The 144,179-nt window shown below is 38.8% G+C and overlaps 6 protein-coding genes across 10 annotated transcripts; 3 read left to right on the top strand and 3 right to left on the bottom strand.

The window, feature by feature from the left end:
• Window positions 1-4,006: 4,006 nt before the first annotated feature.
• On the top strand, window positions 4,007-11,509 carry LOC135643384 (condensin complex subunit 2-like). Of its 3 annotated transcripts, XR_010498231.1 has the most exons (14): window positions 4,007-4,350; window positions 4,537-4,638; window positions 4,736-4,853; window positions 5,518-5,591; window positions 5,662-5,722; window positions 5,803-6,003; window positions 6,109-6,398; window positions 6,467-6,611; window positions 6,693-6,946; window positions 7,031-7,061; window positions 8,206-8,345; window positions 9,056-9,166; window positions 10,948-11,356; window positions 11,400-11,509. XR_010498231.1 is itself a non-coding variant. In XM_065160249.1 (13 exons), exons 1-13 carry the CDS (start codon window positions 4,063-4,065, stop codon window positions 11,155-11,157), a joined length of 2,019 nt encoding a protein of 672 aa, XP_065016321.1. In that variant the 5' UTR covers window positions 4,007-4,062; the 3' UTR covers window positions 11,158-11,479. The 3 variants fall into 3 exon arrangements, 2 of the variants coding, with proteins under 2 accessions (XP_065016321.1, XP_065016320.1); XM_065160249.1 differs by having other exon boundaries at window positions 10,954-11,479; XM_065160248.1 differs by having other exon boundaries at window positions 10,948-11,478.
• Window positions 11,510-11,929: 420 nt separating this feature from the next.
• Window positions 11,930-37,779, bottom strand: LOC135643385 (putative D-cysteine desulfhydrase 2, mitochondrial). 3 transcript variants are annotated; one of them, XM_065160251.1, is made up of 10 exons: window positions 37,642-37,779; window positions 23,461-23,558; window positions 21,812-21,942; window positions 20,177-21,738; window positions 18,673-19,107; window positions 18,553-18,595; window positions 18,124-18,486; window positions 15,955-16,084; window positions 14,835-14,996; window positions 11,930-12,368 (listed from the first exon to the last, which is right to left on the bottom strand). In XM_065160251.1, exons 5-10 carry the CDS (start codon window positions 19,009-19,011, stop codon window positions 12,122-12,124), a joined length of 1,284 nt encoding a protein of 427 aa, XP_065016323.1. In that variant the 5' UTR covers window positions 19,012-19,107; window positions 20,177-21,738; window positions 21,812-21,942; window positions 23,461-23,558; window positions 37,642-37,779; the 3' UTR covers window positions 11,930-12,121. The 3 variants fall into 3 exon arrangements, with proteins under 3 accessions (XP_065016323.1, XP_065016322.1, XP_065016324.1); XM_065160250.1 differs by having other exon boundaries at window positions 20,177-20,314; window positions 20,389-21,942; XM_065160252.1 differs by lacking the exons at window positions 20,177-21,738; window positions 21,812-21,942.
• LOC135642892 (uncharacterized) lies at window positions 34,602-40,989 on the bottom strand. The gene is made up of 4 exons (XM_065159373.1): window positions 40,800-40,989; window positions 37,642-37,841; window positions 35,424-35,884; window positions 34,602-34,644 (listed from the first exon to the last, which is right to left on the bottom strand). Exons 1-4 carry the CDS (start codon window positions 40,987-40,989, stop codon window positions 34,602-34,604), a joined length of 894 nt encoding a protein of 297 aa, XP_065015445.1.
• A 4,033-nt stretch (window positions 40,990-45,022) lies between these two features.
• On the top strand, window positions 45,023-46,967 carry LOC103992098 (S-type anion channel SLAH1). The gene is made up of 2 exons (XM_009411689.3): window positions 45,023-45,983; window positions 46,567-46,967. The coding sequence occupies exons 1-2, from the start codon at window positions 45,120-45,122 to the stop codon at window positions 46,855-46,857; spliced, it is 1,155 nt and encodes a 384-aa protein (XP_009409964.2). The 5' UTR covers window positions 45,023-45,119; the 3' UTR covers window positions 46,858-46,967.
• Window positions 46,968-49,389: 2,422 nt separating this feature from the next.
• Window positions 49,390-52,720, top strand: LOC135643329 (nucleolar GTP-binding protein 1-like). Its single transcript, XM_065160144.1, has 2 exons — window positions 49,390-49,475; window positions 50,233-52,720. The coding sequence occupies exon 2, from the start codon at window positions 50,285-50,287 to the stop codon at window positions 52,325-52,327; it is 2,043 nt and encodes a 680-aa protein (XP_065016216.1). The 5' UTR covers window positions 49,390-49,475; window positions 50,233-50,284; the 3' UTR covers window positions 52,328-52,720.
• A 368-nt stretch (window positions 52,721-53,088) lies between these two features.
• Window positions 53,089-66,104, bottom strand: LOC135643607 (26S proteasome regulatory subunit S10B homolog B-like). Its single transcript, XM_065160767.1, has 10 exons — window positions 65,899-66,104; window positions 63,845-63,964; window positions 56,672-56,808; window positions 56,357-56,518; window positions 56,160-56,246; window positions 56,000-56,086; window positions 55,669-55,806; window positions 54,601-54,792; window positions 54,379-54,477; window positions 53,089-53,584 (listed from the first exon to the last, which is right to left on the bottom strand). The coding sequence occupies exons 1-10, from the start codon at window positions 65,999-66,001 to the stop codon at window positions 53,510-53,512; spliced, it is 1,200 nt and encodes a 399-aa protein (XP_065016839.1). The 5' UTR covers window positions 66,002-66,104; the 3' UTR covers window positions 53,089-53,509.
• Window positions 66,105-144,179: the final 78,075 nt, after the last annotated feature.

Below are 144,179 nucleotides of genomic sequence, written 5' to 3' on the forward strand. Positions count from 1 at the left end.
TAAGGCAAAAGCATGTATCTTCTTATGATATAGCTATGAAGAGTTTGGGTACAGATTATGGGATCCAATGAACAAGAAGATTGTTAGAAGCAAAGATGTTATATTTCTTGCAGACTAGTTGTTTGATGATTGGGTCCAATGAACAATGAGTTTGGGTCTAGTTCCTTCACCTAGTTTATGATGATCATGGGGAAGATGAACAAGAAGATTATGGTAAGAATATAAGTGATGATACTCCTACAGTTGATGATGCTGAACCAACTGAACAAGCACCTCCACCACCAGTTGAGATTCCATTGAGAAGATCCACTAGAGAGCGACAACCATCTACCAGATACCCTCCATATAAGTATGTTATACTTACTAATGGGGGAGAGCCAGAAACTTACCAAGAAGCTATTTTACATGAGCATAAGAATGAGTGGGTTAAAGTCATGCAAGAAGAGATAAAATCCTTGCTTGAGAACCACACCTATGACTTAGTAAAGTTGCCTAAAGAGAAGAAAACTCTCAAGAATAAGTGGGTTTACAAATTGAAGAATGAAAATAATAGCTCACAACAAAGATACAAGACACAACTAGTTGTGAAATGATTCAATCAGAAGAAAGGTATTGACTTTAAAAAAATATTTTCTCCTATGGTGAAAATGTCCTCTATCTGAGTTTTTCTTGGTTTGGCTGCCCCTTTCGAATTTAGAAGTTAAGCAACTTAATATGAAAACAGCATTTCTTCATGGTGACTTAGAAGAAGAAATTTACATTGAGCAACCAGAAGGTTTCAAAGTCAAGGGAAAAGAAAATCTAGTGTGTAAGCTTAGGAAAAGCTTATATGGACTCAAATAGGCACCTAGACAGTAGTACAAGAAGTTTGATTCCTTTATGATGAGCCAAGGTATAATAGAACTACATATGATCATTGTGTATTTATGAAGAAATTTTCAGATGATGATTTTATTATTCTCCTGCTATATGTTGATGATATGCTGATTATTAGCCATAATGCTGGTAAAATTGAAAAGCTTAAAATAGAGCTAAGTAAGTCTTTTGCCATAAAAGTCTTGAGATCGATGAAACAAATACTTGCATGAAGATGCTTCATGATTGGAAGAAACGGAAGATTTGACTATCTCAGGAGACCTACATTGAAAAGGTTCTTGAAAGATTCAACATGAGTGAAGCCAAAGTGGTTTGTTCTCCACTTATAGGTCATTTCAAGTTTAGTTCGAAACAATATCCTACAAGTAAGAAAGAAAAAAAAGAAATATCCATAGTACCTTACTCATCTACAGTAGACAATTTGATGTATGCTATAGTTTGTACTAGGCCAGATATATCTTATGCAGTTGGAGTTGTTAGCCGATTTCCTTCTAATCCCGGAAAGGAACATTGGGCAGTAGTGAAATAGATATTAAGATATCTAAGAGGTACTTCTAGGTTGTGTTTATGTTTTGGTAGTGATAAATCTGTGTTAGAAGGGTTCACAGATGCAAACATGATAGGTGATATTGATTTCAGGAAGTCCACTTCGGGGTTCTTGATGACATTTGTAGAGGAAGCAGTCTCTTGGCAGTCTAAGTTACAAAATTGTGTTGCTCTATCAATCACAGAAGCAGAATACATAGCAATTACTGAAATCTGTAAGGAAACTTTATAGATGAAAAAGTTTCTATAGGAATTAGGCTTGAAAAAGGAAGTATATACTATTTACTATAACAGTCAGAGTGTCATTCACCTCTCCAAGATTTCAACGTATCATTCTAGATCCAAGTATATTGATGTGAGATATCACTGGATTCGTGATGTACTTGAGTTTAAAGAATTACAATTGGAAAATGTGCATACCAATGAGAATGGATCAGATATGTTGACAAAGTCTTTTCCTAAGGAGAAACTTGAAATATGTAGGTGAAGAGCAGGCTTGGTACAGCCCACCATATAAGCAGGAGGGGAAGAATTATTAAGTCCAGCCCATATGTGGCCTTGAACTAATGATTTAGACTTATAGCCCAAATCAGCAATTAAAAGTAAAAAGAGGCATACAGTTTAGGGCAGCAAAAGAAAAGGGTTTTGTGCAGCGACGTGCGTTCATGCAGCATGAGAATAACGACGTAAAGAGAGAGAAAATAAAATTTTTGAGTTTTCTGCTTGACGATAGGGGGTTTAACTTTATTAATTTTGACCCAAATTTTATGTGGAGAATCATTGTAGCAAGCTCTACAATCCTAATAGTGTTGATCTATAGTTTACTCTCTCTGAGATATTTTTCTGCGATATCCATTTTGTGAAACCTAAAATTCTCTTATGATGAGATCCATCTATGTGATGAAGATATATTATTCTTGAGCTAAGATATATGATTTTGATGTTATTGTGATCCTCTTACTATTTTAAAGAAGACTTATTGTAAACATGTTATCATGACTATTGATAGTGGACGTTTGAGGTGGACTACGGTCCCTTAGTTTTTTCCACGTTAAAAAGTCGATCTCAATGTGTGATTGATTTATTGCTCTACTGTTTATACTGGTTAACATGTAATTTTGATATCAAGTTGGTATTTTGAGGAACCCATACACAAATAGTGAAAAGAATTATTTTACTTTAACATATTTTTTTCCCAACAACTAACCAGTCTTAAAGTCAACAAAGCTAAATCAATATGCTTTCTGAAAGATCATGACCCACACACTAAAATATCATATGTGCAATATTGCTTAATATTAGGGAATGACACTTTGCTTATGAGTTATCTTGGCACTTACACAACTAATGATAAACTTTTTGAAATATTCCAATAGATATTGGTTTTCAAGCCTTGTAATAAAATTCAAGGTGGCAAAAGAGTTTCCTTTCATAAGCTTGGACAATAGTGTATAAATTCTATTATAAATATCGTACCTTATGAACTCTTAGATTTCTTTAAAAAATATTTAAAAGCTTAATGCTTGCGACAATGGGATATCCGCGAAGAATTGTAATACTTGGGATCATAATGCCAACCCTAAAGAGAATAGGGGTCTTAGCATTAGAAATCTTCATCTAGCTACACAGGATATGTTGGGGAAGCACATTTTGTATTTGCTCAGCAAAGATAATATCATGTGTCTAAACATTCTTAATGTCAAATATAGAATCTTAATCCATGAAATATTTGTAGAAAAGTATCTACCTCTGGGACTTGGAAGGGGATTAACAAAGCTATATGTTAAAAAAAAGTAATAATATTGATATTTAGAAATGATCTAGACTTTCTAAGATCAAAATTTCTTTGTTAAAATTACTATGAGGGAAGTAATATGTCGTTGAATGGTTCTGGAGATTCAATAGAATAATATTTCCTATCCAATGTCCTCCTACATATAAGTTATGCATGGATTTTACTTTTTATTTTTAGATTTATGTAAGAGCCATCTATGGGCCAAGAAGAACTATGGATTTCTCCTATTACTAGATGTTAGTTTTCTTGTATATTCGTTTTTTTTTCTTAACAAAAGATAACCGGTTAAGATAGGATTTAAGCTTGGGATCCTACAATCATATGTAATAAATAAATAAATAGAGAAGCTCGACTAATTTTGCAAGAGTATAAGAATTTTCTCACTGTTGGAATGAGAAGGATTTTAGCTCTGAATCTGAACTTGTGTGACATTATGAGTAATTCGAATTCCGTTGTTCTTCAAAAGAGAAAAAACAGAGGCACACACGCAAATACACCCACACAGCTCAACGCTCTAGCCCGGCCCAACGAGCTTAGGCCGGCCCAACATTGAACCCGCCCCGTGTATCGTCACGTGTATTGAACATGAAGAACAATAGTTTCGAAATTACAAGAACCGCCACAGACGAGAGACTTGATGGCAAGATTACCCACACAGCTCGACACTCGTAGCCCGGCCCAACAATCTTAGACCGGGCCAACCAGTAAACTCGGCCCGTGTATCGTCAGGGGATCTCCAACAAGTAGAATCGTTTCGAAATTACAAGAACCGCCACAGGCAAAGAAAAAGAGAGGGAACTCGAATTCCAGTCCGAGAGCCACCGCCCTGCTCCGATCCATTCGAAATGGGCGATGATGACTACGGCCACCGCACTCCGCTGTCCAAGGCGCCCCGGGCCGCTACGCCGAAGACCCCGATGGCCTCCCGGCTGCAGTCCCCGCCGTTCCCCCTCGGCTCCAACGACGACCAGCTCGAGCGCGCCCAGGCACGCGCTGCCGCCCGCGCCGCCTCCGTCCGACGCAGGTCCTCCGCCCCCAACCCTTCCTTCTCCTCCGGCGTGGCCAGCGACTTCATGGACCGCAGCCAGATCATGGATCTCTTTCATAATTGCATCAAGCTCGCCAGCGAGAACGTCCGCCGCCTTTCTTCTCGATTCACATTGCTTGGATCAATTCTTCTTCTTCTTCTTCTTCTTTCTTTTTTCACTGTCATTTTATCCCTTGGATAAATGAAAGTTCTAGGGTTTCGGTTTTCCTTTCTCGATTACGCATCTTCTTTTGAGTTCTCCTTTTAATTTTAAAATTGTTTTTTTATGCAGAAAATTAACCAGAAAAATACATGGGAGCTGGGCCTCATAGATCACCTCAGTGAGATCATCAGGGTTAGTCCTGAAGACGATGATGAGACCAATTTCCAAAAGGTCCCCCCCTTTCCCTCCTCGAATTTAATGAGTTTCTAATGTTTCGTCATCTTAATGGCATGTAAAACGAATCTTTTCTGAATGTAAAATTGGTTAGGCAAGTTGTACTCTGGAAGCTGGGGTGAAGATATACTCGATGAGAGTTGATTCAGTGCACTCGGAGGCATATAAGGTTCTTGGAGGGATCAATCGAGCTGGCCGAGAAGAAGATAATGGTTAGGATCTTCTGCTGCTAGACCTTTTCATAGCTAAAACGATTAAAAATCAGACAACTCTAACGTTTGATTGCTGAAAGCATTCTCTTCAAGGTGCTATTTAAAATTTCAAAGACAATTAGCTTAATAACTATCATTATATGAAGAATTTCTTATCAAAAAGAAAGTTAAGAACTATGTTAGGAAGTGGATACAGTGTTAATTCCTTGTCTATTGTTACAAGGCCTTGATGAAGTTATCAGGTTTTTTTTTTTTTTTGCTCTTGCAGCCTAGCTCCTGTGTCTGCATATCTATAGTTCCTATTAGGCATTGTGGTTGTTAGGTTATTGATAAAGAGAAATTCAGCAACATGGCTGGTCCATTCTTTCTTATCTAACCTATGATTCCTTTCTCTTCCAGATAACTGAAAAGCAGAATTAAATAATATTACAGAAAAAGAAAATTTTAACAATGAAATGCCAACTCTAGAGTTTGCTTTCCTTCTGTCTGAGTGAATCCACAGATAGCTACTTCAAACTCATCCCACATCTAAATATGCTAGTTTAAGTGTGAAAATCATCCATCCTCACCTCTCTTGTAACTATTTATGAATTCAGGGTAAAATATGTCAGTGATTTAGTTGATAATAGTGTTTAGTCACCAATGTTACAATATCCAATGACAGATAACATGGAAACAGTTGATAACATTGATACTGCACAAGCAGATGGCCTTTCTAAGAAGGACCTGGAAAGAAAGGTACTTATATTTCCTATAATAATTAGTTTTTAGGATGTTGCTTTAAGCTCACCCCACTTAATAACTGCAGATGTCACCTCTGTTGACATTGGAGTCATCTTTCGACGCGCTTAATTTGAAAAAGTTTGATGGTAACGCTTAATGCTTCTGCTATGAATCCAAGAATTATTTGATATGTAAGTTGAAACTAATTAGTGAATCTTACATTCAGTGGCATTCGTTGTTGATCCTCTGTATCATCAGACTTCTGCACAATTTGATGAAGGTGGAGCTAAGGGTCTTCTATTGAACAACCTTGGAGTTTATGGTGGTTGTCGTGTACTTTTTGATTCATTTGAGTACCCAGAAAAGTGCATGTCATCTGGAATTGAAAATGACCAACCTGAATTTATTGATCTTTCATTTGCTAAAGGTATGGATACATGTTATGAAGTACTTATATTGTGAATTTAACGACTATTTATATATTTGTGAGGTTTTTGCTAATTGAAAAAAAAAAACACTTCCTTTTATGCAGATTACATTGAGAAAATGATGATTTATATGCCTGCAACAAATGATATTTCACCAACACTGAGGGATATTGTTAATCAGTTTGATGAAGATAATCGTAGACCACCTGACATAAATTGTTCGGCTCAAGTGCCATTGGTTGACGATTATGTACCTGAGAACAACCACATAGAGCTGGGTGAAATTGCATCTGATGATGATTGTGGACCTTGGAACCTTGATCATGATCATCAGTTGAGCATAGTTGATGACAACTCTACTAGCACAAACCTGAATTTTACAAGCCACCAGGAGGCATGTTTTGCAAATTATGCTAAACTTGTAGTATATTATTATTATTAAATATTTGCATTGTTACACAGGAGGATTTTGACTGCACCTTTGGTGGTCCTATTGTGGAAGAAAAGTTTGAGAAAATTGCTGATTTCTTGTCTCTAGGCTTGGGATTTACTTCAAAATCAAATGCTTGGGCAGGACCTGATCATTGGAAATATAGAAAAGTCAAAGGTAGATACCCAAGAATTGATTTACTTTTACTTTATCAGTCTTAGTTTGGCCAGCTCAGTTATTTTAAGGAAATGATTGTAGGTACAGAACAAGTTCAACCACCGGATACCAATTCAGAAATAGTAAACAGGAAGCCAAGGAACCGAAAGGAAGCTCGTGATGTTGATTTCACAAAATCATTGGAAAATGATATCTCAGATATCTTTGCACCTCCCAAGAATCCAAAATCATTAACTTTACCTGTGAACAAGGCAACAGTTGTTATCACACTTCCAGAAGATTGTCATTACCGACCCGAAAGTCTTGTCAAGTTGTTTCTACTTCCCAATGTTATGGTAAGTAGAGGTGTCAAAAGTTATTTGGTTGTTGCAAAAACACTTTATCCATCTTAATTGACAATTCTTTCAACTTCTTTTTAGTGTCTAGGAAAGAAAGGAAGAAAGTTTTCTGGTAAGTTTTGTTTTTCCTTCATGTGCATTATTATGATGCATCACTTTCATAAATTCGTCCTCTCAATTTCTTCCACTTGTAGTGTAGTTGAGTATTTAATATATTGAAACTTCTTATCTTATTTTATGACACTTTGCTACTGCAGTTCTCCATAGCTAAAGCGATGATCAGCAAATTTTGTGGCTTAGAAATGTAATTATGAAATATATCCTATAATTAAAGAATTTTGTCTTGGTTCAAATGAGAATTGTGGTATATAAAGCCAACAAAAGTGATCAATTGAAGCACCTAAGGAGAATGCCTACGCATACAAAGTTTTTACTTCTCATCAACATGTACTTCGCTTACCATATGCTGCAATACCAGTCTGAACTTTTCCTAAGAAGTTTATACAACTTCTCTCTTCTCATAACATTGAGGCATGCCTGCTAATCCTTATTTCTTGTCCTTGCTTAGAAACACTTTACAAGGAATTGGGTAGCACAATCTTTTCAATCTAGAAACCCTAGAACACCATTAGGTTTATTAACTATTTGTTGAAAAACTTCTGGGAAAAGGAGTGGAACAACAAGAATTAGATGAGAGAGACATGAGCTGAAAGAGAAAGAAAAAGACAACTGATCTATTAACTGTTTTTGTAGGAGAGAGAAGTTGAAGTCTCTCTTTGTAGATAAGAGACAAAGGGGGTACCCCTTATTATTTATTCCCTCTTCCAATAGGTTCATAATAGGAATTTTCCATTAAAGGAGGTGCTCCCATTCCTCCCATAATCCTGTTAGGAGAGGTGTTGGTACCTTTCTTCTCAAGCTTAATCAACATATAGGCCTACTCATGGTAATATGGGACATCATTTTCTTAATTGCTTAGATCATGAATTTTTGTAGTAGATCACACTATTTTACTAGTGATTTATCATTTATCATATCAAATCTAATTTTTTATGGTCTCAATTAGATTTAATAACTTGCTATAGAAACATTTATGTGAATAAGAAGCCAACTACCACATAAATCAGTTTAACTACTTTGCTTTTCTTGGCCTTATTGTTTTTGTATTTCATACTAAAAGGAAATTTAGTCTTTGCTTTGTAAAAGGCAAATTATGTGCAGATTCTCTTTTGATTGCTAAACAAATGTTTGCACAGATGAACCAAGACAAGATGATGAGAGCTCTGCTCAATTAACATCATGGGATAATGATAGCACAACATATGATAACTTTGATGATGGGACTGCCTGTAGTGATGCAGACGATCCAGGGAGTCTTGTTTGTCAACCACGCCAGGTTTGTACTCTCACTTTTAGAATTGAAGTCCTTCGGTACTTCCAATGTACTGCTTATCCACAAGAATGGAAGGATACTTTACATCAGTCATGTTCTGCCATTTTTGCAAGTGCGGATGCTTGCCAAGGCATCTATAGAAGCAAGATGATCACTATGCTCACTAAGGCATCTTCATCAAGTTTCATTTGTAGGAGAACATGTGAACAAATAGGCCTGAAATTAAGGTTCTGGCTATAATCACATTTGATGCATAAAAAACTTGCTGTTATATCTGAAGGATTTGAACTTAAACATTGCAATCCAAATATTCTTCTTTCCTAAAATGTCCTGTCTGAAGTGAGGACTTTATGCAGCTTATGAAGCTAAAGCTTGATCAAATACTTTATATGAGAAACTTGAGGCCTCAGAAATTGACTGTAAACCCGATGAGGCTGAAATCTCTTCCCATCAACTGTATTAATCTGCCACATTCAATCTGAAAGAGTCATTTATATAATATTCCATTTTTGAGAAGCCCCAGATTAAGAATATCGTATTGCTGCTAATTCCATAAAATACGGCCCTAAGTAGTTGCTGACATGAAGGCCTTGTTCTTGTTACGTTGGTTCTTTGCTGTGAGGGTCTCATGTACATCCTATAGGCTTTATCATTTTTGGAAATGTTGCTAACTGTACCGTATCATATTAACCTTTGTTCATTCTGAACTGAAGGTAAGGAAGGTGGATATTCAATATGATAAGGTATCTAAACAAGTTGATGTTCATGCACTGAAAGATATGCTCTGGAATCATATACAAGATTCGGTTCAAACCTCTAATGTGGTAAGTCCTGTCTTTTTTTCTTTATTTTGAGGTTGGTTTGCGATAAGGGGAATATATACCTTGCTAGTTGGATATCTTTGCTTGAATATTTGTTGCAATATCATGTATCTTTCTTACAACTTTTCCAACCACTTACAGATTTGATGTTTCTCAAAATGTAACAGCATTATTTTTCTTTTTAACAATGGGAAAATTCAATAAGTTCATGGAAATTGGCTCTGTACTAATGGAATCTCATCATCCATTGAAAATGGTTACTCCATTATACTCTCTCTTTCTCTCTATAATCATAGGACGAACCATTGACATAGCACAAGATGTTATAGTTTTTGAATGAATAACCATTGACATTGACATAGCAGAAAAATTTGAATAAGCAAATAATGATTGTGTTCATTTTCATGCTTTAGATGCACAACTGACAGCAGATAGAAATATAAATATATAAATTCAGCAATACTACATGACACAGAAGGGCAGGAAGCTGCTTGCACAGCAGAGTCATCTTTTAGAATCCATATAGAGTCAAGTCAGATTGTACTTTTTTTTTTCTTTTTTTTATGGATAATTTTTTACATATCTTTTGCTGTTATGTTAGGGAGCCCTTAGAGTTATATTTTGAGTCAAACTTTTGTTTTTTAAGCCCTTCTGTTAGCTACATATAGACTTGGAAAAACCTTCAAGTTATTAGGAAGCAAATTTTGAAGGATGTTTAATTCCATCCATGTGCAAAGTGTGTTTCGTGTGAGACCTGAAATCCCAGGTAAAGAGTTCTAGGAATGAATTTGGGTATAATCGTTTTCTACTTCGTTTGTTATTTTCTTCATCTCTTATATTCTTTATTTCTCCTGTTGGTCCTCCTTTATTTCTCTCTTCCTGTAGCAAACCAAACGGAACAATCTGCTACATTCCCCAGATGGTACTATAAGTGGTATTTTTCTTCCACTGACTGAAAAAAATGAATTTCTAATCTGTATTTCCTCATATTTCATCACTGTAGCTTGTTTATTTGTCCAGTTAAGTGACTTAAGGTTAAATTCTTATAAAACACATTAGAGTTGATGCATTTCATATCTTGTCCTCATCACTGTGATCACTGTAACATGAAGACAGGCTATGATTCAAGGCCTTACTCTATTGTTATATCCGTAACTTTTATATGAGATGGTAATATACAAGAATGCCTATATCCTATCGTAACACTATTTCTGTCTACTGTTCGAAATTGATGGTTGACTAGACCTGACCTGGAATCAAGGCAAAGGCACAAAGTTTACTACAAGGATTAAAGAAATCTGGTTTATAAGGTATTGGAGCAATTAACATGTTCATGGATCCAACATAATAGGAGATTAGCGCCCCTGCTGACCCTTGGTGGGTCAGCTTTGCTCTCACTCCTTGCTTTAAGTATATGGAAGCCATTGCAGTAAAGGACCAAGTTCCCTGCTTTGGTTAGCGCCCCTGCCGATCCTTGATGGGTCACATTAGCGCTCCCTGCTTTGATCGGCCTCTCTTAATTTGCTGAGCCTGTGAACCAAGTTCCACAATTTCAAAATAGAATTTGATTTCTCAGTTATTGATTAAAGTGTTGATTAATAATCTTAAAAACCATCGAGTTCTTGTTAGAAATAGGTTACATTTGTCATTTCAAGTTTGTCTAGTGCATTTTTAGAACTAACTGATTGAGTCTTGGGCTGCAAATTTCACATTTCTTTTCCTTTCCTATGTGGTCTGGGTTGATTTTGCTCTCAGATCTCATATTTGCTAGTATTTATTTGCAGAAACAGGATTGTGAAGCCACAGTTTCTCTGAGGCAGGTTTTGCAACACTTTCCCACTGACTGCCCAGCAGCTGCTGCCAAGGATATCTCGCCACATCTAATTTTCATTTGTCTGTTGCATTTAGCTAATGAGTACTCCCTCAGCATCCATGATCATCCTAGTTTGGATGAACTTGATATACACATTCCCTCTTCTGCACTTGTCAAGTGATACTACCCACCCGAATGGTCACAGTGCACTTCCTGTTCCCATGGCACAGGAGTATTTCAACTGTGGAAGCTCAAGTTGTAAGATGCTGATGTACTAGGAGATGATGTTGGTGTATGTTAGTTAGGGTTTTCCGGGTACTGGTACGTGTTGCTTGTTCAATTTCTCTTCTTTGTTAAAGCTCCATCTGATGGATGAAAAGGTTTATAGCCTTATGCATTGTATGATAAATTAACATGTACAAGGTTTATAGCCTTATCTATTTGCGAAGCATTCTTAAAAAATATTTAATAATGTTTAATTAGAGGCAATCAAAATCTTTTTGCTTCTGAATTGGCCGTCTTGTCCATGTTCGTATTAATTCTGACACCATGGATTATGGATTATGATGACAAGTTAACCTCGCTAGGGTTTAGAATCAACTCCACTTTCTCCAAGTGTGCTGCAGCAGTGGTCATCTAGATCTGGAAAGTGAAAGTTTAGCTTTGCATTTGAAGTAGACCAACCTACTTCAATCGTGCAACTTGGAGTTCCGCATTTGGGGAAAGGCTAAAGAGGTACAGGAAAGTTAAAAGGTTTGTGATACAACAAAACGCTCTCTTTTCGTGTCATCTGCCTTGGATTTATGGTGATATGTCTCATGATGGTAATAACAAAATTGTATATAACACAAATTATGCCCAACATTTTATTGCCTTCTCTAAGCCTTGCATGTAATAATACACAAAAAAAAAAAAAAAGGTTTGCACCACACACAATTATCGACAATCATTAGTTATGCAATTAGATCAAACCAATATTTTGCTTCAGGTCACTCTATCAACTCTTTTTTTCTTTGTTTTCAAAGGACAAGTGACAAAGGTGAGATGAACATTGCAATAAACTACCAATATCTTCTCCATACTGTATGCCTATGAGATAATGCTTCAATGGCCTGATAAACTGATCACCACAGAAATTTGTTTTGCTACAAGGTATGCACAGTGGGTACCCCAGATCTGAAGTCAGATACATACCTTTGCGCCAATCCAAACAAGCCAAGAGTGCCACCGGTGTGAAGCATCACTACTTTAGCATGACTTTTGGCTTCTGCATCAGCAAGGAGAACAGCATGCTCCCAAGCAGCCAGAGTATAGATAGGATCCAAAAGAACACCAGTTTGTTGAGCAATTCGCCGGCACAAATCAATTTCACCATTTAGTACCTTTCCAAACCTTACATATGCATAATAACGAGTCAGGAAAAAGAATATCTGGATGACCAACAAATATATGCTGCACTTCCTTATTAGTAAGAGAAATTAGTTAATAATATAAACATTATTAGTTGATTATATCCCAAAGGTTTCTATTGAAATCAAAGTTCTTCAAAATAGAATGTATATCCGTCATTTGGTTCTTTTCTAAAAGGATATTGACAAGGATAACTGGTAGCAATTTAACTGCCATCAGCTGTTCTTCATGTCCTTTAATCAATTCTGGCAATATTTCATCTATTACTTACAACTTGATTCCTCTTTTCCCCAATGCCAAATCTCCACCACTGTGAACTTTGGTTAGGTTCAAGCAGATGCTTCTTTTGTATGGGGAGAACCAAAGCACTCTTCTGTAGACGAACAAAATCATTTTTCTTATTGAAGATACAGGAACAATAATTGTTTACCTACTTTCTCTTTTGCTTTATAGCCATTTTTTATATCATAGGTCAATTCTTTCTACTTCAAGAAAAGGCTTATCTACATGTTATCTCTCTTAAAATTAGTTATTTAAAGTTAAATACTGTGCTTCTCTTGTACCTAACAATTTAATATCATAGCCCACAAGTTGCCTCTTCAATCCTGATCTTATCAACAGTGACTAATTATGAGAAATCAGAGTTCTATTAGTTTGGAATTTCCACTATCCACATAGCTAGACAATGTACAAAACAGTCAAGAATCAGCACTAAAAAATGATTAACCATCCAGCAAAAGCAAACAAATAATAATCTAAAAGGAGACATTAGAGTGATTACCAGTGAATTCCCTAGTCCTCTGGATGGCATTACAGGAACTGTCAGCAAACACTCACTCTTCGGTGTTATCTTAAAGGTTATGCTTATTGCCAATGTAAGTCTCCATATCTCAGTAGGTTTGGGTTAACGGTTATACAAAATCAAAGAACACAATGCACTCCATTTTTTTGACAAATTTGCATCCTGAACTTAGGAAAATCAGGAAACAAACATCAAGTTATATGTATTCGGTTAATGGATGTCTATCTAATTCGAAATAGGACAAAAACTTCTAGATCATCTTATTCATGTCGTATCATCCTTTTCATATTTTTATATTTCATGTCATCCACTAATTGTTAGGTTAGTGATTTCAAAAGGTGCTCAGGCGAGGCGAGGCAAGACGAGGCCCAAGTGCCTCGTTTACTATCCAAGCGGCACGCTTCAAAGAGGCGCTGCCTAGGCGCTCACCCGAGCCCATGCGCCGGGTGCTTCGGGTGAGCGCCTGGGTTAAATCAGTCGACCGAACCAGCATGTTAGGTCTGGTTCTGTCGCATTTGCGTTAGTTAGTTCAATTGAACCAACTAAAGCACCGATATCAGCCTCTCTCCGTTGCCCCTAGTGACTTTCCCAACCCTAAGCTGACTCCCGCCACCGACATTTTCTTTCTACTACCACTACCTCTCTCCATTGTCGCTACCACTATCACTACTCTTCGTTGTCACTGCTCTTCGCTCTACCTCTCTCTGATGCCGCTGTCGCTACTCTCCGTTATCGCTGCTCTCTGCAGCCGCTGTCGATGCTCGCCACTGCCACTGTCGTTGCTCACCACTACCATTGCTCTCAGTCAGTAGCCTCGGTCTCTTCTCTTCTCACACTCGACTCAGTACACTGTTAACACTAACAATATACTTATTAACAGTATTTTTTACTTATTAGATTAATAATATATTATTTCAATTCTAATACTGCTAACTTTATTTATTGTTTTGAATTTTGAGACTTTTGTTAATGTGATATTGTGACTTTATACTTAATATTTTCTTAATTTAATATCATGTTTTTATTTAAATAATTATATTTATTAATTATATTATATATTTTTTATATTTTAATGCCTCGCTTCGCTCGGGGAAACGCCTAGCGCCTCAGGCGTTTTGGAACCTTGACGCCTTTTAGCGCCTAGTGCTTTTTAAATTGCTGTGTTAGGTGTGGATAGTTGAAATTTGTTTCCAGTACCATGTCATTAACTTAAAGTCATGTCATGCATGCCAACAAGTTCAAACGTACCTAATAAATCCATGCTTAAAACATAGGAAAAAATTATATCTAAGTGCTTCTCAAAGTAATATGCAATTTTTTCTGGTTCCAATGAACATTTTAGAGGTTCAGTATGAACCACAATAAGCCACTGTTATAAGCACATAACCAGATTTTTCATGATCGAACATCAAAACTGAGCAAATACAATATTCTCATGCCATTATATGATTACTGAGTTAGTTTCTGTACAAATTAATTTCATGTCAAACAAAACATTAATACAATGGAGGTACAAGAAGATTAGTACTATTATAATGCAAGCACTATTAGAATGACGAATTCCTAGCAAAAAACTTTTTCAAGACCATTATAATGCAACGAAGAACGTAGTCAAACAATGGTGAAAATCTAAAGAAGAAAGTCACCTCCTCGGATGAAGACGGTCAACCCAGTGAATGATTCCCTCATTATGCTCAACAGTTTCTAACCCATAAATACTCTTGAAATTTGATATGAGGCATTTCTCACGCTCCTTGTACCAGTCCCGGCTATCAGCAAGCGTGACTGCAGTTATTCTCCATGGAAGCCTGTTAAAAAAAAAATGAAAATATTGCATTGAGCAGAAATGTGATCAGAAAACAACTTTTTATCAGATCTTAATATGCTATGCAATGATGATACAAGCATAAAAACATAGCAACAATACAGCCAAATGCCAAAAGTTACAGAAGGGCCAGAAAGGAAGAGATGATACAGCATGAAAGTAGATAGGCACAAGGCATAATTCTTGACAGTGTCAGCCAACCCAATATGAACTGATGTGAACCTACCAGGTTCACTTGGAACTAACTCAGTTTTGATCAATAGAATGTTGATAAATAAGAATGGGTTCAGACTCAATAACTTGAACCTGCTGATCTGAATTGAGTATTAATAAAAACATTAAATATTTTAAATTGTCCTACATGAGTTAAACACACACCATACTTGTATAATAAAGGGAAATCATGCTGTTGATAAGGTTAAGCAAGTTTATCATGTCCTGTCTAAGAAACATAAATGGATTGTGAAGCAATGCTACCATTACATTTTTTACCTAATCTAAGGTTGCAAATTGACTTAAATGGAATAGATTGTGTTGCAAATTGACGAATTGAATAGGTTTGATGTCGTGACATGATTATCATACAAGTGGCTTTGTGTTGACAATCCACATTCGGTAAACACATCTCACTTGACATGAACATGACATAAACCAATTGTCAACCAGACTATTAATGGAATGAGGTAATGAGATCAGCAATGCAGCAAAATATTCTGCCCTTGCATCATATGTTCTGAGTTCAAAATCCAAACCAAACTTTCAATCCTGATATCTAATGTCTAAAACTACATAAGTTTCCAGTCCAAACTAAATGAACTCTCTCAAGGTTTCCTACTGGTGCAATAGAACAGGCAGTTTTGGAAAAAGCAGGATAACTAAAACTTGAACAGCAGAAAAGTAATGTCTGGAAAAAGAAAACCTCACTAAGATTTTGAGCGCACCCAAAATATATGATCCCCAGAGCTAAACCAATAGCTGTTGTTCCAGTACCCGAATCTAGGACTAGAACAATTTGCTGATCTCTTCCAAATACGTGAGCTTGAGAAAGGTATTTCACTAGCCGGATGATACCTATAAGATAAAATCAGAACAGACAGTCTGGTGCAGATATCTGGTCATCTGTTGATGTATAAAGCATCAAATTCTTGCAAAATAAATGTGAGAGAATAGGAGTGATGACAAAATAAGAGCTGTAAGTTTGATTCTTTAATGTATAAAAAAATATGTTGACTTATGATTGTAGATATCACTTAGTAGATAAGAATATACAGCTACAAAATGTCAGCTGTAGATGGGAGCAAATAGAAGAAAGAGATAAACCACTAAAAGATACAATAGTGTTAACAGGGTTACTATATGCATCATTTAAAGGGGGCAAAGAAGAACAACAGAACAGGTTAACTGCATCTATGCTACTTCGGTTCCATAAGAATTGATGCTATTATTATTCACATGCAAGATTCAAACCTACTACGAACATAACAATAATAACATTTTATCTTGGTTTCATCCATTTATTATTCACATTTCTTCTTCTCCAGCCTCTCATAAATTATGATCTCATCCACAAATCACTTTGCAAACACTTCATGCACAATTTTTTTAAAATTGAAGGAAAAAAAAATCTTCTACCTACTTATATATTACAGCTAATATGCAAATATGTACATGATGATTATAAGGATTTGAAGATGCAGCTAACACATGGGAAATTTAACAACATCAGTATGTTTCAACAGAAGCTGATTGGAAAATTAGTTTTTTTTTAAGAATTGGCACAAATGGTTACTTGTTTCTTCAAAATTTTGAAATACTTTTTCAATGTTAGACATGAATATAGAACCAAGCATTTAAGTGCTACTGGCATACCCAGTTTGTTGGTTGGTGACACATTATCTAGTGCTGGTACAGCATGGAAAAATATTGTGCCAACATGGGTAAACTTGGCAGCAAAGTTAGCAAAGAGACTACAAAACCTGGTGATGAGGGAATTTATTGAGAGAAAGATTGTAAGATATAAATTGGTCTTGTCTGAAAAACAGTTTATTACTAGTTGAGTAATATCTATCTTTCCAAAGAGTATAAATTTCAGTATTGAATGGTACATTATTTCTCTTAATGTGCTACTGTGGTTACCACTTGTTGTTTTCTATAAATTTCAACTTTCATTCAAGTGTTGATATTTTTCTTTTATATTATCTTTTCAATGTTGAATTCCCAAAAACAACTCAAACATGCAACCTAAATTACTTGGCCTGTAAAAACAGAAAAAGCGAAAGTTTTCTAAACCTTGCATGCTCGTAATAATGGTTAGAACACAACAAAAAAATCATGCATAAGATACTAAAATTGCAAAAGTGTAGGAAGAGAGGAACTACACCAACTGAATCAATGAGCAGACATTGTCCAACTAAAACAAGTTGAAAAAAGCTTTTATCAATGGAGTATACCATGTGAATTATAAATGCCTAGATTGTAAAGGAAAATATCCAATCATATGATGGCTGCCCCTGTGTATGAGAGGTTGAGTTCTAGAGGAAAGTTGGATCCTTGAGATAGATGCAACATATAGAGATTGACAATATATGAGTTTTTTATTCAAAACAGAAAATTGACAACAGGAAACTAAGATTACAAGCTGGATAAACAACATAGCATTACTAGCAAAGCTGTATAAATTGTGAAACCTTTCTGATAAAGTGTTTGCAATACAGACTCTTTGGGTAACAACCACGTAGCATATAGATTAACTCAAGAACGCTGTCCTTCATAGTTCATCAGTGATTAGACAAAGGAAGATGGATTCTGATAAAAAAAATGCGCTTCCCTATTATTGATAAAAATATGTATCTAAAAGAAAGTTTGTAAGCTAAGAAATATATGACTATATGTATGAACCACATAAATCTACCCAATTCTATTAACCAATGCAATATGACATATTGTTCATATGAAATAGAACAAACACTATGTAAGGAATTACATGAAATGATCATACTACCTAAGGACCAAATAAAAGCACTTTTGAATTCACAAGCATAAGAATGGATTCGTTCGATGACATTAATCAAAGAGAATTTGCTTTCAAGATAATGATCAAATCAGCCTACCCAATAATCCTACGACACTGCAAGCACCTTCATTGACAATCACAACTCTTCTCAAACTCGTTTCACTTGAACACTCCGAAAGAGGATCTCCACGGCCATCCATAGGCACACTATCACTCTCCTCCAAATTCAAACCATTAGAATTCTTCAGAATATCATCCACCCAGAGGACATTCCCCTCACCACCTGCAACCGACTCGGCGTGCTTCAGAAGCATCTCTTCCCTCCTCGCGTATGTGGAGCGCTCGACGTAGCTCACGCTCCCATACATCAACGACACCAGATTGTAGCCGGTGGGCACCTCCGGCTGCTCTCCTCTCAGCAACAGGTGCGCCCTTAGCCCCCTCTCCGCACAACAAACAGCTGCACCAAAGCCCATCGACAATCAAGTTCAAATCTTGAAAGGGGAGGGAGAGAGGGTGATCCTACCAACAGCAGCGGCATGAGCACTTTGGCAGCCTCCACAAGTGACCTACCAAAGAAATCATGAAAACAATAATGCTCATGATTTCGATGCAAATGATGAGACAAGCGCCAAAAGGGAATCACCAGGTCGGTAGCAGAGTGGCGTCGGAGGAGCGGGACGAGGGCATCGAGCTTTCTCGCCTTGTTGCCGTTGACCAGGGGATGCAAGAGGTCGTCCCGGATCAAGTAGAAGAACGGGGCATCGAAGTCCCTGACCTCGACGGTCGAAGCAGGGCCACCAAAGACGGGGGCGAGGTCGCTGGAGTATGCGGACGAGGAGAGGGAGATGCTGTGGATTGGGGCGGCCGGGGAGGGCAGCATCCACTGGCGGTGGAGGAGAGAGGAGCAGCGGCGGACGAGATTAAGCCTCGAGACAAGGGGCCGCGGCCGTGGAGGTGGGACTGTGAACCGGCACAGCAACATCCGCTTCGCCGCGACTGCGCGCTTCGAAGTGGCAGCAGCGTTTGTTTGACGACTCTGGTCCTCCTTTTGTCTTTGCTGTCATTTCTATTATCCTCCCTGGTAAATTTAAAATTAAAGAATAAATCTCATATTCAAATCAAAACATCATTTGCTATATTAATTTTTTTTTTCAAAAATTAATATTATATATATATATATATATATATATATATATATATATATATATATATATATATATATATCATCAGCAGATAAGAGATAAGTTTAAACAAAAAAAAAAACAATTATTCAAGTCACATTAAAATATAAACCTTATTATTATTGAAAATAACATTAAATCGATTTTATTCAAAATATCCACGTATAGATTTACATATTAATCTTTAGGTAATTTTTCTAAAAAATATTTATATTTTAATTATTTTTCAATCAATACCCTTATTTTATTTTCCCTAATTTTAAAAATACTCAAACCATCCCTCAAAAATTTTTTCACTTATTACAGTTTTTTAGTCTGTGGCCACAGTATTTTAGCCATCACAACAAAAACACTTAAAATCTATTTGAAAATACTATAAATAATATAAATAGACTTTTAACCTCAATCAAACTGGCTAGAAGCCTAAAAATATGATATTATAATTATCTATGATGAATGACAATAAAAAAGGCTTAATATGATGATATTTTATAGTATTTTTTAATAATATTTTTAATACACAAATAAAACACTGTAAATGTTATTAAAAAATACTATAAAACGAGCCAAATGAAAACCTCATAACAGTTGGAAACTGATTAAAAGAATAAACAAAAAAGATTGATGAGCAAATTTTAAGAGATATTCTAGATTTTTTTTAAAATTAAAGATATTATTTGAAAAAAAAATAAAAGAAGCGAATGTTTTGAAAAACATCTAAAATCTTATTTTATATATATATATATATATATATATATATATACATATATATATATATATATACATATATATATATATATATACATATATATATATATATATATATATATACATATATATATACATATATAATTTTTGTAGCTCCTAATTTCCACATTGATCTCTCAATTCACTTTTACTTGCATGCAAGTTTGCAAAATCTTAGACATTAACCATAACAGTAGACATATTCCAAGAATTTCTTACCAAATAGGGTTAATATGTTGGACATTAACTTGTTAAAACAATGAACAACCATATGATGCATCAATTTGCTTTGTCTGACGGCTCGAGAAAGATGGCAACACCTTTCTCATGCCGTTTGCCGCCATACGGGAAATGTCCCTGTCGATACCCAGCTGTGAACAACCAACTACATCTATCGCTGAATGACTTGTAATAATACTCATCTTACTTACCTTGAAGTTTCTAATGTGGTGCTAAGGTTCAAAGATATCAGAAGCTTCCGCCAAAACCATTAGGAGAATCCAAATGTGAATTCTCATCATTGGATGTAGCTCCAGCAAATGTAGGTTGAGCTTGAACTTATACTTCTAAATTCAACTCAGTGAAAAAACAATTATGCATGTATTTGCCAGCATCAATTAACTACCAAAACTGGTGCAAAAAAGTACCTAATTCAGCTCACTGGAGTTGTCAGCTGCTATACTGAACACTAAAAAGATTAATAAATAAATAAAAACACACGTACATCGTATCCAAATCTATATTAAAAAAGGTGTAAGCACAGGACTGAAATCTAGATACAAAAAGGCTTACATGGTGGTGAGCGTCAATATTTGATTGATTTAGAGTGCCAGAATAGTCTCTTCTTTTTTCTTTTTTGTTTAGCTCTACGTATAAGTTCATGCTGAATTTAGTAAAGTGATTAATGTAAAAAACACATTCATAAAAAGGTTACTATAGCACCTGATCTTTGTAAGTAATTTTGTATCTTAGGCTGTGGCTTGTATTACAGAACCACATAACACTCGATCTGCATTCATCCAACTGACCTGATACAATCATACAATGACTGCTATTTCTCCTGGCTTTTATGAATATATATGGAATTCTTTACAATATCCAGATGTTGAATTTAAGCATTCAAAGATAATCTCCAATGTACCATGAAAAATGGCCATCTACTGTCTAGCATATATTTCTGTCCAAATCTTTTAATCGAAAAATAAATGATGGCAATCTAAAGCAATATGTTGTAAGAAAAAAAAACAAAAATAAGAGGTTGAGAACATATTAACAAAATCCTCTATTACAAACATGACTTTGTTAAGCACAGATGGGATGGAGATTATTTCATGACAACGCATAATCTAACCCCTTACAAGAGAATCTCGAGCGTAAACCCGTACCTTTCTGAAGCTGAACTTATAAAAAGGCATTTGGCTCAGGCACAATACTGCAGTTTCTCCCAAATTTGGAGCTAAACGAGTCAGATTGTTTCTCTTCTTTGTTCAAACAAATCGACAATTTTCATGCATGGATTTTCTGGATGGTGGTATAGATGCAAGAAGGAATCAAGGCAAGGTGATTCACTTAATACCAACTTCTCTCTTCCTCTTCACCGACCTTTGTCACCTTTTGCTGCAGGGCCGGAGGGAGATCTTATTTTCAGGGCTTGCAATAGAATGTGTAATCGGGGCAGTTCATATGATCAAGTTGGTTGATGACGCAATCGTATTCTGCCAGGATGGCCAATAGCAACTTAAGAACCTCAGACTGCTTCACATACTCCAATGATTTTTTACCTGAAAAAAATCATGCTAGTCCAGAATGATTTATCTCAGCTACTCACAGAGTCGAGGGTTGACTTTGGCAAACCTATTTGGATCACTCCAGATAATGGAACTGTCTTGGTCTGCCCTTTAGAGACCATAAACACCATACGGATCATGATCAGTTGCCACTTCTACTAATTACTGGAAGCAGGTTGGCACCTCAGCAAGCAAAAACTGTATCCACCACAAGGCACTTGGTGTTCATAAACTGCATCCTTATATATCTTACAAACTACACATGGGAATTCATTAAACATCAAAGTAAATGACAAAGTTTGAAAATGCTTCCTGTGGACAGAAACTGGAAATACAAAGGTTTCCTCGTCATACAGTAATAGATCTAAACCAGAAGAGGGCTTGGCATCTTATCACTTAAACATCAAAATATCATCCTAATGGGCAACTGCTGGTGACATCTTAATCCCAGAAGCGAGCATGCTACTTAAAAGTCTATTAACTACCTTTGTATTCACAGGTGTAATTGGAATAAAGACTGTGATCACCTTGTTTGGCTGTACTTACAGAAAAACATGCTGCAAGCAAGAGCCACAACACACTCATTCACTTATGTTTTGGGGTGAGTAGAAATAGTAAAATTTGGAAAGGTTCTTGGTGTGGCTCCCCCTTAAGTACTGATTCTTAGATTTGTTCAAAGCTGCTTTCCAAGCTACCATGATCAGTAAAATACAGACTTATCCAATTTATAATATGCCGAATAAAATTTAATCTTCCACTATATTATGAATGTATCCAGAATATTTGCATTGATTATCAAACTACCAACAGATTCAATTCAGACTTAACAGCACAATTATAAGGCCTCACATGTCAATTAGAGTCGAACCTTTCTTTAATTAATGATATGAACATCTCTTGAATATTTCCATCGATTATTGACTCCACAGATTCAATTGTCTGATATTTTAGGTGCAAGTATACAACCTAAATGTAATAATGGATCATTCTCTATCATGATCCTTATCTTAATATGGTAGTGTAAAACCAATATAGTCTACACCTTGTAAATGGCTACTTACCAAGCAAAAATATGGATTTTTGACTGGGTTTCTCCATTATAACTAGCTTCAGACCAAGTGTTTTCTTCAAGACATGCTAGATCTAAATCAATATCCATTGTTACTCAGCAGGTGGGAAGCTTTGTTGTGCTCCACCAGTTACGAATGTCCCCTCAAACGTTCCAAAACATGCAGCTTACATGTATACTCATGAATCACACTGATTTACAACTAAAAGCATGGTGGGTTTAAATAAGCCTGGTTAGAGAAAAGTGATGAACATTCCTTGGATAATATTTGGGGTTTACAGTTAAATGAGAGGGTTTATTGATTTTTTTGCCATTAAAATTATCACTGTCCACATTAATTGCATGTCAGGAATGTCGGACTATTTTATGTTGTATGCTCCCCCTTTTGCCTTATCCCTTGTTTTCTCTTTTTTCCTTGTTCACTTCCATAATATCATTCCATTAGAAGTAACATGGAGGCTCATGATCCTTCCTTTTTTGATGACAGGTCAGGCATCTCTTTCCTTCGGAGAAAGTATGAATTTATTTACAATGGAAACATGATAAAAAATTTTGCCACAAGCCAAAATCAGCTTGATTGTTCAACAAAATTTCTCTACTTGCATAAAAATTTTCACTCTTTAAATAAATGAACTTGGACTAGTTACCTATATGATACAGGATTAGCCTTTGGTTTTGTTGCACTGGTCTTCTAGTGCTTCACTTTACACGTCCTCTCACTTCTATTCTCCCCATTTTCACACATCTATTAGAAAAGAGTTTTATTGAGATATACACATTTAGAAGAAAAATTAATATAAACAAGAAAGAATATTGAATGCATAAGATTAACTCAAACAAAAGGTACAAAAACATGCCAAAAACATATGCAGATTAAAGCCAAACAAGTAAATGATATTGTACAAAATCCCATGATTAAGGGATTCTATAATCCCAAAATTAAGGGAATCTATCCCCTATTTTGGGCCACTCAATCAAGACCAAAGCATCCCATATTATAGGAAATAGAGTAGAATGAAATATTGTATAGAATCAATTATTTGTAATCAGCCTATGTATGTCTTCCTTTGTATACAGAAAAAAAAAAAAACGAATAAGAAAAATTATATTCTCTTGTGTTCATGGCATCAGAGCCCAATTCCTAGAGAAATCGTTCTTCTTTCTTTCAGCCTTAATTGATAAAAAAGTTTCCTCTATTTAGCTACTCTTCGGATCAGCACCAACTATTTCTTATTTCTTGTTTGCTTGTGAGGAACCTACACTACTATGTTTGGAGGAGAGAAGATGAAACCATTGCTTCCATCTCCAACAAACAACTTAGGTGAAAATCCATCCTTGCTGATTACAATGCATAAACTCAACGGACAAAACTTTCTTCATTGGTCTTAGTCCGCAAAGTTGTATATTCAAAGAAGAGGAAAGATCAACTATTTGATCGAATCAATCACAACACCTGCAGAAGATGATCTCAAGTTCGAGTGTGGGATTATGAAAATTCCATGATCATATCATGGTTAATAAACTTTATGGAACTAGAAATTGATCAAATATACATGTTTTTACCAATAGCAAAGGAGTTATGAGATGCTGTGGTTGAGACCAAGGTTTGCCGTACCGGACTGTACCGCCCGGTACGGGCGGTACGTACCGGTCCGATAGGCCAGCGGTACGCGGACCACTCCGTACCGTACCGACACTGTAGCAATGTACAGTAATACTGTAGCAGTGTACAGTACTCGATACACGTGAGTGTACCGCTCGGTACACCTGGGTGTACCGAGCGGTATACCGTACCGTACCGGTACCGAGCCCGGGTCGAAACGCCGGTACGGTACGGTACGGCGAACCTTGGTTGAGACGTATTCAAATATGAGGAATTCAGCCCAAGTATTTGAGATTATGACAAGAGCTTAATATTTTTTATGATTTTGAGTGGTCATGTGCTGTTGATAGTGCTCAATACATAAAAATGCTTAAAGCCTTTTAATTTTTGATAGGTTTAAACAAAAAACTAGATAAAGTCCATGGAAGGATATTGTAGAAGGATCCATTGTCATCTATCCAAGCTATATTTTCCAAAGCTAGAAGGGAGGAAAGTAGAAGACATGTCATGATGGGATCTTCTACTCCATCTGTGGTTGCAGAAAATTCTGCACTTATTATGATAGCTGAAATTAATTCTTTTGCTGATGCTGATGTTGAGCAGCGTAATCAAAGGAAGTTAATAAAGGCAAAGTTTACTGTGATTTTTGAAAAAAAACTAAGACATACAAGAGAAACTTACTGGAAGATTCATGGAAAACCAGCAAACTGGAAGAACAATCGAGTTCCAGATAAGGCTAATAGCCAAGGATTTTAAGTAAACTATCAATCTGCCACCATCTCTAAAGGAGACAAAATGCCTCTATTCAGTAAGGAACAAATTGAGCAACTGTTTAAGTTTCTGAACAATCCCAAAATCTTAATCCTTCTCCTTCATCATCTTGCTCTTTGGCCAAAAAAGATAATTGTTTCACAATTTTGTATGCTTCTTTTGGTCTTAAGGCTCCTTGGATCATAGATTCAGGTGCAACAAATCATATGATTAACCTTTCACACTTGTTTTCCTCCTACACACCTTATCCTAGAAACTCTAAAATAAAAGTTGTTGATGGATCACTTTCTTCTATAACATGAAAATGCACGATTGCAATTTCAGATTCCTTTACACTAAATTCTGCGTTTTATGTTCCGAACTTGTCTTGTAACTTGTTGTCTATTAGCAAACTCACAAAGGATTTGCGATGTGTTGCTAAATTCTCTTCTTTTCATTGTGAATTTCAAGACCTGTGTTCGAGGAGGACGATTAGCAGTGTTAAAGAGAGTGAAGAACTTTATTCTCTTAAAGAGGACACTACTTGGAATGGACAAGCTCAGTTAATAATAAATAATAACACTCCCTCTACTAGTAGTGAAATAATGTTGTGGCACTATAGACCAAGGTATACAGTTTCGAATAATATCACCCGTAGCGGGCGGTACGTACTGGTCCGTCAGTTGACCGGTACACGAACCGTTCTGTCATGGACTTAGCTAGTTTTGCCTAAGTCGTGCGGCACCCTTGCGTGTCCGTCCGTAAAGGTCAGCCTCCCCGAAGCCTCCCATGTCCCTTATGACCCACAAAAAAGAGAACGGGTTAGAGAAAACGCCTCATTCGGGATCCACAAGCAAACATTTCCGAAAACATTTCATAGACATTGCAAATTACAAACAGACTTTACAAGCTCTGAACAGTTGCACAACAAAGGGTAAAATGATCCACTACAGACCAAAAATCTCTCACAAGTATCCACATAACACAACCTTTATTTACAAATCTAAAACGGCCACCAAACCCAACTAAAATGGGATTATTAAGCCTTTGGCTGTCCCTCTACATGATAGGCAAAGTATGAACATACCAAAAGACACGGACATACATAAGCATTGCATCAAACATCTTGTTTAGAAGTTTGTCCGTGACATTCTCCCCCACTTATTCCTTCGACGTCCTCGTCGAAGCCTTTGTCGACACTGAAACTCCTCGCCTTTGTTGAGTCTTCAATCTTCTGCTCCAGCTGCAATGCGCCTCCTGGCTCCCAACTTCTCTCCGCTGCTGTTTTTGAGTAGTCGAACCTTTGATCAGCCATGTTACTTCAACTCACCAATGACTCTGACTCTGGTGTGGGGTTGCCTGAGTTGTATTGATCCATGTTGATTCCTACGGATCCTCTAGATGAAGGAAAATACCGTCCTTACTATGCGTCAGTCTCTCAAATGCCTCATGCTGCTTGAACTGGGTGGATGCTTGTTGGAGCTTTAACGAGCATCGCCTCGCAAACTTTCAAAGTTTTTTATCATTCCTCCACAAAATTTGCTCATCGACTATTATTTTACTTAGTTGTCACTTCCAAGTAGATTCGCATCACTTCCGCTTTCGATTGACATTCTGTTGGAAAATGAGGCGGATACTCTACTCTCAGTAGCACTGATCACCAATGGTGAGAATTTGACAACTATTGTCTTCTATTATCTTCGAAGAGTCTTTGAACCAATGCAGAGCTCCTCTGCTGGATAGATAAGAAAATTGGGGTACTCGGTTTTGCTCATTCTCTTAAGGGTTAAGAAGGCAAAGGTTACTTGACTTCGCCCGCCTCCTCGAGGTTGTACTCTATGAATCGAACTGGTTACTGGCCTTCATCGGCTCTTTGCTCACACTTCTGAAGCACTTGAAATGTTTGCACTCCTTGCATTGAGTTAGTTACTATGATTCACCTTCTCAATGCCATCGAACTTCTGGAATGTAGGAAGTTTTCACCCCAACTTGGAGTAATTCTCTAATAGATCTGGTCGCCTCTGGGATTGTATCGTCTTCTCCATCAATCCTGCCGCCTACTCCACTGAGTAGCAAAAGTACAGCACCGCGTACTGCCTGCTTCGTTCCTTGGTCGTGCACTCTTGCATGACCCAAAGCCCTTCACTTTCGGTTATCTTGATGAAAAGCTCATTGACACCGATCTTATGAAGTTCCTTGGCCTCTGCCCTTCAGCCTTATCTCGGTACTTGGAGTTTGCCTCTGCATACTCCACCTCCTCGGCCCCTTTCACGACCAAGCGCTCTCCCTCCATGAGAGCAAGGGATCAATGACTTTCACGGAAGTCCCGCCTCTACGGTACCATAGCGCTGTCATGCCCATGGCCCTACTATCCGTCGCCTCGCATCTGCATCCCTTTTCTTCACAATCAGTAGATATGTCTCTGTGGCACTCCTCCGAGTCCACCTCCATTCTAACTGATGCTTGATTTTAGGTAGCTAAGTCCCTCTGGACTCGTCGTCGCTTCCTCGCCCCTTTCGACCCCCTGCTTCAACACCTATGTGTTCTTCAAGCAGCTCCCTTTAGTCGATGGAAAGACAGACTGCAACTCCCATGCATGGCCTCTGCCATCACGTTGTAGGATTTGCACCGATTCTGTTATCCTTAGCTTCCTTGGTAGCAACGTTCGCTTACTCGACCTTGTCCTCTGACTTATCGGGCTCCCTTAAGCGAATATGAGCTCTGGAGCAGTCCAACTCTCCAGCTGCTTCGATCATACCTCTGTATGATCAAGTCCCTCCCATGGGACTCACTGGTACTTGCATTCGAACTTTTCCCTTGGTGGAACACAGCCCCCATATGCTAATGACCAAGGCTTTCATCCGATGCAAAATTCGATGCACGCACGGAAAACCCGCCTCTGCTGTACCATGGCCTTCACTCCTTGAATCCATAGCCCTTCCTGTCGTCGTGTTGTTCACCAAAGTGGAGCTTCCAATAGCTCCCGATCATACCTCCATATGATCTAGCCCCTCACAGGACTCATTCATGTGTATCGCATTGCCACGAATTGTTCCACCATGATCCGCTGCACCATGTCGCCTCCTGGTGACATCTCCATTGCATTATGATCCTTGTGGGATGTACTCGAATTGTGATCCCTCCATGTGTGGCCTCTGCCAATACATCGCAGGGTTTCTTCCACCTTCGATTTTATTCGCTCCTTTGGCAATCGACCTTCATCCACCCACTCTTGGGTTACACCTAGATGAAGCATCACTCTAGGACAGTCCGTCGCCTAGTAGCTCCCAAAGTTCCCCGACTTCACTACAATTAGTGCACCATTGTTTGGATCTTGGGCCTCTGCCCCTACCAGCACAATCGTCGCTATGCACCGCTTCCTTCATAGCAACTTGAATGGCAACACTATGGCATATTCTTCAAAAGTACTTGCCTCCGCGTTCTCTTGTCCCGTGTTAAGGCCTTCTGAACCTAACTTCGCCTCTACAAGTTGAGTCGCCTTAGTTCCTCCATCAAATGCTTCTCCGAGATAAGGTGCATGTGCCCAGAAGCTCCCTTCGTCCTTGGCATCATGCAAGATGAGTCCACTTTGTCAGAATGAAGGACCCATGGAACAACATGATCCTGCTCTTGCCTCTGCAAGAGTTCATGTCCTTGACCTCTGTCCAAGGAAAGCACTGTGCCTCCGCTCCATGGTCTATCTTCTATGCTGGCTCCCTTCATGCGACTTGGGTACTTTACTAAGTTACACCCAAGTTGCTCCGCTCCTCATTTTTTCATTGAGTTGATGGTGGCCCTCGCGCCCACCATTCCACGGGTCAGCCCTCCCTTGAGTCCGATCTTTATATCGACTCCAAGTGTGCCTTCATTTGTGTTGCTTTGGGTCGTTCCCCCACTTGATCTCGCAATGCATCCACCAATGCATTCTCTCAAGCGAGATCATGCGACGACTCCTCGCCGCTTACTCGGTCCATTGAGCTTCGTGGAGTTTTTGTTTGTTGAGGTACTCCTCCTTAACATGTGAGGTCCATCCCACATGATTCTCCCTCTGGAGAGCCGGGACTTATCCCTCCTGGATAACTGTCCCATTGGAGCAACATCTCTCTTCGTTTCGGAGACCACCATCCCCTTGGACTACTCCAATTTGCTGAACAAACTGTGCATTGTTCTGCCTCCTGCAAACGCACTTGCTAGATTACAACTCCACGTCAATACAGCCCCCGCTGCACCACTCAAGGCCTAGCAACATGCTGAACTCGTTGCACATTTCAACCTCCTACGGACGTATCCTTCACATACCGAAGAGAAAGTTTCAATGCTCCATGGCGCCGAGTTTCGGTCGCCTTGGGATGGCTGCGAACATTCCATCGTCTGCATACAAGCCCATGTATGAGTACCGAATTCTTTGAGTTAGTAATTCCCCTCACCTCTGTGAGCTTTGCACAACTCTTACGATCGCTGAGCAACTCATTCCACCTTGCATAGTCTCATCCTTTACCAACCGCCTCGCTTGCCTTGAGCACCATCAAGTATAGTTGTCAACGTTGAGCCGTAGCTCAAACTCAACCATCCCAACCTTTGTGCGCTTCGCATTCTTCCAAGCTTGCCTGTTCTCGTGGTGCCTCTTGCACGAAAGGTTGGCCATTCCTCATAATGTCAATCTCAGGTGCTCGCTCCTCCGAGCGACTCCTTTTCCCTACATCTCCATACTCGTTTTCCCTCAAACGGTCGCACGTGTGCTGACTGCCCTCAACGCAGCCCCGCTAGGTCCCCCACATTTGCATACTAAGTGTTTCTATGAGTGCTTGTCCCGCTCTGATACCATCTGTCATGGACTTAGCTGGTTTTGCCTAAGTCGTGCGGCACCCTTGCGTGTCCGTCCGCAAAGGTCAGCCTCCCCCGAAGCCTCCCATATCCCTCAGGACCCACAAAAGAGAGAACGGGTTAGAGAAAACACCTCATTCGAGATCCACAAGCAAACATTTCATAGACAATGCAAATTACAAACAGACTTTACAAGCTCTGAACAGTTGCACAACAAAGGGTAAAATGGTCCACTACAGACCGAAAATCTCTTACAAGTGTCCACATGACACAACCTTTATTTACAAGCCTAAAACGGCCACCAAACCCAACTAAAATGGGACTAGTAAGCCTTCGACTGACCCTCTACATGCTAGACAAAGTATGAACATACCAAAAGACACTGACATACATAAGCATTATATCAAACATCCTGTTTAGAAGTTTGTCCGTGACAGTCCGTTACCGAACGGTATATATATATATATATATATATATATTTTTTTTTTTTTTTTTTTTAAGGCGACGTCGCGTCACCTTTTATAAAAATATTTTTTATATAAAAAATCTTATATATATATATATATATATATATATATATATATATATACCGTCCGATATACCGAACGATATACCGCTCGGTATACAGTATCGTACCGTACCGAGCAAATGTCAAAACACCGGTATGGTACGATATTTCAAACCTTGCTATAGACTATGCTACCCAAGCTTTCTTTATTTGTAGAAGCTTTTACGTTCATTGTTCAGAAATAATAACAATTTACTATTTCAATGTGAAATTTGTCAAGTTGCTAAACACCATCACACTGTTTTCCTTCTCGGCCTTACAAAGAATCCAAACCATTTGGTCTTACACATAGTGCCATTGGGGGATCTTCTAAGGTGACAAATCTGTTTGGAACCAAGTGGTTTATAACATTTATTGGTGATCATAGAAGAGTATGTTAGGTTTACCTCTTAAAAGAAAAATATGATGCTGAAAAAACTTTCAAGAACTTTCATACCATGATCCAAAATTAATTTCAAGCAAAAATACAAGTTTTAAGAACTAACAATGGTAGATAATACTTTAATATCATTTTTGGTTCCTACTTGTCAGAGTTGAAATAATCCACCAATCTTCATGTGTTGATAGACCCCAACAAAATGTACAGAACGAAAAAATAGACACCTACTTGTAGTAGCACGCTCTCTTTTATTTACCACTTGTGTTCCTAAATATTTTTGGGGAGATGTCATTCTTATTGCTTCATATTTGATTAATCAAATGCCTACCAAAATATTTAATTTTCAAACAATCTTGATCATTTATCCGTATGTAAAATTGTTTAACTCTCTTCCACCAAAGATATTTTGGTGCATTATTTTTTTCCATATTCATAACCATCACCGAAGTAAACTTGAACCTCGTGCATTAAAGTGTGTGTTCACTAGCTACTCCCCAACTCAAAAGAGTTACAAATGTTATGATCCTATATTGAAAAATATATTTGTCACTATAGATATCATATTCTTTGAAAACCAAGCAATCCTGTTCAGGGGGAGAATTCTATCCAAGAAAATTGTTTCTGGAACTATCTCTACCAATCCCTATTTCCTTGTCAGATTCATCTCCTTTTTTCCCTCTGCCAAACCTACCTAGCCAACAACCAGCTATTCCCGTTGATACTCCTAAACCCAAATCTCCGACACCACAACCTGCTATTGAACAGTCTAGTTCAAGGGAGAGTCATCACTATTATTGCTCGTGTGTATTCAAGATAGTGGAATCTAGAAAAGTTCCTGAGTACTACCAAGAGTCTGAACCATATCCAGACATTGGTAACTCTATTCCTTCCTCCGATCTTGAAGTTCTCATTGCCACTGGATCTTGATGTTCTCATTTCCACTTGTACAATGCATCCTATATCTAAAGATGTGTTCTATAATAGATTGTCTCCGGCCAGGCTTTTACAACTCACTTGTATGGTTTAGAAGTTCTAAAAAATATATAAGATTAATTCTAGAATAGAGAGAGGCAATTATGAAGGAGATGAGAGCTCTTCAAGAAAATGATACTTGAAGCATGGTGCATCTGCCAAAGGGGAAAAATCCAATGTGAAGCAAATGGGTGTTTACTATTAAATATAAGGTCGATGGTTCTATTGAAAGATACAAAGCCAGATTGGTTGCAAAAGGATTCACTCAAACATATTATCACGGACAAAGTTATAAATGGGGTGTTTGATGTAATGCTCATGTATGTCCGTGTCTTTCGATTTTATTCATACTTTGCACAGCATATAAAGGGTTGACAATAGGCTTAGCAACCCCATTTTGGTTGGCTTTGGTGGCTGTTTTAAGCTTGTAAACGAAGATTATGTCATATAGGCATTTCGGTCTGTAGTGAACCATTTTAGACCCTTTATTGTGCGACCATTCAGAGCTTGTAAAGTCTATATTTATAATTTGCATTAACTATAAAGTGTTTGCTGAAATGGTTACTTGTGGATCCTGGGTAAAACGTTTTCTCTAACCCATTTTCTCTTCTATAGGTCCTTAGGAACCATAGGAGATTTTGGAGAGGCTGACCTTTACGGACGAATACGCAAAAGTGCCGCACAACTTAGGCAAAACCAACTAAGTTTGTGACATTTGGTGTCAAAACAGGACAAGCACACTTAGAAACACATAGCATACAAACGTGGGGGACGAGGCTACGTCTAGGGCAGCCAGCACGCGCGACCGTTTAAGGAAAACGGGCATGGAGATGTAGGGAAAGGAGCCGCTCAGAGGAGTGGGCATCCAAGATTAGCATTCAAAGGAATGGCCAACCTTTCGCACGAGAGACACCACGAGAACAAGCAAGCTAGGAAGAATGCATAGCGCACAAAGGTTGGGATGGCTGAGTTCGAGCTACGACTCGACGTTGGCAACTAAACTTGATAGTGCTTAAGGTAAGCGGGGCATTTGGTAAAGAATAAGACCGTGCAAAGTGAGATGGGTTGTGTCACGACCCGAGTCTGATGAGCCAACTGGCCAATAACTCCATTTTGGTCCTTCAACCACAGAGCAAAATGCTTAAGCGGGAGTTAACATAGTACACTCATCAGGCCCTTATAAGCTAATCATACACATTGCCCACTTCCGATGTGGGACTAATGGGATGTTACAATATCCCCAACTCAATTAGCTTGACGTCCTCGTCAAGGCCCGACATAACCCAGATCGAACCCTAGCATAGTGCATGTGAGGTTTAACTCAGTGGTGGCTCCACGCCGTGATGAGTTCTCGACTCCATCCACGGGTAGCCCTTTCCTACTCGAGCCCTCTCACCCTGCCCAAATGCTAGGTAGGCTCTGATACCAAATGTCACGACCCGAGTCCGATGAGCCAACTGGCCAATAACTCCATTTTGGTCCTTCAACCACGGAGCAAAATGCTTAAGCGGGAGTTAACGTAGTACACTCATCAGGCCCTTATAAGCTAATCATACACATTGCCCACTTCCGATCTGGGACTAATGGGATGTTACAGGTTGCTCAATGACCGAACGAGTTGTGCAAAGCTCATAAAGGTAAGGGGAATTGCTAACTCAAAGAATTCGATTTCATGCAATGGTTTGTATATGGATGATGGAATGTTCATGGCCATCCCAAGACGATCGAAACTCAACGCCATGGAGCTTTGAAACTCTCTTTGGCATGGAAAAGATACATCCGTGGGAGGCTGAAGTGTGCAACAAGTTCAACATGTTGCTAGGCCTTGAGGGATGCAACGAGGGCTGTATTGGCGTGCAATCGCAATCTAGCAAGTGCGTTGGCGGGGGCAAAACAATACATAGTTTGCTCAGCAAGGCGGAGTAGTCCAAGGGGATGGTGGTCTCCGAAACTTCTAAAGGGAAGGATACGAAGACAAAAGTTGCTCCAACAGGACATATATCCAGGAGGGATAAGTCCCGGTTCTCCAGAAGGAGAACCATGTGCAACGAACTGCATATGTTAAAGAGGGGGTACCTCAAGACAATAACTCCACAAAGCTCAATGGACTGAGCGAGCAGCGAGGAGTCATCATATGATCTCGCATGAGGTAATGCATTGGTGGACGTACTGCGAGATCAAGTGAGGGAGCAATCCAAGGCAACACCAAATGAAGGCACACTTGGAGCCATGTTCACATCATCTGCCATGTTCTTCATATACACGAGTATGACTCAAGGAAAAGCCATACCACTCAAAAGGAATCTGATATTCAACACTGAGGCTTAACATTCATGAATCAGTTTATAAATTCATTACCATATCAAACTTCTACAGATAATCTTAGAGTTCTAGTTGCTTATGTCAACACGTATACCAAAATTTTTCCTGTCAATATACCCTAAGAATGACCTCCATCCTACTGTCATTCACCTCTACAAATCTGACTATTTTGCATGGGAAATTTAGCAGGACAACCAAATTAGCAGTAATTTCTAACTGAACTCATTGTATAAAAATATACAATAGCTTAAACTTTAAATATGCAATACCTAGTGTCTATCCCGCAAGACCAAAAAGGCCAAAGTAGCAAACTAAATGCAAAAGAAATTAGAAAGCATGAGAAATTATATACCATCATGAATTCCCAGCTTTAGTTCCCATCATCTGCTCTAGTTTCCACCATGTTTGCGATCCTGAGATCAGCAGAACATCAATCTGAGAATGATGGTAACCAACAAAAATGTCCTTTGCAAAAGCCTATCAAATGCTCTCCAAAGAATTTTCTGCTTTTATATTCTACATAAACAATAAAAGTTAACAGTATTATTCTAACTATTTGTAATTGGTTATAGGAATCTTTCCCTGCCTATGAGTCCAATTGAGAATAATATCACTAGTGTTTTCTATATTAGTCCTCCTTTCCCGGCTATTATTCTTACTGTCAGTCCTGTCTCTGACTCTAAGTTTCCTGTCTCTAACATCATACCGCTGCCACTAATAGTTTTGAGTGGAATTCTATCTAATAGTTAGTTGTGTCTGATAGTCAATAGTATTAGCCTAGGAAAGAGGTTTTACTATCTAATAGTCAATAGTTGTGTCTGATAGTCAATAGTATTAGCGGCGGGCTAATAAACATTAGTGAAAGAGTGGAAGACAGGGTATTGAGAACGAAAGGTAGGATCGGTAGCCTAGGAAAGGTGAACCTACAGACTGAAACGCCCCGATCCTATGGGCAAGCGATTGAACTTATTCTTGCGAGTAGATCAATGCCCCTTCCTCTTTCGTGTTTGTTTTATTGATCTCTTAATAATGTTTGGAATGAGGTTTTACTGTCTTCTCTACCTTTCCTCGAACAGCCAATGCTAATTGGCTTACATTGTATGATTAATGCATCTATATTTCTTCTTTGGACGTATCAATACAACCTCTCAGATACTACTACAAGCAATATCACAAGTCAATTAAAACTTACCTTTCTCTGATGCTGAGTACATCCTTGAGTATCTCTGATAGTTTCTCTAGTTTTTCATTCATCTGCTTCTGTTTGGTTTCTTCTGTCACGGATTGAGACCTTAAGAAATTTTCAATGTCTGTTTCCAGTAATTTAAGTTGCATATCAATATTCTCGAGTATGTGCTCATGGAAGCCTTCTGAACTGTCAACCATCTTCGGAAAATTCGACATGTCACTGCTCACAGATGCCAGAAAAGTTGGTTGTCCACTATCTCCTGATGGTTTGTCTTCATAATTTCCAGCATCTTGATCTTGATGCTCACATTGTTCTGATAAAATTGAAGAGTCTTTTGACTTTGATACTTCAACAGTATCCTCTTTTGGAGAGACGAAATGAATCTGTCCACAGGAATCTGATATGTTATCTTCAGGTTGAATGGCAACTTGTCCAATTAGTTGTGTTTCCTTCAGAGAAATTGCCTAAAGCAGTTTTTTCCCACATAAGTCCACCATATAGAGCTGATTTAACATACAAAATTGGTATATGATGAAATTGTAAAAAGATTCCCTTTAAGAATAGCCAGAAGATCTTTCCTGGGAAATAATAACCACAATAATTTAAATAAAGGATTGCCAGTGTAGAAGATGCCATGATGTGCATGTAAGATGATGCCCTAAATGCACAAGAGGTGCAGAACAAAGAAGTTTTATTAGGCTGCAAGTTACATGTATGCAAACCTTACTTCCTAGTATCTACCACGTGTTGTCATGGACAGTTCATAAGGAATGTGTTCGACGTAATGTCTCTGTATGTCGTGCTTTTCGATTTTGTTCATGTCTTATATAGTATATATAAGGAGCTTGCAGTGGGCTTAACAGCCCCATTTTGGTTGGGTTTCGTTATTGTTTTAGGCTTATAAACATAGCACAGCTTATAGTATGCATGGTAACCTTATTTTTTGTTGGGTTATATTTCCATTTCAAGCTTGTAAATGGAGCATATGTGCAGCAATGACATAGAGGCAAAACAACCCAAAAACAAGGCCTTTAGCAGCCATTGGATGTTTTCCACCAAAAATATTAGCTATCTCAGCATCTTGGAGTTAGCCGGGTGGCACAAGGTTAGATGGGTCGTGTTTTGAGTTGGTTTGTCGCTTGGCTCTATGATAGTGTCATATGGGCACTTGTGCATGGGGACTTTTGCGCATGGCGGACTGCCTTAGATGCTTTATTGCACAATCGTTCAAAGCTTGCGAAGTCTATCTTTATATTTTCCATTGTCTATCAAGTGTTTACAAAATTGTATGCTTGTAGAATCCAAATTTAACACTTCTATTGACCCGCTTTCTCTTTTGTAGGTCCTTACGGGACCCTGCAAGGTTATGGGGAGACTAACCTTTGCGAACGGACATGCAAGGATGCTGCATGACTTATGCAAGACCCACCAAGTCTATGACAATGCGGTGTCCAACTACCCAGCTACTTATGTTGTGGATGACTGCAACGACCTTTGGAAGATTGAACACATTTTCCACAAGACCAAAGAGTACATTTATTGTGGCTGGTAGTGATTATTATATGACCACAAGTGGAAACAGATATTCTGATGTGTTTTGACCTTAAAGGTGGAAAGCTATGCTTCAACATTTAACACAAGTACATCTCCAACTTAAGATCCAAATACAAGCAAGAATAAAAAAGAATGAACTAATATCACTTATCCAGTTTCTTCAATGAAAAATAAAAACAAGAACCAACCTACGCTTGTCAGGATATCACTTGTAGTTTATGGCTCAGACATGAGTGCAACTTCTGACAGCAAACCGTGTCAGACTAATTTATATCTACAATCTTTATAAATTCAGTAATTCTCAAGGAGGGTCCTCCCAGAAAATACAAGCTCACATCATGTGTGTAGTCCTGCATGTGGACTGACTTAAATTTCATGGATTCCTATTGCTGTGACTACTTTACAAGAACTCATATGAGTCCTATAACACAAAATTACTATACTTTCTCCACAAAATAAAGCAATAAACAATATAGTGATAAAAAAAAATATTAGATGGAAAACACCAAACTTATTTAACAATAAGGTGAATATGCACAATTAACCTCCCATGAGTTGGTGGTATCATGAATTTTCACCTCACTAATAATTGCTAAAAATTTATCGAACACCTCAATGTAGTCACAAGAAATATCAGAAGAAAAAGAACAAACTTAAGAATTTTCACCTCATTAATCTTTGATGAAAGTTTATCAAGAACCTCAATGCGATTCTTTGATTTCTTTAAGGCCTGCATCAACTTCTTCTTTTGTATGAGTAGCTCCCTTGCCTCAGTTTCCTTTCCAACTTGGATGCTCATAGCAGCTCTGCTTCGAAGATTCTCAGCTGCCTCTGTTAGACGCATGAGCCTCAATCGTGCAGCATTGGCTGGCACAAGAAAGAATGCTTTAGAGTATCAATAATCTGCATATGAGCCATAAATATTGTTCAATCTAGTTGAAAATATGGTCAATCAGTGCGACACCTGAGAAGATTTTCACTTACATGTTCACAAGAAAAAGAAAGAATACTTGGGAACTATAAGAAACAGAAATGTAGCTAGATTAACACCTGACAATGCCCAATGGCAGAGGAAACCACACAAAAACCTCGTGGGTGGTTCCTATTAAGAATATGTACTTCAGATTCCTGAGATGGCTGGCCCTTTGCTACTCCAAAGAAGCACCAGCCTATAGTGAATTCTTCATATCTAACTCTAAAATAATGATCGTAGCCAAGTTATACTTTAAGATCAATAGTGAATTCATCATATCTAACTCTAAAATAATGATCGTATCCAAGGTTATATTTTAAGATCAAGTTCGGTCAGAAAAAAACGACCAGGTCAAGACAAATCAAAAAATATTTAGACAATGAAAAAAAAAGAGGAAAAAAGAAATAAAAATACTCAATCATATTCTATAAATATGCTTGATTAAAAAAATTAAAAGGAGAAAGAGGAGAGTAGGAGGGAGGAAAAATGGCTAGGAAACTCTCTAATTGTTATGAAAACCAATCTTCATCGAGCAGTCTATAGTTGTAGGTTGTTGGACCCCATGTAAGGTGACAGTTATCGGGCTCATATAGATAGAATTGGATATTTCCACTATAAAATACAATTGGAGAGGATTCTTACGTGAAACTTGATCTTGTGTGACATAGGATTAAGACACTTATGATTATCCTTTTCCTCACTCTCTTTGCTTCCCCTCTATCTCACTATCCTTCTGTAGTATGACAGTAGTGTCATGCAACAATGACAATAATAGAATCCAACTTTTTGAGCTCTCATTCTTCCTCCTCTCTCGCTGTCCACCTCTTTTGTTCCTCTTATAGTTGTTGCATGTGGTAATTGCAATCAATAATGCTCCTCCTACTCTTTCTCTATTCCTTTCCTTTTCTTTCCCTCTTTTTCTCCCTCTTCTTCCTCTAATACTAACTGATGGTGTGATTTCTAGTAATTAGATTGAGAAATTAGGCATAAATGTTTTGAGCCAGTGGTTTAGTCTTATTAAGTCAATGATTTGGTTAACCCATCCAATCGAGTCATGACATTATGAGATTATTTCCGCTCACAAGATTTACTGAGGTTGAACATGATCCAATAGACGATTGTATTTATGCTGGTGTCAAAACCATTCTCCCGAGAGGAACAACATGGCATAGAGGGGAGAATAATGAATGAACCAAGAAACTTAAATAATAATGATGTGAACCTTAGGTTGTCACACCAATACAACCCCTAACTCCTATCTTGCTAAAACCCCAAGCCCCTGATGTTGGTCTGAAGTTGCAACAAAGATTGAGTTGGTAGTACGAAATTACAATTTACAATCTCATGAAAGGAAACAAAAAAGATTCATAATGTATTCATGATTGTGTTGAATTAATTATAGCAACTATAAAGGACAAGACAACCATCGAACCATGCAATTGAGTTTCGTATTCTACAAAATCAAATTAAATAAGAAATTTTCAGAAAATTCTGTTCTCTAATTTCATGGCTGTCGAAGCCTAATTTATGCTGAAATTTCATCCTATATCAAAGCTAGGTCTGATGATGCTTGGATTGTTCATATAGTCAAGACTACTTGGTCTACCACATAGTTGGAATTAAGAAGAGTAATGATGTCATTTCCACAGAACTTCATGAAATTTTCTTATTCATTTAATCTTAGCAGTCCCCTCAACAATTCAAATCAGAAGGTGAAATAATTGGAAGAACACAACTGGTATGCTTCTCATTGGATCGTCAGACATGAAACATTAACTGGGAGAAAATTGAATATATAATTGGTCTACAACTTTTAGTGCTCCTAATGCTAGCAAAAGTTTCACTTTGGCAATGCCAACCAATAGCCCTTTAGGACTTGAGTACATTCATCAGTCTCTCAAATATGATGTTGTACTTGGAAAACCAGAAACCTTTTGATATTTAAGAAACACAATGAAAACACTAATGCAATTTTAATTCTTGCATGCATGGGCATCTAGGAAGGTACTTATTTGGTATGGGCTGCAATAGAAGTTAGGATGGACTTATTCCGTAGTTAATGGAATCTAATTAGATATGCAGTTATTTCATGGAGATTAGCAGACCGTAGGTGTTACCTAAGGACTGGAAAGTTGGGAGAGCATAGATGAGTCCTTATGTTATACGGAAGGGAGATCAAGAATGTAGAAGGGAAAATTATTTGGTTAACAATTTTTTTAATCTTATTTCTTGTTTAGGGCAGTCATCTCAAAATTTGGCTACTAATTTCTCCTTCTTGCCAAATTTACCAATCCATTATAAGGAAGGAGAGAATCCAATATTGACACTATTTCTGGGCTTTGAGCTACAAAGTACAGCCTATGGATCAATGGTGAATCTAGTAGGATAATTGGGTGTCCAAACAAAGGGGAAAATCAGGTTTCACCAATTTTTCTGGGACTTTGGTATAAGTCACACTAATTGTGAAGGCACCTATTGCTCTTTCCTATCTGCATCTATCGCTCTTTCTTACTCAAGAATCAGTCACATTTTCTTGAACAAGATACGCAAAAGGAAGAAAAATTATAGTAACATATTTGCTTCTGGACTTATACCGCCGGTTTCCCACAAATTTGCTTCTGGACTTGAATTCTACCCCTTACATATTCAATCATCAAAATTATAGTAACATAAGAAGCAGAGACATGATACGTGACTTAATATGCTCGTTCCGGTCTCTAAATCCAGATTCCCTGACGCGAATTCCTCGTCAAGAAATCATAAAAATTACAATTTTTTTATCACACCATGGCATAGAACACAGTTTCATCTTGTAGTACTCGCATATAAGGAAGAGAGAGGGAAAGGGTTACCTTTGGAGCGGGTGGCCTCCGCCTCGGCGCGAAGTTGGTCGAGTTGAATGCGCAGCTGGCGTGAGCCGGCGTCGCGGTGGAGAGGATGGCAGAGGGCCACCACGAAGGGCGCCGTCGTCTTGCGTGCCCTAATTGGAGTGCCGCCGATGCTCCACGGCGGGATAACGACTCCTCCGTACTGCAAAGTCATCCTTCTCTTTGATACCTGATACAAATTATATAATTATATATATATATATATATATATATATATATATATATATAATTCTATTTATTTATTTATTTTACTTTCAACTAACGGTTTCAATAATAATGTAGAATGTGAAGAAATCTATAGAGAATTTAAATGAAAAATCAGTACTTTTGGAACCCAAAATCTAATTCTCACCTCCCATGAGAGGAATTTATTCTAATTTTTAGTTTCACATATTCTCTCTCTCTCTCTCTCTCTCTCTCTCTCTGTCTCATGTCTAGGAGCACTCGTTTTGCTTGCGTTAAATTTTGATACAAAATAGTCTATATTCTTTGTATGGAATTGAATCCAAGACATAGCAACTGCATAATGATGCATTGACTTTCCTATCAATAATTAAAATATTTAGCAAGTAGACTAGTTGGTATCTACCAATGAAAATTGAGCTCCCACAGACACTAAACATCTTAAACAATTTTTCACCCTTTTTTGTTTTCCTTCATCTTGTAATAGACATTATCATTTTACATAACGACACTGTAACATTGTCCACTTAATGTGCATGCTTTCTTTTTGCTAATTGATTGCATCATACATTCCATATTTTGATTTCCATCACTTGGACTTTATGAAAGCGGCTAAATATATTCCCCTAAATTTATTAATTTTGGAATATACTTGAAAATAATTGGCAAGTAAGGAATATTTCATCTTTATGTAGAATATTTTATTCCCTTTGACCTGATTTGATGATATTTATCTCCTTATGATTTAATTATACTCAAATCACCTAGATAGAGTAATTAATAGGATTTGTTAATTTAAAAAATTATTTATTTTTTCTTGATTGAATCCTAAATATAATTAAATTGTTCTCTGTCCCCATCCCACGATGAGTGGAGCGAGGTTCCGACTCAAATAGAGACGTGCGAATGTTCAAGAGATAGGTTCTTTAACTCATCATTTTTATTATTATGTAAATCTTTTTTTTTCATAGTTATGATAGATATAGTCTGATAGGTGAATTTTTGAAAAAACAAACTTTAAGAATATTTTAAATATTGCTCCAACTTTAAGAAATTTTCATTGAATTTTTTTTTTCAAAAATAATTATTCTACCTTTGATCCTCACCCTTCGTCCAACCCCAGGTCATGCCTTTGCCTCGCTAATTACCTGTTGCCCATGGTGTAAACACGATCATGTGCGGAGGCGACCAACGGTGGAGGTCATGCCCTTACCAAACCTCAATAACCACCTCTATCATCCATAGGCTCTCATTATTATCGATCGTGGATGAGAAAGGAGAGAGGATAGCCCATGCTATCGGTGCGTGGTTCAAGGGATGGTCATAGGTCTCACTATTAATCATAGGGGGCAGGAGGTGTGCATTCGCTATCATTTATAAGTTTCCTTGTGTCATCGATCATGGGTGAAGAAAGAGAAAGGACAGCCTGCACAACCTTACCATCAATCTTTTTTGGGAGGGGGGACAAGGGGTCTTCATTGTCCTAGAGACAAAGGAGATATATGGAGGTAGGGGTAAACACAATCAATCACGTCATTCATTATATAGGGAAGGGGAAGGAATTTTAGTAAATCTAGGAATTAATCGAGAAATTTTGAAATAATATTTTAAAATTAAGAAATCCTATTAATTACCTAGTCTAGGTAGGTTATTTGATTACATTTAAATCATATCTAAGGATAATATCATCAAATCAGATCAGGCAATAAAATATTTCAGACACGGTGAAACATTCCCTACTTTTCAATTATTTTTAGATTTATTCTGAATTATTCTTACAGTAAAATAACAAAAATTATATATAATCAAAACTAAACTTGTAATCTAGACTAAACAGGGTTTTTTACACTTGGACAGGTATAATACAGCAACATTCCTATTTAAGATCTTTGATTACTTAACATACTTTTTCTTGTTTTTTTGACCAAAACAGGTTAAGTAGATGTCAGTGACATTAGATTTTGTGTATTTTGGATGAATTTCTTTTCTGGACTTCATCTGAACATGATTGTCAAAGAGAGAAATGATCACACTATGAACACATTCAAGAGCTTCGTGGCACAACTCATGAAGATATATATATTATTTATCAGATGTGGAGCTAAGGGAAGTAGGCTCCTGTTCATGAATGATGGTGGTGTTTGTGTGATAAAGTTTGACGTGTAATCCTAAGGCAGTGCTAACCAGTTGATACTGACCTAAAGTAGTGCTGTCCACTTCACTTCATCCCTCCATGCCTGCATGGGCAGAGCACTTTGTCTCCCTTGGCTTAACTGGTACGGCAATGAACATATCAAATGAACACATGCAGTGCCTCTTTTATCTCAGTATCGTTTAACAAAACTATTACGTAGCTCTTTATGCAGGAAATAACTGAAACTACTGTTGTCAGATGCTCATGTAGAGCATGCTGTGATGGTGGAAGTGTTGCTTTTAAGTACCTGTTGATATGTGAAACACAAGTGATGTATCATCGTTCACCAGCTACTCCCTACTATGTTCAAGAAAAAATATCATGCTTAGCTAAGAAGGAGCAGAAGAGGAAGAAACATACATAGCATACAATCATTCTTTCCAGCATGATGCTATGCAGCAATCACCTTGTTAATAAAATCATATTTTGAATATTTATCTGTTGATTATGTTAGGTGTTAATTAGGTCAGATTGCTATCTGTTGATTCCTTACTTCAACCTGACAGTTTGCAGGACTTTGAAGAGCTGCAGCTCAAATATTCAGATATTCTGATATTGTTCAACATTAATAATAAATTCTTAAAGTTTGAACATGTATCTTTAGTCATCATCGAACAATCGGTAGAGATCTATTATGAGATCTAAAATAGTGCTGTAGGATGTCAGAGGTGTAAGATAACCTTTCATCCTTTTCGATTTGTGATCGAGACTGGTATTGAAGGTGTTTTTGAAAATTTTTTCTCCTTAAGGAATTGATAGATGAATTTGTGCTGTAATCTTAGCCTAAATTCGAGCTTTGACTGCTGGATTAATAGAATTTATAGCAAGGACTTTATGCAGCTTTCTATCTTATGCCTCATAAAGATTTATCATCTTGTTTAAGAATATCAATATGATAAGATATGATAGAACATTGTTTCCCTTATTCTTCATGCTATCTTATCTCTCGATCTCCATCTCATTTCTCATTTAGACACGACATGAGTGGGGGGCGACGATGAAAAATCTATACGTTCTTTATATATATTTTTTAACTAATTCATTAATTTTTTTTTAAAAAAATCATTATCAAAATTAATTAATAATATTTAATTTTATAAATAATAATAACAATTAAATGTTGAATTTATTACTTAGACATGTAGGGTGAAGAATTTAAATATCTAAAGGGATATATACGTGATGTCAAAGTATATGGAGGTGTCTATATGATATATTTACAACGTGGAGGAATAAATGTGCTGTTCTTAAATTTTTGAAAGAATAAATATATAGAATCCTAAATGGAAAAGATAAAAAAGCTTCTTGAAACCTCAATATCTGAGAGTCTTATAGCTAAACATTGTTCTCAGTTTGATGTAATTATCTTCTCCTTCTAAGGTAACATCAGAAGTCAAACAATTGGTACTCAGTTTGACTCCGCCGGCACAATTCTAAAATTTCACCAAAATTACAGGTTTACTGCGCTAAATCTCATAGCTTAGGCAGGTGAGGCGCCGCTTAGCAAAAGTAATGGTGCGCTGTATCCAATACACGTCGACCAACAACGTGTACCACATGGCCATAACCCCCACACTCACCCACCTCCACGTGCGTTTGACCTTCCCAGACATTCTCTTTGCCAAATGACCTCATAATATTCTAAAGTTTGGACCCAATTTCCATATATTATCTCCAAAAGCAAAAACAAATTCGCCTTCTTTTTCTCCGAGCTTCAAAGTCCAACATGGCAAGGACTTGGATCACTATGTTCCAGACAGCAACAGTGGAAAGAGAACTCATTCCAATCTATATATATCCTCTTGTTTGTGCAAGAATTTAGTGTGGCCATAAGCTTGAGATCCACAGAGTTAGATAGGTTATCACCTTCTCCCTCTTTCCTCTTCTTTCTTATCTTGTCTTCATTCATGAAGGGAAAAGAGCAGCAACTCCCTATCACGGCCGCCGCCGCCGCCGCCATTTCGTCAACCTGCAAAGCTCCAACCGAGGTGCTCAACTTGGCAACCATGAAAGCTCTGTCCAAGCTCACCGGCTTCCATGCCGGTTACTTCCGCATCAGCCTGTCTCTCTGCTGCCAGGCCCTCCTCTGGAAGACCCTCAGCGAGCCGAGCACCGACTCCCACGCTCTCCGCACGGTGATCCACATGCTCCCCTCCGCCACGTACGTCCTCCTTTGGTCCGTCGCGCTCCTCATCCTCGCCACGCTTTCCGTGCTCTATGGCCTCCGCTGCCTCTTCAGGTTCCGCTGCGTGCAGGCGGAGTTCTCTCACCACGTCGGCGTGAACTACCTCTTCACGCCATGGATCTCGTGGCTCCTCCTGCTCCAGTCCGTCCCCTTCCTCCACCCGGGCGCAGCCTTGTACCGTGTGCTTTGGTGGGTGTTCGCCGTCCCCATCCTCATGCTCGACGTGAAGATCTACGGCCAATGTTTCACCAAGGGGAGGAGGTTCCTGTCGATGGTGGCAAACCCGACGAGCCAGATCACGGTGATCGGGAACCTGGTCGGGTCGCGAGCGGCGGCGAGGATGGGGTGTGAGGAGATCGCGACGTTCATGTTCTCCCTCGGCATGGCGCACTACCTCGTGCTGTTCGTGACTCTGTACCAGCGCTTCGTCGGGAGCAGCAGCCTCCCATCGATTCTTCGCCCCGTCTTCTTCCTGTTCATCGCCGCCCCCAGCATGGCCAGCTTGGCCTGGGATTCCATCTCCGGATCGTTCGACACGGGCTCGAAGATGCTCTTCTTCCTCTCCCTCTTCCTCTTTGCCTCCCTGGTAATCACCCCATCACTTCTTCTCATGCATGGCTCTTCTTTGTCGACGGTGAAGGCATGGAAATGGGAGAGAAATCTTCATAGGACACGGATCAAAACTGTCGTTATCAACCAAAAGAACATTGGATCTAGAGTTCTGATTTGACGCGGTTGCTCGAATCAACCATCAATAGGGACGAACAAACACTTGATGCATTGCCGAGATATCTCAAATGACTTCCTGGAATCCGGCATCATCAACTTTAGACGAGTTATGCGACTTCAACACGTTCATTAGTTTATTCCCTTCGTGACTGCTTTGATCCACCGAAAAGGAAAAGCGCGACCTAAAGTCAAAAAGTAAAAGCTTGAGGCTAAAGCGGGTGCAGAAGACGCAAAGTTGCGTCGCATACACGTTAGCAGATAGCGTTGGCAATAAAGAACGGAAAGATGGTAAGGCCACTAAGTAGCACAGTCCACGTAAGAAGGTCGAGAACTCGAATTCTGCAGTCCCTTTCCACCCTCCCAACTCATCAGTCGAACAAGTCGACGCATGCATGGATCTCTCTATTGGTTTCTGACGTGGACGTCGATGGCCCGTGCAGGTTTCAAGGCCGGCGCTGTTCAAGCGGTCGATGAGGCGGTTCAACGTGGCATGGTGGGCGTACTCGTTCCCTCTGACCGTGCTGGCGCTGGCGGCGACGGAGTACGCGCAGGAGGTGAAGGGAGGAGCATCCAACGCCCTAATGCTCATCCTCGCAGTCCTCTCCGTTACGGTGACCGTCGCCCTCGTCGTCTTCACCGCGGTCAAGGCCGGCGACCTCTTTCCCGGCGGCGACGACCCGTTTGCACCGCAGCGTGATGCACAGGAGTCTCGGCAATATATATATACATGAGAGAAGTGGAGATCGGTGTAGATGAGACTGTTCGATGGATACGGTGGATCTTGTAACCATTTTGATGACGAACGAGTTCTATGTAAATTAATTAACATTTTATTTGTTAATTTCTGGGGGCAAAAAAAGCAGGTTTTATTTTATTTTTTTAATCTTTGAGATGGAATGAAGGAATAATCATAATCGGCGTTTAATAATTAATTAAAAGGGAATTCAGAAAATATTATGGAGGAACTTGCAAAAGAAAATTAAAACAAAAGGATATTTTTGGTTGCTACCTAAAATAACAATTTAAACAGCATTCAGTGAGGTCGGAACCATCTACAGGAGAAGAAGAAGAAGAAGAAGAAGAAGAAGAAGAAGAAGAAGACAAAGCTCTCCATCTAGATCTGATTTCCCTAGGCAAAAGCTGCAGGAGAGCAGCACCATGTGAAATCCATCTCCGGCCATGAACATGATATGCGCAATGGTTGAGAATATGCTCATTGGACTGGATGATGCCTCTGCACAGACTGCATTCCTCGTCCAAAAGTAAAGAAAATTTTTAAGGTGACTTGTCGAATCCTGCAAATTCCTTAGAGGTGGGTGCTCTTTGGGGATGAATAATAAGTAATTCATACATCACCACTTGATTATTTTTCTCTAACTCATTAGATATTCTTATTTATTTATTTATTTATCATGCAACAAACGATTTCTGTAATTTTTAAGTTTTTGAGTGTTTATGAGTTTCTCTCATGGTGTCTAGAGAGGATGAAAAAAATATATATATTTTAAATTTTATGTAAAAATATATTAAAAAAAAAAATGCTTGAGTGAAGATAACTCAAGAGTCATTGAACCATGTTAAATCTGATATATTTTTTATTATTAATATCTGTGATTTTATTTAGTCCTCTAAATTCTTTTCTTTCATCCAACATCGTCAATGGAACTAGATGATTGATTAATTAAATTAAACTATTAATAAAAAAAAAAATCAATCAATTCAATCTTGTGCTGATAGGCTTGATATACGATCGAAACTCGAGTACGGTACAAGTCTAAACGATGATATATTTTTAATCAAAGATAATAATTAAAAAAAAAATACAAGACTTAACTCTGAACATACAAAGTATCGAAGCAAAAAGTGGTGTGAGAACTGAAGTGCTCAACATTTTCACCTTAAAATGTTGAACATCCTTCACTTTCAACGTCTTCATGCTGCACATACATCACTACCATCTTCTTTCTCGAAGTTAGTTATCTAACAATTCTGCAAGCACTGCACAAATCAGTACCCAAAAAGTTATATATTCTTAGTAGTTAAGGTTTGGGTTTGAAGCAAAGCCTTCTTCTCGAGGTTGGCTAAGTTTTTTACTGTGACACTCGTGGCACTGCATTTTACCGTGTGGTCGAAGCTGTCTCGAAGGAACTGAAGGTTACATGCTTAGTCCTGAAGGTTAGGGTAGGGTTTGAAGTCGGTCATTTGCAGCTTCTCGTAGTATGAGAATTAACTCCAGTTTTGTAGTATGAGAAGAATGAGGAATTTTATTTTCTTTCTATCTATCAAGATGTCAGACAAAGGATCAGATCAAACAGGGAATCTCTTGGATTCTCAAAGTCACAAGGGAGGGACAACTGCACAAGCTCTTGAGGAAAAAAAAAAGCAGGAAAAAATAAAAAATCTATCATAGAAAAAATAAAAACTGGAATCAACACAATGATTACAACCTTTTTTTCTTAATTTTTTTTGGAAACATATTGCCTTCATGCGCTTCCTAAAAAGATACACAACTTTTTCTTAATCAATCGTTGATGCTACTATAAATGAACGAATGACTTTGACTTTAATAATCAAATTTATTTATTTATTTATATGAATATATTTTTTTATTTATTATATATTTGGGCCATACAAAATTTTTATAAGATACATACATACATACATTTATTTATTTATTTTATTTATTTACTTAGTAATTTAAATAAAAAAATATTTTTATTTTTTAATAAATATTAAAAACATTAGAATGATAGATAAATTTATCATAAAATATTTAATAAACTTTTGAAATTTAATTTTACCCAATAATATATTTTAATACATATTTAAAGAGTATTTATTCTATAATTATATATTCACTCAAAAGGAAAACTTTTTTTGACTATATATTAATTAATAATGCAAATGTATTCTTCCCAAACCAACCTCATAATCTTCGTAACAACTATTCTCCTACGTGGGGTTAACTGCCCACGTCGTCCGACGCTGTCCTCGATAGATGAGATTGAGACCGTCGGCGGAGCCTGACTACCCAAACCCGATAACCCAAAAGCTTATATTTGAATCCTCACCGTAGATCCGTTAACACCACTCGTCCACGCACAGAAGCCGGTTCTCTGTGCTCGTGTGTAAATGTGGTGTTTGATCCGAATCTATGTGGATCCTCATGTTTTGGATATGAAAACCTTATCGATCCGATACCCGCTAGTCTTGTGGGTTCGGACCGACCACAAAAACCCACTATAAAAGGTTGCGAGCCCTTTCAGCAACCGACTTGTTTTTCCGAGCGGTTTTGGGCAAAACCCTAACCTTCTTCCTTCCGGCGGCTGGAGTCCGCTGTACTTCTCAGGTGATACCTTTTGTCTTCTTCTTTTTCTTTTCATTGACGAATCTGATCTCTCTTTGCGAATCACTCGTGACATGATTTCCGCTTCCTTCGATGCGATTCTGAGAATTGATATTGGAATTTTTTTTTTTTTGGGTGTGGCGTCGTTATTTCCACTTCACACTAATGATTAGGTCGTCTCCTAGATCATGTGTGTGGTGCTAACCCCACATGTAATTTTTTATGAGAGGATCAAAATTGCTGTTTTGATGGTAATCTCCGCGTATCTCTTAGTTCGGATTAGTATCACTTGGAGGATGATCATCAAATGCGATTTTGGGAACAAAAAACTTGTCCTTTTCTGTCCTGGTGGTCTATATGAACAATTGGTATTGTGGCATACAGAATTTCTTGTATTTCCTTTTTATCTATATTTAGGTATATGCTATTAGGCAAGACATAAGCCTTGTGATAAATTTGAATTTGATGAATTATTATCTTACGATCTACTTCGGATGTATGGGTTATCAATTGAACGGAATGCAGAAGCAGTGTCATTTCAGTTAATGTTCTTCATGATTTTTTGTAATTGGCAAGAGAAGGTAATCTATAATTTGTAATTGTTCATACTTCTGATAACTGTTCCTCTTATCTGTCAGTTCACCTAGGTATGCAACTAAGATGTAATGACAAGGTTTTTGGATAGCCTTAGACTTTGTCAACTCAGATGTAGATATGTATTATCTTGATCAGATATCTTACAGACTGCATTTTTTTTCAGGAAAGCCAAAGGTTTAAACACAAGAATTTGGTGTGGACAACTGATTGGGAGGATGGTGCAGTACAACTTCAAAAAGATAACTGTTGTCCCTTCTGGGAAGGACTTCATTGACATCATTCTTTCCCGCACACAGCGCCAAACCCCAACTGTCGTCCACAAAGGATATGCCATCTCCCGGCTCCGTGAATTCTACATGCGAAAGGTGAAGTTCACCCAGCAGAACTTCCATGAGAAACTGTCCGCCATCATCGATGAGTTCCCTCGGCTCGATGACATCCACCCCTTTTACGGAGATTTGCTCCATGTACTATACAACAAAGACCACTACAAGCTTGCTCTGGGCCAGGTTAACACGGCTAGGAACATCATTGGGAAGATTGCAAAAGATTATGTTAGGTTACTCAAGTATGGAGACTCATTGTACCGGTGCAAGAGCTTGAAGGTCGCTGCTCTAGGTCGTATGTGCACTGTGATAAAGCGCATCAGCCCTAGTTTGGCTTATTTGGAGCAGATACGGCAGCATATGTCTAGGCTCCCTTCAATTGACCCGAACACCCGTACCATTTTGATCTGTGGGTATCCTAATGTGGGAAAGAGTTCTTTCATGAACAAGGTCACTAGGGCTGATGTTGATGTCCAGCCATATGCTTTCACTACCAAGTCGCTGTTTGTTGGTCACACAGATTACAAATACCTCCGCTACCAGGTGATTGATACTCCTGGGATTCTAGACCGGCCTTTTGAGGACAGAAACATCATAGAAATGTGCAGTATCACAGCTTTGGCGCACTTAAAGGCTGCAGTCTTATTCTTCTTGGACATATCTGGATCCTGTGGTTATAGCATAGAGCAGCAGGCAGCTCTCTTCCACAGCATCAAGTCACTGTTCATGAACAAGCCACTTATTGTTGTTTGTAACAAGATTGATCTGCAGTCACTGGAAGGGCTCTCTGAAGAGGACATGAAATTGGTAACGGAGATGAAAGCTGAGGCCGCCAAAACTATAATAGCCCAAGGCGGAGACTCTAATGATGAGGGAGTCTTGTTGACTATGAGTACCATGACAGACGAGGGAGTCATAGCTGTCAAGAATGCTGCTTGTGAGAGGCTTTTAAATCAGCGGGTGGAGATAAAAATGAAGTCAAAAAAGATCAATGATTGTCTGAACAGGTTTCATGTTGCAATTCCTAAGCCCCGTGACACAAAAGAACGCCCTCCTTGTATTCCTCCAGCAGTTCTGGAAGCTAGAGCGAAGGCTAATGAGGAGAAGGAAAAGAGGAAGCTTGAGAAAGATCTCGAAGAAGAGAATGGTGGAGCTGGTGTTTATTCTGCTAGCCTAAGGAAGCATTATATATTGGCTAATGAGGGATGGAAAGAGGACATTATGCCAGAGATTCTAGATGGGCATAATGTGTATGATTTCATTGATCCTGACATCTTGCTGAGGTTGGAAGAGCTGGAACGAGAAGAGGGTCTTCGTCTTGATGCAGAGGCAGATGGAGGAGATTTTGAGATGGATGGAGAAGAATTGACCGAGGAAGAGCGAGGACTACTCGCTGAGATCAGAAGGAAGAAGAACCTGCTCATCCAAGAGCACAGGATGAAGAAGAGCACTGCCGAGAGCCGTCCTATTGTGCCTAGGAAGTTTGATAAAGACAAAAAATACACGTCTGAGAGGATGGGAAGACAGCTCTCTGCTTTGGGAATAGACCCTACTGCCGCCATCAATCGTGCACGTGGGAGGTCCCTCTCTAGGAAAGGTCGTAAACGGGAGAGGTCACTTGGCAAAGAAGGTGAAGATGGAGAAGCTATGGATGTCGATGATGAGCAGTCGAACAAGAAGCTGCGTACCAGGTCAAGATCAAGGTCAGCAAGCAGGTCAAGGTCAAAATCAAGGCCACCTGGTGAAGTCACCCCTGGAGAAGGGTTCAAAGACTCTGCTCAGAAACTGAAGGCACTCAAGATAGCTAAGAAGTCAGTTAAGGTGAGAAATAAGGCTGCACGCAAGGGAGAAGCTGATAGAGTAATTCCGAACCTGAAGCCAAAGCATTTGTTCTCTGGGAAGCGCTCTATTGGGAAGACCAGCAGGCGCTAAAGTGATATGCTAATGTGCGGTGCCGTCTCTTACTTGTTATTTAAGCATTCAATTTTGAAAGACTAGCGGGCATCATTTTCGTTATCCGAGCATTCAGTTTCGAGGTGGCATCACTTATTTGTTATTTAAGCATTCAATTTTGAAAGACTAGCAGGCATCATTTTCGTTATCCGAGTATTCATTCAGTTTCGAAGACTAGCAGCGCTTGGAGAAGAAAAGTATCAACTCGTCGTCCTTTTCGTTTTCTAATTTGTTATTTTTGAAAAGGTGGAATCTAGAAGAGTATGGTTGGTTTTGTGGTTGATAAACCATTATTAATGTCTGATGCAGGTGGAATGTCATCTGCATATTATCATGGATGAGAATGATGTGTTTGTGGACATTTTTCCCTTCTATCTTTCTTGCGATTATGAATATGAATTGTCCAATGTTGGATAAGATTTCTGCTTTGGATAGCAGACGATGCTAGACGCCACCGGTTCATGTATGTATCTTTCCTAATAATCAATTTTTCACACGGATTCCATCCGTATGACAAAAGAGTTTGGTGTTTTGCTGATTCGACGTGCAAGATCTCAAAGAGATTCCTGAATATTATTATATGCCAGAATAAAGCAGTGTTAGGGTCTAACGAACAAAACCTATCTATTGCTTTAGGTTCTGTTGTAAACATATGCAACAAATAATGTTGCTCCATGTATAACAACAAATCATAGTGACAAAATCCTTGAATCACAAATCATTATAAACTTCCTCTCACGTCGGTAAATCATAAATCATATATAAATTCACATTAAAAAGAGTAGTAATACTCCAATCATAAATCATTTATCCGCATAACCTTTGTCTTGACCTACAACCCTAACCCCAACCATAGAGATGATCCCAGCTCTAAATCTCAAGTCCCATCGGTGGGTCTGTCGATCACGATCGACCAAGTCTGATGCTGTGTACAAGAACAGTTATCCAAATTGATACTTCTTCGACCAGATTAAAACTACGCCTTGGAACACACGTAGTGTGATGCTATTCCCCTCTCCAGATGACAGATAAATTAGGAAATCATGCAAGAACCAAACAGTTGAGCTCTAATTCAAAGAACAACTGAAGCAAGTAGTTGATCAAGTTACAAGCGAGACATAAACCACCAAGATCCTAGGAAGGGTATAATTAATAGGCTACCTAATCCTTGCCGAAATCAGCACTGTAGTGAGCACTCGATTCTAGCTTCTTTGCTTCATTGAGTTTCCTGACAGCCTGAGAAAATCAATAGATGCAAAAAGATGTGTTAGCATCATGCCTTGTGATTGATTCATTGATGAGGAAATTAATATGATAAGCATGCATTCAAAACTTAAATGCACTAGTTCATATAGAAGAAGGCTACAACTTAAGAAACTCAATGAAGGAACATCATATTAATCTGTCTTGTCCATTGAAGGATGAAAGTATGACTTTAACACAACAGTTTATATTGACACAAATAACTGTAGCAACTAGCAACCATGTTGAAGACACAGCCAAGGGCAAGAATTCCGAGTCCTCAATTGGTACATCACATATCTTAAAGAGAACTAATTATATTACATAAATCAACTGGCACATGCAGAGAGACAACTGGTCGGATTATAACCTCTAAAAATAACTAGATGTTGAATTTTAGAAATTTATCCTAATAAAATATAACTAAATGAGAAATGGCAGCATAAAGAACAATGGTCTCACATCAGGCAGTAACTGTCTACTGAAAGCACCATAAGAAACTTCAAGACAGATGCCATCACCTATCAAACAGTTTAGGTATATTGACAAAGTACAGGAAATGTGAAATTCTATATGCATCAAATAGAACTCCTTGGAATAAAATAAGAGACTTGATAGATGTCTCAATCAAATAGTTTCCGAGTGCAACTTTCAGTTTGGCATTCTTCACCAAAGTCATTAGAAATGAAGATATGATTTGTGCTGACTAGCTTCAAGCAACTGGAAAACAGCTGGATTTGATTTTCTCGTATGGTCCAAATTATTCTTCATGATAAAGGGTAAATTACCTTCATAAAGTCTTCATGAATAACATAGTCACGTTCTGCACGAATTGCTGACATACCGGCTTCTGTGCACACATTACGAAGATCTGCTCCATTAAAACCCTGGAAAAATGGAAGTTTACTCATAAAACAGGTTTAACGAGTGTAGAGACAAACAAAAAATGGAAGTAATTATAATTTGCTTGTGACCACAATATGCTTTGCAAGGATGAAAAACAAACTTGCCTCGGCAAGTTTTACAACTGCTTCATAGTCGATGTCACCATGTTTTGCTATACCAGCAGCATGAATTTTGAGAATTTCCATCCTCGACTGTTCATTTGGTAATGGAATCTCAATTTTTCTGTCCAGACGACCAGGACGAAGAAGAGCTGGATCCAATACATCAGGTCGATTTGTCGCCATAATCATCTTGACCTAACACCATGAGGAAAAGATAACGTCACTTAGGAACCAAGATACATATGGTACTCAATTCTTCGTAAAGTAATTTATTAAGGCATACATAGAAAAATGCTCATATTTTGATAATATAAATACAAAAGAAAGGGCATTAAAATATGATAATTTGCATTTTCTTAACCACAAATATAAATCTAGCTACTACGAAATGAGTGCATTGCCTAGTCATCTAAGTTTCCTTGGAGCTCCATATAATAGTTAAACTGCCAATCCGCTGCTCGATCTACAAAATTCCTCTTTCCTTCTTCTCCTTTTCTTGATCTTTAAAAAAGTTTAACAGCCAAAACTAATAAATTCAAAATTCGACTCTATACTGTCAAACCACCAAAAACTTTTCTCTGACCTTAACTATAAAACAGAAACCAAAACCAAAACCCCCATATTTTAGAAAATCAAATAAAAAGGGAAGGGGTTTCTCATTTAAGTTATGTCCAATATCAATATATAATCTGGACAGAAAATTTGTGAAAAAAGCTTTTAACTAGAGAGTTCTGACATCTTATAAGAAACATCATAGTTGCCATTTAAACAAACATATCCACTAAAGCCTATCGTAGCATAACGATTTGTCCTTTTCATGGACAGGATAAAAGACCATGAGAAGGGTCCATGTATTTTTGATATAAAGTCCATAAGATATTTCTATATGGACTATTATTCTGCAAATTTTGGACAAATAAGTCCAGATACAAGAGATCTAAAAGAATGTAATGTTCTTACTTCTTAGTCCCTACAACTTCGAAAATATATCTAACGAATAGATATTTGGTAATACTCGATTACAACAACAGTTACAAGCACTGACAATATTGCTAGAATAATGAGTTATACCTTTCCCAGTTGATCAAATCCATCCAGCTGATTGAGTAGTTCCATCAAGGTTCGTTGAATCTCACGATCTGCACTGGTTCCCTCACTGAACCGGCGGCCACCAATGGCATCAATTTCATCCATGAAAATAATGCAAGGCTGAGATGCATAAACTTACAATTCACATCCATGATCATGATACACTTAGTGCAAGATGAATTCATATGCAAGCAATCTTATAGCAAATCAACCAGGCAAAAGATGAGGTTTATATTTTAACCATGTTAATTGACTAAACATCCCAAACCAGAAAAAGAGAAGGTCAAAGGAATTCAAAGAGGCAGATAATTACTTGGTGATCACGTGCATAGCCAAACATCTCCCTGATCAACCGTGCACTTTCGCCTATATATTTGTCAATTATGGCACTTGACACAACCTACTCATGAACATCAAAAGGTTAAAAATATAAAAAGCATAGCAGAATGTCTTAAGTCTTAACAATAATTTACCTTAAGAAAATTTGCATCAATATTGCTAGCAATTGCTCTTGCCAGTAATGTCTTTCCAGTTCCTGGAGGACCATAGAGTAGGACTCCCTGCACTCATAAAATGAGTTGTCTAAAGAGGTTAAACATGACAATAATCATATTCAAGGTTCTGTCTTCTTAAAAGGTAGATACTCAGTAATAAAATTATCTACACCAACCTTTGGAGGTTTAATTCCTACTCTAAGGAAGAGCTCAGGATTCATAAGAGGCAGCTCAATGGATTCTCTCAGTTCCCTTATTTGATCAGATAGTCCACCTACAGCAGAGTAGCTAACATTCCCAGGGTCTTCATGGAGCATGTTATACACAACAGGATCAACCTGCAACCAAGTAATGAGCACAAAACACAAACGCATGCCGATATTTGCTCTTTAAAATCCATGATAAGAGAAAATACTGATACAACAATAATTTTACTAAATGCCATCACATATTAGTAAACCTTAAACATGCAACAATATATGATATTCAACCTCTCGTGGAAGAGCCCGCATGATGGTAAGAGTAGTCATGTCAAGAACCACCCGTGTTCCAGCTGTCAGCTTCTCTTTGTCCACTTTGCTGCGGCAGCCAACAACATACCTTGGGCCACTGCTCGCCTTCACAATAACTGGTTCATAAACATATTCAGCCCCTTAGATGGTTCACAATCAGTTTAGCCAATGTCATTAACCAAGGGTATACTTGAAAAAAGAAATTTTGTACAACAAAATTACAAGGTGTCAAGAGATGCTAGAAGGAATCATTAATGGATTATGGAAGTTTGAGCCTCAATATCAAGCCACTTCTGTCTCTCTGAAGTACATGATGACATCTAAATCTTATTTTTATGAAAAGCTTCTAAATCCATCTAAGTTTTTAGAAAATGCTTATGTCATTTGCCCAATCCAAAAAGATGAATTCGATTTTAGAGATGACTAGTTTAAAGAATTGTTTGTTAAATCTATTCAATGCCTAATTACTTATTCCAAACTTCCATATTCCAATGTTAGATTGCTAGAAGAAACAAAGAACATGGTTAGGTAAAAGGAATTAGCTTTGTCACAAACCACTACTGTAGAAAATCCCATGATCAAGGGATTCTGAATCTCATAATTAAGGAATTTTATAATCTCATAACTAAGGGAATCTATCTCCTATTTTGGGCCACTTAATCAATATCAAATCAGCCCATATTATAGGAAATGAATTAAAATGAAATATCGTACAAAATCAATTTCTTTAGTTGTACAGTTTGTAATCAGCTTATATATGTCTTCCTTTCTATACAGAAAAGATTAATGACTGAAAAAAGTTATACTCTTATGTTCATGGTATCAAGGATTGGTTCCTACAGAAATGTTTTTCTTCTTTATTTCAGCCTTAATTGCTGAAGGTTTTTTCCTCTATTCTGCCACTCTCCATATCAGCCCCAACTATTTCTTCTTCCTTGTTTGCTTGTGAGGAACCTCTGCTACTCTATCTGGAGGAGAGAAGATAAAACCAATGCTTCCATCTCCAACAAACAGCTTGGGTGACAATCCATCCTTGTTGATTACAACGCATAAACTAATCGGACAATATTTTCTTTGTTGGTCTCAGTTCGTTAAGTTGTATATTCAAGGAAGACGAAATATCAACTATTTGATCAGACCAAAAAGGCACCTGCAGAGGATGATCCCAAGTTCGATGTATGAGATTCTAAAAGTTCCATGATCATATCATGGTTGATAGACTTTATGGAACCAAAAATTAGCCAAACATATAAGTTTTTATCAACAGCAAAGGAGTTATGGGATGTTGTGGTCAATATATTTAGATATGGGGAATTCAACCCAAGTATTTGAGATTATAAACAATATCAAAGCGCTTAAACAGGATAATTCTAGTGTTACAAAATACTTTAATACCTTGAAGACACTCTGACAAGAGCTTGATATTTTTTATGATTTTGAGCGATCATGTGGGTTGATAGTGCTCGATACATAAAAATGCTTGAGAGGAATCGAGCCCTTCAATATTTGGCAAGCTTAAACAAGGAACTAGATGAAGTTAGTGGATGGATATTGGGGAAGGATCCATTGCTATCTATTCAAGCTACATTCTCCAAAGTTAGAAGGGAGGAAAGTAGAAGACAAGTCATGATGGGATATTCCACTCCATCTATGGTTGCAGAAAATTCTGCACTTATTATGACAGCTGAAATTAATTCTTCTGCTAACGCTGTGCAACATAATCAAAAGAAAGGAGATGATAAGGGAAAAGTAGTGTGGTTTTTGCAATAAACCAAGACACACAAGAAAAACTTCCTGGAAGATTCATGGAAAACCAGCAAACTGGAAGAACAATTGAGTTTTAGATAAGGCTAATAGCCAAGGATTTCAAGTCGACAATCAGTTTGCCACCACCTTGTAGGGAGCCGAAACACCTCTGTTCAGTAAGGAACAAATTGAGCAACTATTTAAGTTTCTAAACTAGTGCCAAAATCCTAATCTTTCTCCTTCATCATCTTGCTCTTTGGTCAAGAAAAGTAATTGTTTCACAGCTTTGTCTGCTTCTTTTGGTCTTAAGGCTCCTTGGATAGTAGATTTAGGTGCAGCAGACCATACGACTAGCCTTTCACACTTGTTTTCCTCCTACACACCTTGTCTTGAAAACTTTTAAAAGAAAAGTTGTTGATATATCACTTTCTTCAATAGTAGGAAAAGGCACAATTGGAATTTCAGATTCCTTTGTATTAAATTTTGTACTTCATATTTCTAACTTGTCTTGTAACTTATTGTCTATTAGCAAACTCACAAAGGATTTGCATTGTGTTGCTAAATTCTTTCCTTCTCACTATGAATTTCAGGATCTGTATTCGGGGAAGAAAATCGACAATGCTAAAGAGAGTGAAGGACTTTATTATCTTAAAGAGGACACTACTTCAAATGGACAAGCTCAGTTGACAATAAATAGTAACACTCCTAGTATTGAAATAATGTTGTGGCACTATAAACTAGGTCACCCAAGCTTTCCTTATTTGCAAAAGTTTTTACCTTCATTGTTCAAAAACAATAATAGTTCACTATTTCAATATGAAATTTATCAATTTGCTAAACACCATCGCATTGTCTTTCCTTCTCGGCCTTACAAAGAATCCAATCCATTTAGTCTTATACATAGTGACAATTGGAGTCCTTCTAAAGTGACAAATCTATTTGGAACCAAGTGGTTTATAACATTTACTGATGACCATGCATGAGTATCTTAGGTTTACCTCTTCAAAGAAAAATCTGATGCTCAAAAAACTTTCAAGAACTTTCATACCATGATCCGACATCAATTCCAAGCAAAAATACAAGTTTTGTACCTCATATTTGATTAATCGAATGTCTATCAGAATATTTAATTTTCAAACACCATTTGATTGTTCAACTCTTTTCCACCAAAGGTATTTGGATGCATTGCTTTTGTCCATATCCATAACCATCATCGAAATAAATTTGAATCTTGTGCATTAAAGTGTGTGTTCAATGACTACTCCCCGACTCAAAAGGGTTACAAATATTATGATCCTATATCGACAAAAATATTTGTCACTATGGATGTCACATTCTTTAAAAACCAAACATATTTTCCAAAATATTCATCTTCGGTGGGAGAATTCTACCCAAGAAGATTGTGTTTGGGAACTGTCTCTACCAATCCATATTTCCTTGTCAAATTCGTCTCCTGCTTTCACTCTACCAAACCTACCTAGCTAATAACTAACAAGTCCTATTGATACTCTTAAATCCAAATCTCTAACTCCACAACCCAAATTTCCAACGCCACACCATACTATTGGACAGTCTGGTTTAGGTGGAGATATCACTATGATTGCCCTTGAGCTTTGCATGTATTCAAGACAGCGGAATCTAGAAAAGGTCGATGTTTACCCTCCTGTGTACTGCCAAGAGTCTGAACTGACAACAAATCCAGACATAGACACAGGTAACTCTATTCCTTCCTCAGATCTTGATATTCCAATTGCTATTAGAAAAGGAATTAGATCTTGTACGATGCATCCTATATCTAAATGTGTCACATCATAAAGCTTTCACTTTTTTGGTTTTGAAATTCCAAAAAATATATAGGATGCTCTATTAATTCCAGAATAGAGAGGTGGTTATGGAGGAGATGAAAGCTCTTCAAAAGGATGATACTTGGAGTGTGGTGCATCTGCCAAAGGAGAAGAATCCAATGGGATGCAAATGGGTGTTTACTGTTAAATATAAGGCAGATGGTTCTATTAAAAGATAGAAAGCCAGATTGGTAGCAAAAGGAATTACTCAAACATATGGTACTAACTATCAATAAACATTTGCTTCGATTGCAAAACTAAATACAATTCGAGTATTGTTATCTGTTGCAGCTAATTTTGAATGGTCTTTACAACAATTAGACATGAGAAATGCCTTTCTCAATGGAGAACTGAAAGAAGTACACATGGATCTACCTCCCGACTTTGAGAATTTGTATGGCTTGAATAATACGTGCAAGCTGAGAAGATCTCTTTATAGTCTCAAACAATCGCCACGTGCATGGTTTGAGAGGTTCACAAGGTTAGTTCGTGGCCTTGGTTACACTCAAAGTCACTCGAACCATACAATGTTCTATAAACACTCAGAAAAGGTTGATATTGCTATTCTTATAGTTTGTGGACGATATTATCCTAACAGGCAATGATACCTCAGAATTGGAAAAATTGAAGCATATCATAGCCAAAGAGTCTGAAATTAAAGATTTTAGCCAATTAAGATATTTCTTGGGCATGGAAATAATGAGATCAAAGACTAAGATATTTGTTTCGCAAAGGAAAGACACATTGACCTTCTAAAAGAAACAAGGATGCTTGGTTGTAAGCCTGTAGACACTCCAATAGATCTTCATCATATATTCGGATGTCTTTTCCCAAAGAGCCACAGGAGATGCAATCAAATATGAGGGATTGGTAGGCAAGTTAATTAACTTATCTCATATTCGTCCAAACTTGGCATTTACAGTGTGTGTAGTGAGTCAATTTATACATTCATCACATGAAGAACATTTAGAAACGCTATATAGGATCCTTAGATATCTAAAAAAGACTTTGGGCAAGGGATTGTTATTTAAAAAGGACAATCATATGAGAATTGAAGCCTTCACTGATGTTGATTGGACAGGATCAATACGAAATAGGAGATCGACTTCAAGATATTGTACATTTGTTGGAGGGAATTTGGTGACTTGGAGGAGCAAGTAGACAGCTGTTGCTAGAAGCAGTGCTGAAGCAGAGTTCAGAGCAGTAGCACAAGGAATTTGTGAACTCTTATGGCTAAAAATGCTTCTAAAAAATTTACGAATACCCACTGAAACTCTTACGAGACTATACTATGATAATAAGGCTGCTATCAACATTGCTCATAATCCAGTGCATCATGGTTATACAAAACATGTTGAAGTTGATCGACATTGCATAAAGGAGAAAATTAAAGAAGGAATTGTCTGCATGCCTTATATTCCTACAGAGAAGCAACTAGCAGATATTTTTACCAAAGGGCTTCAAAGTTCTTATGAGGATCTAACTAGCAAGTTGGGAATGATTGGACAATCCTATGATTAAGGGATTCTAAATCCCATAATTAAGGGATTTTATAATCCCATAATTAAAGGAAACTATCCCCTATTTTGGGTCACTCAATTAGTATCAAATCAATCCATATTATAGGAAATGAATTAAAATAAAATATTGTAAAGAATCAATTTTCATAGTTGTACAGTTTGTAATCAGCCTTTGCATACAGAAAAGATTAATGAATGAGAAAATTTATATTCTCTTGTATTGAACTACATTTCCTTCAAGAGAATTTCAATACCAATGAATAATGAAGCCTACATGGAAAGCAATGAATATGCAATCACACAATTAATTCCCAAACCAATACAATGTTCCATACAGAGCTTGGTAAGACTCTGTGAATCAATGAAAGGCAATTACAAAGAGCATGTGAAACCTCTACAGAAAGCTTATAAGGTGCTCTACTTTTAATAATATAACATACATCCAGAAAAATGTTGACTTTTCTGGTGGAACTTCTTCATACAATGGATGTAAAGAGAATCCATTGGTGAGTCTAGATACCTGATCCATACTGGTCAAACAGCACCAAGAAAAGAGGAGGAGAAGAAGAATAGCAGAATAGGAGGAAGAGTAGGCGGAGACAATGTGAAGGAGGAGAGGAGGAAGAGAAGTACCGAGATGGTGAGTGATGCAAGATAGCTAGTGGCAACCAACGGCGGTGCGCAGCGAGTGGCACACGGCACCATCGGGACAAAGAGAAAGAAAGGTTAATTGGAAAGATAGTTAACACTGTCAAGATTCAAAACTAAAAAAACACGCACACACAAATGGACCGAGCAAAATTGCTGGGTTTGGGTGTTCGTTTTCTTGGGCAGATTGATAAATACCAGTTAATACAGACTGATTTAATTGGTTTTCAATACTTCGTCAAGGACACTGTTATTAAGAATTATCTCCTTAACCCGAGACAGACTAACCATTGTAGAGAACAATTTGGACAAGAACAATAAATTACTGTTATTGGTATACATTTGAACAATACAAGAATCACCCCAGACCAATCCAATCTTAGCTGATTTTCTTGACCTTATAAAAAGAAATTTGTAAGAGTTCACTCAAACCAATCAAATTCAATCAGAATTGGCCAATTAGTTGCTTCTAGGTGATAATAGAGAAGAATGGAAGAAGAAGAGAGAAGTTGATGCAGGTAGAGGGCAAAAAAGATAGACTATGATCACAAAGCGCAGGGGACACTACTATATTTGATATTTGTTGCAACCATCAAATTCATAAGCCATCACCATTTTTGAAATGTTCATCATTCATGGCCATAAAATCAAGTGAAAACGATGCTGGAAGCATATTGAATACAAAATGTAACACCTAATTACCTCTTAAGTTAAAAAATGTAATAAAATAGAAGGAAGATGTTATCATATTTGCAATAAACTTGAATACCATAGGCACTTTCTGCATAAAAATTTTCTTTGATTGTGTTTGTAATTTTGTATTACCTAACACTTCACATGAAGCATTGAATTTATCATGGGGTTCATCGCTATCTTCAAAATTGCATGTGAATTAATTTTGTCTTTTGCATGACATTCATACAAATCATTAAGATCTACCGTATTAAGATCTTTGTATAAATTATTCTCTACTATTTTTCAATTGGCATATGAAGTGCTATTCATATGTCTACTTATGAAACTAGACATTTTATTAATTCTAAATATAAAAGAATTTTTAGCATATAACTTCAAAGCATTTCAGATAATATTTTATAATTTTTCTAAAATTTTCTTTTGATTTTTCAGTTCAATTCAGTCACATCAATCAATCTTGTCAATCATAGCTGTATCGTCCATGGTCAATCCCGATATCAATACCAATCTTGTGAAATATGCAATAAATGATGGCACTAGGAAGACATAAGAAATGATAGATTGTTCAAGGCAGGACTGGGAAAATTATTTGTGATCTCCAATCTGAACTTCAGAAGATATTGCAAAAGAAACCTCTGTAAGTCAACAAAGAAATATATCATTAAGGACATTCAAAGGCATGACAAAATAGTACCCACATCGCTCATTATCAAGTGGCCTAAGAACCTCTCCAATAATTTGGCCCACACTTTGGAGAGACTTTAAATCATCTTCAGTTTTAGCAAACTCCTTCTTTGAGGTCCTCGAATTCTCCCTCACTGCATTCAATTCAATCATAAGCATTATCATAGAGGTAAGAAGAGTTTGTTTGCGATGTTCAAATCTTTACCAACCCGTAACAGTCAATTAACAAAAAAATATCACCTACCAAAATGTTACTTGTGACTAGTCAGCATGTGAGCTAATCATACAAGCTTAATGCGACAAAATTTTCAACACAAAAAATACAGAGCGATTAATCATAGATTAAAGAAAAACTATAAAATACCAATTTCCCCTACCATAGACTATCTCAAGTCCATTATTCTTGACAAAAGATGCTGCTGCTGTATTGAGATTTTAGCCTAGTTAGCAGCTTTCACTGGTTGATATTTGCAAATAATAAACAAATAAGCAAGGCATTTGTATAACATGTAAATATGTAAATTTTATAGTTTGAACTTGCAATTGATTGGAAGTAAGCACCATGCTTATTTGTACAGGCAACTATTGATCATACCAGCAGGCAGCCTATCTGCATACATCGTGGTCCCTGTACACATTAGGGCATGGTTTCTTTATGGCATTAATATTACTATTTTGGAAAATTAAGTACAAGTAGAAAGAAAGCCACCTATTATAAGCTTCCATTAGCCAAGTCCATTAGTACAGAAGTTTCATAAGATGATGGGACTTTCATGCACCAATACTGACTTCTAAAAGGCATGCAACAAATTATTCTAACAGAAACTTAGTAAGATTTGGGAAAGTATCTAAAATATATGACTGGTCATGGTGCGAGGAATAAGTGATTCAAGTGAAATCAGGAAATTCCCTGTCAAAGTAAAACTGCATCATAGATTAGCACTGAATCATAGTTCACTACCTCTAGATGAATTTTTCATGCCTCCTCGAAATGAGAATTCACTAATGGGAAGCCAAATGATGTGCACTATATGCAATCGCATTGATCATAGTCTACATGTTGAACGATGCACACTAATCCTTGGCATGCATGAAACAAAAAATTGGAATATTACTAGAGAATAGTTCTCATGAACATCTCCTAACTAAATCCTCTACGTATCTAATCTAATAAGTTGCTTTTCTCTAACTCAATGTTTCATCGGGAGTCATAGATCTACTTGTATATGTTGAAGTTTCACAGCTTCTTGATCCATGTTATATATGAAAAAAAATGGACTCGTACTATGGAATAGTTCTCACGAACATCCTCCCAACTAAATCCTTCATATCTATACTAACAAGTTGCTTCTACTTAACTCTTTGTATTTATCAAGACTTGGCCCCTTTCTAACCCCAATTACTTGCCTAAACCTCAAGACAGTTTGAGTTTTCTCCATTCCTCCTATTTCCATGTGGATCTTGCAGCAGTGAACTTCAAATACTTAAACGGTCTGAATGAATGCCACAATCAGCACCCATTTTTAAACGAGAGAAAAAAAAAGAAAAACTCAATTCTAAGGTCTAAATCTCCAGAACCAACTTGAATCAAGAACAAACGCCTCCCTGCCTGCTCAGCATTTCTTCTTCTCTTTTCTAAGAGCTCACTGACTAGCATAACTCCGAGCCCACCTTGTCCTACAAAAACCTAGACTTGAAATAATCCACCTCTAGCATCAGGAACCACAGAATGAATATCCGATACATCTTATCAAATAATCAAGAAAAAAGAATGAATCTCCTACCAAAAAGAACTAGTAAAATCCTAGCTTTTCTCTAATTCCACCAAAATAACAAGCTATAAAACCCCCGTTTTTCAAAGTTTACACTCAATTACTCACAACAAAAAATCTCCGCGTAATCCAGAAATTTCTTTATTCACAAGAAAAGGGCGACAAGAAGAACGGAAAAGATTCCAAACCCTAACAACTACGACGATCAAGTAATTCATCACTCGGGCAGCGAAAAGACAAGAACCGAAGAGGGAGAGAAGACGAAAAGGCTGATCGTGGCAGATCCGGATACGCACGTGTCCTGAGCCTGGAATCGAGCTCTTTGTGCTGAAGGAGCTTTTTGCGGTAATCAGCGACCGCGTTCCGTCGCCGAACAGCATCATCTCCGCCGTCGCTCATCTCTTACCCGGATCGATCGTGGCTGCGGCAGCGCTTTCTACCCCCCCTCTCCTTCTAGGTCGGTCGATCGTGGAGGAGGCGGAGAGATGTGACTGGAGGGCGGACAGAGAGACCAATAACACGGAACACGAGTGCGGATCGGTTTCTATCGACTTCGGTGTGTCCTCCGACCCGATAACCCGGTAACCCGATCCGATACCAACAATGATTTCCATGTGTCACAGATAAATATCAACAAGAACAATGGGAGGTTACTATTTAAAACTTTATTTTACTATTTACAATCCTTTAGTTACTCATAATCCCTTTAAAAATAATAAAATAATATTTTATTATTCATAATTTCTTTAATTTTATTTTTACTCTCATTCTTTCCTTCTCCACATTCATATTTGTGTATGCTATTCTTTCCACCACCTACATGTTGAATCTCGTATTTTGACGATGAAATCAATTGATATGTATTTATATTTTAATCTACGTTTTGAGTGATGCAGGATGCTTCGATCAGGATGAAACAATTAAAGTAGAAAAAATCATGTTAGACCGGATGAACGTGTTAGAAGATTGGACGTTGGACCGGTGGATCGGTCGACGTATCGACAGAAGGCTTCGGACTGTGGATTCAGGCATCGGGCCAAGAAGAGCAGATATTATGCCAAGGATATCGGAGTTGCGGAGTCAACTGGCCGATTGGGCAATAGGCTGTAAGAGAGGATGATGCACCGAAGAATCGGACGAAGCGTCGAGGGACCAATGACATGTCAGACAACTTGATTAATGCTTAGTATTAATTGTCTAGATCGAAGTATGTTTTACATGTGCAGGATTAACTACAATAGCAAGGCATGAAGCAAAATGAAGTCCTGGAGTCAAGGACGCGATTTCGTTGGGAGTTCGAGAGTTCGTCGGAAGTTCTGTCGAAACCAGCCGAGAAGTCTTGGAGCTTGCCAGAGAAGTTTGTCGGAACTCGCCAAGAAGATTATCATGAAGTCTAGGAGCTTGCCGGGAGTCCGCCGGAACATTGCCGAGAGATCGTCAAAAGTTCGCCGGAAGATCGTCGGAAGCTCGCCGAAAGAATAGACTTATAGATTTGTTTAGCTTAGATTATGTCTTAGATTTCGTAGTTAGCACGTAATTGGGTTTGAATTTAGGCCAACCCAATTAGGGGCCAGCTAGGCGGTGGTACCGCCCAGCACTGCCCCCAAGCGGTGGTACCACCCAGGGTAGTGTCAACGTCAGACTAACACTAGGCGGTGGTACCACCTAGGGCAGTGTCAGCGTCAGACTGACACTAGGCGGTGGTACCACCCAGTGCAGGTGGTAGTACCGCCCGTGCTCGGGAAACTTGGGATGGGAAAGTTTTATGCTCCAAGTTTGAATCAACTTGAAGCCTATAAATACCCCTCTCATCCCTGGTTAAAGCACATAATCACATAGAGTTCAAAAGTAGAAAAACGCTACTGTAATCTTTTTAGAAATTCCCTCCTCCACTCTAAATTTAGAATTCTGTAAGAGGAGTGTGAGTGCTTATAAGGGTTATCTCCTAAACCAATGAAAAGGAGAAGAGAGGTGTAAAAGGTGATTGGCCTTCTCCTATTGAATGAAGGCCTCTAGTGGACGCCGGTGACCTCGTCGAAGGAGGAAGCCGAAAGTGGATGTAGGTCACGTTGACCGAACCACTCTAAAATCTGGTTTGCATTTCCTTTGTGCAATTTATCTTTATTACAAACCTCTTTAATTGTTTACTGCTTTCAATACATTTACAAACGGGTTTCAAGTTAAGATCTTTACGAAAAGGTTTTCGTCGGAAACGATTTTTATCGAACGAAGTTTTAATCAAGATGTAATCTTTCCGTTACACTAATTCACCCCCCCGTCTTAGTGCCGACCCCGATCCTAACAATTGGTATTAAAGCCTCGTGATTTCTCAATTGGTTTAACACTTAAGAGAAATAACTCTTTACGACTTTCGAGAGGGTCACTCTCTCATTCGTCCTCCCATTTTCAATGGGATGGACTACATATATTGGAAAAACTTAAATGAGAGTTTTCTTGCTTTCTTTGGATTTGAACTTATGGTATATAGTCGAAAATAGATTTGAAATGTCTTCTCTTCTAATGAACCATTGGAATAATTTGGAGAAGAAGATATTTTCTTTAAATGCAAAGGCTATGAATGCCTTATTTTACGCTTTAGAAAAAAATAAGTTTAATTGAATTTCTATGTGTGAAACGGCTTTTGAAATTTGGCATACTCTCGAAATCACACATGAAGACACTAAAAGGTTCGAAAATCAATCTTTTATTACATAATTTTAAACTTTTTTGAATGAGACCAAGTGAAACCGTTGTTGACATGTACACCCGTTTTACGGATGTCGTCAATGGTTTAAAAGCACTTGGTAAAAGTTTTTCGAATTTTGAACTCGTTAACAAGATTTTACGATCGCTTTCTAAAAATTGGGAGTCGAAAATAACGACTATTCAAGAATCAAAGAACTTAAACTATTTTCCACTTAAAGAACTTATAGGGTCTTTAATGACCTATAAAATGACGTGCAATGCATATAAAGAACTTGAGAACCACCTTCCAAAGAATAGAAAGGATTTCGAACTTAGAACATTTGAAGACCACTCGAGCATAAGCTCAAGTGATAGTGAATATGAACTCCTCACTAAGAAATTTAAAAAGTTCATGAGACAAATTAAAGAACAAAAAGAATGAAACTACTTGCCTTGAACGCAAGAAGAACATAAATTGGGATGAATCGAGCTCCTCCGAAGACGAGGAGAAAATCAATAAAGGCGAGGTGGCAAACTACGCCTTAACGATTTTCGACGATAAGGTAATTGAAACCCCCTTAATTTATTTCAAAATTATATGATGCTTTTTATGATGCATTTATTTTTTTTGTAAATTGTATCTTTAAAAATAAAAATATAAAAAAATAGGAATAATGTTTATCATGCTAGTAATTTTGAAAATAATCATAAAAATTGCATGTGTTATGATAAATGAACAAAATGTTAGATTTAAATCTAATGATCCTATGTATGTTTTTTCAAGAATAAATAACGTGTATCTTGATAATTTTCAATTTTGATTGAAACCATGCTTGATGTCTTAATGAAAATATTAAGAAGTTTGATATCATGCTTAATGATGATGCATGGCTTTTGTATGGAAAACTAAGCATGAAAAGTTGATTCACCTAAAAAGAAAAATGCATGACTATAACAAATAAAATGATCTTAATCGAAAATGCTTTATAGAATCAATTTTCATGATGCATAATGATGTAATTATGCAATGAAAACATTAAATATTTTGAAACCATGTTTTGATGCATAATGATCATGCTTAATAAATTTCAAAATTATGCATGATGATCTTTAAGTAATTTATGGTTTATTGATCTTGATGGTTTTTATAATGAAATTTATTTTTCAATCTTAAATGATTGATGATATATGTGTTTTTATTTGGCATAAAAAAAGGGCATGCTTGAATGAAGTAAATCACATGAATTGAAATAACTAAAAAGAGAAAAGTATTTTTCTTGAAAATTCTTTTTCTCTATCTTATTGACTTTGATGAATCTATTGATCATCTTTTATGAATCTCTTGAAAATGATTTTGATTTGACAATTTGAATTTGAATGAGTTTGTATTCAAATTATGATCTTGATTTATTGGATTTACTACTTGAGATTTTTTTAAAAATCAAGATCTCTTCTTTGTACACCTATAAATTTTGTTATTTATAAAAAAAAAAATTTGATAAAATGAATCATGTCTTTTGTAATTTAAGATGTCTTATCTTTCGTGACATATTTATGGCTTGTATGCCTTGAAATGATTTACACTATTATGTTCTTCTCTTATTCTTTCTTATTTATAATGATAAAAGAGGGAAAAGTTATGATGGTAGGATGCAATTTGACAAATTAATATCATCGTGATTTGAAATATTTATGATTTGGAATGATGCATGCAATACTTATGCTTTTTATTGTGATGATATATGTGATGCATATGATGTGTATCATGAATGCTTTAAATGATGAATGTTTGGCATCATGATTAAAATATTGATAAATGCTTAATATGTATGATATGCTCATAATGATGATTGATTTATTCGGTATCGTGCATGAAAAATGAAATGTAAGGTTTTTGAAAATGTGCATATTTTAATTTGAAAATATAATGATGCACAAATAAGATTGATACCTTACCTTTGTCATAATTTGAAAATTGATGTAAATGGTCTTTCCTTCTTTTTGACAATAATAAAGGGGGAGCAAAACTTGTTAGGAAGCAAATTTGCTAGCTTGCACAATTCGAAAAGAGGCAAACTTGCTAGCTTGCTAATATCAAAAAAGAAGCAAGAAGTGCTATGTTGCAAATCTCAAGAGAAGCAATGTTTGCCAAGTTACACATTTTAAAAAGAGGTAAAATAGTCTATCTTGCACATCTCAAAAGATGTAAAGTTTTGCTAACTTTTTTACATTTAAAATTTGATAGCTTGCATATTATAAATTTGTATATCAAAAGTGCTATCTTGTCTATCTCAAGATGGAAAACATGCTAACCACTTTGCAATGGAAGCAAAATTGCTAGCTCAAACATTACAAAGGAAGCAAAAAATTGCTAGCTTGCAACTTGCATATTTCAAGAAGCAAGTGTTGCTTTCTTGAACATCTCAAAATTGCTAGCTCGCATGTTCTAAAATGTTGTAAAATTTGCTAGCTTGTATGTTATAGAAATTACTATCTTACTACCTTGCATATCTATGATGATAGCAAAATTACATGATGGTAGAACTTGAAGATTTATTATGCAACGATTTGAAACTGTAATGTCAAACACCTAGAAAGCGGAACTTCTCCTTTTTGTTGATGACAGAGGAGGAGAAGTATGTTGATGTCATGCATGATTTGATCATGACATATTGCTTGGATTTTTTAATCCAAGAGTTTCTATCAATATGACATATTAATAGGGGGAGTTTGTTTAAACTCCGGGAGTTAAGGTTAACTCCATCGTCGATTGGTTGTCATCATAAAAAAGGAGGATGCTTCGATCAGGATGATAAAACCAATTAATATGTGTTTATATTTTAATATGAGTTTTGAGTGACACAGGATACTTCGATCAGGATGAGATAATTAAAGCAGGAAATATCATGTTGGGCCGGAGGAACATGTTAGAAGATTGGACGTCAGACCGGTGGATCGGTCGACGTATCGACAGAAGGCTTTGGGTTGTGGATTCAGGTATCGGGCCAAGAAGAGTGGATATTGCGCCAAGGATATCGGAGTTGCGGAGTCAACTGGCCGATTAGGCAATAGGCTGCAAGAGAAGATGATGCGCCGAAGAATCGAACGAAGCGTCGAGGGACCAATGATATGCCGGACAACTTGATTAATGCTTAGTATTAATTGTCTAGATCGAAGTATGTTTTACACGTGTAGGATTAACTACGATAGCAAGACATGAAGCAAAATGAAGTCCCGGAGTCAAGGAAGCGATTTCGTTGGGAGTTCGAGAGTTCGTCGGAAGTCCGGACGTTCATCGGAAGTTCTGTCGGAACTAGCCGAGAAGTCTTGGAGCTTGCCAGAGAAGCTCGTCGGAACTCGCCAAAAAGATCATCATGAAGTCCAGGAGCTTGTCGAGAGTCCATCGGAACATTGTCGAGAGATCATCCGAAGTTCGCCGGAAGATTGTTGGAAGCTCACCGGAAGAATAGACTTACGGACTTGTTTAGCTCAGATTATGTCTTAGATTTCATAGTTAGCACGTAATTGGGTTTGGATTTGGGCCAACCCAATTAGGGGCCAGCTAGACCCATGTAAGGACTATGTTGGGCCTAATAAGAGGCCCAAATAGTGCCCCAAGAAGTCTCACCGTCGTGGCATAGTCTTCAAGACTGTGTCAGGCGGTGGTACCATCAGTCTGGGCGATTGTACCACCCAGCACTGTCCCCCAAGCAATGGTACCGCTAGACCTGGGCGGTGGTACCGCCTAAGGCAGTGCCAACGTTAGACTGACACTGGGCGATAGTACCGCCCGTGCTAGGGGAACTCGGGATGGGAAAGTTTTAGGCTCCAAGTTGAAGCCTATAAATACCCCTCTCATCCATGGTTAAAGCATATAAGCACAGAGAGTTCAAAAATAGAAAAACGCTACTGTAATCTCTTTAGAAATTTCCTCCTCCACTCTAACTTTAGAATTATGTAAGAGAAGTGTGAGTGCTTGTAAGAGTTATCTCCTAAACCCATGAAAATGAGAAGAGGGGTATAAAAAGTGATTGGCCTTCGCCTATTGAAGGAAGGCCTCTAGTGGACGCCGATGACTTCGTCGGAGGAGGAAGCCAAAAGTGGATGTAAGTCACATTGACCGAACCACTCTAAAATTTGGTTTGCATTTCCTTTGTGTAATTTATCTTTACTGCAAACCTCTTTAATCGCTTACTGCTTTCAATACATTTACGGGTTTCGAGTTAAGATCTTTATGAAAAGGTTTTCGTTAGAAATGATTTTTATCGAACGAAGTTTTAATCGAGACGTAATCTTTCCGCTGCACTAATTCACCCCCCCCTATTCTTAGTGCTGATCCCGATCCTAACACTACATGTCTTATTGGACACTTTAACGTAGAATAATCTTCTACGTTATATAATCCTAGAAAATTATGTTTTCTTAGTTATTATAAAATGTATATAATCCTAAAACACATAACAAGCATAAAAAAAACTATTTTACATAAACCTCTTCGATCTTCAATTCATCCCATTTTCATAATCTGTTTTAGGAGAAGAAGAAGAAAAAGGAGGAGAAGGAGAAAAAAAAAAGGCAAGAAAAATGGATTATAGATCAGGAGTAAAAATATTTTATTAGAATTAAATTATAAATTAAGGATATATGTATATCTATTTAGAAAATAATAACTTCAAAAAAATTTAAGTTTTTAACATGCAATTGTAAATAACAAAAATGAGTTGTAAATAGTAATATCCAAATAATAAATGTGTGCAAAATATATGCTCCGTAGTTTAATGTATTTAATCACATTAGCTTTTTAATTCAACATTTAGTTTAGGGTGATTTTCTTAGAAAATATATCATATTTTAAATATTTTACAAAAGTATCCCTCTTTTATTTTTCCCCAAAGAGTACCTCTAGTTGAAAAAAAAAATCCAAAATGCTCCTCAAAAACTTTTTCATCAATTTTTTGCTAATTTTTTATTAGTTTTAAACGGCTATAATATTTTTATTTAGCTCATTTATAATATTTTTTACTAGCATTTATGATATTTTATTGAGGTATTAAAAATACTATCAATGTTTTTGAAAAATACTAGAAGTGAAATCATATTTTTATGTCTCTTTAGTTGTTATTGCTGATACATTATTAAGATGTCATATTTTTAGGCTTAGTAGTTAGATTTGTTTGAGGTAAAAAAATTGTTTAGATATTTTCAAGTTAGTATTACAATATTTTTATTATGGTGGTCAAAACATTATAACAAATCAATTTTTTTATTTTTATTTAGGTGATGTTATTCCTATATATCAAATAATTTTTAGTGTATTTTGATTATATTTTTCTTATTTATAATGTTTTTAAGTAGGATTTATAGTGTTTTTGCTGTGGTGTCCAAAAACATTATAATAGATAAAAAAAACACTATAATAAGCGAAAAGATTGTAACAAACGAGAAAACAGTTTGCATATATATATATATATATATATATATTAAAAAAATAAAATAAAAGTATCGATTGAAAAAATACTAAAATAAGAGTATTTAGTAGGGAAATCACCCTTTAGTTTATTCATCGCTTAAGAGGTTTTTCTATTATGCCTACTACTACTAGTGAAAAAACTCAAAAGAGGAAGATGAAAGAAAGAATCGATCTTTGTCAAGATCCGGGTCTGATGAGTTAACTGATATATCAACATCATTTAGTCTAAATCACTCATCAAAATGTTGAAGTTTAAGTTAATGTTAATATATTTATCAAATCCTTATAAGTCAATCTTAATCTTGTTCACTTCCAATGTGAGACTAACCCGGAGTGTTACGATCTTAATATGCTTTGTGCATTTATGATAGATATTGTTGTTGAATGACACTTGTATTGGAGACTAAAATGAGATCCTAAATCTTGAAATAACCAAACCAATTCTACTGTAGTATCAGCAAGAGCACAATATTTTATTTTTTTTAGTACTTAGTAGTTGAATTGAATGAACAAGAACACTTTTGTTTCTTAATCCTCCATCAAATCAAAGTATCATCCAAAAAGAAACAATAACCAGGGGAATGTCTATCACCTACCCAACTGACACCAAAGTATACGCAATACATTAGGGATGCCTTAGTTGAAAAATGAAGTCTGTTAAAAATTATTCCTTTTATAGAGCTTAAGATACATCCGAGGCATCAACATAAATTGACTTACTAAATGAACTATATATGATACATCCGAACATGTAATAGTAAGATAAATAATTACATCTTTTAAGGGCTCTCTATGTATACCAAATAATCTAATATATTGATTAATATGCGTGTCTACTAGTTTTTGTCAGATATTTTAGCTAGAGTTAGAATATTAGATGTATATTTGATTTTCAAATTATTTATATAAAGAAGTTTTGATTTTTTAAATTTTAATAATATCTTCATCGGTAATAATCATATCATTTACATGAAGTCTTCGGTTTAGTTTGCGGAGTAACAAAGCATATTATAACAAAATTAAATTTGGAAAACTAAGCTCGAGAAGTCCGTTTAAGTCCATATACAACTTTACATAATTGATAAGTTTTTTATGTAAAATATTTTTAACATTCATTTAATGGTATCATGATTTGACTTGATGGGATAACTGATTTGTTAATTTCGTTGAACCCAAATCACTGACTCAAAATATATAAATTAAAATGAATAATAATACATCAAAATCTTGTGAGTTAATCTTAGTCTTATTATAAGACTAATTATGATATTATAAACTCTCCTATTTATAATCAAATCTACGTATATAAGGCTTAGCCCTATGATACTAATTATCATTACCCAACTTGATAAGATAATTAATTTTTTAGCTTCTTTTGAGCCTAACACATTAGCTAAAAATACTTAAGTTAAAATTGATAATAGTGTACACATCAAACGTTTATAATTTAATTTTAGTCTTACTTATTTTCAATTTGATAAATGTGAAATTATATTTCAAGATCTGAAGGCTACTGTGTTTGAAGAACCAGTGCTCAAATTGTCGGACTATGGGGAGCCTTCGAAGTTCATACAGATGTTTCAAACTTCGCTATTGGGAGAGTGCTTATGCAGGAGGGTCCTTTGGTGGCCTATGAGAGCCACAAACTCAACGAGACCGAGCGGCGGTATCCGATGCACGAGAAGGAGATGACAGTAGTGATCTATTGTCTACGAGTTTGGCGACACTATCTTCTTGGATCACGATTTGTTTTAAGGATGGACAATATCACTTTGAGCTATTTCCAAACTCAAAAGAAACTCTCTCCAAAGCAAGCACGATAGTAGGACTTCCTGGTTGAGTTTGATATGGCAATGGAGTATAAACCCGGAAAGGCAAATGTCGTGGCTGATGCATTGAGTCGGAAAGTGGAGCATGTGAATGCCGTACAATTGGAGGGTAGAGGCCAAGCAAGTCAGTTGCACTCCAACTTCCTTTCTAGGATCAGGGATGGTTTGTATAGTGATCCCCAGGCAGTATCCCTAATGTAGCTCATTAAAGAAGGCAAGACATGACGGTTTTGGGTCTAGGAGGGACTCGTTTATACCAAAGGGAATATGGTTTATGTTCCTCGAGTGGACAATCTAAGGCGTGAACTCTTAAGAGAGTGTCATAATTCCCTTTGGGTGGGACACCCAAGCATTCACAGAACCTTAGCTCTCATGGAGAGAGCCTTCTACTAGCCGAAGATGGGGACTGATGTTGAAGAATATGTTCGAACGTGCCTCACTTGCCAACAAGACAAGGTGGAGCAACAGAAGCCGGTGGGACTTTTGGAGCCGTTGCCCGTACCAGAAAGGTCATGGGAGAGCATTTTCTTGGATTTCATATCAAGCTTGCCGACAGTAGGAAGACTCAGATCGATACTCATGGTGGTTGATCGATTTTCAAAATATGCAACTTTCATTGCTGCTCCCCTACACTATTCAGCAAAGGAGGCAGCCAAGCTGATGATGAAGGATGTGATGAAGTATTGGGGAGTCCCGCACAATATCATCAGTGATCGAGACGCTTCATTCTTGGGACGATTTTGGACTGAGCTATTCAAATTGTTAACGTCAAAGTTATACTTCTCCACAAGCCTCCACCCCCAAATAGATGGCTAAACAGAAAGGATAAACTCACTCATAGAGTAAATATCTTCAGCACTAAGTGAGTGCCAACCAACGAGATTGGGTGAAGTTGTTGGACATTGCCCAATTCTCTTACAACTTGTAGTGGAGCTCTACATTCAACAAGATTCCCTTCGAGATCATTACTGGGCAACAACCGTCAACTCCTCACACCATGGTAATCGGGTATACTGGGAGTAGTCCATCAGCCTACCACTTCGTAAAGGAGTGGCATCGAAATGTAGATATTACGCAGGCTTACTTGGAGAAGGCGACAAAAAGAATGAAGAAGTGGGCAGACTTGGGAAGACGATCACAAGAGTTCAAGGTCAAGGATTTGGTATTAGTCAAGCTCCAACCAGCATCACTCTAATTCTTTAGGAACAAAGTTCGCAAATGATTGGTGCGCAAGTATAAAGGATCATTCCCAATTATCAACAGGGTGGGCAACGTCTCCTACAAGTTGCAGCTGCTGACGTGGTTCAAAATTCATAATGTTCTTCACGCTAGTAACTTAAAAGCCTACCACTCGGATCCGCAAGATGCTTCTCAAAGTGTTCCAACTCGGCTACCGCCCACTAGAGCCTTCTACGTGTTGGGTCCAACTCATATGTGGGCTTGGACAAATTTGGGCCATGAGCCCAAATCAAAGAAATCAAGAGAGAAAGGGCAAAATTGGGTGACGGTAGCGTGTGCAGTGGGATTGCAGCGTGCGGCGACGTGCAGGTAAGAGGAGAGAGAAATAGAGAGAGAAAGATTAGGTTTCTGAGTTTTCTGCTTGACGATCTGTGGCCAAACGTTGTCAGTTTCGGCCCAAATTTTATGTGGAGAATCCTTGTAGCAAACTCTACAATCCTAATGGTGTTGATATGCAGTTTACCCTCTCTAAGGTACTTTCCTATGATATCCACTTTGTGAGACATATAATTCTCTTTTGAGGAGATCCATCCTATATGATGAAGATATGCTATTCTTGAGTCAAGATCTATGATCTTGATGTTATTCTGATCCTCTAGTTATTCTAGAGAAGACCTATTGTAAACCTGTTATCATTACTATTGATAGTGGAAGTTTGAGGTGGACTACGGTCCCGTGGTTTTTCCCACATTGGGTTTTCCACGTTAAAAGATTTGGTCTCATTGTGTGATTGTTTTTTGCTCTATTGTTTATGCTGTGCTGGTTGATATTTATATTTGGATATCAAGTTGGTATTTTGATGAGGAACCTATTTAAATACACAAAGAGGGAAAGAATTATTCCGCTTTAACAGGTTTCTTCCCAACAAGTGGTATTAGAGCAACATGTTGTTTGGTGCTAGTTTTCTTGTGTAATTGAAATGAAGCAGTTAGATGGTATGATTAAATTGAACTCATCAAATTATTCCACTTGGAGGCGTCCGATGGAAGATTTGCTCTATTGCAAAGATTTGTATAAGCCTATCAAGGTTAAAGATAAACCTTCTACTATGGACGATGAAGAATGGAAAGTTCAACATAGAAAAGCTATTGCCTATATTAGAAGATGGATGAATATAAACTTGCATGAGCATATTTCAGATGAAACCAAAGTTGATGTTGTTTGGCAAAGGTTAGAAAACCTCTTTGCGAAAAAGACAGTGGGAAATATAATTTCTCTCCTCAGAAGGCTTGTAAATTTGAAGTATAAAGATGTTGGTAACATTGTTGAGCACATAAGCCTATTTCAGAGTCTTGCAAACAAGTTGGTTGCTATGAAAATGAATATAGATGATGAGATACAGGGATTATTACTTCTCAGCTCTTTACCAAAAAGTTGGGAAACGTATGTAGTGACTATTTGTAACTCCACGCTAGAGGGGACTCTAACTATTGATATGGTTAAAGACAGTTTGCTAAATGAAGATGCCAGAAGGAAAGAACTGGGTGAATCTTCTTCTGGGGCATTTGTTACTGAAAAACAAGAAAGACGTGGAAGAAGTCATAGTAGAAATCCACATGGTTATAGAGGAAGATCCAAGTCTAGAAGAGATATCAAATGTTTTCACTGTAACAGGCCAGGTCACATGAAGAAAGAGTGTAGGTTTTGGAAGCGAGAACAGAATGAAATGAAGAAAAATGAGAAAGAGACCAATACAATTGCTGCTGAAGGTAATATCACTATTGTCTGTGATGAAGGTTGTGTTAGCCTTGTAGCTCAGGACAGTAATTGGGTAATTGACTCTAGTGCTTCATTTCATGTCACTTCTCATGGTGATTTCTTTAGATCTTACACTACTGGTGATTTTGGTAATGTCAGAATAGGAAACAACGTTACATCTAAGATTGTGGGTATTGGAGATATTTGCTTAGAGACCAGTATTGGGAGCAAATTGATACTCAAAGATGTAAGGCATGTTCCAGATATTCGTCTTAACTTGATATCTACAGGTAGACTTGATGATGAGGGCTTTGCACATTATTTTGGTGAAAGTAAATGGAAACTCACTAAAGGTTCTCTAATTGTGGCAAAAGGAAAGAAGATTAACTCTTTTTATGTCATGGAAGCTAAGCTACACAAAGGAGAGATTAATGCAATTCAAAAAGGTGAAAGTATAGATCTTTGACATAAGAGGCTTGGACATATCAGCGAGAAGAGACTTCAAACTCTTGCTAGAAAGCAGTTCTTACCAGAGTTGCAAGGTACATCTCTTAAATCTTATGATCATTGCTTAGTTGGAAAAACACATAGAGTTGCATTTCAGACATATCCATCATTTAGAAGATCAGATGTTATTGATTTAGTTCATACTGATGTTTGTACTATGCAAACTAGAACTCTTTATTTTGTTACTTTTATTGATGACCATTCTAGAAAAGTGTGGGCTTTTGCTTTGAAATCTAAAGACCAGGTACTTGATGTTTTCAAGGAGTTTCATGTCAGTGTTGAAAGAGAAACTGACAGAAAACTAAAGTGTATTCGATCAGATAATGGTGGCGAGTACAGGGGTCCTTTTGAGAATTATTGCAGGTTTCATGGTATCAGGCTTGAGAAAACAATTCCTATAACTCCTCAACAGAACGGTGTGGCAGAAAGGATGAACAGAACCATTGAAGAAAGGATTAGGTGTATGCTTTCTCACGCCAAGTTACCAAAGTCATTTTGGGGGGAGGCTATGAGAACTACAGTTGACTTGATAAATCTTTCTCCATCAGTTCCTCTACAAGGTGATGTTCCAGAGAGAGTATGGAGAGGAAAAGATATATCTTATAATCATTTAAGAGTCTTTGGGTGTAAAACATTTGTTCATATTCCCAAAGATGAAAGGTCCAAGCTTGATAATAAGGCAAAAGCATGTATCTTCTTGGGATATGGTCATGAAGAGTTTGGGTACAGATTATGAGATCCAGTGAACAAGAAGATTATTAGAAGCAGAGATGTTGTGTTTCTTGAAGACCAATTGTTTGATGATGGTGATAATATTGAGAAGCCAGAAACCTCTGTTTATATTCCTTGGAGTTTGGGTCCAGTTCCTTCACCTGTAGTTCATGATGATCATGGGGGAGATGAACAAGAAGATTGTGGTGAGAATACCAGTGATACACCTACAGTTGATGATGCTGAACCAACTGAACAACTACCTCCACCACCAGTTGAGATTCCATTGAGAAGATCCACTAGAGAGCGACAACCCTCTACCAGATATCCTCCACATGAGTATGTTATGCTTACTGACGGGGGAGAGTCAGAAACTTACCAAGAAGCTATTCTACATGAGAATAAGAATGAGTAGGTTAAAGCCATGCAAGAAGAGATGAGATCTCTGCTTGAGAACCACACGTATGACTTGGTAAAGTTGCCTAAAGAGAAGAAAGCTCTCAAGAATAAGTGAGTTTATAAATTGAAGACTGAAAATAATAGCTCACAATAGAGATACAAGGCACGACTAGTTGTGAAAGGATTCAATCAGAAGAAAGGTATTGACTTTGAAGAAATATTTCCTTCGGTTGTGAAAATGTCCTCTATCCGAGTTGTTCTTGGTTTGGCTGCCCGCTTGAATTTAGAAGTTGAGCAACTTGATGTAAAAACAACATTTCTTCATAGTGACTTAGAAGAAGAAATTTACATGGAGCAACCAGAAGGTTTCAAAGTCAAGGGAAAAGAAAATCTGGTATGTAAGCTTAAGAAAAGCTTATATGGACTCAAATAGGCACCTAGACAATGGTATAAGAAGTTTGATTCATTTATGATGTGCCAAGGGTATGATAGAACCACATCTGATCATTGTGTGTTTATGAAAAAATTTTTAGATGATGATTTTATTATTTTACTACTATATGTTGATGATATGCTGATTGTTGGCTATGATGTCGGAAAAATTGAAAAGCTTAAAAGAGAGCTAAGTAAGTCTTTTGCCATGAAAGACTTGGGATCGGTGAAACAAATACTTGGCATGAAGATTCTTCGTGATAGGAAGAAAAGGAAGATTTGGCTATCTCAGGAGACTTACATTGAAAAGGTTCTTGAAAGATTCAACATGAGTAAAGCCAAAGCAGTTTGTTCCCCACTTGTAGGTCATTTAAAGCTTAGTTCGAAACAATGTCCTACAAGTGAGAAAGAAAAAGAAGAAATGTCCATAGTGCCTTACTCATCTGTAGTAGGTAGTTTGATGTATGCTATGGTTTGTACTAGGCCAGATATAGCTCATGCAGTTGGAGTTGTCAGATGATTTCTTTTAAATCCTGAAAAAGAACATTGGGCAGTAGTGAAATGGATATTAAGATATCTAAGAGGTACTTCCAGGTTATGTTTATGTTTTGGTAATGATGAACCTGTGTTAGAAGGTTACACAGATGCAGACATGGCAGGTGATATTGATTCCAGGAAGTTCACCCCGGGATTCTTGATGACATTTGCAGGAGGAGCAGTCTCTTGGCAGTCTAAGTTACAAAAGTGTGTTGCTTTATCAACCACAGAAGCAGAATACATAGTAGTTACTGAAGCCTGTAAGGAAACTTTATGGATAAAAAAGTTTCTACAGGAATTGGGCTTGAAACAGGAAGTATATACTGTTTACTATGATAGTCAGAGCGCCATTCACCTCTCCAAGAATTCAACATACCATTCTAGATCCAAGCATATTGATGTGAGATATCACTGGATTCGTGATGTGCTTGAGATGAAAGAATTACAGTTGGAAAAAGTGCATACTAATGAGAATGGATCAGATATGTTGACAAAGTCTTTGCCTAAGGAGAAGCTTGAAGCATGTAGGCGAAGAGCGGGCTTGGTACAGCCCACTATATGAGCTGGAGGGGGAGAATTGTTGGGTCCAGCTCATATGTGGGCTTGGACAAATTTGGGCCATGAGCCCAAATCAAAGAAATCAAGAGAGAAAGGGCAAAATTGGGTGACGGTAGCGTGTGCAGTGGGATTGCAGCGTGCAGCGACGTGCAGAGGAAAGAGGAGAGAGAAATAGAGAGAGAAAGATTAGGTTTCTGAGTTTTCTGCTTGACGATCTGTGGCCAAACGTTGTCAGTTTCGGCCCAAATTTTATGTGGAGAATCCTTACAGCAAACTCTACAATCCTAATGGTGTTAATATGCAGTTTACCCTCTCTAAGGTACTTTTCTATGATATCCACTTTGTGAGACCTAGAATTCTCTTTTGAGGAGATCCATCATATATGATGAAGATATGCTATTCTTGAGTCAAGATCTATGATCTTGATGTTATTCTGATCCTCTAGTTATTCTAGAGAAGACCTACTGTAAACCTATTATCATTACTATTGATAGTGGAAGTTTGAGGTGGACTATGGTCCCGTGGTTTTTCTCACATTGGGTTTTCCACGTTAAAAGATTTGGTCTCATTGTGTGATTGTTTTTTGCTCTATTGTTTATGCTGTACTGGTTGATATTTACATTTGGATATCAAGTTGGTATTTTGATGAGGAACCTATTTTAATACACAAAGAGGGAAAGAATTATTCCGCTTTAATAGGTTTCTTCCCAACACTACGAGAGGCAAGTTGAAACCATTTTAGCAGACTGCAATATAAAGCTACCCACTAGATTTGAGCAGACCGAGTACTTGGTGAAGTAGCAAAAGCATCCCCAAATTGAAGCCAGTTGGGGGCCCAAAGACGCTCTACGACATGAAGAAGCAATCATTAACAACTACCAACAAGCGTCGACGAGGGCGTCGACAGTTTGAGTGGGGGAGAATGTCACGAACGGTCGTCACACGCCCGCAACAACTTTGTTCAATGAGCCGTTCATCATTTGTGTTCATATGTACAGTTGCGTGGCAACATGTTTTAGCTTGGTTTTATGTCCTTTTGCTTATAAAAATGTAAGTTCGAATAAGTTGCAGCGCTACAGTGCGACCGCTCACTAAGCCGAGCAAAATAGCCCAAAACATCTTTGTTTTCGTGTGCCATGAGCTGTTTTCTGCAGCCCACTACTGTACGTGAAATGTTAGCCATCTTAGCACCCTGGAACCACCTGGGTGGTACCATGGGGGATGGGGCTTCGGTATAGTGTTGGGCGTTGAACAATCTTTCACAAGTTCGCATGTTACCTTGATGGGAACTTGTTGTCACGCCCGACACCTGGTGAGCAGCTGTTTGTGGACTTGCAGCTATTCGTTCAACCTTCTAAAGTCCTTATTTTCCTCCTCTCCCTCTTTTCTCTTATGCACATAAGGTGCTCGCTGAATTGCTTGTAAAGATTCCCCTTTTCGTGAGACGTCGGGACTTGTCCGTCGCTCGTTCTTCAAACTAATCAACTTTCTCTTTTATAGGTCCTTCGGGACTTGCGAGAGGTTGCAAGTGGGCTGATCTTTATGGATGCATATCACAAGGGCGAAGCATGACTTAGGCAACACAAGGTAAGTTCACGTCTTTACCACAAGGGTGCCTCACAACTTAGGCAATTCCAACTAAGTCCGTGACAAATTAGGCCCAAAGTGGGGCTATTTTGGGCCAAGAGAAAGGCCCATTCGGTGACCCAAAAGTTGGGTTAGGTGGTAGCACCGCCAAAGGCTCAATCTCTAAAACATAGTCTCTGAGATTGTATCAAGCATAGTATCGCTAGATTGGGCAGTGGTACCGCCCAGTGTCAGGAGATGGTACCGCTAGTCTAGGCGGTGGTACCGCCAAGACCCGGGAAACTCAGAATAAGACCTTTTTTGGCTCCAATTTTGAAGTCATTTGGTGTCTATAAATACCCCAACTATTACTACATGGAAGCGCATGAAATTGAGTTGAAAAAGGGGGAAAGAATACTTGAGAAAAAGTTGGAAACTCTCTTAGGATTTAGAGTCTCTTCCTCCTAGAGTTAGAAGTTTTCTAAGGGAGGAGTGAGGTCTAAAATGTTGAATCTTGGATTTTGATGATGAAACTAATTGATTGTGTTTAGATGTTTAACTGCATTTTGAGTGATGCAAGTATACTCGATCAGGATTAGACAGTTAACGCAGGAGGAATTGATGTTGCGCCGGAGGAGATCACGTTAGGATATTGGATGGCAGAAGGCTTCGAACGTCGGGCATCGGGCTAAGAGCGGAATTGCGCCAAGGATATCGGGGTTATAGAGGTCAATTGCCGATTGGGCAACAAGCCGCAAGAGAGGACGATGTATCGAAGAATCGGACGAAGCGCCAACCAATGATGTACCGGGCAACAGAATGTCAATTCACTTTGTAATAATTGTCTAGATCGGAGTAGAGTTTTGGCTTGTGTGTGCAGGATTAACTACGATAACAACGAAGACATAAAGCGAAACAAAGTGTCGGAGTCAAGCGCGAAGGATTTGTTGTGAGTTCGAGAGTTCGACAAAAGTCCGAAGGTTCGTCGGGAATGTTGCCAGAACTAGTCGAGAATGAGTAGGGAGCTTGCCGAAGGGTTTTTCGGAAGCTCGCCGGAAGGTTCATTGGAAGTTCGCGGAGCTCACCGAGAAAGATCGGAGCTTGCCAAAGAAGCTCATTGGAACTCGCCAAGATCAAATCGCGAAGTCTAGGAGCTTGCCGGGAGTCCGTAGAATGGTTTCCGAGAGTTCGTCGGAAGACCGTCGGAAGTTCACTGGAAGCTCGTCGGAAAAAGTCTTGACTTGCTGACTTTGTAATAGCTTATAAAATGTCTTTAAATTCATAGTTAGCACATTAATTAGGGTTAGGATTAGGTGTTAATCCTATAACTCAAGTAGGGGCCAATTGGGCCCGAGTTCGGACTGGTTTCGGCCAAGTTTGAAGCCCAACCAGTGAGCTGAAATAGTGTAGGCGGTGGCACCGCTAGATTAGGCGGTGGCACCGTCTAGAACCCGAGAACCAAGCGGTGGCACCGCCCAGCACCTGAGAGGTCTAGCGGTGGCACCGCCAGTGCACTGTCAGTGTCAGACACTGACAAGCGGTGGCACTGCCATTGACAGGCGGTGGCACCGCCAGTATCGGAAACTAAAGAGAATTCAAATTTTGGAGCCCGAATTTGAATCCTCTTGAGGCATATAAATACCCCTCAATTCTCAGCTGAGAGAATAACTTTTTGAGAAGCAATAGATTGAGAAAAATGTCTTAGAAAAGTCTTAGCAAGTCTTGTTTTCAATTTGTTAGAGTGTTCACCTCCTTCTTTCTTGCTGAAAATTTGTAAGAGTGTGAACCACTTGTAAAAGGTTGTAAGAGGGATATTTGTCCTTCCCCTTCAAAGTGATTTGCTAGTGGAAGTTGGGAGCCTCTTCGAAGAAGGCTTCGCAAGTGGATGTAGGTCATTTTGACCGAACCACTTTAAATTGGTGCATTCCTTGAATGTGTGAGTATTTACCTTCCTGAAACTATCATCTACACTACTGCTAGCTTTCGGATTTCATTTTCTCATTTTACTCAAGTTACTATCCAAACGAAATCTCCTCGTATTTACAAATTTGTTTCCAAAACTGAAGTTTTAATCCGCTGCACTAATTCACCCCCCCCTCTTAGTGCTGCTCCGATCCTAACATAAAAGAGAGGTTGTAAAGGTTCTCTCCTGAGCCTATCAAAAGGAGAAAGAGTATAAAAGGGTAGTTGATCTTTGCCCATTAAACAAAGATCGATAGTGGAAACCGGTGGCCTCGAGTGAAGAGGAATCGGGAGTGGATGTAGGTTACGATGACCGAACCACTATAAATCAGTTTGCATTTCTGTTTTGCTATTTACCTTTATTGCAAACTGCTTTACTTCCTCATTACTTTAGCTGCATACTTTTAAGAATGTTTTCAAAGGTAAACATTTTTGATACGAGCTTTTATCGTACGAAGATTTCTGACTTGATGTGATTTTTCGTACGCATTAATTCACCCCCCCCCCTCTCTTAGTGTCGTATTGATCATAACAATTGATATTAGAGGGACGATTTTTTTCATTTGGTTTAACACCTAAGAGAAATAACTTTTATCAGATTTCAAGAGGGTCACTCTATCATTCGTCCTCCTATGTTCAATAGGATGGACTACACATATTGAAAAACTCAAATGAGAGTTTTCTTGCTTTCTTTATATTATGAAATATCATTGAAAATGATTTTCAAAAGTCTTTTCATCTAATGAACGAATGAAATGATTTAGAGAAGAAAACTTTTTCTTTAAATATGAAAGCTATGATGCTTTATTTTGCACCTTAGACAAAAATGAATTTAATCATATTTCTATTTACGAAACTGTGCATGACATTTGATATACTCTTGAAATCACACACGAAGGCACTAGTAGAGTTAAAGATTCGAAAATTAATCTTTTGATGTATGATTTTGAATTGTTTTATATGAAGCCAAGCGAAACTATTGTTGACATGTACACCCGTTTTACGGATGCCGTCAATAGTTTAAAAGATCTTGGCAAATGTTTTTCGAATCTTGAACTTGTTAATAAAGTTTTATGATCTATTTCTAAAAATTGAGATTCTAAAGTAACTGCAATACAAGAGGCAAAAGATTTAAACAAGTTTCCACTTGAAGAACTTATCGGATCTTTAATAACCCATGAAATGAGTTGTATGGCACAAAATGAACATGAGAATTGTTAGGATCAAGAGCGGTATTAAGAGGGGGGGTGAATTAGTGCAACGGAAAACTTTCACTATTTCAAAAGACTTGTTTCGATTAAAACCGATTCCGATGAAAATGGTTTTGATTCAATCCGTTTCGAAGAGAATTTGAACTTGAAAGCTTTCGTAAAAGTGCAAGAGAAGATTAAGGAGATTTGCAATAATATAAATTACACAAATGAAAAGCGTCGGTTTCGTAATGTCTTCGTACGATCAAAGCCGATCTCGGAAGGTATTTACTTGAAAGCGTATGTAGGTGTAGTAAAAGCACATTAAGGAGGAGAGGTAGTTTGCTATAAAAGTAAATTGCTTAAAGTAAATGCAAACCGAGTTTTAGAGTGGTTCGGTCAATGTGACCTACATCCGCTTTCGGATTCCTCCTCCGACGAGGTCACTGGCATCCACTAAAGGCCTTCCTTCAATATGTGAAGACCGAACACCTCTTTATAGTACTTTCTCATTTTCCCGGGTTTAGGAGATAACCCTTACAAGTCTCACTCCTCTTTCTTGGATGGTTACAAGGCTAAGAGATGAAGGAGGAGAACTCTAAATTTTACAACACTTTTATGACTCAAGACTTCAAGATTAAGCCAATACTTTCATGCCCTTTTATGCAGAAAAGGGTGGGGTTTTTATAAGCTCCAATGGCTTCAAAATTAGAGCTAAAAAGTATCACATCCTCGGAATCTGGGGTACTAGCAATACCACCGCCGTTACTAGGCGGTACTACCACCGTTGACCTGACTCTAGGTGGTACCACCACTGAACAGGGGTGGTACCACCGCTGGTAGCATTACTACCGGTGGTACCACTGCCCAGAAAACATGGGGCACTACTTTCCAGGTGATGCCACTACCGGCCATGTTTTAAGGGGCTGAATTGGGTGCTCAATTCAGCCCAATTCAGCCTTGTTAAGGGCCTAATTGGCCTCTAATTAAGTTAGTGGGATCACCTCCCAATCCTAACTTAATTTACGCTTTAACTACGATAACTAAGACATAATTATAGTACTGCTTGTTCCGGTACGTTAATTGTTCTTCTAGCGAGCTTCCGGCGTACTTCCGACGAACATCCGATGAACTCTCGGTAACGTTCAGGCGAACTCCCATCAAGCTTCTGGACTTTATGACGATCTTCTTGGTGAGTTCCGACAAGTTTCTTTGGCAAGCTCCTAGACTTCTTGGTTGGTTCCGGTAGAACTTCCGACGAATGTCCGGACTTCCGTCGAACTCTTGAACTCCCAATAAGATCTCAATCATGACTCCGGTACAAACCCTGCTTTATGTCTTACTGCTATCGTAGTTAATCCTGCACACTTTTCTTAACATATAGATTAGATCAAACAATTTACAATTGACTTCATCATCAAAATCCGAGATTCAATAAGAACTACCTTCCAAAGAACAAGAAGGATTTAACACTTCAAACAATAGATACCACTTGAGTGATAACTCAAGTGATGGTGATGATGACTTTGAACTTCTCATTAAAAAATTTAAAAAGTTCATGAAACAATAATTAAAGAATAAAAACGAACTTAAAAAGGATAAAATAATTTGCTATGAATGCAATCGGTTGGGGCACTTCAAAAGCGAATGTCCGCAACCTAAGAAGAAGGTGTTCGCACAAAAGAAGAAGAAAGCACTCAAGACGATAGTGGAGGATGAAACAAGTGCATCCGAAGACGAGGTTGTGAACCATGCTTTGGTGGCTTTAGACAATGAGGTAAGTGACTCAACCAAAACTCCTTTACCTTATTTTGAAATTACTTGATATATTTCATGAGTTATTTTTAAATTAGTTTAAAAAATTATATATAAATTATTAAAAAAATTGATCATGAATATTACATGTCTTATGATAAATGAACAAAATGTTAGATTTAAACCTAATGCTTGTACACCTAATAAGATTAATTCTATGTATGTTTTAAGAAGTAATAATATGTATCTTAATGATTTCCATATTACTTTTCGATTATAAATGATGATGCATGGCCTTTGTATGAAAGATTAGAGTATGAAATCAATCATAAGATTCAGAACTAAAAGAACTTAAGCTATTTTTAATCTTATAGGAATCTATCTATATTACTTTCATTGAATTTTCAAAAAAGTGATTTTGATGATGATTTTGGATTTCTTTTCGTATGATTCGTTTTAATAATGAGATAACATATCTAATCGAATCATTTATCGATATTTGTGACATGAGATGTATTTTATATAAAATATTTTTTTTGATTCTTGTATGATTTACTCTTTTAAGAGAATATTCATCCAAATGAATCATGATTATTCTTTTGATTATAACTAGAAAGTTTATTATGAATCAAGATTTTTCATAATATCCTCCTACGATTCTTCTTGGTATTCACTAAAAATGGGAGATGTATTTAAATTAACCACGATATATCACTAGACTTCTTGATGTTTATAATTTGAATTTTATTATATACAATTTCTTTGTATTTATGATTTGTATATCTATTGATATGATTGAATCATTGTTATAAAAAAAGAAGGAAATTGTTAGCTGCACATTGCAAAAGCAGACTTAAAATGCTAGCTTGAATGATAAACTTAAATCTCTATAATGCATAAATTCTTTTTATATATTTTTTATCATTATCTTGATTACTCTTGTTTTTTTATGACTTGAATTTTTCTTTCAAGATAATTTCCTATCATTCCTTCTATTTACAAAAGAAGAGATTTATCAAAAATGATATATGGTCTTTTGGTATTCATGACTTGATCTTTCATTTTTTTATGATTAAAATATTGATGTAAATTTATCTTTGTTATTCATTTTTATCATGATTTGAAAATTGATGTAAAGGAAAAAGAATTATAACGTTGTATTCTTCCCTTCTTTTTGACAATAACATAGGGGGAGAAAGTATTGGTAGCTTGCCCATTGCAAAGAAAAGATAAAATGCTAGCTTGAATATTGTAAAGGAAGAAAAAATTGATAGCTTGCACTTCTCAAAAGAGAAGAACTAACTCACTAGCTTGCATGTTCTAAAGTGATGAAAAATATGCTAAATTTCTAAGCTTGCACAATTAAAGAAGAAGCAAATCATGCTAGCTTGCACATCACAAAGAAAAGCAAACCTGCTAACTTGCATGTTCTAAAATGATATAAAATTTGCTAGCTTGCATGCTCTAAAATTATGAAATCTTTCATTCCTTTTCAAAAAACTTGCTAGCTTGAACATCACAAAGAAAATAAAATATACTATCTTGCACATCTTAAAAGATGCAAAAGTTTTGCTAACTTTCATATATGAAAAACTTGCTAGCTTGCATGATGATATATGCAATGATATTTAAAAAACATGAAATTATATTTATAATGTAATGATTTGAAATTATATCTTCAAAACTTGCTGGTTGCACTTCTCCTTTTTGTTGATGGCAAAGGGGGAGAAGTTACGATAACTATCATGCATGGAATGATGTATTGAAATTTTGATTATACATGATTTTATGATGACATGTTGCTTGGATTCATAATTCATTTCTAAATTTACGTTTATATTAATATGGCATATTGATAGGGAGAGTTTTGTTTAAACTCCATCATCAATTGGTTGTCATCATAAAAAAGGAGGAGATTGTTGAATCTTGGATTTTGATGGTGAAACCAATTGATAAAGTTACAATCTAATCTATGTTTTGAGTGATGCAGGACTAACATTGATTAGAAAAGGTAAATCAATTAAAACAGGAGGAATCAGACATTAGGTTGGAGTGGAACATGTCAGAAGATTGGACGTCAGGCCGGAGGATTGGTCGATGTATCAGTAGAAGGCTTCGCGCCATGAGTTCGGGCATCGGGCCAAAGGATCAAACATTGCACCAAAGAGATCGAAAATTGTATGAGTCAACATGCTGATTGGGCAATACGTCAAAGAAGAAGATGATGCACCGAAGGATCGGACGAAGCGCTAGATGAACCATTGACATGCCGGGCAATATAGGATTTATGCTTGTAATTATTTGTCTAGATCGAGTTAGTTTATGTCATAATTAAGTTGGTTTCAGGTGTAACCATTCTAACTCAATTAGGGGTCAACTAGGCCTAAAGTGGGGTTGTTTTGGGCCAAGAGAAAGAACATTCAGTGACCCAAAAGTTGGGTCAGGCCATGGCACTACCGATCCAAGCGGTGGCACTACCGGTCCAAGCGATGGCACCGCTAGAGGCTCAATCTCTAAGACACAATCTCCGAGACTGTATCAGGCGATAGTACTTGTAATCAAATCAAATATTTGAGATTGAGATTTAAATTTTGTTTTCCTAACTTGCCATCATAATTTAGGAAATCTTAATCTACTTCCTTGTTTGTTGATATGAATTAAGGAAGTAACTATTAAGTATTCCAAATATGATGATATCATATTTGTTAGTATATTAAATGGAAATAATTTATATTAAATAAATACAAAAAATAAAATTTATTTCCCTTAATAGAGGCTCACCTCCTCCTATTTAAAGGGGAGGGATTTCTCTCCTTTGTTCCTCACCTAGTCGAGCCTGGCAGCGTGAGGAACGAGGAGTTACACCCTGTTGACAAGAGAACGAGGAGTTACACCCTATTGACAAGAGGTAGGTTTCCCTGCCTTTCTTAAATTTAAAAGTTTTAGTTTTTATTTTGATTCTTGAATGTTGAAAGCTTTTAGTTTGAAAAAAAAATGTTTATCAATTCTTTAAATGTTAAATTTTTTTTATTATTACATTAAAGCAATCACTTGTATAATGTTGACCCATGAGTAAGTTTTTATTGTAGATTTAAAGATGTTAAAAATTTATATGTTTTATATGATATTTCCTGATATTACTGTTTATCTTTAATCTTTTCTGGATTAAAATATTATTAGATTAAAATATGTTATCTAAAATCTTTTGTGATATTCATTAATTTGAAATTTAAAATATGCTATTCTGAATGATTTAGAATTTGACTAGAATATGTTGAAATTTTATATGTATTGAAAGCATGATTTTTTATGTGAATTTAGAAGGTTATTTCATTATATTAAAGTTTATGTCTTTTAATGTATTATGATTTCCATTTAAATTAGAATGTTATTTCCTTGTTTTAAAGCTTATCTCCTTGTCTATAATTCAATGCGTTATTATGTTTTTTTGTTTATATTGCTAATGAATATATGTTGCGGTATGAAATTATATATTATTTGGATTGAAATTGCTCACGGGCCAGGCCCAACCCATAGGTCAGGCCACAGCCTATTGGATAGGCCTAATCAGATTAGGCCCAGCCCGTAGGCCAGGCCCAACCCACGGATCAGGCCTTGGCCCGTAGGCTAACCCAGCCTAACCATCATGGGCGGTCACATGCGATGCACATGACCAGTCCATGGGCCAAGGTTGGGCCAGCTTTGTGTGATGCATGGCCAGTCATGTATAATGCACATGATTAGTAGATGAGCTGGCTTAATCTAGCTCAATATTATTGTTGGATTTGAGCCCAATATTATTGATTGAACTAAACTATGCTTGATTAGTCTAGATCAATTCAGGGTGATTCAAAATTGATTGACTTATTCAAGTTAGTTTAACCTAAATTGAACATAATCTAATCCAAATTATACTAGTATAGGGTGGTTCCAGACCAGTTAAATAAGGATTAGAGATCTGTTCAGTTAGGTCATAGTAAATTGAGTTCAATTTGATCAATTGAACTAGAGTTCAAGTCAATTGAGGACTAATTTGTATTATTTGGTATTGATGATATTAGAAAGAAATGTTTAAATGTGTTATTTCATCCCTATATGGACATGACTAGTGTGAGATTATGTTATTTCCTTGCCAAGGGTAGGTAGGGCGATTCCCTTCGGGGATTAGCGGGCCGTCAGACGTGGCGGCTGGACGGTTCCTCCATCCACTGTTGGGAGGAACGTGTCCCCACTTTGGCGGGTGTGGGACACCACTCCATCCGCTGTTGGGAGTGTGATATGAGTTTGCCTCCATCCGCTGTTGGGAGAACACAAACTCATCCCGTAGGATAAAGGCTCTCAATCCGCTGTTGGGGGAGTGCTCCTTCGGGTATTTGATATACGCCAATGGGATGATTGATTGAATTTTGGTCATGTATTTATCTTGATTGGACTTTTGGGGTTCCTACTCAGCGTTGCTGAATTTTCTTTGTTTTTGATTTTCAGAGCAGCCTCCCTCTAGTACTAAATTGGATTCCAATGGAGAGCGGACTTTCCTCTACCGCTAGGTAGAGCCACTAGGATGACTCTTGAAGTTAACATCACTATGTTTACTTTTCTATTTGTAATTTGATGAATAAATGAATTGTAATAAATGGTTATAGATGATGAATAAAGTGATGTTTCTCTATTTGGCCTATGTGAAAATAAATAATAATAAAAAAAAAATTCTGGATGTGATATCTTTTTATGGTATCAGAGCATGGTTTAGGGCCTGTAGGTGTATTAGGTCCATTGATTGACTCTAACCGACGATTGCCATTAACATATTATAGGAGTAATGGAGCCAATTCCAGAGATTAGTCGTCCTGTCACTCGGGGTGCTCATGGTCGCAATGTTATTGGTCTACGCACTCGGAGAGGTATTCAAACAAATAATAACTTGGAAGCTCCACGCATCGTAGAGCAAACCCAGTCCTCCCGTACACCTATCACTAATTATGGGCCAGCTTCTCCGACTTCGCAGAATGCCCCTCATGCCCCAGCACCCGTCAATGCTCAAGATGACGTACACGGAGTCCTCAATGCTATTAGAGGATACTTTGAGCGTCAGGAGGAACGAGATGAAATTCCACGGGGTAGGAATAATACTTTAGATCACTTTAAGAGATTGGGACCACCAATTTTTGAGGGCAAGCCAGACCCAATCTTTGCTGAACGTTGGATTTGTCAAGTGGAAAAGACATTCGAAGCTATCGAATGTAGGGAAAATCAGAAAGTGCCTTTCGCTTCTTTCATTTTGGAAGGGAAGGCAAACACTTGGTGGACCTTAAAAAGGAGGATGTTAGAGGCTGGAGGTAATGTGGTAACTTGGAAACAGTTTAAAGATGCATTTTATGAGCAATTCTTTCCTGATTCAGTTCGCTTTGAGAAACAACAAGAGTTCCTTAGCATCCACCAAGGAAATAGAACTGTAATGGAATATAATCATCATTTCACTGAGTTGGCTCAGTTCTCTCCACTTATTGCTTTTAATGAAAGTCGAAGAGCTCGTCATTTTGAGAGGGGACTTCGATCATCAATTAGAAAGTCTGTTGCAGTACTGATTTTACCAACATATGCTGAAGTGTTAAATCGAGCTTTGGTGGTAGAGAAATTGGATAATGAATTACAACAAGCAAAGGATCGAAAGCGACCTTTTAGTGCTGCACCATTTACGTATGGGGGATCACATTCTGGACCCTCAAAGAAAGGAAAAGGCAAATAGTTCGGGCATCAACAAGCAGGAGCTCCTAGCAATCAAGTTGTTATAAGATGTTATTTCTGTGGGAAGACAGATCATGTTTCCACCTCATGCCCCATGGGACAACGCGTATGTTTTTATTGTCAACAACCCAGGCACATGTCAAAGGATTGCCCACGGAAGCAACATCAACGCCGAGCTCCACCCCAAACAACTGGACAACAACAGCTACGACCGAGAGAGGAAGGACATGCAAGAGTCTACGCACTGACTCACCAAGATGCTTAAGCCTCGGGATCTATTATTAAAGGTATCATCACACTCTGTGGTATGCTAGCATCTGTGCTTATTGATTCTGGTTCTACGCATTCTTTTATATCACCTTGTTTTGCTATGAAACTGCATAAGAATCATGAGACAATGAATAATGCATTAATGGTAGTAACACCGATTGGAAACTCTTTGATAGTTGATCAGATATATAGAAACTGTGTTATTACTATTGAAAGTCACGATTTGCTAGTATATCTTATTCTACTAGAATTTCAAGATTTCGATGCTATCTTGGGTATGGACTGGCTTTCCGCATACCATGCAAGTGTCGATTGTTTTCGGAAGACTGTTACTTTCTCACCTCTAGATCAACCACCTTTCAAGTTCATTGGGATTCAAGAAAAGTTCCCTTCTATTATTTCAGCCTTGAGTGCTACCCAACTATTACTGAAGGGATGTCAGGGATACTTGGCCTTTATTTCTGGAGAAGAATCTAAGAAGCCAGTATTAAAGGACATCCCCATTGTACGGGATTTTCCAGATGTTTTTCCTGACGATCTACTTGCACTGCCACCAAATAGACATATTGAATTTACAATTGATCTTCTACCTGGTACTGCACCTATTTCTAAACCTCCATATAGAATGGCACCAATTGAGTTGGAGGAGTTAAAGAAACAGATCCAAGAGCTTTTGGACAAGGGTTTTATTTGACCTAGTGTATCACCTTGGGGTGCCCCTGTCCTATTTGTGAAGAAGAAAGATGGATCTATGCGACTATGCATTGATTATAGACAACTCAACAAAGTGACCATAAAGAATAAATATCCTCTTCCTCGAATAGATGACCTGTTTGATCAACTTTAAGGTACTCAGGTATACTCAAAGATTGATTTGAGATCCGGGTATCATCAACTAAAGATAAGGGAAGGAGACATACAGAAAACTGCCTTTAGAACAAGATATAGTCATTATGAATTCTTAGTAATGCCTTTTGGACTCACAAATGCACCAGCTGCCTTCATGGATCTCATGAATAGAGTGTTCCACCCTTATCTCGATAAATTGTAATTGTGTTTATTGATAATATCTTGATCTACTCCAAAAGCATAGCAGAGCATGAACACCATCTTAAGACAGTTCTGGAAGTCCTAAGGCGAGAGAAACTATATGCCAAGTTAAGTAAATGTAACTTTTGGCTCAATGAAATTATGTTTCTCGGTCATGTAATTTTGAGCGCTGGCATATTTGTTGACCCTCACAAGATTGAAGCTGTGATAAAATAGAAGCAGCCTTCTAATGTTTCAGAGATTAGAAGCTTCTTGGGTTTGGCTGGATACTATAGAAGATTCGTAGAAGGCTTTTCAAAAATAGCAACACCATTGACCAAGTTGACACAAAAGAACATAAAATTCATGTGGGATGATAAATGTCAACAAAGTTTTCAAGAATTGAAGAAGAAATTAACTAGTGCTCCTATCTTGGTGATTCCTTCAGGGGGAGAAGGTTTTGTAGTGTATAGTGATGCCTCACTACAAGGGCTTGGTTGTGTTCTAATGCAAAACGAGAGGGTAGTTGCTTATGCATCGAGGCAATTAAAGCCTCATGAAAAGAATTATCCCACTCATGACTTAGAGCTAGCAGCTATCATTTTTGTACTGAAAATTTGGAGGCATTATCTATATGGACAGACTTTCGAAATATTCACAGATCATAAGAGTCTCAAATATCATTTCACATAGAAAGATTTAAATATGAGACAAAGAAGGTGATTGGACTTTCTAAAGGATTATGATTTTAATATCAACTACCATCCTGGGAAAGCTAATGTAGTTGCTGATGCCTTAAGCAGAAATACCTATAGTCTTGTAGCCTATATGAATATTCAAAGGAATTCTATGATGACGGAGTTGGCAGACTTAAAACTTAAACTTTTATCGGAGACAAATAAAGGTTTTCTTGCGTGTCTGATGGCACAATCATATTTGGTGGAAAAGGTTAAAGAAAGTCAGAAGGAAGATACATATCTTCAAATGATAGTTAAGGACATAGCTCAAGGATTTAGATCTGAATTCCTCCAAGCCGAAGATGGTTCTATTACATTCCACAATCGACTTTGTGTTCCCGAAAGCCATCCAGTAAAGATGCAATTATTAGAGGAGGCACATAGATCAAAATTTAATATCCATCCCGGGACTACTAAGATGTATCGAGATTTATGCTAAAACTATTGGTGGCGTGGTATGAAGAGAGATATAGCAGAGTTTGTTTCTAAATGTCTGATATGTCAACAGGTGAAGATAGAACATCGAGTACTTGCGGGAAAGTTGCAAAGGATTTCGATTCCTGAATGGAAGTGGGAGCAAGTCACTATGGATTTTTTGACAGGATTACCCAAGACTGTGAAAGGATATGACGAAATTTGGGTAATAGTAGACAGACTTACTAAATCTGCTCACTTCCTTCCTATTAACAAGAAGTATTCATTGGATAAACTAGCAAGCTTATATATTAAGGAAATCATTCGATATCATGGGGTGCCAGTTAGCATTATCTCAGATAGAGATCCAAGATTCACCTCTAAATTTTGGGGAAGTCTACAAAAATCTTTGGGCACGCAGTTAAAATTTAGTACAGCTTTTCACCCCCAAACTGATGGCCAATCTGAAAGGACAATACAAACTCTTGAAGATCTCTTAAGAGCATGTGCTTTAGACTTTGGTGGGAGTTGGGATATGCACTTGCATCTAATTAAGTTTTTTTATAATAATAGTTACCACTCTAGCATACAGATGGCTCCATTTGAAGCTCTTTATGGAAGAAAGTGCAGATCACCTGTATATTGGGATGAGGTGGGAGAACGGAAGCTTTTGGGGCCTCAATTAATTCAAAAAGATGATGATAATATTCGAATTATACGCCAAAGATTATTAACAGCTCAAAGTCGCCAGAAAAGTTATGCAGATCGAAGGCGAAGAGATCTAGAGTTCGAAGTTGGTGAGCACGTCTTCTTAAAGGTGTCGCCAACCAAGGGAGTTATGAGGTTTGGTCAAAGGGGAAAGTTAACCCCAAGATTTGTTGGCCCATTTGAGATCTTACAAAAGGTTGGACTTGTAGCATACAGATTGGCATTGCCCCTGGCTTTGGCTAGCATCCATGATGTATTCCACGTGTCAATGCTTCGAAAATATATCAGGGATCCATCACATGTCATATCTTACCAACCTCTACAATTACGAGATGATGCCACTTTTAGAGAACAACCAACCCAGATCTTGGAAAGGAAAGAACATGTTCTAAGGAACAAAATTATACCTTTGGTAAAGATTTGTTGGCAACACCATTCAGACCGAGAGGCAACGTGGGAAAGAGAAGAAGATATGTGAGAGCAGTATCCTCATCTATTCTATTAAGGTAAGCTAAATTTGGGGACCAAATTTCCTATAGGAGGGGAGAAATGTAATCAAATCAAATATTTGAGATTGAGATTTAAATTTTGTTTTCCTTACTTGCCATCATAATTTTGGAAATCTTAATCTACTTCCTTGTTTGTGGATATGAATTAAGGAAGTAACTATTAAGTATTCCAAATATGATGATATCATATTTGTTAGTATATTAAATGGAAATAATTTATATTAAATAAATATGAAAATTAAAATTTATTTCCCTTAATAGAGGCTCACCTCCTCCTATTTAAAGGGGAGGGATTTCTCTCCTTTGTTCCTCACCTAGTCGAGCCTGGCAGCGTGAGGAACGAGGAGTTACACCCTGTTGACAAGAGAATGAGGAGTTACACCCTATTGACAAGAGGTAGGTTTCCCTGCATTTCTTAAATTTAAAAGTTTTAGTTTTTATTTTGATTCTTGAATGTTGAAAGCTTTTAGTTTGAAAAAAAAATATTTATCAATTCTTTAAATGTTAAATTTTTTTTATTATTACATTAAAGCAATCACTTGTATAATGTTGACCCATGAGTAAGTTTTTATTGTAGATTTAAAGATGTTAAAAATTTATATGTTTTATCTGATATTTCCTGATATTACTGTTTATCTTTAATCTTCTCTGGATTAAAATATTATTAGATTAAAATATGTTATCTAAAATCTTTTGTGATATTCATTAATTTGAAATTTAAAATATGCTATTCTGAATGATTTAGAATTTGACTAGAATATGTTGAAATTTTATATGTATTGAAAGCATGATTTTTTATGTGAATTTAGAAGGTTATTTCATTATATTAAAGTTTATGTCTTTTAATGTATTATGATTTTCATTTAAATTAGAATGTTATTTCCTTGTTTTAAAGCTTATTTCCTTGTCTATCATTCAATGCATTATTATGTTTTTTTGTTTATATTGCTAATGAATATATGTTGCGGTATGAAATTATATATTATTTGGATTGAAATTGCTCACGGGCCAGGCCCAACCCATAGGTCAGGCCACAGCCTATTGGATAGGCCTAATCAGATTAGGCCCAGCCCGTAGGCCAGGCCCAACCCACGGATCAGGCCTTGGCCCGTAGGCTAACCCAGCCTAACCATCATGGGCGGTCACATGCGATGCACATGACCAGTCCATGGGCCAAGGCTGAGCCAACTTTGTGTGATGCATGGCCAGTCATGTATAATGCACATGACTAGTAGATGAGCTAGCTTAATCTAGCTCAATATTATTGTTGGATTTGAGCCCAATATTATTGATCGAATTAAACTATGCTTGATTAGTCTAGATCAATTCAGGGTGATTCAAAATTGATTGACTTATTCAAGTTAGTTTAACCTAAATTGAACATAATCTAATCCAAATTATACTAGTTTAGGGTGGTTCCAGACCAGTTAAATAAGGATTAGAGATCGGTTCAGTTAGGTCCTAGTAAATTGAGTTCAATTTGATCAATTGAACTTGAGTTCAAGTCAATTGAGGGCTAATTTGTATTATTTGGTATTGATGATATTCGAAAGAAATGTTTAAATGTGTTATTTCATCCCTATATGGACATGACTAGTGTGAGATTATGTTATTTCCCTGCCAAGGGTAGGTAGGGCGATTCCCTTCGGGGATTAGCGGGCCGTCAGATGTGGCGGCTGGACGGTTCCTCCATCCACTGTTGGGAGGAACGTGTCCCCACTTTGGCGGGTGTGGGACACCACTCCATCCGCTGTTGGGAGAACACAAACTCATCCCGTAGGATAAAGCCTCTCCATCCGCTGTTGGGGGAGTGCTCCTTCGGGTATTTGATATATGTCAATGGGATGATTGATTAAATTTTGGTCATGTATTTATCTTGATTTGACTTTTGGGGTTCCTACTCAGCGTTGCTGAATTTTCTTTGTTTTTGATTTTCAGAGCAACCTCCCTCTAGTACTAAATCGGATTCCAATGGAGAGCGGACCTTCCTCTACCGCTAGGTAGAGCCACTAGGATGACTGTTGAAGTTAACATCACTATGTTTACTTTTCTATTTGTAATTTGATGAATAAATGAATTGTAATAAATGGTTATAGATGAGGAATAAAGTGATGTTTCTCTATTTGGCCTGTGTGGAAATAAATAAAAAAAAAATTCTGGATGTGACAGTACCGCCTAGTGTCATGTAGTGGTACCACTAGTCTAGTCGATGGTACTGTCAGATTGGGCGATGGTACCGCCTAGTGTCAGTGCTGTAGGCGATGGTACTGTCAGGACCCGGGAAACCCGAGATGAGACATTTTTTTGCTATAATTTTGAAGTCATTTGAGGTCTATAAATACCCAGTTATTCCTACATGGAAAAGTATGAAATTGAGTTGAAAAAGGAGAAAAGAATACTTGAGAAAAAGTTAGAAACTCTCTTAGGATTTAGAATCTCTTCCTCCTAGAGTTAGAAGTTTTCTAAGGGAGAACCAGATTGGAAAGAGTATCTAGACTCTTCGATTAGATCGAGGCTGTGAGTACTTGAGTACAGAATTCACCCAATTCCTCAAGGACCATGAGATTCTATCCCAATGGACACCTCCTTATACACCTCAGCTCATTAATGTATATGAAAGGAGGAATCATATACTATTAGGTATGGTACGGTATATGATGAGTTTCACTGACCTACCAATCTCATTATGGGGATATGCCCTAGAGACCGCAGCTTACCTTTTGAATAGAGTTTCAACTAAATCGGTAGTGTCTACACCATATGAGATATGGAAATGGAAGAAGCATGATCTTAAGGTTGTTAAGATTTGGGGTTGCCCAACCCACGTTAAAAGACACAATCCCGATAAGTTGGAATCGAGGACGGAGTAGTGCAAGTTCATTGTATACCCTAAGAAAATTTATGGGGATTATTTCTATCATCCTAAGGATGAAAAGGTCTTTGTAACCAAGAAAGTGGTGTTCCTTAAGAAGGAATACATTCTTAGTGGAGACAGTGAGAGCGTGATAGAGTTGAGCGAGGTTAGAGAACCTAGCTCAAGCACCACTCCACAACCCGAGTCTATTCAGGTACCTAGCACACAAGTTCCGACTTTACGTAAGTTCGACAAAGTATCCCATCTTCTTGAGAGATATGTGGGACATATTAGAGGAGAAGATGTTGAAGATATTGATTCTCAAACCTACAAGGAGGCTATTACGAGTATAGACTCTGGGAAGTGGCAAAAAGCCATGAATATTGAGATGTATTCCATGTACTCTAACAAGGTTTCAATCCTAGTTGAAGTACCTGAGGGTATTGTATCCATCGATTGCAAGTGGATCTTCGATAAGATGATTGGAGTAGATGGAAAGGTAGAGACCTATAAAGCAAGGCTAGTGGCTAAAGGGTATTGTCAAAGGCAAGGTATTGACTATGACGAAACCTTCTCACCCTAGCCATGCTAAAATCCATCTGAATTCTATTGGCTATTATAACACACTATAATTACGAGATCTGGTAGATGGATATGAAAACTGCACTCCTCAATGGCAACCTCGAGGAGGAGGTGTATATGATATAGCATGAGGGATTTGTATCCAAGAACTACCCAGATAAGGCGTGAAGGTTGCTTAGGTCCATTTATGGACTAAAGCAAGCTTCCCAAAGTTGGAACATAAGATTTGATGAGGTAATCAGATCTTATGATTTCGTTAAGAATAAATATGAGCTTTGTGTGTATAGGAAGGTAAGTAGGAGTGCTATCACCTTCTTGGTGTTATATGTGGGTGACATCTTGATCATTGAGAATAATGTAGGAATGTTATCTACAGTAAATGCTTAGTTATCTAAACACTTCTCTATGAAGGACTTAAGGGAAGCATCCTATATATTGGTTATCTAGATAGTTCTCCAAGAGGATGCTTGACGTATCCCAATCCAGGTATATAGACACCATTGTCAAAAGGTTTGGCTTGAAAAATTTCAAGAGATGTCTCATACCAATGAAACATAGGATATTACTTTATAAGAGTATGTCCTCGAAGACTCCTTAAGAAAGGGCAAACATAGATAGGATACCGTGTGCCTCAATGATAGGGTCTATAATATATTCCATGCTATATACAAGGCCTGATATAGCACTTACTCTGAGTGTCACAAGCAGGTATCATGCGCATCCAGGCTTGGAGCACTAGAAAGCAGTAAAGTATATCCTTAAGTACTTGCGAAAGATTAAGGATCTTTATGGAGGTAGTAGCCTTAGGGTTGAAGGCTACACGGACTCGAGTTTTCAGTCTGATGTTAATGATAACAAATTAAATTTGGGGTATATGTACACCCTGAATGGAGGAGCAATATGCTAAAAGAGTTTCAAGCAAGATACTATTGCTGACTCTAGGTTTCCTGCAAGCCAATCACGTGAGTGATGACACGTGTGACATGATATGCATTCTTTTTCTTAATATATTTTGGTATTTTATCATTTTCTATTGTTTGTTGCATATATACGTATATATATTGTAGTGTCCATGGATCTGTGCAATGGGAATCAGATCGTGATAAAATCACGATAATGAGACCGATTCACTTTTAAACACAGACCTTAAATAATCCTGGTATAGGTTACTCGAGAGGGACATTGAGATAATCGGACAGATTGGTGTGTTGTATACCCATCCAAATGATGGAGGTAGTTGGCCTCATAGCTGCTCGTATGGGGACACTAAGGATATAGTGCAGGTGCTCAATGGAGAATGAGCTCATTGATTGATTCACTTATGGAATACTGGATGGTTGATGGTGCTTTGTTGTCAGACATCGATTTCATAGTTTCAGTAATGTATCTGGTCCTTAGACTTGAGATACCAAGGATGTCCTATAAGAGTACTCCACTCTTTGATACGAGACTTACAGATTTGGAAGTTCCAAATCTAATACAATCGGTTATTGAGAGTGGCAACTAACCTTACGAGGGCTATTGAGTGTCGATAGAGGATCATCTGCTCTCGGTATCATGAGAGAAATATCTTATGTGTTCTTGCTTAAACAAATCCTTGGCCAAGGTCATTCAGATTGAGAGAGAAAGAGTTCTCCGGGAGACTCCGATTAGAGCGAGACTCGAGGAGAAATCGTATGGGCCTGACAGCACCATGCCCAATATATTGTCTCTATGATATTAGATGGATGAGGGACTATAGGTACATGATAACTGAGGATAGATATGTCTAAAGGATTGGATTCTCCTGTATCATTTGGGGACTACGGCGTAGTGGCCTAGTACGCCCGCAATCGATGAGTCAAGTGAATTATTATGGAGATAATAATTCACTGAGCTAGAAGGAGTTTTGACATGTATGACTCACGCCCAGCTTGATATTGGGCCTAGAGAGTCACACACATATGGTAGGCATTGCGACGAGCAGAGGTTCGGATATGAGATATTCGTTGGGGCCCATATATTAATGGATATCCATTACGCCCCTGAATTATTGGATCTTATGAATGAGATCCAATAAGAGCTAATAAGAGATTATTGGGTAGATACCCACTAATCTAAGAGGCTTGCATAATTAGATGGAGATCCAGTACCCAATAGGGTAGGATCCATTAGGGTTAACTGGGTACTTCTATAAATAGGAGGGAACTAAAGGCCCATAAGTTGAGGCTTTTTGGTTGCCACCTCCTATTCTCCTCTCCCCTTCTCATCCTCAGATAGCAGGCGTGGAGATTTAAGGAGTGTCGTCACAGCCCTACTATATAGATCACCACTAGAGAAGAGGACGCTTGACCTCCTTCATCCTCTCCAACAGATCTATAGGGATTCAGGGATATACGATCTCCCTTGGTAACATAACTATCTCACATGTGGTTTTTTGTGTCGCGGGTTTTGCACACCAATCTACGCACGACAACGAACACATATTAGAAAATTTAGGGTTTTTATTTTATGTTATTCCGCTGCACATGTGATGTCGCCCCTATATTTCCCTACAGACTCGACCACAGAGATGGGGGACATTGCTATAGCAGAGGTAGCAAAGGAAGGAGTCTTGATGAAGAAGTTTATCACAGATCTGGGAGTTGTGCCGGGCAGCGAGGAGCCAATTCCCTTATATTACAACAATAATAAGGCAATTGCCCAAGCGAAGGAACCTAGGTCTCATCAGAAGTGTTATGAGGAGGTTCTAGCTTATTAGAGAGATCGTGGCTTGAGGAGATGTAGTAGTGGAAAGAGTTCCATCTGAAGATAATATTGCAAATCCACTAACAAAGCTGTTGTCTCAAATAGTCTTTGAGCGTCACAAGAGTCTAATGGGGATCAGACATATAAATGATTAGCTTTAGGTCAAGTGAGAAATTACTAGTCATAGGTACTCTGTAAGCCAATCACGTGAGTGATGACACGTGTGACTTGACACGCAGTCTTTTTGCTTATTATTATTTGATATTTTATCACTTTATATTACCTTTTTCTTGAATATATTATGATGTTCATGGATCTATGCAATGAGAATCAGATCACGATGAGATCACAATAATGAGACCTATTCACATTTAAACACAGTTCCTAAATAATCCCAGTCATAAGTTACTCAAGAGGGACATCGAGATAACCAGATAAACTGATGTGCTATATACCCATCCATATGATGGATGCAGCTGGTCTCATAGCTGCTCATGTGGGGACACTAGGGATACAATGCAGGTGCTCATTGGAGAATGAGTTCACTGATTGATCCACTCACGGAATGCTAGATGGTTGATGATGCCTTATTGTTAGATAGCAATTCTGTAGTCCCAGGGGTGTATCTGATCCTTAGATTTAAGACACCAAGGATATCTTGTATAAGTACTCCACTCCTTGATACTGAGCTTATAAGTATGGAAGTTCCGGATCTAGCACAACCGGTCATCGGGAGTGGTAATCAACCTTATAAGGATTATTGAGTATCGATAGAGGATCATCCACTCTTAGTGTTATAAAAGAAATATCCTATGTGTTCTTGCTCAGACAAATCTTTGGCTAGAGTCATTCGGATTGAGATAGAAAGAGTTCTCCGAGAAAATCCGATTAGAGCGATACTCGAGTAGAAATCGTATGGGTCTAACAGCACCATTCTCGGTATACGGTCTCTGGGATATTAGATGGATGAGGGACTATAAGTATATAGTAACTAAGGACAGATAGGTCCAATGGATTGGATTCCCCTATATTGTTTGAGGACTGCATCATAGTGGCCTAGTACGTCCATAGTCGATAAGTCCAGTGAATTATTATAGAGATACCAAAAGGAGTTTTGATAGGTTTATCTCACGACCAGCTCGATATTGGGCCTAGAGAATCACACATATATGGTAGGCATTACGATGAGTAGAGGTTTGAATATGAGATCCGCCGGAGTCCCTATCTTATTGGATATCTAATAAGCCCTTGAATTATTGGATCATATAAATGAGATCTAATAAGAGCCAATGAGAGATTATTGGATAGAGATCCACTAAGAGGCTTGGGTAATTGGATGAAGATCCAATACCCAATAGGGCAGGATCCATTATAGTTAAGTTGATAGGGGACCTCTATAAATAGGAGAGAACTAATGGTTTATAGGCTAGAGCCTCTTTAGGTTGTCATCTCCTATTCTCCTCTCCCCTTCTCCTCCTTAAATAGCAGGCCTAGAGTTTTGACAAGCATCGTCGCAGCCCTACTATGTGGATCACCACTAGAGAGGAGGACGCTTGACCTCCTTCACCCTCTTCTACAAATCTGCATGGATTCAAGGATATATGATCTTCCTAGGTAACACAATCTTTAATATACGCAGTTTTAAGTTTCATGGATTTTGCGCACCAATGTTCGTATGACGACAAACACATCTTTGGAAAATTTAGGGATTTTGTTTTATGTTCTTTCGTTATGTATATGATGTCGTCCCCTAGATTTCCCTACAGATAGGTCTAAGAGGATGCTTGGTTTGTGTTAGAACCCTTGTAGATTCTAAACTTGGGGTTGATCTCTTTAGGGGATCGGCCTCCTTGGAACTCTATAGGCGTTTCTCCCTCCAAGTTGATGCTTAAAGGCTGCAGAAAAGATTCATGTATTGCTTATAAAAAGAGGAGGAATATATGACTATTTATAGGGCTTCTAAACCTTAACTCATAATAGGACTCCTACTCAAGACTCCTACTTCTAACCAACTCCTAATAGGACTCATACTCAAGACTCCTATTCCTTTACAACTCCTTATTCTTCTCTAAGAAACAACCTCCTAACCCTAGCCGGCCTCTTCACATCTTTAATAGGGGTCGGCTTAGGTAGGTTTTACATGAATGTCCCTCTCAATTAGGACTCTCCAAGCTAAAGTCCTAACAGACCCACCCTCTTCAAATCAGCCTTGTCCTTGAGGCTGATGATTCATGAATTCTAGGAATTTGATCTTCAAGTCGTCATAGTTCTCCCAAGTGGCATCTTCTATTGGTAGGTTCGCCCACTATATTAGCACTTCATTAGTGGGTCGTCGTCGTCGAGTCACGATTCGTCGATCAATAATGGCACTTGGTTGGGTCTGGAGTTCTCCTTGGGTAGTCTTATTTGGTGGGTGACTTTGGGCTATTTCCAAGCACCTATTTACAACTTTCGTCTGGCCATCAGTTTGTGGGTGATATGCCGTATTCCTTTTCAATTTAATACACTGCATATGGAATAACTTTGTCCAAAATATGCTTGTAAAGATGTAAGTAGAATTTATCACAAGCATAATGCATCCCTTATAGTGTAATTCTTTTGAGTCTCAATTGTAATGAGCCACATAGCTTGGTGCTTCCTCCAATTTTTTTATGATCTTACTGGTCTCCGAATCTTTTTGCCATTCCATCTTAATATCCTCAAGGAAGTCACTAGTCAAAAGTGAAATGGCAAAAAATTCAGCTTGCTTAGGTAGCCGTAAAAGCGCATATGCAACAACATTCTCTTTCCCCTTTTTGTAAGTTATTTCATAATCATATCCAAGAACCTTTGTTACCCATTTTTGCTGCTCGGGGGAAGATATCTTCTGCTCCAAGAGATATTTTAGGCTTTTATGGTCGGTCTTGATTTGAAAGCATCGCCTGATCAAGTACGATCTCCACCTCGTTGCTGCGTGCACAATGGCGAGCATCTCCTTATCATATGTTAACATGTTTTGATAGGGGGGAGACAATGCCTTGCTAATGTATGTGAGTGATTGATCATCTTGCATGAGAACGTCTCCCATTCTGTCTCCAGATGCATTGGCCTCAATGATGAACGGTTGGTTGAAATTTGGTAGCGCTAGCACCGGCGTCGTCGTTATGGCTGCCTTAAGTTTGTTGAAGACAGTGGAGGCTCTGTTCGACTATTGGAAGACATCTTTTTCCAGTAAGGAAGTAAGTGGTGCACTGATCTTTCCATAGTTTTTCATGAACTTACGGTAGTAGCCTGTTAAACCCAGAAAGCCATGTAGCAATTTTATGTTCCTCGGGGTAGGCCAGTTTTGCATTACTTCAATTTTGAAGGGGTTCACCATCACACCTTCCTCTGATATGATATGCCCAAGATATCCCACCTTTTGTTGAAGAAAGTAAAAATTTGTAGTGGCCGTTGTGTGTTCGAAAGGCGGTTTTCGGTATGACTTCTTCGTACACTCGTATTTGATAATACCCAGACTGAAGGTCCAGCTTTGTGAAGATTTGTGCTCCCTTTCATCTAGCAATTCATCTACTACTGGAATAGGGTATTTATCCTTGATGGTTATGCCATTGAGAGCTCGGTAATCAACGCATATTCTCCATGTTCCGTCCTTCTTGCGTACAAGTAGCGCCGGTGAAGAGTAGAGGTTGCAACTTAGCCGAATAACTCCTGTTTCGAGCATCTCTCTTACAATTCTTTTTATTTCATCCTTCTAGAGATGTAGATACTAATATAGCTGAGTATTTGCTGAAGGTTTGCCTGAAAGAATCATTATATAATGATCATGCCGACAGGTAAGAGGTAGGTTGTGCGGTTCGTCAAATATATCTGAAAATTCAGCAAGCAAATGAAGTAGGTTTAGATCTTCAAATTCTATTGGCTCTCCCTTAGTTTGCTGCTCAAGTTGTACCAAAAAGCCGCTGTATGCTTTATGCAAAACATTCTCCATTTGTTGTGCGCAAATCGTCGTTACGTCGCCCCCACGTTTCCCGTTCAGTATCACCTGTTTCACCTTACTGTAAAATTTCATAATTAGTTGCATAAAATTCCAAGAAATATCACCTAATATCATCAACCATTTAATTCTAAGCATAGCCTCATGATCAATAAGAGGGAGGAGGAAAAAATATGTAATTATCTCTTGGTCCTATAGCAACAGTTTCACTTGCGGGTGCCTACGATCATACTTCAAAATCCATCCGTCGGCGACCTTAACGTCAAACCTGCTGCAATTCTCAATAGGTAAGGCCATCTGGACAACAAACTTACTATTTAGGAAGTTATTAGTACTACCTGTGTCGATGAGAACAATTATCGGTTGTTGTTTGAGAATGCCTCCAACTTTCATCGTTTGCGAGTTTGAGTAGCCGGCTAGTGCATGTACCGTAATTTCGGTCGGTTGTGGCTCTTCTTCTACATCTTCTTCTTTATGTTCAAAGCTCTCTTCTAGATGTTCAATGACCTCTTCTTCTACTAGTTCAATCATAAGAAGTCTCCCTTTACTACAACGATGCTCACGGCTCCACGGCTCGTCGTAATGCCAACATAACCCCTTCGCATATCACTCCCGAAGCTCTTCTCTTGTTAACCTCTTTGGTGTAGGGACTTGGTTGACAGTAGGGGGGGCTGAGGGCTTCAATATTACTGGTTGAGGAGTGACCCTAGTCCTCCGAGCTTCATGGTTCAATTACTCCTCTTGATGTCGTGCGAAAGAGATGGCTGCCATAAGCGTATACGGTTATCGCGCTTTAACTTCTCCTCGGATCTCCGGCTTCAAGCCCTCAATGAAGGTCCTCAATAGCTATTTTTGAGACCAATTATGAGTTTGATTAGATAACCTTTCAAACCTGGTTTGGTACTCCTGAATGGTGGAGGTTTGTCGGATCTTTGCTAGTTGTCCGTCAATATTCTTGTAATCGGTTGGTCTGAAGCGGATCAACAGTCCTTCTTTGAATTGTTGCCATGAAAGGACTCCATAAGTATGTTCAAACTAGTCAAAATACTGTATAACATCCCCTTCAAGATGTATAGCTGCAATTTTCACCATAGATGCATCCGTGGTTTTGTGGTACCGAAAATATCGCTCCGCGCGCGAGATCCAACCAATCGGGTCTCCTTCTTCCCATCTAGGGAAGTCCACTCTCATGCATGGATAGTTAAGATCAATCATAGAGCTTCTCCTCTCTTGGAAGTCATATCTTTGGGCTTGGTGCGATTGGGCAAATCTCTCTCCTTGATGTGATTTCTTCGGGCTTAGTGGTCGGCCCAATCTGAGTTCGGTAAAGAGCGTCCGAATCTTATCCTCCATTCGCGCCTCGAAGGCTTCAAATTTAGCATTGATTACCTCCTCAGATGCCAAAGTATATGCCACCAAATCTGTAATGTTAAGATCTCTCTTTTGTTGTCGGGTTAAAGGCATGTATTGGTTGAGAGAGGTGATGGTCGAAAGGGTTGGTAGATCGGTGGATGTAGGCTACGATTTAGGCTTGTTTTGTGGCTATTTTGGGTGCAGTTTGAGGGTGTGGTTTGGTGGAGTTTTAGGACTATAGATAAAAGTTTTGGATCTGTGGTAGATGGTAGGAAAGGTTTGATAGAAATAAGTGGAAGTTGCAGCAAGTATGTGCTGTCTTGTAAGAGTAGAATTGTCGTCGAAGAAACAACGGTTTCTTGATGTAATTTCCACCAAAAACTTGAGAGAATTGAGGAGGAAATTGATAGCAAAATCACAGTTTATATGACAGCAAGGATGTCTAATTTAATCAAGAAAATTTTGGCAGTATAACAACAAGGAAATTGGTGCAAGTTGTGATTGCAGAATTATTATTGAAAAATTTCAACGGTTTACGATGAAAATTTGTAGCAACACAAAATCGTTTTTAGAGATGAATTCCTTAATAGATCAATCTTAGATGGAAGCCAAGATGATCTATGAAGTGTATAAGAAATTTCATTCAAAAAAGATTGCAAATAGATGGGTTAAGGCAACAATATGCGGCTGAAATTTTCTGTAGCACAGATTTTTAAGTATAACAGATTGGACGGAAAAGATCAGTGGTTTATATTGAGAATTTTTTTGATGAAACCAAAGGGAAATCCACTGTTAGGAAGTATCAAAGCTATTATAACAATTTTGTAGAGATTTGGATAGAAACAACGTAGTATAAAGATAAAACAAATAGTGTTATGCGGTTGAAATTTTACAGTGCAGATTTTCAAGTATAGCAGATTAGACGTAAAATATCAATGGTTTATATTGAGAATTTTTTGACAAAACCAAAGGAAATCTACTGTTAGGAAATGTCAAATATGTCATAAAAATTTCATAGAGATTTGGATAGAAAAAACACAATAGCAAGATCAAATAAACGGTGCTATACGGTTGGTTTCGTCGTAGAGATGAAAACTTTATGACAAAAAGTTTATGCAGCAATATAGGAATAATTTTTTTGGGATTTTCAAATAAGGATAACTAAATTGCAGCAGCAGTAAGGTAGAAAACCAGAACATGTTATAATTCACAGGGAGATCAAAGGATGATCCGTGGTGGTGGAGATGACCGTGGAATTTGGCGACGATCTTTTAAGCAATTGTGGGAATTGCTTTGGGTGGCTGTGGAGGGTTGATGGATGGCTATGGAAGGACAGCAAGACACTAAGAACGTTGCTCTGATACCAGGTGTTAGAACCCTTGCAGATTCTAAACTTGGGGTTGATCTCTTTAGGGGATCGGCCTCCTTGGAACTCTATAGGGGTTCCTCCCTCCAAGTTGCTGCTCAAAGGCTACAGAAATGATTCATCTATTGCTTATGAAAAGAGGAGGAATACATGATTATTTATAGGGCTTCTAAACCATAACTCCTAATAGGACTCCTACTCAAGACTCCTACTTCTAACTAACTCCTAATAGGACTCCTACTCAAGACTCCTATTCCTTTACAACTCCTTATTCTTCTCTAAGAAACAACCTCCTAACCCTAGCCGGCCTTTTCACCTCTTTAATAGGGGTCGACTTAGGTAGGTTTTACATTAATGTCCCTCTCAACTAGGACTCTCTAAGCTAGAGTCCTAATAGTTTGTCCTAGTCCAAGTACATAAACACCATTGTCAAAAGGTTTGACATAGAAAATTTCAAGAGATGTCTCATATCAATGAGAAATAAGATTTCACTTTCTAAGATTATATCCCCAAAGACTCCTGAAGAAAGGGCGAACATGGATAAGATACCCTATGCCTCAGCAATAGGGTTTATCATATATGTCATGCTAAATGACAGGCCTAATATAGCGCATGTTATGAGTGTCACAAGCAAGTATCAGGCGGATTCAGGCTTTGAGCATTGAAAAGCAATAAAGTGTATCCTTAAGTACTTGAGAAGAACTAAGGATATTTTACTAGTATATGGATGTAGTAGCCTCAAGGTTGAAGGCTACATAAACTCGAGTTTTTAGTCCGATGTTGATGATAGCAAGTCTAATTCGGGGTATATGTTCACTTTAAATGGAGGAGCAGTATGGTGGAAGAGTTTCAAGCAAGATACTACTACTGACTTGACCATAGAGGCGAAATACATTATTGCAGCAAAGGCAGTAAAGGAGGGAGTCTGGATGAAGAAGTTCATCATAGATCTAGGAGTAATGTCAAGCAGTGAGGAGCCGATTCCCTTATATTATAACAATAATGGGGTGATTGCTCAAGCGAAGGAACCCAGGTCTCATCAAAAGTGTTCTGAGGAGGTTCACTTTATTAGAGAGATTGTGACCTGAGGAGATGTAGCGGTGGAAAGAGTTCAATCCAAAGATAACATCGTAGATCCATTGACAAAGCCGTTGTCTCAGATTATTTTTGAGTGTCACAGGAGTTTGATGGGGATCACATACATAGGTGATTGGCTTTAGGTCAAGTGGAAGATTGCTGATCATAGGTGCCCTACAAACCAATCACGTGAGTGATGACACGTGTGACATGATACATATTCTTTTTACTTATTAAATTTTGACACTTTACATTGCTTGTTGCATATATATTGTGATGTCCATGGATCTATGCAATGAGAATTGAATCGTGATGAGATTATGATAATGAGACAGATTCACCTTTAAACAAAAACCCTAAATAATCCTGGTCATAGGTTACCTAAAAGGGACATCGAGATAACCAGATAGACTGGTGTGTTGTATACCCATCCATATGATGGAGACAGCTAGTCTCATAGTTGCTCGTATGGGGACACTAGAGCTACAGTATAAGTGCTCATTGGAGAATGAGTTAACTGATTGATCCTCTCATGGAATACTGGATGGTTAATGATACCTCATTATCATACAATAATTTTATTGTTCGAGTGGTGTAACTGGTCCTTAGACTTGAGACACCAAGGATGTCCTGTATGAGTACTCCACTCTTTGATACCAAACTTATAGGTTTGGAAGTTCCAAATCTAGCATAGTTGGCTATCGGGAGGGCTAGCCAACCTTACAAAGGCTTTTGAGTGTCGATTGAGGATCATTTGATCTCGGTGTCATGAGAGGAATATCACATGTGTTCTTGCTCAAACAAATCCTTATCCAGGGTCATTTGGATTGAGAGAGAAAGAGTTCTCCGAGAGAATCTGATTAGAGCGAGACTTGAGCAGAAATCATATGGGTCTGACGGCATCATGCCCGCTATATGGTCTCTGGGATATTAGATAGATGGGGGATTATAGATACACCATAACTGAGGATTGATAGGTCTAAAGGATTAGATTTGTTAGGACTCTAGCTAGGAGAGTCCTAATTGAGAGGGACATTCATGTAAAATATACCTAAGCCGACCCCTATTAAAGAGGTGAAAAAGCCGACTAGGGTTAGGAAGTTGTTTCTTGGAGAAGAATTAGGAGTTATAAAGGAATAGGAGTCTTGAGTAAGAGTCTTATTAGGAGTTGGTTAAAAGTAGGAGTCTTGAGTAGGAGTCCTATTAGGAGTTAAGGTTTAGAAGCCCTGTAAATAGCCATGTATTCCTCCTCTTTTCATAAGCAATAGATGAATCTTTTCTACAGCCTTTGAGCAACAACTTGGAGGGAGGAACCCCTATAGAGTTCCAAGGAGGCCGATCCCCTAAAGAGATCAACCCCAAGTTTAGAATCTATAAGGGTTCTAACACCTAGTATCAGAGCAGTATTCTTGGCATCTCGCTGCCCTTCCACAGCCATCCATTAGCCCTCCACAACCGCCCAAAGAAATTCCCACAATTGCTTAAAAGATCGTCGCCAAATTTCGCTGTTATCTCCACCACCACGGATCATCCTTTGATCTCCCCATGAATTGCAACAGGTTATGGTTTCTTACCTTAATGCTGCTGCAATTTAGTTATCTTTATTTGAAAATCTAAAAAAAAATTATTCCAAAATTGCTGCATAAACTTTTCGTCGTAAAGTTTTCATCTCTACGACGAAAGATACATTGCAAAATTTTAGCCGCATAGCACAAATTGTTTGATCTTGTTACTATGTTTTTTCTATCTAAATCTCTACAAAATTTTTATGACAATTTTGACACTTCCTAACATCAGATTTTTCTTTAGTTTTGTCAAAAAATTCTCAATATAAACTATTGATATTTTATGTCTAATATGCTATACTTGAAAATATGCACCGTAAAATTTCAACCGCATAGCACTATTTGTTTGATCTTGATATTATGTTGTTTCTATCCAAATCTCTACGAAATTTTTATAATAGCTTTGACACTTCCTAACAGTGGATTTTCCTTTTGTTTCATAAAAAAAATCTTAATATAAACTGCTGATCTTTTACGTCCATTCTGCTATACTTAAAATTCTGTGCTGCAGAGAAAATTTCAGCCGCATATTGTTGCCTTAACCCATCTATTTACAATTTGTTTTGAATGAAATTTCTTATACACTTCATAGATCATCTTGGCTTCCATATAAGATTGATCTATTAAGGAATTCATCTCTAAAAATGATTTTGTGTTGCTGTAAATTTTCGTCATAAACCGTTGAAATTTTTTGATGAGAATTCTGCTATCGCAAATTGCACCAATTTCCTTGCTGTTATACTACTGAAATTTTTTTGATTAAATTAGACATACTTGCTGTCATATAAACTGTGATTTTGCTATCAATTCCCTCCTTAATTCTCTCAAGTTTTTGGTGGAAATTATGTCGAGAAACCGCTGTTTCTTCGACAACAATTCTGCTCTTACAAGACAGCACATATGTTAGGACTCTAGCTAGGAGAGTCCTAATTGAGAGGGATATTCATGTAAAACCTACGTAAGCCGACCCCTATTAAAGAGGTGAAGAGGCCAGCTAGGGTTAGGAGGTTGTTTCTTAGAGATGAATTAGGAGTTGTAAAGGAATAGGAGTCTTGAGTAGAAGTCCTATTAGGAGTTGGTTAGAAGTAGGAGTCTTGAGTAGGAGTCATATTAGGAGTTAGGGTTTAGAAACCCTATAAATAGCCATGTATTCCTCCTCTTTTGATAAGCAATAGATGAATCTTTTCTGCAGCCTTTGAGCAGCAACTTGGAGGGAGGAACCCCTATAGAGTTCTAAGGAGGCCGATCCCCTAAAGAGATCAATCCCAAGTTTAGAATCTGTAAGGGTTCTAACACCTGGTATCAGAGCAGCATTTTTGGTATCTCGCTGCCCTTCCACAGCCATCCATCAACCCTCCACAACCGCCCAAAGTAATTCTCACAATTGCTTAAGAGATTGTTGCCAAATTCCGCTGTAATCTCCACCACCACGGATCATCCTTTGATCTCCCCGTGAATTGCAACATGTTCTAGTTTTCTACCTTACTACTGCTGCAATTTAGTTATCCTTATTTGAAAATCCCAAAAAAATTATTCCTATATTGCTGCATAAACTTTTCGTCATAAAGTTTTCATCTCTACGACGAAAGATACATTGCAGAATTCTAACCCTATAGCACCGTCTATTTGATCTTGCTACTATGTTTTTTCTATCTAAATCTCTACGAAATTTTTATGACATCGTTGACATTTCCTAACAGCAGATTTTCTTTGGTTTTGTCAAAAATTCTCAATATAAACCATTGATATTTTACGTCTAATCTGCTATACTTGAAAATCTGCACTGTAAAATTTCAGCCGCATAGCACTGTTTGTTTGATCTTGATACTACGTTGTTTCTATCCAAATCTCTATAAAATTTTTATGATAGCTTTGACACTTCCTAACAGTAGAATTTCCTTTAGTTTCATCAAAAAATTCTCAATATAAACCACTAATCTTTTACGTCCAATCTGCTATACTTAAAAATCTATGCTGTAGAAAATTTTAGTCGCATATTGTTGCCTTAACCCATCTATTTGCAATCTTTTTTGAATGAAATTTCTTATACACTTCATAGATCATCTTGGCTTCCATCTATGATTGATCTATTAGGAAATTCATCTCTAAAAATGATTTTCTATTGCTGCAAATTTTCGTCATAGCCCGTTGAAATTTCTCGACGAGAATTCTGCAATCGTAACTTGCACCAATTTCCTTGCTGTTATACTACCAAAATTTTCTTGATTAAATTAGATATCCTTGCTGTCATATAAACTATGATTTTGCTATCAATTCCCTCCTCAATTCTCTTAAGTTTTTGGTGGAAATTACGTCGAGAAACTGTTGTTTCTTCGACAACAATTCTACTCTTACAAGATAGCACATACTTGCTGCAACTTCCACTTATTTCTATCAAACCTTTCCTACCATCTACCACAGATCCAAAACTTTTATCTATAGTCCTAAAACTCCACCAAACCACACCCTCAAACTGCACCCAAAATAGCCACAAAACAAGCTTAAATCGTAGCCTACATCCACCGATCTACCAACCCTTTCGACCATCACCTCTCTCAACCAATACATGCCTTTAACCCGACAACAAAAGAGAGATCTTAACATTACAGATTTGGTGGCATATACTTTGGCATCTGAGGAGGTAATCAATGCTAAATTCGAAGCCTTCGAGGCGCGAATGGAGGATAAGATTCGGACGCTCTTTACCGAACTCAGATTGGGCCGACCACTAAGCCCGAAGAAATCACATCAAGGAGAGAGATTTGCCCAATAGCACCAAGCCCAAAGATATGACTTCTAAGAGAGGAGAAGCTCTATGACCAACCCCAACTATCCATGCATGAGAGTGGACTTCCCTAGTTGGGAAGAAGGAGACTCGATTGGTTGGATCTCGTGCGTGGAGCGATATTTTCGATACCATAAAACTACGGATGCATCTATGGTGAAAATTACAGTTATACATCTTGAAGGGGATGCTATACAATGGTTTGACTAGTTTGAACATACTTATGGAGTCCTTTCATGGCGACAATTCAAAGAAGGACTGTTGATCCGCTTCAAACCAACTGATTACGAGAATATTGACGGACAACTAGCCAAGATCCGACAAACCTCTACCATTCAGGAGTACCAAACCAGGTTTGAAAGGTTATCTAATCAAACTCGTAATTGGTATCAAAAATAGCTATTGAGGACCTTCATTGAGGGCTTGAAGACGGAGATCCGAGGAGAAGTTAAAGCGCAACAACCATATACGCTTATGGCAGCCATCTCTTCCGCACGACATCAAGAGGAGCAATTGAACCATAAAGCTCAAAGGACTAGGGTCGCTCTTCAACCAGTAATATTGAAGCCCTCAGCCCCCCCTACTATCGACCAAGTCCCTACACTATAGAGGTTAACAAGAGAAGAGCTTCGGGAGCGATATGCGAAGGGGTTATGTTGGCATTGTGACTAGCCGTGGAGCTGTGAGCATCGGTGTAGTAAAGGGAGACTTCTTATGATTGAACCAATAGAAGAAGAGGTCATTGAACATCCAGAAGAGAGCCTTGAACATGAAGAAGAAGATGCAGAAGAAGAGCCACAACCGACCGAAGTTACGGTACATACACTAGCCGACTACTTAAACCCGCAAACGATGAAAGTTGGAGGCCTTCTCAAACAACAACCGATCACTGTTCTCATCGACACGGGCAGTACTAATAACTTTTTAAATAGTAAGGTTACTATCTAGATGGCCTTACCTATCGAGAATTGCAATAGGTTTGACGTTAAGGTCGCCGATGGATGGATTTTGAAGTATGGTCGTAGGTGCCCGCAAGTGAAACTATTGCTGATCATGAGGCCTTACCAAGAGATAATTGCATATTTCTTCCTTCTCCCTCTTGATGATCATGAGGCCATGCTCATAATTAAATGGTTGACGACATTAGGTGATATTTCTTGAAATTTTATGCAACTAATTATGAAATTTTATAGTAAGGAGAAACAGGTGATACTAAACGGGAAACGTGGGGGCGACGAAACGATGATTTGCACACAACAAATGGAGAAGGTTTTGCATAAAGAATGCAGTAGATTTTTGGTACAACTTGAGTAGCAAACTAAGGGAGAGCTAATAGAATTTGAAGATCCAAACCTACTTCCTTTGCTTGCTGAATTTTCAGATATATTTGACGAACCGTACAACCTACCTCTTACGTCGGCATGATCATTATATAACGATTCTTTCAGGCAAACCTCCAGTAAATACTCAGCCATATCAATATCTATATCTCCAGAAGGATGAAATAGAAAGGATTGTAAAAGATATGCTCGAAATAGGAGTTATTCGGCCAAGTTGCAACCTCTACTATTCACCGGTGCTACTTGTACGCAAGAAGGACGGAACATGGCGAATATGCGTTGATTACCGAGCTCTCAATGGCATAACCATCAAGGACAAATACCTTATTCCAATAGCAGATGAATTGCTAGATGAAAGGGAGCACAAATCTTTATAAAGCTGCACCTTTGATCCGGGTATCATCAAATATGAGTGTGCGAAGAAGACATACCGAAAACCACCTTTTGAACACACAACAACCACTACGAAATTTTGCTTTCTTCAACAGAAGGTGGAATATCTTGGGCATATCATATCAGAGGAAGGTGTGACAGTGGACCCCTTCAAAATTAAAGCAATGCAAAACTGGCCTACCCCGAGGAACAAAAAATTGCTACATGGCTTTTTGGGTTTAACAGGCTACTATTGTAAGTTTGTGAAAAACTATGGAAAGATCAATGCATCACTTACTTTCTTACTGGAAAAAGATGTCTTCCAATGGTTAGACAGAGCCTCCGCTACTTTCGACAAACTTAAGGCAGCCATGACGACGACGCCGGTGCTAACACTACTAGATTTCAACCGACCCTTCATTATTGAAGCCGACGCATCTGGAGTCGGAATTGGAGCCATTCTCATGCAAGATGGTCGACCACTCACATACACTAGTAAGGCATTATCTGTTAGGACTCTAGCTAGGAGAGTCCTAATTGAGAGGGATATTCATGTAAAACTGTTAAGACTTTAACTAGGAGAGTCCTAATTGAGAGGGACATTCTGTTAGGATTCTAGCTAGGAGAGTCCTAATTGAGAGGGACATTCTGTTAGGACTCTAGTTAGGAGAGTCCTAATTGAGAGGGACATTCATGTAGGAGGTTTTTTCTTAGAGAAGAATTAGGAGTTGTAAGGGAATAGGAGTATTGAGTAGGAGTCCTATTAGGAGTTGGTTAGAAGTAAGAGTCTTAAGTAGGAGTCCTATTAGGAGTTAGGGTTTAGAAGCCCTATAAATAGCCATGTATTCCTCCTCTTTTCATAAGCAATAGATGAATCTTTTCTGCAGCCTTTGAGCAGGAACTTGGAGGGAGGAACCCCTATAGAGTTCCAAGGAGGCCGATCCCCTAAAGAGATCAACCCCAAGTTTAGAATCTGCAAGGGTTCTAACACCTGGTATCAGAGCAGCGTTCTTGGCGTCTCGCTGCCCTTCTACAGCCATCCATCAACCCTCCACAACCGTCCAAAGCAATTCCCACAATTGCTTAAAAGATCATCGTCGAATTCCGCCATCATCTCCACCACCACGGATCATCCTTTGATCTCCCCGTGAATTGCAATAGGTTCTGGTTTTCTACCTTACTGCTGCTGCAATTTAGTTATCTTTATTTGAAAATCCCAAAAAAATTATTCCTATATTGCTGCATAAACTTTTCGTCATAAAGTTTTCATCTCTACGACGAAAGATACATTGCAGAATTCCAACCGTATAGCACTATCTGTTTGATCTTGCTATGATGTTTTTTCTATCCAAATCTCCACGAAATTTTATGACATCTTTGACACTTCCTAACAGCAGATTTCCCTTTGGTTTTGTTAAAAAATTCTCAATATAAACTATTGATATTTTACATCTAATCTGCTATACTTGAAAATCTGCACCGTAAAATTTCAGCCACATAGCACTGATTGTTTGATCTTGATACTACGTTGTTTCAATCCAAATCTCTACAAAATTTTTATGATAGCTTTGACACTTCCTAATAGTGGATTTCCCTTTGGTTTTATCAAAAAATTCTTAATATAAACTTCTGATCTTTTACGTCCAATCTGCTATACTTAAAAATCTATGCTGCAGAAAATTTCAGCCGCATATTGTTGCCTTAACCCATCTATTTGCAATCTTTTTTGAATAAAATTTCTTATACACTTTATAGATCATCTTGGCTTCCATCTAAGATTGATCTATTGAGGTATTCATCTCTAAAACCAATTTTTGTGTTGCTATAAATTTTCATCGTAAACTGCTGAAATTTTTCGATGAGAATTATGCTATGGCAACTTGCACCAATCTCCTTGCTATTATACTGCCGAAATTTTCTTGATTAAATTAGTCATCCTTGCTGTCATATAAACTGTGATTTTGCTATCAATTCCCTCCTCAATTCTCTCAAGTTTTTGGTGGAAATTACGTCGAGAAACCGCTGTTTCTTCGACGACAATTCTGCTCTTACAAGATAGCACATACTTGCTGCAACTTCCACTGATTTCTCTCAAACCTTTGCTGTCATCTACCACAGATCCAAAACTTTCATCCACAGCCCTAAAACTCCACCAAACCACACCCTCAAACTGCACCCAAAACAGCCACAAAACAAGCCTAAATCGTAGCCTACATCCACCGATCCACCAACCCTTTCGACCATCACTTCTCTCAACCTATACATGCCTTTAACCTGACAACAAAAGAGAGATCTTAACATCATAGATTTGGAGGCATATACTATGGCATCTAAGGAGGCAATCGATGCTAAAGTCGAAGCCTTGGAGGCGCGAATGGAGGATAAGATTCGGACGCTCTTTACCGAACTCAGATTCGGACGCTCTTTCACGGAGAGAGCTTTGCCCAATCGCACCAGGCCCGAAGAGATGAGTTCCAAGGGAGGGGAGGCTCTATGATCGATCCCAACTATCCACGTATAAGGGTGGACTTCCCTAGATGGGAAGAAGGAGACCCGATTGGTTGGATCTTGCACGCGGAGCGATATTTTTGGTACCACAAAACCGCGGATGCATCTATGGTAAAAATTGCAGCTATACATCTTGAAGGGGATGCTATACAGTGGTTTGACTGGTTTGAACATACTTATGGAGTCCTTTCATGGCAACAATTCAAAGAAGGACTGCTGATCCGCTTCAGACCAACCGATTACGAGAATATTGACGGACAACTAGCAAAGATCCGACAAACCTCCACCATTCAGGAATACCAAACCAGGTTTGAAAGGTTATCTAATCAAACTCTTGATTGGTCTCAAAAACAGCTATTGAGGACCTTTATTGAGGGCTTGAAGCCGGAGATCCGAGGAGAAGTTAAAGCGCGACAACCGTACACGCTTATGGCAGCCATCTCTTTCGCACGACATCAAGAGGAGCAATTGAACCATTAAGCTCGAAGGACTAGGTTCACTCCTCAACCAGTAATATTGAAGCCCTTAGCCCCCCCTACTGTTGACCGAGTCCCTGCACCAAAAAGGTTGACAAGAGAAGAGCTTCAGGAGCGATCTGTGAAGGGGTTATGTTGGCATTGCGATGAGCCGTGGAGCCATGAGCATCGCTGTAGTAAAGGGAGACTTTTTATCATTGAACCAGTAGAAGAAGAGGTCATTGAACATCCAGAAGAGATAATTGAACATAAAGAAGAAGATTCAGAAGAAGAGCCACAACCAACCGAAGTTATGGTACATGCACTAGCCGGCTACTCAAACCCGCAAATGATGAAAGTTGGAGGCCTTCTCAAACAACAACTGATCATTGTTTTCATCGACACGGGCAGCACTAATAATATCCTAAATAGTAAGGTTGCTATCCGAATGGCATTACCTATCAAGAATCGTTGCAGGTTTGATGTTAAGGTCACCGATAAACGGATTTTGAAGTGTGATCGTAGGCGCCCGCAGGAGAAACTATTGCTGCAGGACCAAGAGATAATTGCAGATTTCTTCCTTCTCCCTCTTGATGATCATGAGGCCATGCTCAGAATTAAATGGTTGAAAACATTAGGTGATTTTTCTTGGAATTTTATGAAACTAATTATGAAATTTTACAGTAAAGAGAAACAGGTGATACTGCACGGGAAAGGTGGGGGCGACGTAACGATGATTTGCACACAACAAATGAAGAAGGTTTTGCATAAAGCATGCAGTGGCTTTTTGGTACAACTTGAGCAGCAAACTAAGGGAGAGCCAACAAAATTGGAAGATCCAAATCTACTTCCTTTACTTGCTGAATTTTCAGATATATTTGACGAACTACACAACCTACCTCTTACCCGTCGGCATGATCATTGTATAACGATTCTTCCAAGCCAATCTCCAGCAAATGCTCAGCCATATCAGTATCCACATCTCCAGAAGGATGAAATAGAAAGGATTGTAAAAGAGATGCACAAAACAAGAGTTATTCGGCCATGTTGTAGCCCCTACTCTTCACCGGTGCTCCTCATACGAAAGAAGGATGGAATATGGCGATTATGTGTTGATTACCGAACTCTCAATGGCATAACCATCAAGGATAAATACCCTATTCCAGTAGTAGATGAGTTGCAAGATGAAAGGGAGCACAAATCTTCACAAAGCTGGACCTTCGATCCGGGTATCATCAAATACGAGTATGCGAAGAAGACATACCGAAAACCACCTTTTGAACACACAATAACCACTATGAATTTTTACTTTCTTCAAAAGGTGGAATATCTTGGGCATATCATATCAAAGGAAGGTGTGGCAGTAGACCCCTTCAAAATTGGAGCAATGCAAAATTGGCTGACCCCGAGGAACATAAAATTGTTACATGGCTTTCTGGGTTTAACAGGCTACTACTGCAAGTTCGTGAAAAACTATGGAGAGATCAGTGCACCACTTACTTCCTTTCTGAAAAAAGATGTCTTCCAATGGTCGGACAGAGCCTCTGTTGCCTTCGACAAACTTAAGGCGGCCATGACGACGACGCCGATGCTAACACTACCAGATTTCAACCGACCCTTCATTATTGAGGCCGACACATCTGGAGTCGGAATTGGAGCAATTCTCATGCAAGATGGTCGACCACTCGCATATACTAGCAAGGCATTATCTCCCTCCCATCAATATATGTCAACATATGATAAGGAGATGCTCGCCATTGTGCGCGCAACAACGAGGTGGAGACCCTACTTGATTGGTCGACGATTTCAAATTAAAACCGACCATAAAAGCCTCAAGTACTTTTTGGAGCGAAAGATATCATCCCCTGAGCAGCAAAACTGGGTAACAAAACATCTTGGATTTGATTATGAAATAACTTACAAAAAGGGGAAAGAGAATGTTCTTGCAGATGCGCTTTCGAAGCTACCCGAGCAAGCTGAAGTTTTAGCCATTTCACTTCCGACCAGCGACATCTTTGAGGATATTAAGATGGAATGGAAGGAAGATTTAGAGACTAGTAAGATTATAAAAAAATTAGAGGAAGCACCAAGCTCCGTAGCTCATTACAATTGGGACTCAAAAGAATTACACTATAAGAGTACTAAATTGAAAAGGAGTATGGCATATCACTCACAAACTGACGGTCAGACAGAAGTTGTAAATAGGTGCTTGGAGATAGCCCAAAGCCACCCACCAAATATGACTACCCAAGGAGGACTTCAGACTCAGCTAAGTGCCATTATTGATCGACGGATTATGACTCGACGACGATGATCCACTACTGAATTGCTAATACAGTGGGCAAACCTACTAATAGAAGATGCCACTTTGGAGAACTACGATGACTTGAAGATCAAATTCCCAAAATTCATGAATCGTCAGCCTCGAGGACAAGGCTGATTTGAAGAGGGCGGGTTTGTTAGGACTCTAGCTAGGAGAGTCCTAATTGAGAGGGATATTCATGTAAAACTGTTAAGACTTTAACTAGGAGAGTCCTAATTGAGAGGGACATTCTGTTAGGATTCTAGCTAGGAGAGTCCTAATTGAGAGGGACATTCTGTTAGGACTCTAGTTAGGAGAGTCCTAATTGAGAGGGACATTCATGTAGGAGGTTTTTTCTTAGAGAAGAATTAGGAGTTGTAAGGGAATATGAGTATTGAGTAGGAGTCCTATTAGGAGTTGGTTAGAAGTAAGAGTCTTAAGTAGGAGTCCTATTAGGAGTTAGGGTTTAGAAGCCCTATAAATAGCCATGTATTCCTCCTCTTTTCATAAGCAATAGATGAATCTTTTCTGCAGCCTTTGAGCAGGAACTTGGAGGGAGGAACCCCTATAGAGTTCCAAGGAGGCCGATCCCCTAAAGAGATCAACCCCAAGTTTAGAATCTGCAAGGTTTCTAACATTATCTCCCTCCCATCAAAATAAGTCAACATATGATAAGGAGATATTCGCCATTGTGCGCGCAGCAACGAGGTGGAGACCCTACTTGATTGGTCGAAGATTTCAAATTAAAACCGACCATAAAAGCCTCAAGTACTTTTTGGAGCGAAAGATATCATCCCCTGAGTAGCAAAAATGGGTAACAAAACTTCTTGGATTTGATTATGAAATAACTTACAAAAAGGGGAAAGAGAATGTTCTTGCAGATGCGCTTTCGCAGCTACCCGAGCAAGCTAAAGTTTCGGCCATTTCACTTCCGACCAACGACTTCCTTGAGGATATTAAGATAGAATGACAGGAAGATTTAGAAACTAGTAAGATTATAAAAAAATTAGAGGAAGCACCAAGCTCCGTGGCTCATTACAATTGGGACTCAAAAGAATTACACTATAAGGGACGCATTGTGCTTATGATAAATTCTACTTGCATCTTCACGAGCAGATTTTGGACAAAGTTATTCCATATGCAGGGTACTAAATTGAAAAGGAGTACAACATATCATCCATAAACCGACGGCCAGACGAAAGTTGTAAATAAGTGCTTGGAGATAGCCCAAAGCCACCCATCAAATATGACTACCCAAGGAGAACTCCAAACACTACCAAGTGCCATTATTGATCGACGGATCGTGACTCGATGACGACCCACTACTAAAGTGCTAATACAGTAGGTGAACCTATCAACATAAGGTGTCACTTAGGAGAACTATGATGATTTGAAGATCAAATTCTCAAAATTCATGAATCAACAGCCTCGAGGACAAGACTGATTTGAAGAGGGCAGGTCTGTTAGGACTCTAGCTAGGAGAGTCCTAATTGAGAGGGACATTCATGTAAAATATACCTAAACCGACCCCTATTAAAGAGGTGAAGAAGTCGGCTAGGGTTAGGAGGCTTTTTCTTAGAGAAGAATTAGGAGTTGTAAAGGAATATGAGTCTTGAGTAGGAGTCATATTAGGAGTTGGTTAAAAGTAGGAGTCTTGAGTAGGAGTCATATTAGGAGTTAGGGTTTAGAAACCCTACAAATAGCCATGTATTCCTCCTCTTTTGATAAGCAATAGATGAATCTTTTCTTCAGCCTTTGAGCAGCAACTTGGAGGGAGGAACCCTTATAGAGTTCCAAGGAGGCCGATCCCCTAAAGAGATCAACCCCAAGTTTAGAATCTATAAGGGTTCTAACAGGATTCCCTTGTATTGTCTGGGGACTGTAGCGTAGTGACCTAGTACATCTCAATCGATGAGTCGAGTGAATTATTATAGAGATAACAGCACCATGCTCAGTATACGGTCTCTAGGATATTAGATGGATGAGGGACTATAAGTATATGGTAACTAAGGACAGATAGGTCCAATGGATTGGATTCCCCTGTATTATCTGAGGACTGCATCATAGTGGCCTAGTACGTCCATAGTCGATAAGTCGAGTGAATTATTATAGAGATACCAAAAGAAATTCTGATAGGTATGACTCACAGTAAGCTCGATATTGGACCTAGAGGGTCACACACATATGGTAGGCATTACGAAGAGTAGAGGTTCAGATATGAGATATCCGCTAAAACCCATATCTTATTGGATATCTAATAAGCACCAAAATTATTAGATCCTATAGATGAGATCCAATAAAAGCCAATGAGAGATTATTGGATAGAGATCCACTAATCTAATAGGCTTGGATAGTTGGATGGAGATCCAATACCCAATAGGGCAGGATTCATTAGGGTTAAGTTAATAAGGTGTCACAAACGTAATTGGAATTGCCTAAGTTATGAGGCACCCTTACTACAAAGTCACGAACTTAGCTGAAGTTGCCTAAGTCGTGAAGTACCCTTGTGCCAACACCTCAGACTTAGATGGGATTACCTAAGTTATGAGACGCCCTTGTGACATATGCATTCGTAAAGGTTCAGCCTAGTTACAACCTCATACAGGTCTCGAAGGACTTGTAAAACAGAAAGTTGATTAGATTGAAAACAAGCGATGGACAAGTGCCGACGTCTCGTAGAGAGAAAGCTTTACAAGCAATTCAGCAAGCACCTTGAGTGCAAGAGAGAAAAGAGAGGAAGGAGAAAACAAAGACTTTAGAAGGTAGAACGAATAGTTATAAGTCCACAAACAACTACTCATCGGGTGCCGAGTGCGAAGGCAAGTTCCCATCAAGTTAACATGCAAACTTGTAAAGTTTTTCAACGCTTGATAATATACCAAAGCCCCATCCAGCCCTGTGCCACCTGGGGGGTTTTAGGGTGCTGAGATGGCTAACATTTTGGGTGTTGTAACGGGCTACAGAAAACAGCCCGTGGCATATGAAAACGGATCCATTTTGGGGGTTTTTTGGCTCGGCGCGGTGAGCGATCGTACTGTAGCATTGTAACCTATTCGAACATAAATTTTTACATACAAAAGCCCACAAAACCAAGGCAAAATTGGCTGCCATGTCTTTGTACAAGTGTGCAAAAGCGATGAATGGTTCGTTGAACGAAGTTGTTGCGAGTGCACAACGATCGTTCATGATATTCTCCCCCACTTAACCTATCGACGCCCTCATTGATGCTTATTAGTAGTTGTTGATAATTGCTCCTTCATATCGTAGGGCATCTTTAGGCTCCCAACTGGCTTCGGTTTGGGGAAGCTTTCGCCACTTCACCAAGTACTCTGTCTGCTCAAGTCTATTGGGTAGCTTTATCTTGCGATCCACCAGAATGGTTTCAACTCGCTTCCGTAGGAGGCTCTGGTGGTAGGTAGCCAAGTTGGAACACTTCAGGAAGCATCTTGTGTTAGGATCTAGAGCACTAAGAGGGGGGGGGGTGAATTAGTGCAGCAGAAATCTTACAGCAATTTAAAAACCGAAAGGTGTGTTCGTTCAATAAAATCTATTATGATGCAAAAGCCGATTCACAGTTTGTATTTAAGCGCAGTTTGCGTCTAAGCGCAGATTGCGTCTAAGAGCAGTTTACGTCTAAACGCAGTTTGCGTCTAAACGCAGTTTTACGTCTAAACGTAGTTTTACGTCTAAACGCAATTTTACGTCTAAACGTAGTTTTGCGTCTGAACGTAGTTTTGCGTCTGAACGCAGTTTTACGTCTGAACGCAGTTTTGCGTCTGAACGCAGTTTTGCGTCTGAACGCAGTTTTGCGTCTAAACGTGGTTTTACGTCTAAACACAGTTTTGCGTCTAAACGCAGTTTTACGTCTAAACGCAGAAACTGAACTTTGAAAATCTTTTTGTGAATGTGCAGAAAGCAGTTCGCAGTTATGAATGGAATCAAAGCGTAAGCGTAAACTACGATGTAAAGATCGTACGAAAACACCGATTTACGTCTCAATGCAGATTCGGAAAGATCTGAACTTAGAGAATCGTTCGTAAAAGCGCAGAGGGCAGTAGCTATGTAGGAGGTTTGCAGTAATGATAAAGTGCTAAAAAATAAACGCAAACCAGAGATTTAGAGTGGTTCGGTCAGTCTTGACCTACTCCACTTTTGGCTTCCTCCACCGATGAGGTTGCCGACGTCAACTAGAGGCCTTCCTTCAATAGGCGAAGGCCAACTGCCCTTTTACAGTTTCTCTCCTTTTGACAGGCTCAGGAGACAACCTTTACAGATCCTTTCTCTCCTCTCTTTACAACTCAAGACTTTGAAGAACAGAAAGAGGAGAACTTTTGGACTTTACACAATTTTGAGCTCTTAGAATCACAGAAAAGATCAGGAATTCAGAGTGGATCTGTATCCTTTCTGTGCTGAACGGGTGGGGTATTTATAGGCCCTAACCCAGTTCAAATTTGGAGCTCAAAACGATCAAATCCCGGAATTCCGGGATCAGGCGGTTGCACCTCTTGACTGGAGAGGTTGCACCGCCTGGCAGAGCTCGAAGACTGAGCTCAGGCGATTGCACCTCTCTGCCAGAGCTCGGTGGTTGCACCGCCTGGCAGAGCTCGAAGACTGAGCTCGGTGGTTGCACCGCTTGGCAAAGCTCGAAGTCTGAGCTCGGTGGTTGCATCACCTAGCAGAGCTCGAAACTGAGCTCAGGCTAATGCACCTCTCTGCCAGAGCTCAAAGACTGAGCTCGGTGGTTGCACCGCCTGGCAGAGCTCGAAGACTGAGCTCGGTGGTTGCATCACCTAGCAGAGCTCGAAACTGAGCTCAGGCTGATGCACCTCTCTGCCAGAGCTCGAAGACTGAGCTCGGTGGTTGCACCGCCTGGCAGAGCTCGAAGACTGAGCTCGGTGGTTGCACTGCCTGGCAGAGCTCGAAGTCTGAGCTCGGTGGTTGCTCCGCCTGGCAGAGCTCGAAACTTGAGCTCTGGCGGTGCTACCTCTTGACAGAGGAGGTTGCACCGCCCAGTCTCGCTTGGAGACTGAGCCCTGGGCGGTTGCACCTCTTGGCTGGGGCGGTTGCACCACCCAGTCTCGCTGGGAGACTTAGCCTGGGCGGTGCTACCTCCAACCCTGGCGGTGGCACCTCTTTCACTATTCCAGCTCACTTGGTTTGGCTCCAAACTTGGTCCAAACCAGTCCGAACTTGGGCCTAATTGGCCCCTACTTGGGTTATAGGATTAACACCTAATCCTAACCCTAATTAACATGCTAACTATGAATTTAAAGACATTTTCTAAGCTATTACAAAGTCCGCAAGTCAAGACTTCTTCTGGCGAGCTTCCGGCAAACTTCCGGCGGTCTTCCGATGAACTCTCGGAAACCATTCTGCGGACTCCCGGCAAGCTCCTAGACTTCACGATTTGATCTTAGCGAGTTTCAACGAGCTTCGTCGGCAAGCTCCGATCTTTCTCGGCGAGCTCCGCGAACTTCCAACGAACCTTCCGGCGAGCTTCCGAAAAACCCTTCGGCAAGCTCCCAACTCATTCTCGGCTAGTTCCGGTAGCATTCCCGACGAACCTTCGGACTTCCGTCGAACTCTCGAACTCACAACAAATCCTTCGCGCTTGACTCCGACACTTTGTTTCGCTTTATGTCTTCATCGTTATCATAGTTAATCCTACACAACAAAACAAAACTTCGATCGAGACAATTAATCCTAAGCAATTAACCAAGTTGTCCGACATGTCATTGGTCCCTCGACGCTTCGTCCGATTCTTCGGCGCATCGTCCTCTCCTGCAGCCTATTGCCCAATCGGCCAGTTGACTCCGCAACTCCGATATCCTTGGCACAATACCCGCTCTTCTTGGCCCGATGCCCGAGTCCACGGCCCGAAGCCTTCTGTCGATACGTCGACCGATCCACCGGCCCGATGTCCAATCTTCTGACATGTTCCTTCGGCACAACATGATTTTCCTGCTTTAATTGTCTCATCCTGATCGAAGCATCCTGCGTCACTCAAAACGCAGATTAAATCATAAACATATATCAAGTAGTTTCATCATCAAAATACGAGATTCAACAATCTCCCCCTTTTTGATGATGACAACTACTTGATGACGGAGTTAAACTTAACTCCCGGAGTTTAAACAAACTCCCCCTATCAATATGCCATATTGATAGAACCTTGAATTCAAACTGAATTCAAGTCATTGCAATATTCATCATGAATACTTGCAACACGTCAACATGAACATATGCATAAACTTTATGCATCACATGTCATGTCATCAACATACTTCTCCCCCTTTGTCATCAACAAAAAGGAGAAGTATCACAATTAATCGTTTGTGTGTGATATTGGTTCAACTCATTGCATGAAAATCATAATATCAAGTTTTATCATCATGCAATCTTGTAGCTAGAAGATTTAGCAAGTGTTACATCATGCTTAGAACATTAATGCTATCAAGTTTTAGATATGCAAGTTTTATAGCATATAAGATAGCACTTTTGGTAATGTTCAAGATAGCAAGTTCTACATCATGCAAGTTAGCAAATTAGAGATGTTCAAGAAGGCAACTCTTGCTTCTTGAAAATTTTGCTCACTTTGCTAGATGCGCAAGTTAGCATTTTTGCCTCTTGAGATAGGCAAGATAGCACATTTGCTTCTTTTGGGATAGCAACTTTTTGCTTCTCTTTAGACCAACAAGCTAGCAATTTTTACGATATACAAGTTTCACAATATATAAGTTAGCAAAAATTTCGAAAGCAAATGCAAGATAGCTTTCTTGTGTAAGCTCATGATTCTTGCTTCCTATTGCAATGTGCAAATTGCAAGTTTTGCTTCTTGAGATATTCAAGATAGTGATGTTCAAGAAGACAATTTTTCTTCTTGAAATAAGCAAGTTAGCAATCTTTGCTACTTAAAATAGGCAAGCTAGCAATCAAGTTTTTGCATCTTCTTGACTTGTACAAGCTAGCTATCTCCCCCTTTGTCATTGTAAAAAAGAAAGAGAGAATACAGTTTTGTAGTTCTCTTTTCCTTTTACAACGATTTCAAAATCATGACAAATGATGAATAATCAAGTTATGAATGTCAAGACAATTTTTCATCATGAATATTTTATCATTGCATGCATCATTATTGAAGTATTACATGCATGATATCATATCACCATTCATAATTACATTAATGTTTCAATATAACAATTTCTTCTCAAAATGTGTAACTTGGCACTCATAGCATTTTAAATCATGATTTACATTATATGCAATACATCACATCATAATTAGAAAGCACAAGTATTGCATGCATAATTGCACATCATAAATGTTTCATATCATGATAGATCGTCGTGAAGTCCAGGAGTTGGCTGGAAGTTTGCCGAAAGAATAGACATAGGGACTTGTTTTGCTTAGCAAATGTCTTAGGATTTCGTAGTTAGCATGTAATTGGGATTAGATTTGGGCCAACCCAATTAGGGGCCAGCTAGGCCCATGTAAGAACTGTGTTTGGCCCAATAAGAAGCCCAAACAGTGCCCCAAGAAGTCTCACCATCGTGGCATAATCTTCGAGGCTGTGTCAAGCGGTGGTACCGCCCAGCACTGTCCCCCAGGTGGTGGTACACTGCCCAGGGCAGTGTCAGCCAGACTAACATTGGACGGTGGTACCGCCCAGTGCAAGCGGTGGTACCACCCGTGCCCGGGGAACCTGGGATGGGAAAGTTTTAGGCTCTAAGTTTGAATCAACTTGAAGCCTATAAATACCCCTCTCATCCCTGGTTAAAGCACACAAGCACAAAGAGATTAAAAGAGAGAAAACGCTGCTACGATAATAAGTGTATTCCCTCCTCTAGCTTAAACTTAGATTTTTGTTTAGAGAGAAAAGTGAGTGCTTGTAAGAGTTATCTCCTAAATTCGGTAAAAGGAGAAGAGGGGTGTAAAAGGTGATTGGCCTTCGTCTATTGAAGGAAGGCCTCAAGTGGACGCCGGTGACCTCGTTGGAGGAGGAAGCCGAAAGTGGATGTAGGTCACATTGACCGAACCACTCTAAAACTATCGTGTTCTTTGGTTTGCATTTTGTTCTTGCTATTACCTTACTGCATACCTCTTTAAGTGCTTACTGCCTTCAATTCATTATGTATGCTTATAAGTTAAGTTTCCGAAATCGATTTTTTGTCGGAAACTATTTTTATCGTATGAAGTTTTTCAAACCGACGTAGTTTTTACCACTGCACTAATTCACCCCTCCCCCCCCCCCCCTCTTAGTGCTGACCCCAATCCTAACATTCTCAAGATCCAATTGATGCTAAATTTGAAGCATGGGAATCTCGGATTGAATCGCGGCTTGAATCGTGCTTGGAGGACAAATTACGCGCTTTACTTGCAGAATTCAGAATTAGACAACCATCGAGTCTGACCAAATTTCAGCAAGGAAAGAGTTCAGAGAGGTCTCCAGAGAAGGAGAGACAACCCTTGGACATGCTTCAGCCATGCATGAGGGTGGACTTCCCGCGATGGGAAGAAGGAGTCGGTAGGGTGGATTTCATGCGCCGAACGTTACTTTCGCTACTGTCGAATGTCGGATGATGCTATGGTGGAAATTGCTATCATCCACATTGAAAGAGATGTTATTCAATGGTACAATTGGCTAGAATATAATTGTGGGGCTCTGACATGGAATCAATTTAAGAATGCGCTACTGAATCGTTTCGAACCTATGGAGTATGAAAATATCGATGGCTAACTCGCAAAGATTCGACAAACCTATAAGATTCAAGAGTACCAAACCAGGTTTGAGAAGTTATCCTACCTTGCTCATGATTGGACTGACCATCAATTATTAGGAACATTCATTGAAGGACTCAAGCCAGAGATAAAAGGGGAGGTTAAGGCGTGACAGCCCCGTATCGTGACAACTACGATTTCTTTCGCCTGAATACAAGAAGAATGGCTCAACCAAGATGCTTGGAAGATGAGAACCTCTCTTAGGCCTACAGCATATAAACCTCCTTATGCTCCAAGCTACCCTTCGCTGCCAAAAAAATTAACAAGAGAAGAACTACGTGACCGATCAACAAAGGGTCTTTGTTGGCATTGCAACGAGTCGTGGAACCACGATCATCGCTGCAAAAGGGACCACCTCCTACTGATTGAACCTCTTGAAGATATGGAGGAAGAGGTCCAGGAGCATAAGGAAGAGGTCACAGATGAAGAACAGCTGCCGGTCAATATTATGATGCATGCCCTTGCCGATTACGCGAACCCGCAAATGATGAAAGTGGGAGGATTCCTGAAGCAACAACCTATCACCGTTCTTATTGACACCGGGAGCACTAATAATTTTATGAATAATAAGGTTGCTGTCCGGATGGCCTTACCTATCGAGAATTGCAGCAGTTTTGACGTTCAGGTCACCGACGGACGAATTTTGAAATGTATAGGTGCCCGCGGGTGAAACTATTACTACAGGATCAAGAGATAATTATAGATTTCTTCCTCCTCACTCTTGATGATTATAAGGTCATACTCAGCATCGAATGGCTGACGATATTAGGTGATGTTTCCTAAAATTTTATGAAACTAATTATAAAATTTTATAGTAAGGGGAAATAGGTGATACTGCATGGGAAACGTGGGGGCGACGTAATGACGATTTGCACACAACGAATGGAGAAAGATTTGCATAGAGTATGCAGCGGCTTTTTGGTATAACTTAAGCAGCAAACTAAGGGAGAGCCAATAGAATTTGAAGATCCAAACCTACTTCCTTTGCTTGCTGAATTTTTAGATATATTTGACAAACCACGTAACCTACCTCCTACCCGTCGGTATGATCATTGTATACCGATTCTTCTGGGCAAACCTCCAGCAAATACTCGGACATATCAGTATCCACATATCTAGAAGGATGAAATAGAAAGGATTATAAAAGAGATGCTCGAAACAAGAGTTATTCGGCCAAGTTGCAACCCCTACTCTTCACTAGTGCTCCTTGTACGAAAGGATGGCATAGCAAATGTATGTTGATTACCGAGCTCTCAACGGCATAACCGTTAAGGAAAAATACCCTATTCCAGTAGTAGATAAATTTTTTAATGAATTAAAGGGAGCACAAGTCTTTACAAAACTGTACGTTCGATCTGGGTATCATCGAATACGAGTGTGCGAAGAAGACATACCAAAAATCGTCTTTCGAACACACAACGACCACTATGAATTTTTGGTAATGCCCTTTGGTCTCACCAATGCTCCCTCCACCTTTTAGAGCCTTATGAATGTTATTTTCCAGAATTATTTTTGTAAGTTTGTGTTGATTTTCTTCGATGATATCCTTATTTACAGCCCTTCTCTTGAAAGTCATTTTCAATACTTACGACTTGTTTTGACAATTTTACGAGAACATGTTCTTTTTGTCAAAAAATCGAAGTGTAACTTTCTTCAACAGAAGGTGGAATATTTTAGGCATATCATATTAGAGGAAGGTGTGGCGGTAGACCCCTCCAAAATTGAAGCAATACATAACTGGCCAACCCCGAGGAACATAAAATCGCTACGCGGCTTTCTCAGTTTAACAGGCTACTATAGCAAGTTCATGAAAAACTATAGAAAGATCAGTACACTCCTTACTTCCTTGCTGAAAAAATATGCTTTCCAATAGTTGGACAAAGCCACCACCACCTTAAAGCTACAATGACGACAATGCCCGTATTAGCGCTACTCGACTTCGGTAAGACTTTTGTTATTGAAGCTAATGCTTCCTGAGTCAGAATTGATGCTGTACTAATACAAGATGGCCACTCCCTCGCTTATACTAGTAAGGCATTATCTCCTTCCCATATCAAGATGACTATTTATGACAAAGAGATACTCACGATTGTGTATGCGGTGATCAAATGGAAATCATACTGGATTGGGTGACGCTTTCAGATCAAGATCGACCATAAAAGCCTAAAATATTTCTTGGAGTAGAAGATATCTTCCCCGGAATAGCAAAAATGGGTAACAAAGCTTCTTGGATATGATTATAAAATAACTTACAAAAAGGGGAAAGAGAATATTGTAAAATTGCATGGGATGCCGAGATCTATTGTAAGTGATCGTGATAGGGTCTTCACAAGCAGATTTTGGACAAAGTTATTTTAGATGCAGGGCACTAAATTGAAAATGAATACGACATATCACCCACAAACTGATGGCCAGACTGAAGTGGTGAACAAGTGCTTGGAGACATACCTTAGATGCTTCACTAGTGACCGGCCAAAAGAGTGGACAAAGTGGCTTCCTTGGGCCGAGTCGTGGTATAATATAACTTATCATTCAACCATAAAATATACTCCCTATGAGGCTATATATAGCTGACCACCCCTTGTGATCCCAAAATATGTGTTGGGCACCTCTAAAGTAGAACAAGTAGACAGGGAACTATAGGACAGAGACAAAATGCTGAAGTTAATAAAAGATAATCTCACTACAGCCCAAGCAAGGATGAAACAACAATATAATTAACATAAAGGCGAAAGAGAATTTTCAGTAGGAGATTGGGTCTTCTTACGGCTCTAGCCATAGAAGCAAACATCAATCTAGACCAGAGCATCTATGAAGCTTTCACCTCGGTTCTATGGACCCTACTAAATTTTGGAGCACATCGGAGTGGTAGCATACAGATTGGACTTACTAGTTAGCTCTCGAATCCATCCAGTCTTCCATGTGTTGTGTTTAAAGCTCAAGTTGGGACAAAAGGAGATAGCCCAAAGTCATCTACCAAATATAACTACCCAAGGAGAACTCTAGACCCAACTGAGTGCCATTATTGATCGATGGATCATGATTCGATAATGACAATCCACTACTAAAGTGCTAATACAGTGGGTGAACCTACCAGCAGAAGATACCAGTTTGGAGAACTATAACAACTTGAAGATCAAATTCTCATAATTTATGGATCGTCAGCCTCGAGGACAAGGCTGATTTGAAGAAGGCGGGTCTATTAGGACTCTAGCTAGAAGAGTCCTAATTAAATTTTACTGAGAGTGGCATTCATGTAAAACCTACCTAGCCAACCCCTATAAAAGAAGTGAAGAGGCCGGCTAGAGTTAGGGTTAGTTAGGAGGTTACTTCTTAGAGTAGGAGTCTTATTAGGAGTTGGTTAAAAGTAGGAGTCTTGAGTAGGAGTCCTATTAGAAGTTGAGGTTTAGAAGCCCTATAAATAGTCATGTATTCATCCTCTTTTGACAAGCAATAGATGAATCTTCTTAGCAGCCTTTGAGTAGCAACTTGGAGGAAGGAACCCTTATAGAGTTCCAAGGAGGTCGATCCCCTAAAAAGATCAACCCCAAGCTTAGAATCGTCCCAGGAATCGAGCATCTTGATCATTGATGATGTTGTGCGGGACTCCCCAAAACTTCACCACATTCTTCATCATCAGCTTGGCTGCCTCCTCTACTAAACAGTGTAGAGGTGCAACAATGAAATTTGCATACCTTGAAAATTGATCGACCACCACGAGTATTGATCCGAGTCCCCCTACTACCGGCAAGCTTGATATGAAGTCCAAGGAAATGCTCTCCCATGACCTTCTGGTACAAGCAACCGTTCCAAAAGTCCCACCGGCTTTCGCTGCTCCACCTTGTCTTGTTGGCAAGTGAGGCATATTCGAATATATTCCTCCACATCAGTCTCCATCTTCGGCCAGTAGAAGGCTCTCTCCATGAGACCCAAGGTTCTATGAATACTTGGATGTCCAACCCAAAGGGAATCATAACACTCTCTTAAGAGTTCACACCTCAAATTGTCCACTCGAGGAACATAAACCCTATTCCCTTTTGTGCAAACGAGTCCCTCCTAGACCTAAAATCATCGTGTCTTGCCTTCTTTGATGAGCTACATCAGGGTTACTACTTGGGGATCACTGTATAGTCCATCCCTGATCCTATAAAGGAAGTTAGAGTGCAACTGACTTGCTTGGCCTCTGCCCTCCAATTGTTTGGCATTCACTCGCTCCACTTTCTAGCTCAATGCATCGGCCACGACATTTGCTTTTTTGGACTTGTACTCTATTACCATATCAAACTCAACTAGGAAGTCCTGCCATCATGCTTGTTTTTCCTCGGCACAAATCGCGATCCAAGAAGGTAGTGTCGCCAAACTCGTAGATAATGGACCACCGCTATCGTCTCCTTCTCGTGCACCGGATATCGCCACTCGGTCTCGTTAAGCTTGCGGCTCTCGTAGGCCACCGGATGGCTCTCCTGCATGAGTACTCCCCCAATAGCGAAGTATGAAGCATTTGTATGGACTTCGAAGGGCTCCCCATAGTCCGACAATTTAAGCACCGATTCTTCCAACACAGCAGCCTTTAGATCTTGGAATGTAGCTTCATATTTATCAGACCACCTCCAAAGCTGCTCCTTCTTCAGCAACTCCATTAGTGGAGTTGCACGCTTCGAATACCCCACTATGAAGTGTCGATAGTAGTTGAGGAAACCAAGGAAGGATCTCAGTTCTGGCACCTTCTTTGGAGTTCACCATTCCGCAACAGCTTGCACCTTTGATTTGTCCATCCGAGTGGAGCCATCACTACTTCGATGCCCCAAGAATAAGATTTTTGTTTGAGCAAAGCAGCACTTCTCCCTTTTCATGAACAAAGTATTCTCCCTGAGAACCTTGAAAATTGTTTGAAGGTGCTCGACATGCTCCTCGAGCGTTTGATTATAGACAACGATATCGTCCAAGTAGATAACCACAAACTTATCCAAATACTCTTTGAATAGTTGGTTCATAAGAGTGCAGAACGTGGCCGGAGCATTGGTTAAGCTGAAAGGCATCACCAAGAACTCGAACGCTCTGTACCTGGTCATGTAGGTAGTCTTCACTTCATCGCTTTTAGCAATATGCACATGCCAGTACCCAGACTGGAGGTCAAGTTTGGAGAAATACTTTACTTTGCCCAATTGGTCGAACAAGTCTGCGATGAGCAGGATGGGATATTTGTTCTTCACCGCCACTTTGTTGAGGGCTCGAAAATTGACGCATAGTCGGAGGCTCCCATATTGTTTCTTTTGGAAGAGCATTGGAGCTCCGAAAGGTGCTTTGGAACTACGGATGAGACCACCACTTAGCAGTTCACCTAACTGCTTTCTGAGCTCTGCCAACTCTAGAGGGGGAATGCGGTATGGTGGTCTCGCTGGATGCTTTACTCCTAGCTCTAGCTCGATATTATGATCAACGCCTCTGCGTGGTAGCAGAGTCTTCAGCAACTCGGGTGGCATAACATTTGTAAATTTATTTAGAATGTTAGCCACCACAACAAATTTATGAATGGCCTCCTCGTCGAGTGGCTCTAGCTTCATAACAGCCACGAATGTTAATTCATCTTTTCGTACCCCTTTCTTTAGTTGTAATGATGATATCTGTTGGGATTCCCTGGTTCCTCTCCGAGAGACGGGAACCACACAGGGGTCATCACCTCCCATCATACATAGGGAGTTTAGGAACGGCATTGGCACCAACTTTGTTGCGTGCATGAACTCCATCCCTAGAATCACTTGGAAGTCGTCCAGTGGCATCGCCATCATGTTTGTGCTCCCACTCCATGCTTTGATCTTGATGGGAACTCCCTTTGCTAACTCAGAGATTCGCTTGGCCTTCGAGTTCATCGCCTTCATTTGACTTAGGTTATGCTCCAAGATCAGCCCAAGTCTCTTTGATTCTCGGTCGGTAATAAAGTTGTGGGTAGCACCCGTGTCTACCATCGCACGGGTCGTTTGGCCATTGAGCTTAATGTCTACGTACATTAGCTTGCTGCTTCCTGCTTTTTGGGGCCTTGTCTTTATGTTCTCCCCCACTTGACCCCGTATAGCATTCAACAAATGCATTGCTCCCATCCGGGGTCCTTGAGACTCCTCATCGTTGCTACTGGATTCTGAACTACTCGAACTAAGAGCGTCAGCCTTGCCCTTGTCCTATTTAGGGGGGATGGATAGAAACTGTTAAGGCATTGAGTGCTTACTTCTGTGGGCACTCTCTCACCATGTGCGACCCTCTACATAAGAAACATCTGCTAGGTTTTGAGGCCTTGCCTTTTGAGCTTGGCCCTTTGTGAGAACTCTTCTTCCTTTGTTCGCCCCCAGGCTCCTTCCCTCGAGAATATTTTGGGAGGCAATTTCCTGAATATTGTTTTCTTTTTTCCCAAGTCCTTAGAGGTAACAAAGTCAGTGAGCCTTTCTACGACAGTAATTGCCCCGATCATATCGGTGACATTCCTTCGATGCAGTTCTTATTGAGCCCAAGGCTTTAAACCATCGAGGAAGCTGAACAGCGTATCCTTCTCAGACATGTCCTATATGTCCGACATTATGCAGAAAATTGTTTCACGTAGTCTCGAATGGAAGTACTTTGGCGGAGTTGTCTTAGTTTCCTCATTGCGACGAACTCTGTGTTCTCAAGTAGAAAATGAGTTCTCAACTCCTGCTTTAAGTCTTCCCATGTTTCCACTCGACACTAACCTTGTTGGATCTCTTCCCGATAGGTTTGCCATTAAAGTTTTGCATACCCATTCAAATACATGGTAGCTATCAAAACTTTAGTTTCTTTAGAATTAGGCCTTGTAGCTCAAAAGTATTATTCCATGTCGAATAGAAAATTCTCGAGCTCTTTAGCATCTTTGGCACCTTAATAATAATGTGGCTCGGGTGTCCTCAAGTTTTGTGGTGGTGCAACGCGGGTATTACTCCCTCCTGCATTTAGTGCCCTTGTGAGTGCTATCTCTATAGAAGTGAGTTTCACCATGACTTCGAGCAAATGTTGCTAGTCATATGTGTCCAATAAGCCAATCACCTGAGTGATGGCATGTGTGACTTTACATGCAATCAATTTTCTTATTATATTTTAGCATTTATCACTTTATATTGACTATTGCATATATGCATGCATATATTGTGATGTCATTAGATCTATGCAATGGGAATCAGATTATGATGAGATCACGATAATGAGACCGATTCGCTTTTATACACAAATCCTAAATAATCCCGGTAATAGGTTACTCGAGAGAGACATCAAGATAATCGGACAGACTGGTGTGCTATATACCTGTCCGTATGATGGATGCAACTGGTCTCATAGATGCTCATGTGGGGACACTAGGGATACAGTACAGGTGCTCATTGGAGAATGAGTTCACTGATTGATCCACTTACGGAATGTTGGATGATTGATAATACCTTTGTCAGACAGCGATTACGTAGTCCCAGTGGTGTATCTGGCCCTTAGACTTGAGATACTAAGGATGTTCTGTATGAGTGCTCTATTCTTTGACACCGAACTTATAGGTTTGGATATCCTAGATCTAGTACAACCGGTCATCGGGAGTGGTAGTCAATTTTACGAGGGCTATTGAGTGTCGATAGAAGATCATTCACTCTCGGTGTCATGAGAGGAATATCCCATGTATTCTTGCTCAGACAAATCCCTAGCCAAGGTCATTTGGATTAAGAGAGAAAGAGTTCTCCGGAAGAATCCGATTAGAGCAAGACTCGAGTAGAAATCATATGGTTCTAACAGCACCATGCCCGGTATACGGTCTCTAAGATATTAGATGGATGAGGGACTATAAGTACATGGTAACTGAGGATAGACAAATATAATAGATTAGATTCCCCTGAATCGTTTGGGAACTACGACGTAGTGGCCTAGTACGTCCATAGTCGATGAGTCGAGTGAATTATTATAGAGATAATAATTCACTAAGCCAGAAGGAGTTATAATAGGTATGACTCACGGCCAGCTCGATATTGAGCCTAGAGGGTTTATAATAGGTATGACTCACGGCCAGCTCGATATTGGACCTAGAGGGTTTATAATAGGTATGACTCACGGCCAGCTCGATATTGGGCCTAGAGGGTCACACACATATGGTAGGCGTTACAATGAGTAGGGGTTTGGATATGAGATATCCGTCGGACCTCCTATCTTATTCGATATCCAATAAGTCCTTGAATTATTGGATCTCATGGATAAGATCCAATTAAAGCCCATGAGAGATTATTGGATAGAGATCCATTAATCTAAGAGACTTTGGTAGTTGGATGAAGATTCAATACCCAATAGGGGAGGATCCATTAGAGTTAAGTTAACAGGGGACCTCTATAAATAGGAGGGATTCAGTGGTTCATAGGCTAGAGCTTTTGCTTGCCTCTCCTATTCTCCTCCCCTTCTCCACCTCAGAGCAGACTTGGAGTTTTGAGGAGCGTCGTCGCAGCTCTACTGTGTGGATCACCGCTAGAGAGGAGGGTGCTTGACCTCCTTCACCCTCTTCTAGAGATCTGCAAGGATTTAGGGATATACGATCTCCCTAGGTAACACAATCTTTACTATACATAGTTTTTTATTTTACGAATTTTGTGCATCAATCTTCGCACGACGACGAACATCTCTTTGGGAATAGGAGATTTTGTTTTTGTTCTTCTACTACGCATGTGATGTCACCCCCAAGATTTCCCAATAATGGTATTAGAGCCAGGTTGTTCGTGCGATAGATTAGTTTTGAACTACGTGTATTATGTTTTGGAGAAGCTTTTCGCGTCAAAATCGTTGACTCAAAAGCGAGTAAGGGTAGCAACTGTTGCTACCCTTACTATCGTCGTAGATGGCAATGCTGCCATCTGTGTGCAGGCAGTGTTGGGCTGGCAGCCCACAAATTCAGCCCATAGTGGGCTTGGGCAGCCCACAACTCACCCCCTCTTAACCTAAACCTAATTAACATTAAGGGGGGTGTGGTTGCTACGTTTTGGAGGCAGAAAAAGGCATAAATAGAGCAGCAACGTGGGAGAAGAATAGAGCCACGGGATTCCAAAGAAAAGGAGGAAAACAAGACAGAAAAGGAAGAGAAAGAAAGGGAAGAAGACAAGGACAACGCAGAGAGGATGTTCTCAATCATCTAGCAATGTTCTCATCTCAGGTTAGATAAAATCTATAGTAGACTCTTGCTATGATTACTTGGGGAGGTTTTAGATATCGTGGACAGTGACGTGATCCTTGTATCCCAGTTGTTCTCTTGTGATTGTTGCTAGGGTTTAGGGCAAGAGATTAAGATTTGTATATTCATTATTCTCATAGTGGATTATCTCTAGTTTGCCCTGTGGTTTTTACCCTTCACATTAGAGGGGTTTTCCACATATATTTTGGTGTTCTATTTGATTATGATTTCATTTAATTCCGCTGCATATCATGGCCTACTAGTATTTGTTCATATACAAAGGTTATTCCATTTTATATTCCCATCAACTAGTATTAGAGCAAGGGTTTTGGTGATTTAATTTTGTATTTGAACATGGAGGCCAGTAATGTTTCTCGCATGATTAGTTTAAATGGAAACAATTGGATGATATGAAAATCAAGAATAGAAGATATCTTGTATTGCAAAGATTTGTATGGACCTTTGCAGGGGGATAGTGCAAAACCCATAACTATGACAAATGATGAGTGGAAGAGGTTAGATCGAAAAACAATTGGATTTATTCGACAATGGCTTGATGATAGTGTCTTTCACCATGTTTCTATTGAAATTTCTGCATATTCTCTTTGGAAAAAGTTGGAAAGTCTGTATGAAAGAAAAACAGTTAGCAACAAAGCTTTTTTTATCAGAAAACTTGTGAACCTAAAATATAGAGAGGGTGCTTCTATTGCTGAACATTTGAATGAAATGCAAAGTATTACTAACCAGTTATCCTCTATGAAAATGTCTCTTGATGATGAGTTGTAGGCATTGTTACTTCTCAGTTCATTACCAGAAAGTTGGGAGACACTGGTGGTTTCCCTCAGTAATTTGCGCCAGATTGTCACAGACAAACTTCTAAACAAGATGTTTGATGTAATGCTTATGTATGTCCGTGTCTTTTGGCATGTTCATGCCTTGTACAACATATAGAGGGGCGGCCGAAGGCTTAATAGTCCCATTTTAGTTGGGTTGGTGGCCTCTTTAGGCTTGTAAATAAAGGTTGTGTCATGTGGACACGTGCGAGAGATTTTTGATTTATAATGGACCATTTTACCCTTTGTTATGCAACTGTTCAGAGCTTGTAAAGTATGTTTGTAATTTGCATTATCTATGAAGTGTTTTTCAAAGATGATTGCTTGTGGATCCCGATTGAGTTTTTTTCTCTAACCCGTTCTCTCTTTCGTGGGTCCTAAGGGACATGGGAGACTTCGGGGAGGCTGACCTTTGTGGACGGACACGCAAGGGTGCCGCACGACTTAGGCAAAACTAGCTAAGTCCGTGATAGATGGTATCAGAGCAGGATAAGCACTCATAGAAACACTTAGCATGCAAACGTGGGGGACCTAGCGGGGCTGCGTTGAGGGCAGTCAGCACACACGCGACCGTTTGGGGGAAAACGAGCATGGAGATGTAGGGAAAAGGAGTTGCTCGGAGGAGCGGGCATCTGACATTGGCATTCAAAGGAATGGCCAACCCTTCGCGCAAGAGGCACCACGAGAATAGGCAAGCTTGGAAGAATGCGGAGCGCACAAAGGTTGGGATGGCTAAGTTTGAGCTACGGCTCAACGTTGACAACTATACTTGATGGTGCTCAAGACAAGCGAGGCGCTTGGTAAAGGATGAGACCATGCAAGATGGAATGAGTTGCTCAACGACCAAAAGAGTTATGCAAAGCTCACAGAGGTGAGGGGAATTGCTAACTCGAAGAATTTGGTACTCATGCATGGGCTTGTATACGAACGATGGAATGTTCGTGGCCATCCCAAGGCGACCGAAACTCGGTGCCATGGAGCATTGAAACTTTCTCTTCGGCATGTGAAGGATATGTACGTAGGAGGCTGAAGTGTGCAATAAGTTCAGCATGTTGCTAGGCCTTGAGTGGTGCAGCGGGGGCTGTATTAACGTGGAGTCGCAATCTAGCAAGTGCGTTTGCAGGAGGCAGAACAATGCACAATTTGTTCAGCAGATCGGAGTAGTCCAAGGGGATGGTGGTCTCTGAAACGAAGAGAGATATTGCTCCAATGAGATAGTTATCTAGGAGGGATAAGTCTCGGCTCTCCAGAGGGAGAATCATGTGGGACGAACCTCACATGTTGAGGAGGAGTACCTCAACAAACAACGACTCCACGAAGCTCAATGGACTGAGCAAGCAGCGAGGAGTCATCGCATGATCTCGCTTGAGAGAATGCATTGGTGGATGCATTGCGAGATCAAGTGGGGGAGCGACCCAAAGTAACTTAAATGAAGGCACACTTGGAGTCAATGTGGAGATCGGACTCAAGGGAGGGCTGACCCATGGAATGGTGGGCGCGAGAGCCACCATCGACTCAATGCAAAAATGAGGAGCGAAGCAACTTGGGTGTAACTTGGTGAAGTACCCAAGCCGCATGAAGGGAGCCAGCATAGAAGTTGGAACATGGAGTGGAGGCACAGTGCTTTCCTTAGACAGAGGTCAAGGACATGAACTCTTGCAGAGGCAAGAGTAGAATCGTGTTGTTCCATGGGTTCTTCATTCTAACGGAGCGGACTCATCTTGCATGGTGCCAAAGACGAAAGGAGCTTCTGGGCACATGCACCTTATCTCGGAGAAGCATTTGATGGAGGAACTAAGGTGACTTAATTTGTGGAGGAAAAGTTGGGTTCAGAAGGCCTTAGCACGGGGCAAGAGGACTCAAAGGTGGGTACTCTTGAAGAATATGCCACAGTGTTGCCATTCAAGTTGCCACGAAGGAAGCGGTGCGCAGCGGAGATTGTGCTGGTAGGGGTAGAAGCCCAGGATCCAGACAATGGTGCACAAATTACAGTGAAGTCAATGGACTTCGAGAGCTACTAGGTGATGGACCGTCCTAGAGCGGTGCTTCATCTAGGTGTGACCCAAGAGTGGGTGGATGAAGGTCGATTATCAAAAGAGTGAACAAAATCGAAGGTGGAAGAGACCCTGCGATGTATTGGTAGAGGCCACACATGGAGGGTTCACAATTCGAGTTTATTCCACAAGGATCAGAATGCAATGGAGATGTCACCAGGAGGCGACATGGTGCAGCGGATCGTGGTGGAACAGTTCGTGGCAATGCGATACACACGACATAGTCCTGTGAGGGACTAGATTATACGGAGGTATGATCGGGAGCTACTGGAAGCTCCACTTCGGTGAACAACACGACGGCAAGAAGAGCTATGGATTCAAGGAGTGAAGGCCATAGTACTACAGAGGCGGGTCTTCCGTGCGTGCATCGAATTTTGTATCGGATGAAAACCTTGGTCATCATCATATGGGGGTTGTGTTCCACAAAGGGAAAAGTTCGAATACAAGTACCAGTGAGCCCCATGGGGGGGACTTGATCATGCAGAGGTATGATCGAAGCAGCTGGAGAGTTGG

Source organism: Musa acuminata, chromosome BXJ3-7, assembly GCF_036884655.1.
Source record: "Musa acuminata AAA Group cultivar baxijiao chromosome BXJ3-7, Cavendish_Baxijiao_AAA, whole genome shotgun sequence".
NCBI classification, from domain to species: Eukaryota; Viridiplantae; Streptophyta; class Magnoliopsida; order Zingiberales; family Musaceae; genus Musa; species Musa acuminata.

Excerpts from the sequence above, each read along its gene's own strand:
- LOC135643385 (XM_065160252.1), bottom strand. The coding sequence starts at position 19,011 with ATGTTGCTGTGCCGGTTCACAGTCCCACCTCCACGGCCGCGGCCCCTT. Across the intron at positions 18,487-18,552 it reads TGCTCATGCCGCTGCTGTTG|CTGTTTGTTGTGCGGAGAGG; the intron begins GTAGGATCACCC and ends GCTTTGGTGCAG. Across the intron at positions 16,085-18,123 it reads CAGTGTCGTAGGATTATTGG|GTATCATCCGGCTAGTGAAA; the intron begins GTAGGCTGATTT and ends TTTATCTTATAG.
- LOC135643607 (XM_065160767.1), bottom strand. The coding sequence starts at position 66,001 with ATGAGCGACGGCGGAGATGATGCTGTTCGGCGACGGAACGCGGTCGCT. Across the intron at positions 56,809-63,844 it reads GCCACTTGATAATGAGCGAT|TTATTGTGAAGGCGAGCAGT; the intron begins GTGGGTACTATT and ends TTTATGAACCAG. Across the intron at positions 56,247-56,356 it reads TAGGAATTAAACCTCCAAAG|GGAGTCCTACTCTATGGTCC; the intron begins GTTGGTGTAGAT and ends TTATGAGTGCAG.
- LOC135643329 (XM_065160144.1), top strand. The coding sequence starts at position 50,285 with ATGGTGCAGTACAACTTCAAAAAGATAACTGTTGTCCCTTCTGGGAAG.
- LOC135642892 (XM_065159373.1), bottom strand. The coding sequence starts at position 40,989 with ATGACTTTGCAGTACGGAGGAGTCGTTATCCCGCCGTGGAGCATCGGC. Across the intron at positions 35,885-37,641 it reads TTTCATCAAAGATTAATGAG|GCAATTTCTCTGAAGGAAAC; the intron begins GTGAAAATTCTT and ends AAACTGCTTTAG. Across the intron at positions 34,645-35,423 it reads GTACTCAGCATCAGAGAAAG|GATCGCAAACATGGTGGAAA; the intron begins GTAAGTTTTAAT and ends TGCTGATCTCAG.
- LOC103992098 (XM_009411689.3), top strand. The coding sequence starts at position 45,120 with ATGAAGGGAAAAGAGCAGCAACTCCCTATCACGGCCGCCGCCGCCGCC. Across the intron at positions 45,984-46,566 it reads TCTTCCTCTTTGCCTCCCTG|GTTTCAAGGCCGGCGCTGTT; the intron begins GTAATCACCCCA and ends TGGCCCGTGCAG.
- LOC135643384 (XM_065160248.1), top strand. The coding sequence starts at position 4,063 with ATGGGCGATGATGACTACGGCCACCGCACTCCGCTGTCCAAGGCGCCC. Across the intron at positions 7,062-8,205 it reads GAAAGGAAGAAAGTTTTCTG|ATGAACCAAGACAAGATGAT; the intron begins GTAAGTTTTGTT and ends ATGTTTGCACAG. Across the intron at positions 9,167-10,947 it reads CGGTTCAAACCTCTAATGTG|AAACAGGATTGTGAAGCCAC; the intron begins GTAAGTCCTGTC and ends ATTTATTTGCAG.